The 111,769-nt window shown below is 41.1% G+C and overlaps 2 protein-coding genes across 4 annotated transcripts; both read left to right on the top strand.

Moving 5' to 3' along the window:
• Positions 1 to 41,818: 41,818 nt before the first annotated feature.
• Positions 41,819 to 77,862, top strand: GSPT1 (G1 to S phase transition 1). Of its 3 annotated transcripts, none has more exons than XM_081132417.1 (15): positions 41,819 to 42,507; positions 55,700 to 55,741; positions 55,862 to 55,903; positions 56,640 to 56,867; positions 57,869 to 57,902; positions 60,206 to 60,283; positions 61,638 to 61,818; positions 62,433 to 62,587; positions 62,755 to 62,895; positions 63,895 to 63,988; positions 65,249 to 65,329; positions 69,182 to 69,355; positions 70,190 to 70,279; positions 70,450 to 70,618; positions 73,210 to 77,862. In XM_081132417.1, the coding sequence occupies exons 1-15, from the start codon at positions 42,150 to 42,152 to the stop codon at positions 73,260 to 73,262; spliced, it is 1,920 nt and encodes a 639-aa protein (XP_080988543.1). In that variant the 5' UTR covers positions 41,819 to 42,149; the 3' UTR covers positions 73,263 to 77,862. The 3 variants fall into 3 exon arrangements, with proteins under 3 accessions (XP_080988543.1, XP_080988544.1, XP_080988545.1); XM_081132418.1 differs by having other exon boundaries at positions 41,869 to 42,507; positions 56,643 to 56,867; XM_081132419.1 differs by having other exon boundaries at positions 41,912 to 42,018.
• Positions 77,863 to 82,115: 4,253 nt separating this feature from the next.
• Positions 82,116 to 93,582, top strand: RSL1D1 (ribosomal L1 domain containing 1). The gene is made up of 9 exons (XM_081132420.1): positions 82,116 to 82,382; positions 83,035 to 83,174; positions 85,323 to 85,461; positions 85,973 to 86,121; positions 86,211 to 86,312; positions 87,969 to 88,062; positions 88,150 to 88,275; positions 90,150 to 90,443; positions 92,973 to 93,582. The coding sequence occupies exons 1-9, from the start codon at positions 82,296 to 82,298 to the stop codon at positions 93,294 to 93,296; spliced, it is 1,455 nt and encodes a 484-aa protein (XP_080988546.1). The 5' UTR covers positions 82,116 to 82,295; the 3' UTR covers positions 93,297 to 93,582.
• The last annotated feature ends 18,187 nt before the right edge of the window (positions 93,583 to 111,769 follow it).

The raw sequence follows: 111,769 nt of genomic DNA, 5'->3' as shown, positions 1-111,769 counted from the left end.
TCCCTTCCTCTCTCTGAAATCAATAAAGACATATTTTTTTAAAAAAAGAAAAGAAGATATCTGGAAGAAAACACATGGAAATAAGAGTCCCAATGCCTGTTGACTTTGGAATGAGAGGAACAAGGGTCCCAGGTGGAGAGGGGTAGGGACGTGAGTAGAGTGTCAAGGAACATTAACATTTCATCTGTATTATTTTAATTGTATACAACCTGAAGGTATACTTGTGTAGAGAACACTTTAGAAGACTTTACCTTTTCACAAAATAAAAGAGTGGAGAGAGTTCCCCTCTCCTCATGGGCACGGCCAGGTCATTATGAGATTCTCATGGCTTGGAGCATTCCCCAGAGTCAGTAACATCTTCCCAGAGCCTTCTTGTCAAACAGTGTCTGACTCCTCTGAGCGACTCTAAGAACCCAGAGGACCCGTAACTGCTGCTGGTTTGGGTCCAGAAATAGAATCCTCACAGGCAGAGTGTGCTGCTTGGGGAGGTAGCTGCCTGAATCTTCAATTTTACCCTCCAGGCTGTAGCACTTCGACCAAAAGCCTCTCTGTTTCTCCTACTTTTAGGAGAATTTCTAATTTTAATAAATAATAAATAACAGCACGCTCATTTTGCTGGGAGCTCCCTGGGGCTAGCTATGCTCTCAAGGCGTGTTCGTACTTCCACTTTCAGTCATTTACTGCCTTCCTTGTTGGCACTATTTTTAAAACTTTCCAAATCAAACCTAAGCAGCTTCAGAAAAGCAGCTGACCACAGCACAGTTTGGTTCATGTCTACAGAAAGCCTGACTTTTTGAAAGAAAGCTTTTTACTTTTTTTAAAAATATATCTTTATTGATTTCAGAGAGAGGAAAGGAGAGGGAGAGACAGAAACATCAGTGATGAGAGAGTCATTGATCGGCTGTCGTCCCCTTGTCCCCCCTCCCCTCCCGCATGCTCCCAACTGGGGATGGAGCCCGCAACCCGGGCATGTGCCCTGACCGGGAATCGACACAGGACAAGCTAAAGTTGATGTTATGTGGGGGAGTCAATGTATCCAAAAATATTTGGTGAGTCCTTACTATGTATCAGACACACAGCTGGGATACAAGAGAATAAAGAAATAAAAGTCTGATCAAGTGGAAGAAAAATCATGAACAAAGAAGCAAACAAAATAATTGCCAACTGTATTAGTCTCCCAGGGTAACAAATTTCCCTGACTTGGTGCCTCAAACCAACAGAAATTTATTTTCTCACAGTTCTGGAGGCCAGAAGTCTCAAATCGAGATGTTGGCAGGCTTGGTGCCACCTGGAGGCTCAAAGGGAGAATCCTTCCTTGTGTCTCCCAGCTTCTGGACAATCCTTGGCTTCTATCACACCAATCTCGGCCTCGTCTTCACGTGGCATTCTCCCTTGTGTCTCTGTATGTGCAAATTTTTCTCTTCTCGTAAGGACACCAGCCGATGGATTAATGCCCACCCTAATACAGGGCAGGGTTCAGAACAAGTCATCCCAAGATGTGTCTCTGTGGTATGCAGATTATTTTGAGCTGAAGAAAAACTTCTGCCTCCCCCCCTCCTTCCTTTAACTACCTAGAAGAATTTGAATTAGGCAGAGGAAGCTGCAAGTGCAAATGCCCTGCGGCTGCCTATGGGTAGAAGCGGAAAGAAAGCCAGTTTGCCTGCAACAAAGGCCAGCCAAGAGAGGTGGACAGGCAAGGAGGGACAAAGTTCATGGGCATCTTGGAGACCAAGGGAAGGAATCTGGATTTTTCCTACATGCGATGGGAAGACAGCCACTGAAGGATTCTAAGCAGAATAGTGACAAGATCTGATCTATGTTTGTAAAAGCTCATTCTGCCTGTGTTGTGAGAATAAAATGTAGGAGGCTGCAGACAGTTAAGAGGAGACTGCTGATCCCCTCCCCCCCAAGTAAGAGAAACCAGGGTTGTGTAAAATAGACATGCAGGAGAGTCAACAGATGTAAGATGCATTTGAAGGATTTACTGGAAGTTTGAAATGATGTAGAGAGAGAATAAATTGGTGGTGGAGGAGCGTCTCACTGTAAAATGATGACAGAGCCCTGACACGTGTCAGAGTTTGCATTTGGAGAGCTCAGCATCGTGCACCTTTATTGAATGGGGCTAAGTGTTGTAGGAGAAGAAAAAAGTTTTTCTAGATTCTTGGCTGAGATACCCCTGTTATAAGATACAGATTAACAGGAGAAAAACAAATTTAATTATGTATGTATGTATGGGAGCCCCACAAAGATATGTCACTCCAAGATGTGACCAGAGCAGGAAGCTTTTATACCTTTTAGACAAAGAAACAATACATTTGTGAAGAATTGACAAGGCAGGGGGAATTGGGCTGGGGGTAGTAAACAATGGAGAATTTACAAGGTTAGTTTATACAGCCTTCTGGGCCCTCAATTCTCTGTCTGTGGTGATAAGGATGCCTTCTACCCTCCTGGTACAGGGAGGACACCTTTCACCTGGAAGATTTATCTCCTGCTTTCCGGGGGACGAAGGATGGTCAGAGTGCTCTTCTTGCACCAGCTGTTTCTCAAATATCTTTAATTCAAAATAATCAATATGCCAGAGTGGTGCATGTGGGGGGGTGTCCCAGTTTCTCTGGAGACGTAAACGCAGGTGGTCTAACTCCCAACACGTGGCTATACCACCGTGAGGGTCGAGAGACACTTTGGTTCCGTGAGACCGAGCGAATAACTCAAGTTTCAAGAAGGGAGACAGAGACAAACATAAAGCAAATCACACAGGGTTTCTTTACCAGTTCCCGATGGTTCTCGGCACCAGCAGGCCACCCGGAGGATCCGCCGAAAGACACACACACGGGGATGCGGCCGCGACGGCGTCGGTCTCTGCAGCCCTCTGGAAGCTCCCGCAGAGAGGTGCAGGGAGAGCAAGGCAGGGGCAGCTTTCCCGGAGCTGGGCACGAAGCCTGTGGAGGGCAGACAAGCGTCCAAGGATGTGGCCGAAAAGCCCCTGCTTTTAACAGGTCAGCTGAAGGTGTGGTGCGTCTTCAGTGTGTCTTATCGGGGTCCCACAGAGCGCGGGCCTGCTTGGAGGCCGGGGCTACAAAGTGTTCATCTTATCGTGGCACGCAGGCATCACAGTTACACTCAGTCACACAAGGTGGAGTTACTTATGTCAAGTCTAATACACACATCAAACTTATATTCCTGACTCTAATACACACACAAATCTATTTCTATAACAGTGTGACATATTCTGAACCCCTGCAGCAGGCGCAATGAAATCCTGTCTCTGGTTGTTATCAAACACTTAACATTTAGGAGAGCAAATTATTTCCTACCACGCCGGCATTCTGCAGCTCCCTGGCGGCTGCCTTGATGATGCCCAGTGGACCCGAGCCCAGCTTCCCTGCCTGGGCACCGTACTTGGCTTTGCATGAATGCGCAGGCTGCCATCTGAGAACATCCCAAACGCCCCAACACGCCCATCACTAGGCTAGAAAGTCTCCTTGTCGTTGTTTACAGGCTTCCCCACTAGAAGGGTCCCCTGGACCCATCCCTGGAAACGTGTCATCGGCCAACGTTCATGCCACCGCCTACCTGATTTACTTGTCTTGGATTCCCCAGATTGTGCCTCAGAGGTGGGTGTTATTGGGCGGCCTCTCTGCTATGATTTCTGTCTGATATATTGGATCTTAAAAAACACATCAAAACGGGGGCCTTGGAGTCAAAATTCCAGCTTGAAGACCTGGATTTAAAAGCCCGGTTTCTTGACTTGCTCACTATATAACTTTCAGTGAGTTCCTTAATCTCTCTGAAAGGCTCCTGTTCTTCTTGGGTACAGTAAGAATGATGAAATGCCCATCTGTAGCTGGCACAGGGGCAGGGCTCGGCTGGGGCTCGGCCTCACACCGCAGCCCCCGGAGTCAGGCTGGTCGCGGCTGGGTTTCCAGGCAGCGCCAGCAGCCTCCCTAGATCCAGCTGCCCTGGGTCTTCCTGCACCCCCGCGGGTTCTCTGCTTCCCAAATTCTGAGCACCAGCACCCATCTTGGCAATATTGATGCCCTGTAAATGAGAAGGCAGGGCTGTCTGTGAAGCTGGGGGGGGGGGGGGCCTGACCAGCAGGACCCCCGTCAGTGCCCAGTACCCCTGGGGTGAAGCCAAGTAAGGATGGAGCCCACAATGCCAGGCTCCACCCCGGTTCCCAGGACTCGGCAGTGAGATAGGCACGGCCCCCCCACCAGACAGATCTCAGTGTCCATCGAAGCACGATCGCAAGGGAGACGTGCCCATCCGCGTGGATATTGTTCAAGGAAGCAACACCCCATGGGAAAAGGCAGAGGAGAGATCCCTCTGTGATTCCTGTCCTCATGGCAATTTCCGGCCCGCCTTTGGGATGAATAAAAAAACAAGTGAACACTGACGGTTGAAGCAAGCTTTGGGGCCTGCGGTGGATTCTGCAGTGGAGCAGAGAGGCCTGGGGCTGGCTGGGTCGTCCCTGTGGGTGACTGTATTTTTCCCCTGTCTGCGACTCAAGAGTAGGGCTCCCGCAAAGGGACACAAGGAGTGTCCTTAACGTTCGCCCCACCCTTCAGCTCCTTGGGTAACTTTCCGTTGCCACTATCTGAAGAGCCGGAAGGGAGGTGGCGAATTCCTCGTCCAAATGCAGCATCTCTCTAAGCCCTTAAATCTGCAGAGCCGAAGCGATTTGCTTCAAAATGACAGGGGAGAGGCGAAAGCGGGTGGATCAGGCCAGCCCGTCTGAGTAGGAGCGAGTGCGACTGCTTTGTGGGGGCTTTTTAAAAAAAAATAAATAGAAGTTTGTTGTTTTAAAATAACAAAAAGTTTTTTAAACTACAATATTCAATGCCTAATGTGTGCCCAGAGGCTTTTAAAGTTAATATTCTTTAACCAAGCAATTTTACTTTTAGCAGTTCAGCATAAAGAGATGCAATGCAAATTAGTGGAAAGAGCTTTGTAGTGTACAATAGCAGAAAAAGGGGGGGGGACCAAAAAAACAAAATGCCTAGCAACAAGAGAGTGGTGAAGAAATACGGTAGGCCTGTCCTGGCCCGGTGGCTCGGTTGCTTGGAGTTCATCCTATACACCAAAAGATCGTGGGTTCGATTCCCGGTCTGGTAGCATAAGGGAGGCAAATGACCGATGTTTCTTTCTCTCTCTCTAAAATCAATAAAAACATATCCTAGGGTGAGGGTTAAAAAAAATTATGGTAGGTTCAATGAATAGAATACTAACTAGGCAGGTGGGTTTTGTTTTGTTTTTAATTTTTTTTATTTATGACAGAGAAACACCAATTTGTTGTTTGACTTATTTATGCATCATTGGTTGGTTCTTGTATGTGACCTGACTGGGGATGGAACCTGCAACCTCGGCGTATCGGGACGACTCTCTAGCCAACTGAGCTACCCAGCCAGGGCTTAGGCAGATGTTTTTTAAAAGGATCATGTGAAAACAAATAATAAACTAAGAAAAAATATTTGCATTTCGAATTATAAAGGGATAATTTCCCTAATATATAAAAAGCTCCTTCAGATCAACAACTCACCAAAAAAGGGCAAAAAATATGAAAAAGAAATATGTGTGTGTGTGTGCTCAGATAAGCAAAGATCACAATTTAATAACATCCTATCAGGAATTAAAATTAGTACAACCTCTGTAAAGAGAATTTAGTAATATCGATAAACACTGCTGTATCTGTATCTATAGGAATATCTATTGCTAAAGTGACCCAGCAATGCCACCTCTAGCAAGTTATTCAATATGTGTAAAACAAAGGATGACCAAGATTATTCACTGCAGCTTTATTTGTGATAGCAAAAGGCTGGGAACAACCTGAATGCCCATCAGTAGGAGGCTGGTTTAATACATTAGGTTGGAGTAAATTCAGCAAAGCATGAGCAGGAACAGGAAGTGACCGTGAGAACAGGAGCATCCCAACCCACTCCTAACCCTAATTGCACCCTGAGAATCCGCAGGGAATGGATTTGGGGTTCAAGGCAGCCTTTTCTAGACTCCAAGGGACAGAGAGGCCCCCAAATAGCATTTGGGTACATGTAAACACAGGAGTCAATTTTTATGTTCTCGCGTGGAAAATGGCCATAATACACTATTAAGTGTGGTGTTGGGGGGGTCACAGAATAGTATTGAGGGGTGATTTTATTTCCATCTAAAATTTAAATATGATACACATATGTTAATATATGCATTTAAAAAAACTGGGAGAGAAGAGAATAGACCAAGCCGGTAAAGCAGTTATTTGATGCCTACTATGTGCTAGGTACTGAGAACATACAGATAAATAAGAAATCGGAATGTCAGTTCCATGAAGGGAGAAAACTTTGCTGTTTTGTTCTCTATTATCGCCCCAGTGTCTGGCACATAATATGTACTCAATTAATATATATGGGAAGGGAAAGGAAGGAGGGAGGGAGGGAGGGAGGGAGGGAGGGAGGGAGGGAGGGAGGGAGGGAGAAGGGAAAGGAAAGAAGAAAAGGGAGGAGGGAGGGAGGGAGTCCCTGTTCCCAAGTCGCTCACAATTGCTCAGAGCCTAGTGTAGACACAGATGTGCGAGCAGACGACTTTCTGAAACACTGGGGAGAACTCTGGGAGAAAAGGGCTCCTGATTGGCAGTGGCTTTGCACAGACGATCTCTCATCCTTATGGCATCGCCCCCCTTTCACAGCAGTTGGTTGCAAGGGCATAGCCATGGAGCCCACTTTCAAACTCAAAGTTTATCCGGCTACTAGAAGCCCTCTTCTCTCAGGACAGCACTTAGCCCCATAAAGAAGAACCAGATTACCCAGGCTGAGCTGGGGGCTGAAGTGCTGGTAGTGAATGCCTGCAAACTGGATCTTAGAGAGCCAGAAACTCCTGGAAAACAACGTATTTTGCCCGGGGGGGGGGGGGGGGGGGGGGGCGGGGGGGGGGCGGGGGGGCGGGGACTGTCTTCAGACAACTCAAAGGTGACACCCAATGTCGCTATGGGGAACTACACAGAAATCCTAACCGGTGGTTCTGGAAGAGGGAGCGATGGGAGGCCCCTGCCCTTCACTGTTTGTTCTCCACTTGGCCCTGAGGCCGTGCTAAGCAGGGGGAGCGCGCCAGGACTGCGTGGAAAGATCTTTGGACTCAAAAGCCGGACCAAAGTGAAATGAGCGCACTCTTCTCAGGATGCCGTGGCTTTCCTCTGCCTGAATGGGCTGCTGACGATTTCCTTACCAGGTTCTTTCCTGATTCCTTTCCGATAGCTTTTGCTTCATTACAGCTGCATTTGAAAGCAGAAGCCTATTGCTGGTGGGAACGGTTAGTGGTACAGCTGCTTCGGAAGACAATCTGGCAGTTCCTCAAAGGCTTACACGTAGAGTTACCATATGACCCAGCAATTCCACTCCAAGGTGTATACCCAAGAGAATGAAAACATGTGTCCACATAAAAACATGTACAGAATGTTCATAGTAGTGTTACTCTCTGTACTTACATTACTCTCTGTTCACAGCCCAAAGTGGAAATAACCCAAATATCTATCAATGGATGAATGAATAAATAAACATGGCATATCCATACAGTGAAATATTATTCAGCCATAAGAAGGAATGAGGAACTGATACATGCCACAGCATGAATGGGCCATGAAACATTATGCTCAGTGAAAGGAGCTAGTGAGCCCAGCCGGGTGTGGCTCAGCGGTTGAGCATCGACCTAGGATCCAGGAGGTCACAGTTCGATTCCCAGTCAGGGCACATGCCCGGGTTTCAGGTTCCATCCCCAGTTGGGGGCGTGCAGGAGGCAGCCAATCAATGACTCTCTCATCATTGGTGTTTCTATCTCTCTCCCTCTCCCTTCCTCTCTCTGAAATCAATAAAGACATGTTTAAAAAAAAAAAAAAAAAAGAAGCCAATGAAAGAGGACCACATATTTTATGATTACATTTATAATAAATGTTTGGAACAGGCAAATCCATAAGGATAGCAAGTAGATTAGTGGTTGCCAGGGCTGAGGAGTAGGTGTTGAGAAGAAATGGGGAGTGACTGCTAACAGACAGGGTTCCTTTTGGAGATGAAGAAAATGCTCTAAAATCGACTGTGTTGATGGTTGCCTAGCTCTGAATATACAAGAAGATTGAATTGCTCATTTTAAATGGGTGAATTGTACGAGGCATGAATTATATCTCAATAAAGCTGTTTTTAAGGAAAAGATTCAATGCATAAGTAAATTTTAAGATCCCTCTAGTTGCCATATAACTTAGACACATCAAGTAATCCTTACTGAGACACACATCACGGTTCTGAGTCTGGGAAAGCAGAGTTGCATGGACCAGATCCCAGGGTGGATACCAGTTGGAAGGTAGGAATTTACCAATGAATGACCCAACTCATGCCAGCCCCGTGACAGCCTCAGTCGGTTACCTAGAGGCTGCAGGGCTGGGCAAAGCCTATTTGGACCCGGAGTGGTAGGTCTCCTGTTTAGATGCTCCAGTGAAATTGCTCCCAGCCTCCTTTATTACTGCCGGCACGGTTTTACTCTCTTGGTGAGAGATCTGCAAGGTTTATGCTTTCGTGGAGCAACGCACAGTGTGTGATGTAGTAGCCGATCCCTTGTTACTTCCACCATCCTGCCCTCTTTCTCCTGACAGTTTCTCCAGGGCTCTCGGAAGGCAGAGGAAGGGGACGTGCCTTCACCTTCATCCCTCCCTCCTCTTCACCATCAGTTTACCTGTGGGACCCCAAGCCAAGCTTAACACTAAGAACCTTCTCCCCAGAGCCCAAATAAACGTTACCACAGCATCTGTGTCTCGGTATGTTTGTGCTGCTATCACAAAACATCACACACTGGGTGGCTTATAAACAACAGAAATGTACTGCTCACAGTTCTGGAGGCTGGAGGTCCGAGATTGGGGTGCCAGCGAGGACGGGCGAGGGCCTTGTTCTGGGCCGCAGGCTTCTCATCTCACCCGGAGGGAGCAGGCGGGTCTCTGTGGAAGGAGATGTCTCTTTTATGAGGCATTAATCCCATTCGGGAGTTTCAACCTCCTGACTGACGTTCCTCCCAAACGCCCCACCTCCTAAAACCATTGCCTTGGGGGGTTAGGGTTTCAACATATGAATTGGGGGTGGGGAGGGACACAGACATTGGAGCAGAGCAGTCAACAGAAGCAGAAAGCAGAGGCCCCTGCTGCTCTAGTGCAGAGTCTGCCCTGCCTTTCCCAAAGCCTCCCGCGCCCTGTGAGAAGCTGGAATGTGCCACACACCTGCAAGGGACAACATTCACGCCATAGTTCCTGGGAAGAGGGCCCCCAAATTTGTACAGGCACAGCCTACAAGTCTGTAAGCTGCAGCTCTAAGAAGAGGAGACACTAGGGGGGAAGAAAGAATCCCTGCATTCGTCTACATCTGTTCAATACAGCCATTCACCCGACAGCGACATTTCAGACAGGCCGCGTTCGACGGTGGTCCCATAAGGTCATAATGAAACCAGAAATGTCCTATTGCCTAGTGATGTCATAGCCATCATAACATCGTAGCTGTCCTAACATCGTAACCCAAAGATTGCATAAATCAACAAGGCTGTGTTTGAGGTGGCAAACAACCTTAACCTGGCTGCGGGTGAAGGTGACACGGAGGAGCTCCTGGAGGTGGTTCCTGAGGAACTAACGAGCAGTTGTCAGAACTGGAAGAGGAACACCGAGCCAAGAAGAGGAAAGGAAACTGCAGGGGAGAAAAAAAGAACCCCCTAGAAAGGGGTTAATAGATGTTTTTACAGGTCTCAACAAGCTCCTTAAAAAGTCTGAAAACATGCACCCCAACACCAAAAAGTTTTCATTAATAGAGAGGAATGTTCATGTCAATGTTCATTTACAAGCAAATCTACTATGAAAAAAGAAACAAACCAAGCAAACCACCGTGGCCATATTTCTGAAAAGAGTGCTGCCTCCTCCAGAAGAGCCTCATGCAGGTCCTTCAGGACATATTCCAGAAGAAGGTATTGTTATCATAGACGGTGACGGCTCCATGCCTGTTACTGCCCCTGAAGACCTTCCAGAGGGCCAAGATGTGGAGGCAGGAGACAGTGATATTGATGATCCTGAGCCTGTGTAAGCCTAGGCTAGTATGTGTGTTTGTGTCTTAGTTTATTACAAAAATGTTTAAAAAGTAATAAAAATAAAATAAAATTTAAATTTAATAGAAAAAGGCTAATAGATAAAGCCATAAAGAAAGAAAATATTTGTGTGCAGCTATTTATGTTTTAAGCTAAGTATTACTATAAGAGTCTAAAGTATTTTAATTTTTTGAAAGTTCATAAAGTAAGAAAGTTACAGTAAGCTAAGGATAATTTATTATTGAAGAAACACAAATACATTTTTATAAATGTAATATAACCTAAGGGTGCAGTGTTTATAAAGCCTATCGTAGTGTGTAGTAATGTCCTAGACCTCCACATTCACTCCCCACTCTCTCACTGACTCAACCAGAGAAACTTCCGGCCCTATAAGTGCCCTCTACAGGTGTAGCATTTTTTTAATCTTTTATGCCATATTTATACTGTACCTTTTCTGTGTCTACATATGTTTAAATACACAAATACTTACTATTTGGTTACAATTGCTACAGTATTTAGTACAGTACCATGCTGTACAGGTTTGTATTTTAGGAGCAATAGGCTCTACCACATAGCCTAGGTGTGGAGTAGCCTCTCCCTTCTAGGTGAACCAAAAACCAGCCACAATTCCTGCTCACATGATGGCATGATGCTTACAGCCAAGGGAGAAAGCACATTAATCAGATCATCGCTCTGAAAGATGACACATTGCAACTGTGCAAATTAGGAGTTACTACGTATTGAGAAATTATTGGTATAATATCATATTGTAGTTATGTTTTCTCAAAGCATTCTTACCTTTTAGAGATACATACTGAAATATTTATAGTTGAAATGATACAATGTCTAGGTTTTGCTTGAAAATAATCCTAGGGAAAGAAAGTTGACTAAAGATAAAACAAGCTTGGCCTTCAATTGATCTTTTTTTTTTTTTTTTTTTTAAATATATCTTTATTGATTTCAGAGAGAGGAAGAGAGAGGGAGAGAGAGAGATAGAAACATCAATGATGAGAGACAGTCATCACTGATCGGCTGCTTCCTGCAGCCCCCGACTGAGGATCAAGCCCACAACCCGGGCATGTGCCCTGACCGGGAACTGAACCCCGATCTCCTGTATTCTAGGCCGATGCTCAAGCGCTGAGCCACTCCCGGCCGGGCTTCAGTTGATCATTTTAAAGCCAAGTGGTACAGAGAAGAAAATGAGCTAAAAATGGGAAATTCAAGAAGAGGACACTGAACCACAGCACAGAGTATTATTTTAGCCCAAACTAAGAAATTTGTAATAGTTCCTTTGTGAGAAACAGTAAGAAATTAATATCAGAATAAATCCCAGTGTATAGAATACAAAATCCCCTGTGTGCCTTTCTATTCAAGTTATTAAAAATTACAGCATTTTGATTCCAGAGTATGGATTCAGCCATTCTCCACTTATCATTTTTCATCTTCATACAGTCCCAATAGCCCAAATAGTGGATAGATAATACTCAATAGTTGGACAGATAAAGTGTGATGGAGAAAATTATATGACTTTAACAACAAAATGAGAATTCCTTCTGGGGTGAGAACGGTCTTTGTCGGTAAGGTCACTAGATACGTGCTTGGGTTAGAAAGACACCCCTCTTCTTTCTCAGGCCTCAGAGTCATATGGCACCAATGCTTCAAAGGAAGGGATGCTACCCAGAAAAAGAGAAAGAGAAGAAACTGGGTTTCCAGGGGGGAATCCCAGAGGGAAAAGATGAGGGGCAGAGATAGGAGGAGGAGAGGAGATAAGAAACCAGTAAAATGGTAGAAATTGCACTACATGATGCAACCACTCTGTACGATTTCCCCCTAAGATCTCCACTTGATTGGCTGCTGTGGAAACTGAAGAAGTTGAATTCATATCAGGAAAGAGGCAGCACATAAACAAACCAGAAACAAAAGGCAAGAGAGGTCAGGAAAATGTAAACCTTCTGGGAAGAAGCGGAAATCAGGGAAGTACTTTGGATTTCCACAGGCCCTAGGTGTAGGATGGAAGGCGTTTCTAAGACACCTAGATCTGTTGTGGCAAGAAGGTGCCCAGCTGACATCTGAGTTACACACACATATCTGGACTAGATGAACTCTTATTCAGTCATTACAACCAACAGCCTGGGAAGTAGATGAATTCCTAGGACTAGGCATAAAAAAATGCGTAAGTAGAGCACTAAAATAAACTGATGAGTGTTAATGAAACTGAAGAGTCACCAAGACCTCCATCCCCCTGCCCAATTCCAAATTCCATGTGAAATGGTTTTGTAAGTGGATTCTACCAGAGAAACAATTTGAGGCAGGGAGGGAGAGAAAGCTGCCCAGATAACATGAGACTGGTATAATCTTGATTCCAAAACCAGAGAAAATCAATACTAGAAAGGTATAGGCCCACTTCACTTATGAATGTACATGCCAACATTCTACATAGTGTTGAACCATCTTTGCATTCCAGGACCAAATCCCACTTGGTCGTGGTGCATAATTCTCTTAAAGTGCTGTTAAATTCAGTTTGCTAGTATTTTATTGAGGATTTTTGCACCTATGTTCATTAGAGATATTGGTCTGTAGTTTTCTTTTCTGGTAATATCTTTGGTTTTGGTATCAGGATGATGCTGGCCTCATAAATGAGTTTGGAGGTATTCCCTCTTCTATTACTTTGGAAGATTTTAAGAAGGGTTGATATTAGTTCTTCTTTGAATGTTTGGTAGAATTCACCCATAATAAAGCCATCTGGTCCTGGTCTTTTCTCTGTTGAGAGGTTTTTGATTATGATTCAGTCTCTCTATTTGTTATTGGTCTGTTTAGTCTATCTGTTTCTTCTTGATTCAGAAAACATGATATAAAGCTACACAACGAAACATTATTCAGCCTTAAAAAAAAAAAAAAGAAACCCTGCCATTTGCAACAATATGAATAAAACTGGAGGACACTACCTTAGGTGAAATAAACCAGATGCAGAAAGACAAGTGCTGCACAATCTCACTCATGTGTGGAATTTAAAAGAGTCAAATTCAAGAAGCAGAGAGTAGAATGGTGGATGGCAAGGACTGGGGGAGGGAGATGGTGGTCAAGGGGTACAAAGTTTCGGTTATGCAAAATGAATAAGTTCTAGAGATCTAATATAAAATAATGTGACCATCATTAACAATACTGTATACTTAAAATTTGCTAAAAGGGTACATCTTAAGTGTCTCACCATAAAAAATAAAATAAAGAGGAGGGAAGGAGATAAATATGTGAGGCGAAGGATCTGTTCATTAGCTTGATTGTGGTGATGATTTCATAATGTATATCTATGTCAAATCACCGACTTGTACACTTTAAAAATATATAATTTCTTTTTAAAATATTTTTTATTGATTTTTAAAGAGAGGGGAAGGGAGAGGGAGAGATAGAAACATCAACATGGATCGGCTGCCTCCTGCACGCTCCCTACTGGGGATCGAGCCCACAGCCCTGACATGGGCCCTGACCGGGAATCGAACCAGTGACCTCGTGGTGCTCAACCACGACATGCTAAGTATTTTTACATTCATTTTCTCATTTAAAGAGAAACTAATTCTTCTTATTATTATTATTCCTCTTTACGTATTAGCCTGATGCACAGAGTGTTTCAATTACTTACCTAAGTCACACTAACTCGACCATCCATTCATGACAGGTGACACAATGGAATAACATAAATACCATGTAGACATAAAAAAAGTGAGAGCTGGTGCACTGTGACAAAGCCACTGTCATTTGAATACCCTTTGCCCAAATCTACCCAAGCCTTCTGTGTCACTGCTCTACCTTATACCTCAATCGAGGCTGGAAGGCTTTGGGAGAATGGAGACAGAAATGAAGTGCATCTTCAGAAGCAATCGTTAAGTAACAAAAGTGCAAATATTTATCCAGAATGCATCAGGCAAATGACCATTCTCTGGTTTTATATTTAATTAGAAACTGAATTATGGAAACACTCAGTTTATTGGACATGAACAAAAAAATTCAAATGAATGCTATTTGTCTGGTTTGCTTATTGGAAATCAGCCAGTCTTTGCACCAAGCAATTATAAACAGACTCTAATTGCCGGGCTGGAAATGAAAGGCAAACCTGCTCTGAGTCTAAAGCTGCTGCTGGTATTATCTTAGTAATATTAGTAGCGTCTAGTAACAGGTGCAAGGATTAGCACCCAGCAGCCGAGCTAATCTGGCAAAGGCAATTTAAACCCCAAAGAAACAGGACATAATTATAATTTATACGTGATAAAGACTTAAAATGTGTTTCTGAACTCTAAACTAATGCAATATAGCTCTTTTACAATGTGGGTGGCCGTCTAGGCAGTGCTCCTGCCCCTTACGCAATGTAAACTGAAAGGCTCTGAAAAATATATATTCTTTGATCCAAAAGTTCACATCCAAGAAATTATTTTACAGAATTGAGAAAACCTTCAAAGATTTGGTTCCAAGAATATTCATCATCAGGCTGTTTAAAATGGTGAAAAACCTCCTACCATGAGGAATTGGTTTCATCAAATGTAAAATATCTATATCGTGGAGCACTGAGTATTACATAGCTATGAAAAAAGATGCTACAGGGGGACATCTGCAATAATGTCAACATTAAAATTTTTTATTAAAAACAAGGTGCTGCAGAACTAGATACCCTGGCACATAAAGAAGTTATGTGACTTGAAGAGACATTTTTCCAAAGAAAAAATATGCAAATGGCCAACAAGCACTTGAAAAAATGCTTAACATCACTAATCATTAAAAACACACATAAAAACTGTAGTGATATAAATTCATACTCATTAGGGTGGCTATTATTTAAAACAAAACAATACAAAAACAGAAAAGAATAATTGTTGATGAGGATTTGAAATTGGAACCCTTATGCTCTATTGGTAGAAATGCAAAATGTTGCAGCCACTGTGAAACAGTATGGAGACTCCTGAAAAAACTAAACTATATGAATGACTATATGATTCAGCAATTCCACTTCTGGATACATACACAAAATAATTGAAAGCAGTGACTCAAACAGCTATTTGTACAACCATAATTCATAGGAATAGCCAAATGTTCATTAACAATAGCCAAAAGTTAGAAACAACCCAAATGTCCATTGATGGATAAATAGATAACCAAATACAATGGAATATTATTCAGCCTGAAAAGGAAAGGGCATTCTGACACACGCTACAACATGGATGAACTTTGAGAAAATCATGCTTGCCCGGCCGGGCGTGGCTCAGCGGCTGAGCGTCGACCTGAGATCCAGGCGATCAGGGTTCGATTCCCGGTCAGGGCACAGGCCCGGGTTGCGGGCTGCAGCTGATCAGTGACTCTCTCATCATTGATGTTTCTGTCTCTCTCTCTCCCTCTCCTTTCCTCTCTCTGAAATCAATAAAGATGTATTAAAAAAAAAAAAAGAGAGGAAATTATGCTTAGTGAAATAAGCCAAACAAAAATGATTAAGTGCTATATTATACTTACATAGGTACCTAGATAAGTCTAACTCACAGAGACAGAAAATAGAATGGCGATTGCCAGAGATAGGAACTTTTTGTTTAATGGGTACAAAGCTTTAGTTTTGCAAGATGAAAAAGAATTCTAGAGACTGGTTGCACAACAATGTGAATGTCCTTAACAGAACTGAACTGTGCACTTATAAATGGCTTAGATGGTAAATTTTATGTTATGTATATTTCACCACAATTTTTTAAAATGTGAGACTTTTGCTTTATAGTTTTTCTATAATGAACATGTACTTGTACAACTTTTAACATTTAAAATAATATAGATATAACATATACAATTAGCCAGATAAAAAAACTCTCAAAGGATAGTTTGTGAATGTGTTACTAATGAAGACTCGAATACCGATTTCAATAAAGTGATTAGGGAATATCATCCACCTGAGAATAAAAAAACCTAATCAATTATTCATCCACTATGTGGTAAGCACAATTCAAGCCCTGAGGATACAGCTCAAAAAGGATAAAAACAGTGCCTGCTCTCAGGGATTAGTGGAGAAAGATATCTCAGGAAATAAAGTGGTGATAATTTCAGATGAGAAAGTGCTATAAAAAATAAAAGAGAGTAATTAGATAGAAAGTATCTTAGGGGAGAGACAAGACCTCTTTAGAATGTGTGTTCATGGAAGGCCTCTCTGAGGAGGTGTTATTTGAGCCCCAGCTTAAATGATAAGAAGCAGACAAAGCAGCCAAGGCAAGAGGATTCTGGGCCTTGAGAAGAGCAAGTGTGAAACCAGGCTTATTCAAAGAACTGTTCCCAACCCTGGCTCCACTTCAGAATCACCTGCTTTAAAATCATATCAACTCCAGCTCACACCTAGAACAAAAGAATCAGAATCTGTGGGGGGTGGACCTGGACATTAAGACATATCATTTTCAAAGCATTTGCTAATATACTAGCAATAAACTTGTAGGCACCAAAATTTAAAATACAATACCAGGCAAGTGCTCTTCTCTCTGGAGCAGGCCTGTACCTTTCCCCCTCTTCTTCCCTTAAGGTGTATACCTTTGCTCTCTCTCTCCTTAAGCTCCAAGGGCCCTTTTTTTGCCTCTGTAACTTGTTTCCTGAGCCCACACAGCCCAGCTGGCTCACTTTTCTTACCTCTGTAACTTTTCAAGTAAACATTCACATGTATTTGAAAAAAAGTACAACACCATTTACAATAGCTTAAAAAATGAAATAGTTAGGTATAAATCTAACAAAACATGTACAGGACTTACATACTGAAAACTGAAAAACACCAATAAGAGAAATCAAGCAGAATCTAAATAAATGATGAGACATACCATGTTCGTGGATTGGAAGGCTCAACATACTATCTATACCAATTCTCCCAAACTGATAAATAAACAATGCAATTCCTATCAAAATCCAAATAAAATTTTTTAATAGTGTAAAGTTATTCTAAGCTCTTTATGAAACTAAAATAGCTAAAACAATTTTTAAAAAGAAGACTAAAGAGGGAGTAATCAGTCTACCCAATATCAAGACTTATTATATAGCTACAGTAATCAAGAGCGTGTGGTATTGCCCAGCTGGGTATGGCTCAGTGGTTGAGCATAGGATCCAGGCAATCAGGGTTCGATTCCTGGTCAGGACACATGCCCGGGCTGCAGGCTCTATCCCCAGGTGGGGGCGTGCAGGAGGCAGCCAATCAATGACTCTCTCATCATTGATGTTTCTATCTGTCTCTCTCCCTCTCTTTTCCTCTCTCTGAAATCAATAAAGATATATTAAAAAAAAAAGAGCGAGTGGTGTTGGTGAAGGGATAGAAACATAGGTCGATGGAATAGAATAGAGGATCCAGAAATAGACCCACACACATATGCTCAAGTGATTTTTGATAAAGCTGTTAAAGTAGTTCAATGGAGGAAGCATTGGTGCTGGAGCAACTGGGCGTACAAAGACAACGATGAACAAAGAACTGCAACCTAAAAGCTAACACGACGATGCGATCCTTGTAATGATGGGACTACCTTAACTGTAAAATGTCAGTATATCCTTATTGTGAAATTGCATGGTAGTTTTTCCTGTGTTCTTCAAAAATGTCAATGACATTAAACCCATAGAGAGATTATAGAACTGCTCTACATTAAAAGAGACTGAAGAGTCCTTGTCGGTGTGGCTCAGTTGGCTGGAGCATCGTCTTGTGCACTGAAAGGTTGTAGATTCAATCCCCAGTCAGGGCACATGCCTAAGTTGTGGGTTCAACCCCCAGTCAGAGTGCATTTGGGGGCAACCGATTGATGTTTCTCTATATATATCTCCCTTTTCCTCTCTCTAACATCAGTAAAACACATCCTCAGGTGAGGATTAAAAATAATAATAATTTAATAATAATTTTAAAATAAAAGAGATTAAAGAGTCACGACAACCAAATGCAACATGACCCAGAATTTTCTTTGCTATAAAGGACATTGTGGGACAATTAGTAATATTGAATGAGATTGTATATTAGGTAGTAATATCCTATCAATATTAATTTCCTGGTCTTGATATGTTCTTGCTCTTAAGATACACACATGTTGAAAAATTTACTGGTAAAGCATACTCTAGATCAATTCAGAAAAAAAAAAAGTAGCAATAGATAGAGAATAATAAAGCGAACGTAATAAAATGTTAACATTTGAGGAATCTCTTGTAATACTCTTATAACCTTCCCATAAATCTAAAAGGGAAAAAGAATATGGGTCTGGGGTCTATGCTGAATCTTGCCTTTGCCACTTCATAGTTGTGATCTTACGAAAGTTGTTTACTATTTCTGTGCCCAGTTTCCTCATCTGCAAGAATGAATAATAGGACTTATCTTATTGGGTTCTAATAAACCTTAAGTGAGTAGAAAATTGTAAAATGATTTAAATAGTACTTAGTATATAATGAATGCTCAATAAATGCTAGTCAATGTTATCTTGGTCTACTTGACATGCCTGCATGGATAGATGGATGTATACGTGGGTGGATACATGAATGCATGGGTGGATGGACACATGCATGAAATCAAGTAATCACAGTTTAAAGATTTTCACCAAACAACCCTTTGGGAGCAGTGTGACTCCTACGTACCATTTCCTATATAGCAGAGCTGTCTGATCATCACTGAATGACTTAACAAAAATACACAAAGCTAACTCACCAGCCCCTGGGCCGCTAGGGCCATATGAAGGCATCGGTACCCTTCGAGGCCCAGTCTCTGCCGGGAGGCCCCTGGAACTCAAGGCGGGAAGAAACGGTGTGTTATAAAAAAGGCAGCGGTTCTGCGGCACCAGTGCCACTGTGTCTTGCCTATCTGCAAATAATGTCGAAGGGAAATGTAGCAAGTAAATCTAAATTAGTCATTTTAAATGTATAGAGAGTAAAGAGAATTCCACAATTTAAAAAGACTCTGCGGTGACTACGTTTCCTGTGGTCACTCACAAATTAAACCCTGATTGACTAATTTTTTGTTCAATTGAGGTTTCTACGGTCTTAGCCCAATCAGCTCAGGGCCACATGGGACAAATCTGTAGGCCGTCAAGTCAGGATTATTGACTTGTTGCAACAATGGGACCACACACCAGAGGAACCCTGGGGTGGCTCACCAAACAAAGGAAAAAACAGCATTCTCATCAAATTTAGGGAGAGTAGAGTTTGGGTGAAATTTAAATGAAGCAGGGTTTGATAGGCTCAGAGCGAAATAGGGCTGTGAGTAAAGGGCTCAAGATCAGGTTTGAACTGCAAAACACACGCAGGGTCCTGTTGCCTTGGAAACAAGAGTTATGATTGATAGGGACTGTCGAGTTTAGAAACCTCTTATCTGATACTCTGCCCTGGGTTGGAATTCGAGGCAGCTCCTCTGTGTCAAAGTGACTTAGATTCCCCAGATAGGAGTGAGATACTCTTACTGGTATAGTTTCAAACAATAAAGTTTCTGGTTGTCAATGATTTTGTAGAACAAATTTTCTCAAGGACTAAAAAGGCAGCACTTGCTCAAAGAAGGGGTTGTCATAACACTTTACAGTGGTTTTATCTACCTCTGTTAGTCAAGCCCGTTGAAGAATAAACAGCTGATTCCTCAGTCCAAGCTAATTTCTTCTGTCTTACTGCATGTAGATGTATTTTTTAGATTTATTTTTTTATTGATTTTAAAGAGAGAGAGACAGAAAGAAACATCGATGTGAGAGAGAAACATCAATCTGTTGCCTCCCACACGGCCCTGACCGGGGCTGGAATCCAAAACCTGGGTATGTTCCCTGACTGGGAGTAGGAACGACACCCAACCAACTGAGCCACACAGGCCAGGGCCGTCAATAAATTTTTTGCAGAAAGTTAGGGTATTTCATTATATTCCTTACAGTTACTATAAGCACTATGAAACTGACAGGCTCAGAAAAAATCCAGCAAAACCAGAGTGTGGCATAGGACCAAATGAAGGTGGTTGTGATAATCAGATAGATCAGTTTTTCAGCCTAAGTGTAGAGCTGAGTAATAACAGTGTCAACTGAGGTTGTTGCTGCAAGAATGATTCGATTCATCCAAGTGCTCATAAGACGATTACACTGTAATTGTGGCTACACTTCAAGATTCACATTATTTATGTAGGGAGCAGTTTATCAACAGTGTCAACAATACCCACTCTAAACAATGTTATTTCCAAGGATTTTCACCTTCCATAATTCATTCTGTCTGCTGGAGAAGTAACTCAATAATATCCACCCTGGACAGAGACTATGAAAGGAGTGTGAAGACATCAAGTTGGGGGGCTATTTAGACTAGGATTTCTCCACCCTTCCTACTGGCTCCCCTGCCTCACCTCAGAGAAACTGTGTACAGAGATATTTTCCACTAGGCTTTACTCCCAAGATTTTCCTTTTAGGGTAGTGACTAAAAAAGGTGGGGAGGCAATGTTAAGGTCTTGCTACGTTATTTTTTTTCTTTTATAATTCTTCTTGCACTGAAATATACATAACCAAAATTTGTCCCTTTTCAGTATACAGTTCAGTGGCATTAAGTTCATTCACATAGTTCTGCAACCATCACCAACACCCACCTTCTCCAACTGAAACTCTGCACCCATTAAACAATGACGCCCCATCCCTTCCTCCCCTCGGCTCTGGCACCCACCATTCTACATTCCGTTTCTACGGAATTTTACTGTTCAATATATCTCCTAGAAGTGGTTTCATATAGTATCTGTCCTTTTGTCACTGGCTTATTTCCTTGAGAATAACATCTTCGAGGTTCATCCATGTTGTAGTGTCAGAATTTCCTTCTTTTTGAAGGCTGAATAATATTCCACATTTCGTTTATCCATTTTTCTGTCAATAGGCATTTGGGTTGCTTCTATTTGGCTATTGTGAACGATGCTGCTAGGAACATGAGTGTGCAAATATCTGCTTGCGTCTCTGTTTTTCCTTCTTTTCAGTATAAACCCAAAAGTCAAACTGCCGAATCATATGGATTCTATGCTTAATTTTTGAAGTATCACCATACCAGTTTCCAGAGCAACTGCACCATTTTACATTCCCACCAGCAATGCACAAGGGTTCCAACTTCTCCACATGCTTGCCAGCACTTACTGTTTTCTGGGTGTTTTTTGCTTTTTTTCCTATTTGATAGTAACCACGGGTGTGAGGTAGTTTCTTTTTTTTTGTTTGTTTTTTTAATATATCTTTATTGATTTCAGAGAGAGGAAAGGAGAGGGAGAGAGAGAGATAGAAACATCAATGATGAGAGAGTCACTGATCGGCTGCAGCCCGCAACCCGGGCATGTGCCCTGACCGGGAATCGAACCCTGATCGCCTGGATCCTAGGTCGACGCTCAACTGCTGAGCCCCGCCCGGCTGGGTGTAAGGTAGTTTCTTATTGTGGTTTTGATTTGCATTTCACCAATGATTAGTGATGTCAAACATCCTTTCATGTGTTTATTGTCCATTTGTATATCTTCTTGAGAGAAATGTTTAATTCAAGTCCTTTGCCCATTTTTAAACTGGATTGTTTTGCCTGGCTAGGTAGCTCAGTTGATTAGAACATACTCCAAGGTTGCGGGTTCAATCCTCGGTCAGGACACATACAAGAAGCAACCAATGAATTCGTAAATAGGTGGAGCAACAAATCCATGTTTCTCTCTCTCTCTCTTTTCCTTCCTCTCTCTAAAATCAGTAAATAAAAAAAACAAAACAAAACAAAAAACTGGAGCCCTGGCCAGTTTGGCTCAGTGGTTAGCGTGTCGGTCCTCAGACTGAAGGGTCTGGGTTCAATAACGGCTAAGGGCACATATGGACTTCGGCTGCAGGCTCAGTCCGGGTCCTGGTTGGGGCTCATGCGTGAGGCAACCAATGGATGTGTCTCTCTTACGTTGATGTTTCTCTGTCTCTCACTCTCTCTGAAAACCAATGGAAAAAAATAACCTCGGGTGTAGATAAAAAAAAAAAAATTAATTAATTAATTAAATAAAATGGATTGGTTTTGCTGTCGTTGTTGAGTTATAGGAGTTCTTTATATATTCCGGATATAATCCCTTATTATATATATATATGATTTTCCCATGTGTTTCTCCCATTCTGTGGGGTTTTTACATTTTTTTATAAGTCACAGAAAGAAATAGATCATGAGGGGATGCTTTAAAAGCCTACACAGTGGAGCCATGTCATACATGTTTGTAACTTAGTACACCAATTTATACATTTAAGAGTGGGGGAGAGAGAGAAAGAGAGAAGAGGGAGATTCACCATTTAAATAATAGGGGAGCTTCTGCCCTCCATTCTCTTCAGAAAGCACAAGTATCAGAGGGTGAGCCCAGAAGACACCCTTGCTGGTCCCTGTGCCTTTCAAAGTGTGAGCGCTCTCTGTGCTTAGCTTGATTCCAATATTTAGAACCAGTGTGATAAGCCAAGTGTGGTTACTTAAATTAATTAAAATAAAATTATCAGTACTTCAGTCTCTGTTGCCACATTTCAAGCACTCAATAGCCACAATATAGATATAGAACATTTCTATCATCACAGAAAGTTCTAGTGAACAGCGCTGGTTTAGAAATATGCATTTTTTGGATTACCTCCTGTGCCCCTAACATAAGCCAAGTACAGAACTAAAGAAACAAGAAGCACTTCTGATGCTGAAGAAAAAATGGGCCGAGAGTGAGACCTGGTGTGTGGACCCTCAGAGGGCTGGCTCTCAGTAGACAGGCAGAGCCACGTTGGATTATGCTCACTCACGGGCTTGGCTGTAACCTACATTATAGACCCGGATGAGTATTTCTCAAATGGAGAGTTGGAACCCTAGATAGAGGTTTTCCAAGTGTGACAGTTGGACCACTGGCAACTGAATGACTTAGGATGCTTATTTGAAAAGCAGAATCCTGGGTTTCACACCAGGTCTGCTGAGCCGGAACCTCTGGGATGGGTGCCCAGGCATCTGCATTATTCATTAATTCCTCGAGGGATTTCCTTGTAGACTGATGTTGGAGAACACCATTAAGAAATTGGGAGCTGTGCCCTAGCTGGATTGGCTCAGTGGTTAGAGTGTCAGCCTGTGGGCTGAAGGGTCTCAGGTTCAATTCTGGTCAAAGGGCACGTGCCTCGGTTGCAGGCTCCATCCCTGGCCCTGGTCAGGGCTTGTGTGGGAGGCAACCAACCGATGTGTCTCTCTCACATCAGTGTTTCTCTCTCTCTCTCTCCTCTACTCTCTCTGAAAAGCAAGGGGAAAATATCTTTGGAAGAGTATTAAAAAAAAATTAAAAAAGAAACTAGGAGCTGTGAAGATGAAGAAATTATATGCTGCAATTATGAAAAACAGCAGGTTATATGAACCAATTTAGAGAACCTTTTTCATTTCCCAGCTCACTGCTTCTTGTGCTCTAATGGCTTCTAATAAGAGAGCATGCATTTAAGTGCCTGCTGCACCATACGCCCGGAGTGCCCTGCACTCCCTGTGGGCCCTGCAGTACTTCTAGTCACTCCTTAAAGCTCCAACTAAAAACCATTATCTCTTCCAGGAAGCCTCCCCAGCTGCCCAAAGAGTTATTCCCTCCTCTGTGCTACTTCACCTTTTGCTTTGTCTGTTGATTAAAATGTTAGTAATAATAATTATTAAAATATTAGTAATAGTAATAATTAGTTATGGTGCTCTCCTTATGGTATTCCAGGCTTTGTGCCAAGGGCTCTACCTGGATCAATCAATCCGTTTAACCCTTGCAAATAACCCTATGAAACAAGTACTATTGATTTCCTCATTTTACAGATGGGAAAACTGAGACACAGAAGTAAAGTGACTCGCACAACTAGAAGAACAAGAGCAGGAACCAAACTCAGACAAGTCTGCTTAATCCAAAGCTCATTGGTCTTAATTATTCCGGGAATAATTAAGAGAGCACAGACTGTCTCACTCACCTCTAGCTGCCCAGTACCCAGCACAGCAACTGGCACATAGTAAGTGGCAAATATTGTTTGCTGAATAATTGAGTTTTTGTTTTTTTTTAAATATGTCTTTATTGATTTCAGAGAGAGGAAGGAAGAGGGAGAGAGGGACAGAAACGTCAATGATGAGAGAGTCATCGATCGGCTGCCTCCTGCAGGCCCGACTGGGCATCCAGCCCACAACCCAGGCCTGTGCCCTGACCAGGAATCAAACTGCGATTTCCTGGATCCTAGATCAACGCTCAACCGCTGAGCCACGCCCGGCTGGGCTGAATAATTGAATTTTAATGGACCACAGATAGAGACCCTTTAATCTCCTTAACCCACCTTTGAACTGAAGTTATGTTCATTCTAAAGTGACTAAGGGTGAAGAGTATAGGAGAGAGAGAAAGGAGTAGGAAGATAGACAGTGTTCTACCTTCACAACTCACCCCTCTCCTTCTCTCCCCAAAGCTGCTCTAGCAACCTCTCCCCTCGATTATGCAAGCTACCTGCCAGGTCGGAGATGCCATAAGATCCGGTGTGATTTAAACCCCAGGCTGTCTCATGTATATTACAACAAATGCATCCTATCCTCTGATGTCATTTCTTGTGATCAGGCTGTAACTTAAGGCTCTGAGAGGAGTCCTGTAGCTTTTCCAGCTTAACCCCCCCCCCCCCCCCCGCTTTTCTTGTTTGGAGGATGCACATCAAATAATTGACTTGTCTTCCAGAAGTCCTGCAAAGGAAAACTCAGAGTGGGAGACAGAGATATTGTGTTCATCTTCTAAATTGCATTTCCACCTATTATGAGCTGTGTGTCCCTTCACAATTATTACTGTCCCTACTGTGCCCTTAGTATGAATTTTTATTTCCTCCAATGACCTTTATCACCATCCTCAAAGCCAGACACCATGACCTCGATGCATCCCTAGAAAGCAAGCACAGCAGAGTTCTCGTTGTCTGGGGCTGCTGCTCCCTCCACCTGTTCTCTGGAACTGGATCAAATGTTAGCGTAAGGGGTTGGACTTATAGCTCCTTAAATTCCCTCTACAACTTTCTATAAACATAAGCTTCGCCTCCTCTGCTGTTCAGAAGGGATGCTCACCAGGGCTTAGGCCACAAAGGCCTGCTGCTGTTTCCTGAAGCCTGGAGTGGTACATGAATTGGTTTTAGGAGGAATGTGAGAAGATTGTGTGTGGTCAAGAGACATGGTACTAAATAACATCGAGTCACATAATGACACAGTTACTCTCTGATCAACCATCCTTTTATTCGTTCTAGAAGACGGTCTCAGATGAATTCCACGCTGTCTTGAACATTTCTAATGCCTACTAACGTCGGTTTTTAACAAAGCGAGAGCGGGCCTCCAGCAGGCCACAGGATCTGCCCAACATGTGACATTATTTTGTTTCCTTTGCATATATTTTCAAAATTATCTTCTTTTCATGGTAAGGGATGCTTGTTTTACACTTACTATAGTAATAACGTTTCCTTTGCAAACAAATTTGGTGAAAAAGGGATGTCAGTTTAAAGAAAAAATGTGAAGTAAATAATAGTACAGATGATACGTTCAAACGACAAAAATGGGAAGCCTGAGCTTGAGACCCTCGGGGGTGGTGGTTACGGAGTCCTGGTTAGGGATCGGACTGGCTGAGGTTTGAATTTTGGCTCTGCCACCTGATAGCTCTACGATCCAGTTATTTCCCTTGTTTGGAGGGATCATCCCATCCCCACAGAGTAGTTGTGTGGATTAAAAGAGAGATGCGGGTGAAGCACCAAGCTCAGCATCTGACTCATAAAAGCAGCCCACTCAGCGGAGCTGCTGGTGAGACTGCGGCCCCCCCTCCCTCCAGACTACATTCTGCTATAAGCCACACGGACAAGGGTCCCAGATAGGCCTGATTCTCTAAGCCTGCTCCTTCCCATCCTCACGTCATCTCTTCCCTCCCCAACCACTCAGACTCCCCAGGGCGGTCATCCAGTCAGGAGACTCTCCCAGCTCTTTTTTCCTTTCTTTTTTTAGGTGTACAACACAGTGGTTCCACATTTATATACCTTATGATACTATCGCCATGATGAGTCTAGTACCCACCTGTCAGGGTACAAAGTGATGATGACGTGATTGACTATATTCCCTGTGTGTACATCACATCCCCTTGGCTGACTTATTTCACAGCCGGAGGTTTGTGCTTCTTAATTCCCTTCACCTTTTTCGTCCATCGCCCCCAGCCCCCTCTGGCAACCATCAGTTTGCTCTCTGGATCTCCGAGTCTGTTTCTGTTTTGTTTCTTTGTTTCATTTGCTTAGATTGGGCTCTGCCAGCCCTTGACCTTCCCTCCTGGGCGCTGACAGCCCCGCGTTTTCATTCACTGCGTTGGCTGCTGTTACACTAAGCTCCTACCTGCCACGTGCCTGCTGAGCGCGGGGAGGCGGGAGAGCTGCTTTGCTCAGGGCACTTGCACCTCCAAAGCACCGAGATGGGTGACAATAAACACGACACTAGACGTGGGACAACTCGAGATAGTCTTTGACTCCCGAAAGGGACACTAACTTACGATATGGAGCGAAAGCAAGAAGGCAAAGCACGGCCTTGCTCCAACTCAGCCCCAACACGCAGCTCAGGGAACTGCAATTTTTGCCGCTCTGCGCACATCTGGGAACGACCGAGAAAGCGCTTCGAGTGTTGATCAGGGGATCACAAATTTCAAGCGAGTAGGTGAATTCTCAGATACAGAATCTGCAAATAATGAGGATCCATGTACGCCAGTGTGATATGTGATGTGGTGATGTGATGTGATGTGATGTGATATGATGTGATGTGATGATGATGATGATGTGATGTGATGTGATGTGATGATGATGATGATGATGTGATGTGATGTGATATGATGTGATGTGATGTGATGATGATGTGATGTGATGATATGATGTGATGTGATGATGATGATGATGTGATGTGATGTGATGTGATATGTGATGTGATGTGATGTGATATGTGATGTGATGATGATGATGATGTGATGTGATGTGATGATGATGATGATGTGATGTGATGTGATGTGATGTGATGTGATGTGATGTGATGTGATGATGATGATGTGATGTGATGTGATGATGATGATGATGTGATGTGATGTGATGTGATATGTGATTGATGTGATGTGATGTGATGTGATGATGATGTGATGTGATGTGATGTGATGTGATGTGATGTGATGTGATGTGATGTGATGTGATATGTGATGTGATGTGATAGAGGGCAAGGGGGAAGGGGATCCCTTTTCCATCGGGAATCCCTCAGAGGAGGAGGTAACATCTCAGCCACATGAGGTGCAGAGCACAGCAGCCAGGGGGACAGGGCAGCGAGCACAGAGCCTGGGGAGGAAACAGCCTGGCGAGCTGGGGCCTCGGAAAGAAGGTCGGAGCAGCCAGTGATGGGGAGAAAGGCAGGGGGTAATGCAACGCGGGAGAAGGGTAGTTGGGGGTGGGTTGATCCTGCCCCATCACCTATATAAAACTCAGACCTCCCTCTAGAAGGGGTTCCCTTCAAGGCACCCCCATGGTCCTACCCTCAGCTTGTTCCTTTAATGGGCCCTCCCAGGTAGCCCTGGCTGTTTCCCCCCAGCAGCCCAGGCCCTGTCCTCTCTCTAGCTTGGGCATGCTAACAAGGAGAAGTTCTCCCTGATGGGTAACCTAAATCAGTCTTGCAACAATTCAAATCCATTCTCTGCTGTCTTCACTTCAGTAATAATATAAGGAAGTTACCATCACCATCATGTTCTTTAACACATCGCTTTCTGAGCAGAAGCGATATGCTAAGAGCTTTAAGGAAAGAGACTCAGAGAGGTTAAGTAACTTGTTGAAAGTCACACAGCTGGACACTACAGGAGGATTCAGACACAGGTCTATCTAACTCCAACATGGACTCTTTCTATTGTGCTCTACTTTCCTTCCCTGGCTCTTAAACTTAAAGACTCTCAACAGTTCTATTTATGGATGGTCACAATAGCCTGATTCACTTATATGAAAAAACAACTGGGTAATTTATCTAGTTAAGTTCCCCAAACCTTGCCCTGTACTGGATGAATGAATAGTCAGTCTCTAGGGCTTATTGTTATTTGTGAGATTTGTAATCAGCAAGAGTGGATTCATTGCACAACCAAAGGCACGTTAATCCTATTTAAATCTTGAATATGGTAAATGTGAAATAACTTTTGTTAAATGAATGACTAAGCAGGAAGGGTGACTTTCTGCTAGTTTGACTGAGTGGGCAAATGTCCTGGCATTTGTCATGCGATATCCATGCCCTGGTGTTTGTCATGCTGTGTCCTTGTCATGAGTGTGTCATTCAGAGTCCCTGTCCTGGCATTTGTTATTTTGGGTTACCCCACATCCATTTCCTCCTTCTAATAACACACGGGTGCCTGGTTGGGGAAGCCTCTTTCTCTTTCAGGGACGCAGACCCACGGAGCGCCTTCCACAGTCCACTTCAGCTGGAAGAAGAATGTGCCGAGAGCTTGGCCCCGGGCAGCTCTCCCCGGACTCTGAGTCTTGAGAAGAGCTGAGAGGGACGTTGGTGTGCTGCCAGACTGCGTGTGACACTGTGATTCATAAGAAATATAACCATTCAGATGACCAAATATATTTCTCACAAATTTCTGCTCTTGATCCACAGTTCCTGGCTCATAGCTCAGAAAACCTTGGAATTTTCTAAGTATTGAGAGTGATGGAGGTGGCTTTTGTTATGCAAAATAAGGAGACTTTTGGAAGCACCTAGGCTGGCTGCCAGGAGAACCAACCTTGTAAATAGAAGGTTGGAACTTTCAGTCCCATCCGCCAGCCTCCTGAGAGAAGAGAGTGGCTGGAGACTGAGTCAGTCGCCAATGGCCAGTGATTTAATCACCCGTGACTATAATGAAGCCTCCATAAGAACCCAAGAGGATGGGGTTCAGAGAACTTCCAGATTAGTGAACATGTGGTGATTCTGGGAGAGTGGAGCACCTGGCAAAGACCTGGGAGCTCCACAACCCTTACCACATATCTTTTTTTAAAAATGTATATTTATTTATTTGAGAGAAAAAGAGAGAGAGAGACATTGATTTGCTGTCCCACTTATTTATGCATTCGTTGGTTGATTCTTGTATTTGCCCTGACCAGGGATCAAACCTGCAGCATCAGTGTATGGGGGTGACACTCTAACTAACTCACCTGCCTCAGCCTGTTTGGTTAGAGCGTCTGCCCGCAGACTGAAGGGTCCCAGGCTCGGTTCAGGCCAAGAGCACATACCCCCCCATTGCAGGCTCAATCCCTGCGGGGTGAATGTGGGAGGCAACCACTTTTTCTCTCTCTCTCTCCCTTCCACTCTCTCTGGAAAGCAACGGAAAAAATATCCTCAGGTGATGATTAAAAAAATAAAAATAACTAACTCATCTACCCAGCCTGGGCACCACATATCTTGCTCTATGCATCTCTTCCATTTGGCTGTTCTGAGTTCTATCCTTTTATAATAAGCCAATAATCTAATAAGTAAAATGTTTCTCTGAGGTCTATGAGCTGTTCTAGCAAATCAAACCCAAGGAGGGGGTTGTGGGAACCTCTGATTTATAGCCCGTCGGTCAGAAGTACAAGGTGACAACCTGGACTTTCAGTTATCATTCTGAGTTGGAGGGGTCACTGGAACCGCCAGTCTGTGGCCAGTAGGTCAGAAACACGGGGAACCTGGGCTTGTGTCTGATGTCTGGGGTGTGTGTGTGTGTGTGTGTGTGTGTGTGTGTGTGTGTGGTGGGGGAAGGCGGCAGTCTTATAGGATGAACCCTTAACTTGTGGAAGCTGATGCTATCTCCAGGTGGCTAGTGTCAGGACTGAGTTTGTTGGTGTGGGTTCCCCAGCCCCCATGGTGGAACTGGGTACAGGACCCCAGTTTACTGTGCCAGAGGCTAGTGGCTATATGTGATATTTCCCAGGTCTTGGCCCTGTGGCATTGCCATTCTCAAATTGGGACTCAACTCTGTGACCACCACAGAGCCTTCCAGTACATGTCCTTGTGCAAAAGTCAGAGGTGGTGACTGCAGCTCTCAGACTCGATGGAGCGTCCCACCCAATGAACCTGTCCTAGGAGAAAAGGTGTGGTCCTACCTCAAGAGACTGGTAAATGGATGTACATTTATAGAGTTTAAATATAGGGGTATCATTTTTAAAAAACCACAATTCCTCGTTTTAACCTGCTCTTTCAGGGAAGTGTTTACTGCGTCATGCAGCTGGGACACAGCGCGGAGTCCCTGCCTCCGCAGAGTGCGTGATAAATAAACCTGTAAACTAGGTTGTACTGATGCTGGGCGGCACCCAGGGAGGCCAAGGGAAGCCTCAACCGGACACCAGGGTTCAGGTTCTTGTCACGGAACAAGCGGGAATTCGAGAAGGTGATAGAAAGATTTAGCACAGTCAATTTATTAAAGCGACAGTACACACTTGAAAACCCAGAGCAGGCAACCTCGGAGAGCAGGAGGCCCCAGAGGGGTCTGGGTGGAAGGTTTTTATTAAATGTGGGCAGAGGGGAGAGAATAGGCTGGTCCTCGGCTTCTGACACGGGCAGAATGCCTGCCAATGAGGCTCCAGTCTCACCCTTATCCGTCCTCGCCAGATAGTGAAATCTTTTTTAGCCCTCCGGGAACTGTCACGGCAATTTAGAGGGTTCGGGGATTGGTCCCAAAACCATAATGCAAATTTATTATAAAGATATTATAATGGCCCTGTTGGTTACTTTTAGGTCAGAATGGCTGCGGAATCTGGTTGAGGCTGGTTTTGTTTATTTCAGTTACAGGAAATTGGGGAGGAGAAGCGGAGAACAGGTGGTCAGTGAAGGTCACAGCTTTGATGTTCCAGCCAAGATAGAAAAGGGCAGAGCTTGAGGTCTTTGTGTTCTATTCTGACTTTCCTGCCTCAGTATGTCAGGCAGTATAAACGCAATGGAGAAGGTCTTCTTGTGAAGTCACCATTTGGGATGAGATCTATATCTCTGAGCAGAGGAAACAGTAAGTGCAAAGGCCCTGAGGTAGGCGTAGTCTTGGCACATTGGAGAGCAAGGTCAGTGTGGCTGAGCAGAGTGAGCTGGGTTTGAATGGTGGTAGGAAGCCAGGAAATGCAGGGCCTTACAGACCATGATGATGACATTGCCTTTCATCTCTGGGAAATGGGAAATCATGTTGATACAGTTGCAATTAACCTAGTTATTAATAACAGAAAAAGAGCAAAAGGAAGGCCAAATATTATAGGCATATCATTTAGGCAGCTTCACTGGGAAGCTAAAGCTTTAACACTCCCCAGGGAGCCACCAGCCCATTCCCCACAGATCGCTGGGGGAAGGGACGGGACAGGGGAGAGATAGATGCATGCCCGGTAACGTTGGGGTGATGTAGGGAAGGTACTTGTCCGTCAGCCACACCTAGGAACAGGTCATTGGTCAGAATGAGGGTGGCCACTGCAAGCGCATGAAGATTTGGGATATTTAATCCCCTGAACAAAGAAGTTCTCGCTCTTGGCTCTCGGGCTCCTGTGCTCTTGGTTCCTTCAATGCTCTTGGGACTCTTGTTGCAGGGGATGCACTCTCTTGGCTTCCCTGCATTGCCCACTTGGCCCACGGCCATGCGGACTCCACACACAATGGACTAATGGCCTGCAACCAGCCTGGTGCTGAACTGGCCCCGGCTGCAACATAGAATGAAACTCTGGACCCTGGCTTTGCTTTTAGCTCTGTTGAATCCCCCCTTCTATGACTGGATTAAGGGAAATGGGACTTTAGAAACACAGAGATGTAATTCCACACAAATAAAAATCACTCATCCTCCCAAGCAGAGTCTGAGAAAATTATTTTTATCAAGATATCATAAGGACAGCACCCCGCGCACTCAGCTGTTCCCCCGATAGCACGCTCGAGTAACATTTTGAGCGGAAGAATCACTGAGGATGACAAGAGGAGAGAACAGATGGGGGAAACCAAGGCAGAAGTGGGAGCTCTGCTGGACAGTCCCTGCTACCACTAAGGCTCTGCAGGATTTGACTTTGCCTTTTCTCTCAGTTTATTCCATGCCCCACCCTTCCCCGCTCCCTTCCTGACATCCTTCCTATTCCTAGAATGAGCTACGTTACACCAGTGTCTCTGGGGGCTCAGGTCTGCATCCTAGCAAACTGCAGGCAAACCTGATAGCGTTACAATCTGGGAGCCCTGGCCGGGGGCTGGATGGTTGGAGTGTCGTCCAGGTTCCATTCCCGGTCAGGCCACACGCCTGGGTTACAGGATGGATGCCCTGTAGGGGCTCCGACGGGAGGCAACCGATCGGTGTTTCTCTCTCACACTGATGTTTCTCTCTCTCTTCCTCTCTGTGAACATATACTCGGGTGAGGATTTAAAAAAAAAAAAAATCTGAGAACCATTGCCCTGAGGGATATTGAGAACAGAGTCCTGGAGAACCAGAAAGGGGAACCCTGTTCTAAGAGTGAGGAATTATAGATCTAAAAGGATTAAACTGGTGAGTGAATGAATGAATTGGTGTGTACTCTAGTACCAAAGAAAGGCACATAATCTCTCCTTTCCCTGCTCCAAGCTAAAGATTGTGGTCAGTCCATGTAGCTTCTTCGGCCAGGAAACTTTGTATTCTTTCCCCCATTTTCAGCTTTTTTGTATATCTTGGTTTCTGACTTTTCTCTTGTCTTATGCTTTTCAGCATTATTGTCTCTACAGTTCTATGTAAAATGTTTCCAATCCTCTTTGGAAGTTGATCGGAGTTTGAACAAGTGATATTTTATTTAGTTAGTTAATTATTATTATATTATTTAATTCTCAGCCAAGGATATTTTTTCCATTGCTTTTCAGAGAGAGAGTGGAAGGGGGACAGAGAGAAAGAGAGAGGGAGGGAGGGAGAGAAACGTCTATGTGAGAGAGACACATCAACTGGTTGCCTCCCACAAGCGCCCCAACCAAGGCCGGGGATCGAGCCTGCAACCGAGGTACGTACCCTTGGCTGGAATTGAACCCAGGACACTTCAGTGCTCGGGCCGGTGCTCTCTAACCACTGAGCCAAACCAGCTAGGGCAGAATCAGTGACATTTCAGAACACTCGGCCGCCCTGATGGAATTGGTGATGTTTTTAAAGCAGAGATTTGTTTTTAATCCAACTGATCAGAAAACAGTTTATTTGTTAAAATAAAGCTTTTTTTTTTTTTTAAATATATCTTTATTGATTTCAGAGAGAGGAAGGGAGAGGGAGAGAGAGAGAAACATCAATGGTGAGAGAGTCATTGATCGGCTGCCTCCTGCATGCCCCATACTGGGGATCGAGCCTGCAACCCAGGCAAGTGCCCTGACTGGGAATCGAACCGGCAACCTCTTGGTGCATGGGCTGATGCCCAACAAACTGAGCTACATTGGCCAGGGCTACCATAATGTTTTTAAGCAGAACAAATAGAAATAATAAGATAGTACTTATAAATAAATTACAATTGTTGTTATTATATATTTGTATAATATATACATTATTTAATAGGCTAGCTGTGCGCTTAACACTACTAAACCTAGTTGGAGTTTCCCTCTCCCCACCTTCCCCAACAAGTGGTCGGTACAAATGTGCTGGACCCTGGAAAGAAAGATACCAGGTTCTTAGGTGTAAAACATAAGCAATGTGTTAATAGCTCAGGGATCATGAACCCTGATTTCTGCAGAATGAATCAACGTTTCATCTGAGTCAACGGATTATTATCAGACTTCCTCTGTGCTCCCTATTAGGGATCTTTTACATTTACAAAGGGGTGTAATGAGATAATCATTACAATGGAGACAGCTAATTCAAATGTAAATCAATAAGCCAATGGAACCTGGGCCTGCTGTGTTTAGACAACTTTTCATGGCCTAGCTGTGCTAACAGAGGGAGCTGGCTGAGGAAAGGGGCAGCTCTCAGGGTGGTCCTGGTGGTTTCTTTCTACTTCTGGGGGGACAAACCCATTTACGGGGAAACCCAGCAGAGTCAGCGATCAATAAACCTCCCAGATTTTAGTTTCAGAGGGCCCCTAGGATTACATCGGCTAAGAATTTCCTCCAGATGGGTGGTCTTGGAAAATGAGGCCTGCGAAGTGACAACGAAGGTTTCCTCCTAGAAACATCTCCAGTTCCTGGGGAGAAGGTGGTGAGCCCACAGGAGCTGGCGAGGAAGCCAGTTTTGGCTGGAGAACTGTTCCATGGACCCCTTAAGACAAGCTCGCAGGCTCGGCCTCACTGCGCTCACATTGGCATTACCAAGTTTTAACACAATGAGCAGCGTCTCCTGCCAGCGATTGTCGTCATTACCATTTTTACCGTGCCCAGCGCAGTCCTCTTTGTGAGGAACTGTTTATGCATTTCCACCCGCTTTTCCTGCTTCCTTCCCACTTAGTGCTGGCTCTTGGGTCATTTCATTCCAAACTGCATTTCCATTCATCCAGACTCAAAAAACAAACAAATGCCATGAAATTTGGTGATGGTTTCACAACAGCGAATATACTAAAAACCCTTGAATTGTACAATGTAAATGGGTGAATTGTATGCCGTGTGCATCAAATCTCAAAAAGCTGTTAAAAATAAACAAACCATGTGAGAGAAGAAAGTCTAGCGAAAGTGCGGAGTGGTCGGTTTTCCAGTGTCCGTTGCCTGTGCTGACAGAATGTTTGCTGGGTGAGAAAATGAAGCTGCAAACAGCGTATTTTCTGTCCCCTTATAGTTACTTGGGCTAACATGCTACTTGGGTTCTAAATTTCTATGAATAATTCAGAGTGGGCTGTATTTAGCAAGTACAGAAGCTACTAAGGACTCAGGAGTCTCACTTCTGAGGAGTACTGAACACTGCAATGGGTTCTCCAGCCTCCAGTTTTTGCTTTGGGTAGATCATTTGTCTCTCGCCCAGTGGTTCCCAAACTTGGCCTCACACAGAAGCCTCATGTGAGATGCACTTCAACTGTATCAATGCCCAGGTCCCGCCTGAGACCAATTCAATCAGAATCTAGAGATGGGTTAGGTTGAAAGTTCCCCCAGGTAATTTTGCTGTTGTTGTTAATCCTCACAGGAGGATATTTTTTCCATTGATTTTTAGAGAGAGTGAAAGGGAGGGGGGAGGGGGAGAGAAAGAGAAACATCAATGTGAGAGAGACACTTTGACCCGCAGGGGCTCCAACGGGGTGGGGAACGAACCTGCAACCCAGGTACATGCCCTTGGCTGGGTATCGAACCCGAGACCCATAGGTGCATGGGTTGACGCTCTACCACTGAGCCACACAGGCCAGGGCTCCCCTAGGTGATTTTAATGTGCAACCAACTGTGCAAACCACTAAAGAGATCCCCTTTCCACAGTGAGACACCACTTCACACCCATTAGGATGGCGATTGAAAAGAAAAGAAAGGGAAGGGAAAGGGGAAGGAAGGGAAAAGAAACCAGAAAACAACAAGTGCTGATGAGGACATGGAGGAACTGGAAGCTCTGTGCACTGCTGGTGAGAATGTAAAATGGAACAGCCACTATGGAAAATAGAATGGCTGTTCCTCAAAAAATTAAACACAGAATTACCGTGTGACTCAACAATTCTACTACTAATTCCACAACAATTCTTTTAGGTATATATCGAAAAGAACTGGAATCAGGGACGGGAGCAGATGCTTGCACACTCAGTTTTTCATAGCAGCATTATTCACAGTAGCCGAAAGGCGGAAGCAACCCAAGGGTCCCACGGCAGATGAGTGCATAAGCAAAATGCGGTCTATATAAACAATGGAGTATTGTTCAACCTTCAAAAGAAGGGAATTCCAACATGGATGAATCGCGAGGACAACATGCCCAGTGAAATACGGTGCTCGTCACTGTGGGACTGCAGGTGTGTGAAGCACCTAGAGGAGTCAAGGTCACAGAACAGAAAGTGGAACGGCGGTTTCCAGGGGCTGGGGGAGAGGGCTGGGAGGTTTTGTTTCATGGGTTCAGAGTTTCAGGTTGGAAAGATGAAAGTATTCTGGAGACGGATGGTGGGGATGGTTGCACAGTTATGTGAACGTACTTAATGCCACTGAACTGCAAGCTTAAAAAATGATTAAAATGGTCAGTCTTACGTATATTTTCCCACAGTAAAAAGAAAGAGATCTCTTGTTCAAGAATGGGTATGTCACCCAATTCGGGCCAAGGGCAAGGGAGGAGATACCGCCTAAAGGGCCTCTGGGAAAAATCTCATTGTGAGAGCTGCAGGACGAGATGCTCTCTCTTGGGTTTCTGGACCTGACATCTGGAACATTTTCTTTCGCCTGGAACTCTGCAGCCGTCTTGGGACCGGCCTGAGGGTGAAGCCAACACTCAGGGCAGCAGACAGATGGAAAACTGGGTGTCCTTGATGATGTCATGAAGCCACTGAACCAACGGTCTCAGAAGTCAGTCCTACCTTAGGGTTTATAGTTATGTAAGATAAAACATTTCTTATAGCTATATCCAGTTTGAATGGAAATTTCTGTAACCTCCTTTTGAAAGGATGCCGACACTTGTACAAGTACTATTGGTATAACAAAATTTTGGAAGTAATCTAAAAGCCTCAGCCAGCTGGGCATGGCTCTGCGGTTGAGCGTCGACCTAGGATCCAGGCGATCGGGGTTCGATTCCCGGTCAGGGCACATGCCCGGGTTGCGGGCTCGATCAATGACTCTCTCATCATTGATGTTTCTCTCTCTCTCTCCCTCTCCCTTCCTCTCTCTGAAATCAATAAAGATATATTTTAAAAAAATTAAAAATAAAAGCCTACCATAGAGAAATGGGTAAATAAAAAAGAGGTATAAACACAGATGCAATTACTCTATAGAGGCTAAAAGACAAACACATGAAGTGAAAGGTAGGTTTTATATATTATATGTAAACTTTAAAACCACACAGTGATCTTTCATTGATTTTTATGTTAAATATGTATATATGTTTTTATTATTTTTTAATTTTTTAAAAAATATGTTTTTGATCTCAGAGAGGAAGGGAGAGGGAGAGAGAGAGAAACATCAATAATAAGAGAGAATCATCAATCAGCTGCCTCCTACACACCCCCTACTGGGGATCGAGGCCAAAACCCGGACATGTGCCCTGAGCAGGAATTGAACCGAGACCTCTAGGTTCATGGGTCAATGCTCAACCACTGAGCCACACCCGCTGGGCTATGTACACATGTTTTTAAATAGATTAGATGGATCACATTAAATATATGATAGTAGTTGCCATTTTTGAGGGGCTAGAATGGGAGTGGGATGGGGTAAAAAAGTCAACACATATTGGAATTGTTTTATTTCTGGTCTTGAAACATGAAACAAGGTGATGAGATGTTAACAATGGACAATCTTGGGATTCTATGTAGGTATGTGAGTGTTTGTGATCCTTTGTACTACTCTATATTTATAAAACTCTCAAAGGTGGGGAAAAAATCCCCCTTCCCCAGTCCTACCCCTGGCTCAGACAAATTTATTTAAGTAAGGCAGAAAAAACCTTTGGCAAAGATGGGAACTAAGGCTAAAGTCTGCACAATTGTAAGTGGGCTGTAAGAGTTCAGAAAACATGGTTTTTGTTAGTATGGGAGCTTTTAAATTTTAAACTTTTTATTTTGAAATAATTTGAGAAATAAGAAATTGCAAAAATATTATTACAAGAGGTCCCATGTATTCATCACCCAGCTTCTCTTCAATAGTAACATCTTACATATCTGTAGTAACACTAACAAAACAGGAAATTAATATTGCTACAACAGAGCTAAGTAGACTCTACACCTTATTGGAATTTCATCTGTTTAACTTTTCTTTTATCTTTAATGTCTTTATTTATTTATTTTAATTTTTAAAAAATATATCTTTATTGATTTCAGAGAGAGGAAGGGAGAGGGAGAGAGAGAGATAGAAACATCAATGATGAGACAGTCATTGATCCGCTGTCTCCTGCACATCCCTGACCGGGGATGGAGCCCGCAACCTGGGCATGTGCACTGACCAGGAATCAAACCGTCATCTCCTGGATCATAGATTGATGCTCATTTGCTGAGCCACACCTGGCTGGGCTGTCTTTAAGCTGTAAAACCAATTTGCTCATCTATGGATGAATAAACAAGAATTTGTACATCCACACAGTGGAATATTACTTGGCTATAAAAAGGAATGAAGTACTGACATACCTGCTACAACATGGATGAAGCTTGAAAACATTATGCTAAGTGAAAAAAAGCCAGACACAAAAGGTAATATATTATCAAATTCCATCTTTATGAAATAACCAGAACAGGTACATTTTAGAAATAGAAAAGCAGTTACCAGAGGCAGGGAGGAGAGGAGAATGAAGGGCATGTTCCCATGGGAATGGGAGTGATTACCGTGTTACCATTTTCCTTGTGCCTAGATGGACACATCTTGGATCTAGACACAAGTAGGTGGTTACATAATATTGTGAATGCACTAAATCCCACTGAATTGTTCACTTTAAAATGGTTAATTTTATCTTATGTGAATTTCAGCTTAATAAATTTTAAGCAATTTGCTTAGTTTAGGAAAATCCAACCCTGAAAGTGTGGTAAAAAATTTCAATTTCTCCTCCTAGCTGCTTTCCTCTCCACATCCAATCCCACCCTACATATATACCTTCCATTAACTGTTTAATATGCAACTGTTTACACTTTTTAAAGTTTCAGAACATACAAAGAGATACATCTGTTTCTTTCTCCCAAATGTTTACTGAACACTTTATCCACTCAGTCAATGTTGTGGGTGATGGGAACACAATAGCGAATAAGACAGACTAATGGAATTAATTTTCTAGTAGAAGGGGATCGGTAGTAAACATGGGAACGAATAACTTCAGATCATGACAAGTGATGTGAAAAAATAACAGGGTGAGAGGGCAGAGAGTGACGTGGGTTGGTGGAGGGCCAGGGTGACCAGGAGAGGCCTCTGAGATGACACAGCGTCTGAGCTGAATGATAACAAGGAGCTAGAAAGGTGACAATTCAGTAAAAGAACATATCAGGGAGAGGGAAAAAGTGGATACTTCTAAAGAAATAGGATTATACTAGATACATTGATACACTATATATTCTACACATACAAGATATCTTGCTTTTCTCCTACTGTCATATATTAAAAATGAATTTCCATGTTGGCACCTAATCTGTTTAACCCTTTTTGACAGCTGCATATTATTCCATAATATTGATATAATATCACTTAGTTAACCATTTCCATGCTGATGAAATTCAGGTTGTTTCCAGTTTGGAGCTATTGCAAAAATGTTAGAAAGGACAGCGTTTTACACCTGGGCTCGTATTTCTGTAGAAAGCATTTCCAGGGATGGGATGGCTACATCAGTGTCCACTTGTGTTTTCACCCACTAAAACCCTGGGACAGCTGTGAGTTTTCCTAGCATCCTTGTGATCAGAAGCATGAAAAATAAATTCTTAGATTAAAAAAACAAAGGACTGTGTAGTTGACTAAAAGGGGCAAATACGGAGACCCTGATTCAGTTTACAGGTAGAATAACCAAGGAAGGCTAAGAAGACAGCAGAGAACAAAAGTCAGACACTCCTCGGAATGCCAGCTGGTGGAACCTGCAATGGGGCATGGGAATTATCTGCTGTGAAAGGGCTCAGACCTTGAACTGAACATAGCTTTGTGAAGTACAGTTGTTGTTAAGCTCACTCTGTGTGTGTATTCTTAGTCCTGTGTCTCAACAGCTCTAAATGGGTTAAAAAAAAAAAAAAAAAAGGCAGTACTATCCCAAACTCCCTATGGATTCACCCATTCATTCATTCAACATTTATTAAGTTGCAATGGTAATTATCAAGAAGAACTTCTCACTCTGGCTGGAGCAGCGCCTCAACCCTGGCTGGTCGAGGCTTTTGAAAACCAGTGGAGTGGAGTCTTTCCTGAGTATCTGTAATTATCCTACTCAGGTATACGGGAGTTAACGACATCGACTGCTTTTCTAAGCAGCAGCCTTAGCAGTTTCTGTCTTCGTCCCTAGGAAAAGCACCAGGCACAGGGAAACTCTAACTTAATCAGACGTGAAGAGCAGATCCATCAGGGCGGTCACCCAGCGCCCGCGGGTGACACATCTTGACTGTGACATCCAATGACAACGTGGTGGGGGGACAGTGAGGCTCATGATCTGAGTCAGCTGCTGGTGTTGACAATATTTTAGGACTAGGTTGGGGAGTGCAAATCTTGAGTGAGAAGGTTTATTTCACACACATTGTATTTTCTTCTTGTGAGTATGAGATAAAAATGTTTCTCTTCTTCAACAGCAAGGCAGGTCTGTCTCCCATATAAATTCTCAGTAAACCTGAGGGCAATCACTTAATACCGGCTTTAAAGTGGGACATTCTTAAGAAAGGTGCGATTGGGCCTTCAGAGAACTACACTGTGTGGCAGCCAGAACCTACTATTAATCAGAGGAATTCATTATCGTGGAGGTGGGGGGTGCCCCAAAGGTTTCAGGGAGCGGGGACCACAGACCTGACGGGGAACCTGAAACCGGTCTCGTTAAAACCGAGGGATCTGGTTTCTTCACATTTCCCAAGTCTTATGGTTAAAGAAAAAAAAAAAAAAGGACACTTAAAATGTGCCAGTTTAATATTAAACCCAATTTCAAACCGCTTGAGTGTGGGACTTGTTTTAAAAGGTAACTGACAGCGTTGCGTGTGACCTGCCTCATTAGGCGGAGTTCTCACCTGACATGGGTTTAAAATTAAAATTCGCATCTAGATCTAGATTTCGGTCCCTAACATAGTTACTAAGAACCACCTGGCCCCGGTGCCCCCGCCTTGGCTCCTGAAGAGCAGGTTAGGGGCCCGGCTAGGCTCCGGGCAGCAGCACACCCGCCCCGCTTTCCTCCGCCCGACTCCCGCGGGTGACGGGGAACCCTGGCGGGCGCTGGGGGCCGGGTGGCTTCCCTACGTCTGCCTTTTTCACGCGGCGGCCTGACCTAAATGCACCTGCCCGCGTGCGACGCGGCGACAGCGCCCCGGGCACGCGGGGGCGCGGACCCGCCGCCCCACGGGCCCGCCGCCCGGACCGCGGGCGGCGCCCACCCGCCCCAGCCGCCGGTGCCTCCGGGAAGGCGGCGATCCTGTTTATTTGCAGAGCCCTTGGCCGGAAGGACGAGGGGATGGAAAAGTTTGGGTGAAGGGTTTCAGTGACGAGGCGAACCGTGAGTCACTGAAAGTTTCCAGTTAATATGCCCCGCCGGCCGCGCCCGGGCCGCAGCGCGTTACGAGCCGCCTCGCCGGGCCGGCTGTCAGGGCTCCGGGTGTTACCGCCTCTCTCACCGAACGAATACGCGGAACGAGAGACGCTCCGCGTCGGCTGCGAAATGTGGGGGGAACTCTGGCTGGGGGGGGGGGGGGAGAAGGGCGGGGGAAAGAAAGAGAACAGGTAGGCAAGGCAGCGAGAAAGAGGGGAGTGAAAAGAGGAGGGCGTTTTCAGGAGCTGAGCGCTTTCCCCCCCGCATCCTGTGCCTAACGGGACGAGGGGACCGCCCCCGCAGGCGGAAAGACCCGCGGAGCCGCGCAGGGCCGCCTCTGGGACCCCCTGCCCCCACTCCGTGACAGGTGGGGCCGCGGCGCCGCCGCCAGACCGCCGCTCCTCGCGCAGCCTGCCGGGAGCCGCGCCGCTTCCGGTTGCTCCGAGCCCCAGGACTTCGACTCCCGTCAGCCCCCGGGAAAACCGCAGCGGGATCGCGCGGACGCTGCCGGAACTCGTAGTTCAGTCTTCTGCAGCGCTTCATAGCCGGAAACGGGGACGCACAGGGAAGGGAACTACCAAGGTGAAGGTACGGGTGGCGGCGAGGGGTCAACCCGCGCCGGGCGTGGGGTTGGCGCTGAGGCTGTCGGAGGTGGTTGGGGTTGGGTGGGAGGAGATCCGCTCGCATACACGAGGAGGATTGAGCCGCCGCCGCCGCCGTCGTCGCCAGTGCGGAGTCGGAACTGGAGCTGCCGCCGCGACGACGCCGGGGTTTGTGTCTCTAGCCCTCGGCCCTTCTGCCTCGCCGCTTCTCAGGGTCAGCGCGGGCTGCTCCTTCTCGGCTGGTCGCCCCCGCCTCCATTTCCCGCCCTCTCTTCACCACACACACGGCCCCCCCGATCATGGATCAGGGCAGTGGTGGCGGCGGCGTCGGCGGCGGTGGGAGCAGCAGCGGCAGTAGCAGCAGCGACTCGGCGCCCGACTGCTGGGACCAGGCGGACATGGAAACCCCCGGGCCGGGCCCATGCGGCGGCTCTGGCGGCCCTTTGGGGGCAGCTGCGGTGGCTGAGGCCCAGCGTGAACCCCTCAGTGCGGCCTTCGGCCGGCAACTCAACGTCAACGCCAAACCCTTCGTGCCCAATGTCCACGCCGCCGAGTTCGTGCCGTCCTTCCTGCGGGTCCCGGCCCAGCCGCCGCCACCCCCGGCTGGCGCCTCCGCCAACAACCACGGAGCCGGCAGCGGCGCGGGAGGCCCTTCGGGTAAAGGGTCGGGACTCGGAGCAGCCCCGAAACGCGGGGGGAAGCCGGGCTGCGAGGGCGGGGGCAGCAGTCTGGGGGGCCTGAACCCACCTGGGATGGGGTGGGATGGGGTGAGGCGACGCGCCTCGCAGTGCGGGGGACTTGGGGCCCGGAGGCACGTGGGGCGCTGACAGCGGTATCGGGCGCCGGCAGTCTTGGGTGGGGCGGTACGGGGTCGGGGAGTCGGCCTGCGTGGGGTGGCCGCGGCGGAGGGCCGGGCGGGGCGGGAGAAGCGCGCCGGGAACACTGGCGTGTCCTGGGGCCTGCCCGCCCCCTCTGGGGGCCGCAGTTAACCCACTGAAAGTGGGAACCGTATGGAACGGAGAAGGGGCGGCGGCGGCGGGTCAGTCACACGAGGCCTAGGAGTGAGGACAGAGATGGAGTCAGGAATCTGTAGAGTGGGCGTTGAGAGGTCCGAGGAGTGCGGGAGGACGAATGCTCGAGTTTTCCCTTCACCTTAGGCCTAGGGGAGAGCGCGTCTCTTGGTGCAATTTCTATTATTGAAACTGTAATTACGTGTTAAATATCTGTGGCACCGAACCGGCCTGAAGGAATCCCAAGATGCATTGCAGTCTTGTGATCCGGCAGAAACTGTTGGCTATCAATACAAAGATCTTTTTCACCCTTAGCATTTTGTAAGCTTGTAAAGTTCACAAAATGTCACAAAGTTAAGAGTACTTCATTTAGTATGGGTAGGAAATTACATTAATTTGTGTGCCCTTTTTCTTAACTGGGACTTGGACCTTTCTCCGTCAGTGACAGGTTTAGAATTTTCAGTGCGTCAAAATCGTTTACCTTATTCAGGTTGTTTGGTATAACTCACTTTCTCTGTGTTCCTGTGTCAGTAATTAGTCTATTCAGACACTTGAGCATTTGTTATAACTTAACAGTAGTCACGTGCCGTTCTGACCTTAGATAGTAGACACACTTTTTAAGTGGTTTCAAGTTCGGTCTTTAAAAATCTTCCTGTGTTTAGGGGCTGCTTCAGTGATAGCATGCTTTCAGGTACTGATTTTGTAGGAATATCAGATGAGTGAACTTAAGTATTCTCCCTGTATAAAAGGTGCTTATTTTAGGAACTGCCAGTATTAGCTTAAAGAGAAAAGGGGAAGGGCTGAATGTCCTTGCATTCTAGCCAGGGTATGGAACTGGATTATAGCTGTTCCCAGGAATTTGTGAGAACAGATTGTTGATTTCTCTTTAAAGTTCTATATTGTATTTCTTAGATAAGTGGACACCATAAAAATTTAGTTTCTTAAGAAACTTTTGCCACAATTTTCTTTCTACAGGCAAAAAGAGACTTTGGAGAAATACTTTTGCAAGTATGTACATATGTGAGCACACAGTTTGGATTTGGTTGTTTTATTGATTGGTATTTCTTGTGTGGGTGGTTGATGTTTTTCCCTTTGAACAAGGAAGCTTAGCTTTAATTTCTTTGCTTAGATCAAGCCATTTTGGCTGCTTAAACTAGTCCACTTACCTTGCTCCTAAAAGTGCCTGTTTCCAGTTCCTTATCATGCAGGTCCCTTTTATCCAGACATTTTCTTTTCTGGTCCTCCCCCCTTACTCTGGAGCCAACAGCACCACTCTAGCTAGACCTATTTCCAGCCTAGCTACCTATCAGCCATCAAGGGACAGCCATCAGTCATCAAGGGACAGCTATCCTTAGAGCAGTGGTCTGGAATGGTGGTCATTGTTGAGTGACTAGGCATTACCTCTTACCAGGAGAACTTTTTGTCTTCCTGACATTTGCTAATTTACCGTTTTACTCTTCTTTTCTCTGTGACCTACTGGAAGTTTGAGATGTAAAAATGTATAGGGAATTGGTTGTAAAGAAAACCCCTACATAATAGTCAGCTTTTTTTTTTTTTTTTTTTTTTTTTTAAATCAAAGACCTATTTTGGTGTTACAGACTTTACCTACAAACTGTCAGTTAATGTTTTAAAAATTATCCTTTGTAGGATATCTATTTGAAAAAGAATGGATTTTCTAAATTGAGGTCCTGAGTTATGTGGGACTGTTGGATTGCATGTTCCAGCCCATTCAAGTCCATAAAATACCATCAGAGCAGAAAACTATGCTTGGAAGAAGCAGGGTAAAAAATGGAAATAGCACTTAGATTGAAATTTACAAAGGAGGAACCATAAAGTTTGCATTTTTTTTTTTTTTATAGTGAGGAAATAGATAGTAGGGCTAACATGTTTCTTTTTGTTAAGCCATAGCTGAAATTTGTGGTGGATGTGTTTTTAAACTTGCTACCAGGAGTGCTCTTGAAGGAATCTAGAGATAGACCACTAGAATGAATGACTTTTAAAATATGTCTGTCTAGGATGAATGTCATTTCTCCTGAAAACAGGCTAGTTTCTTTTTTCTCTTTTAAAAAATATTATAGGGGCGCCTTGAGCCATCAGCAGAGGAAGATGCCTTTGTATAAAGTGTCATCCACCTTCACTGGAAGGCTGTTGGTGATGCCTATTTCCAGCCATCCCAACTTGGGATTCAGTGTTGACCTTGTGTCTCTTTGAAAATTTAATATAGGGTTCCAAAGACATGATTAAGTAGAACCTATTTAGAATGAATTGAACTAATTCATTTTAGTTCAGTTCTCTACAGATCCAAGTAAATTGGCTAAGTAATGCTCTTTAAAGTAGAGATCCTAAAATGAATGGAAATATAGAAGACAAGGGTTACATATATTAGAACAAACATTTTCTATGCTAGAATGTACTTAATTTATGCTCCAGTTTGCACCCAGTTCAGTCTCTTCCCCACCCCCCCAGTAAATGAGAAACAGGTTTAGCAGTGTTAATCAGGGTTACTTGGTGTCTTGGCCTATTTAGACTGCTATAACAAAATATTACAGCTGATAAACAATAGACATTTATTGCTGGTAGTTCTGGAGGCTGGAAGTCTGAGATCAGGGTGCCAGTCTGGTTGGGTGAGGGCCCTTTTCTAATTATTAGACTGTTGACTTTTTGTGTCCTCATGGCAGCAGGGGCAAGGAAGCTCTCTGCTGCCCCTTTTGTAAAGACACTAATCCCATTCATGAGGGTGCCACCTTCATGATCTCGGGACCTCCAAAGGCCCCACCTAATACTATCATTTCAGGAGTTGGGATTTCAATTTAAGAATTTGGGGTGGGGGTGGGGCACAAATATTCAAACCACAGCACTTGGATTTAAGGGCAGCCAGAGCATCTCAGGTAATGGTGTAAATGCCCTTTCCACCGTTCTACCCTCAACACCTCTCAAAACTCTGCCATTCAAAAATTAAGTATAGAATAAAACCAGCAGTCCTCAGAGGAAGATTAATCTCCAAAATGTAGCACATTGTACTGTGGAACATGAATTTTAAAGAGAAATGTTTGTTTTGTAGTGCTTGGTTTTTACTGAATGCCTGTATGTGGGGGAGGGATTTTTTTTTAAAAGATGATTGAGATATTTATATAGCATGAAATCCACCTTTTAAAAATGTACTGTTCAGTGGTTTTTAGTATACTCACAAAGTTATGCAACAATCATTACTTAGTGGATGCTTATTAATCACTGAATAGTCGCAGAGGTGATTGTCTTTGGGGCTCCAGAATCAAAGTAGTAATGCTTGTTTCCTCCAGAAGGGCTCTTAAACTTTATTATTAAACATTACCTGTTGACTTATAGATAAGTTTAGATAGGTAAGGTTTTCCTCTAAGACTGAAATTCCTGCAATACCAAGTCCTATATACAGGATTTTTCAGGCTTCTTTGGGACAGTTAATGGAATAGAGTGGGCAGAGTAGATCAGGGAAAAGTGTGGTTCCTGAAGTCTTTTTTGTTGTTAATTCTCACTGAAGGATATTTTTCCTGTTGATTTTTTTTAGAAAGGGAAGAAGGGAGAGAGAGAGAGAAAAAGAGAAATTGCTGTGAGAGAGACACATTGATTGGTTGCCTCCCTGATGGGGCCAGGGATGAACCTGCAACCCCAGGTATGGTGTTCTTGAATGGGAATTGAACCTGAGACCCTTTGGTGTTCCAGCCAATGCTCTAACCACTGAGCAAGACTGGCCAGGGCGGTTGTGGGTTTTTCCCCCCTGTCTTGATTTACTGATTATTAGATTATTGGATTTGGGTTCTTGTTTCATGATTTTACGTGCTTGAATAACTTGAGCAGGAGGATTTAGGGAACTAGTGCTGTGCCATGTTGAACAGTTGTTTATAAAATGTTAGAAATTTTGATTGGGAATAAACTATTTCGAGCAGGCTTTATTTAGTGCAGTGAGTACATAGCTTTTTGCATTCTTTTGTCCTTTATTTTTCACCTTTTCTGGAATTGTACTGTATGAAAAGGCAGCAATTAAACTTTATCGGTGAGTTAGGGAAATATTGTAGAGGTCAGATTTTAAGCCTTGTTTTGCTTGCTTTCATTTGCTGGGGAGGAAATGTTCTAGTGTTGAAATAGTATTGTCTTTCTGGTTGAAGAGAAAGGAAAAAGGAGATTGGATAACCTTATGGGGATGAGCTAGCAGTATTAGAATGAAAATTTTTGAATGTGAGTCACTGGTTTTGCTCAGATATATGTATAACAACTAATGAAATGCCTACAGAATGCAGGATGCTGTTCTAGGCACTTGAAATAACAGCACCAAGATGAATAAATTGTCCTCAAGGAGTTAGAAAGGGATCAGATATACTCTAATGGAAGACACAACATGGTAAGAGGGGCATACAGAGGGTGCAGAGGGCTTTGAAAGCTGAGATGAGTAATTGTTCACAGGTTCCTTTATGTAAATAATTTCAATCTTGTCACCCTAATCATAAAACTAAAGATCTGTCTATTTTTTAAGTGCTGTGAATACCTTAAGTTTTTTAAGTATGCTAGGAATTTGCTAGAGTTAAGTATTCGTTATCTTTTTACACTACTTGTCTATTAAACAGCAGTGAGTTTGGTTACTGTAATTCTGACTAGTGTATCTGTGATTCACATTAATTTAGAATTTCATCATTCTACTCATAGTTCTTAGAAATCTTTGGGAAGCAAAAATTTGTTCACTGGTTGAAGGTTCTTGATTGTTCTGAGGTCCTCAAACTCCTTTTTTAGCTGTCAATTGTTGATTCATATCAAAGCTTCTTCAAAGTTTTGTCCTTGTTTTCAATAAATTTTAACAAAGCATGGCTGTACTATGTATTTGTTTTTGTTTGTTTTTTCATAAATGGTTTTGTTCTAAGGAAATTTACAGTGGAACCTCGGTTCTCGAACTTAATTCATTCCAGAAGGCTGTTCTGAAAACCAAAGCATTTTTTCTCATTAAAAATAATGTGACTTGAATTAATTTGTTCCAGACCCCCAAATGACTCCATTTTAACCTTTCTTATATACAGTACATATCTAATTTACTGTTTAATCTATAAATATTTTAAAAACAAAAAGGACACGAAAATTTAACAAAGGAAATTAAATGTACAGTAAAAAATGAAAATTTTATAATAAGCAGCAACAGAAGCAAAAAACCATGAAAATATTCACAGCACAATTTCCTGATGTGTACTGACTCATACTCGTACATTCTCTCCTTTGTCGTCTGAGAGACGCATGACTGACTATTCATACACGTATCAGCATGAAAGGGTTGTCCTTTGAGAAGTGAAGTGTTCAAGATGGGAGATGTTCGAGAACCCTGGTTTGACTGTGGTTATGATCCTCCAAGCTGAACCAGTACCCCATCATAATTCTGCTTTCTAGGTGAGAGAAACACTTAGTAAGGATTTTTTGAGCATCTTTCCCTGGCCTAGCCTGAGTTGCCACACCAAATTCCAAACCAGGTTATTGTATGTCACTTTACTTGGAACAAGCAAAAAAGTGCATACCTTAGAATGTCATTGGGGCAATTTCCTGGTTGACTTTCTATAGAATTCTAATAGGTTATCATACTAAGCAGTCTATGTTCATCTCCTTTGGTGGTTTATTTTGGTTGCAGATGGGTGTTTTTCTATTATCTTTGTATCTTATTGGGGCTGTCTGAAATGGTTTTGTATTTTATTTATTTAAAATGTATATCTTTATTGATTTCAGAGAGAGGAAGGGAGAGATAGAAATATTAATGATAAGAGACTTGTCATTGATCGGCTGCCTCCTACATGCCCCCGACTGGGGATTGAGCCCGCATGTGCCCTTACCGGGAATCGAACCTCAATCTCCTGGATCCTATGTTGATGTTCAACTGTTGAGCCACACCCAGCTGGGCTGGTTTTGTATTTAAAATACACCTCAGATTGTTTTATATGGAATATAAAAGAATAAGTAAGACTATCTTTTAGGATTGTTTGAAAAATACAGTGGAATTTTAGTTACTCTACAGAAGGTCTGATCAGGTTATGTGGCATTGCTTTAGTGACTGAATAAATAGGTTCTTAGACTGTTAGGGATGGAAATGAACCTAGCAGTAATATAATCTCCTTATTTTCGGATAAAGAAACAAGCCTGGAGATGCTAGGTAAATGCCTAAGGTCACTCACAAGAGTTAATGACAGTTGAATCTACAATCCAAATTTGACAACTGCTAGTTTAGTACTCTCTCCACCACACCATGCTGTTTAATAATGGAAAATAGGGCATGTCAAAAGCTAATTACTATAAACTATTGTACATTTTCTGAGAGTGGCCTTGGAATTTGCCTTTCTTATATTTCATTCGCCGCCCCCCCCCCAGTTTTCTGATACGCTTTTTAAAAAAACTTACTGATTTTATTGGCGTGACATTGGTTAATAAAATTATATAGGTTTCAAGTGTACAATTCTATAATACATCATCTGTATACTGTATTGTGTGTTCCCCACCCCAAGCCTTATATTTCATTCTTAAAAGTTTTTGTAATTATGGGGCTTTGAAATGCTTGTTGTGATAAGTTTACTGAGCAGTTACCACATGCTTAATATGCCCATATCTTCACAACAATCTCTTGAGGTATAGGGACTGCTGGCCCATTTACAGATAAGAAAACTAAAGCTCAGAAAGCTAAGTAAATTATGGAGGTGACATACAGGAATAAATGGAGGAGCTAGGATTAAAATCTGGGTCTGATTTCAAAGCTTAGTCTAGTAATAGTGACTGTGCTAGTCCTTTCCTTGTGATTTGATATTAAAAGATCTTTCTAGTTGAGACACTTTTTCAGAATCTGCCTATGAGTTTGTGGACTATTGGCTCAGGCACAGTCTCCATGTTGCAGAGTGATATTGTCATAAGTAGGCAATGTTCTAATTTAATATTTTGAAATTGTTTCTTCCTACATTTTAGGAAATGGTGACGGAAAATAAACACCTCTGTGCACTGTCTGTAGCATTGTGCCTTTTTATTTTGAGAGTGTTAGATAATTAAGGCAACACTGCGGATATTTGTATGTGTTCTGTGGTCTTTTCTTTCTGATCTGTTTTTTTTTTTAATTATTTTTTTAATATGTCTTTATTGATTTCACAGAGACAAAGGGGGAGAGGGAGAGAGAGAGGGAAAGAAACATCAATGATGAGAGTCATTGATTGGCTGCCTGCAGCCGTCGTCTCCCTGCAACCCAGGCATGTGCCCTGACTGGGAATCGAACCATGACCACCTGGATCATAGGTCAATGCTGAACCACTGAGCCACACCGGCCAGGCTGATGTGTTCTTTAATCTCTTGAATACTGTGTTTCTCTATTGCTTCTTAGAAAACTGCACATATAAAATTGTTTTTACTCTATTTAAGCTAATGAAAATTCAGTAAACATAGATAGATGTTAGGGATGGTAAGAAAAGTGAAGTGATAAGGTTACAAGGAGCCTAGTGAGCTATGAAAATCAAAAGAAAACTGGTGGTTAATTCGGTAAAAAAATCAACTGTATATTTATCCTATATAGTGCACTGTGCAGACCTGTGGAGACTACAAGAGTAGAGAGAAAAGTCTCCATATTTCAGAAAACTACAGTCATTCTATCACAGTCATTCTGGACATATGTAATCTCCTAGGGATCAAGAACTAAGATATGTATGTGGGACCTATAACTGAAAGAAGGGTCATATCTTAGAGGATTTCAGAAGAGAGATCATTAGTCCTTCAGGGTGGTGGGATGGGTGGGGAGTGAGATAGAAGTGGAAAATCAGGTAAGAGAAATTTGTACTATGTGAGAACCACATGTGGCTATTTAAGTTAAAATAAAATTTAAAAATTTAGTTCTTCCTCCACAGCAGTCATCTTTCAAGTGCTTAATAATCACATGTGGCTAGTGACTGTTATATTACAGCACAGATATAGAACATTTCCATGCAATGTAAGACACTTGGGACATCTGTGACAACATTGAAGTTGTTTTTGTTTTTTCTTTAATGAACACACCAGTTACCTAATAGGACTAAGAAATTTAGTTAGGATGGCTTCTTTAAATATCCCTGTTTAGTGTGGAAAAAGATTAAAGATTAGTTTTATATCTAAAGCAGTACAAATTTAAATTGCTGATTTATGAAATATATGGATTAAGCACTTTTCAAGGATTGGCCAAACATTTGTGTTTAAAATGGTACCTAGAATCACATCATGGCTTTCATTACCTACCATGTGCATGCTGAAGTCCTTTCATCCCTGGTCAAATCTTTAAAAATTTGTATATCCTTTTCAAAAATTTAGACGAAATCTGCATAATATAATATTAACCATTTTAAAGCGAACAGTTCAGTGGCATTGAATACATTCACAGTGTTATACAATTATCACCGCTGTCTAGCTCCAAAATATTTTTGTCACCCCAAAAGGAAACCCTCTGGCCATGACCGGCATCGCTCAGTGGTTAGAGCATCAGCCTGTGCACCGAGGGGTCATGGGTTTGATTCCTGGTCAAGGGTACATACCTGGGTTGCAGGTTCAATCCCTGGCCCCAACTGGTGCCAGACGCAACCGATGGATGTGTCTCTCTAACATTGATGTTTCTCTCTCTTTATCTCTCTCCTCTTCTCCCCCATCCCTCTCTCCTTCCCTTCCACTCTCTAAAAAACCAAAACCAAAAACCAATGGAAAAAATATCCTCTGGTGAGGATTAACAAAAAAAAGAAACCCCTACCCATTAAGCAGTTACTCCCCCATTTCCCTTTCCTCCCATCTTCTGGCAACCACCAATCTGCTTTGTCTCTGGATTTACCTATCCGAATATTTATATAAATGGAATCATACAACATGTGACCTTTTGTGTCTGGCTGGTTTATTTCACTATGGTCGTTTGTTTCTAACGAACAACTTAGAAATCCAGGTTGTCATCTGTTTAAACTACTGTCAGTCTTTTGTTAAAATTTTTGCACTTCTTGTTTTATAATTTGTGGTAATATACCTAGTATCACAGCCAGTTCATCAGTCTTCCTTTATCACAGATAATAGTATCAGTTTCTCTTTTCAGTTGGGGTATGACAGTTTTATTGAAAACTGGTACACTCAGCCTAGCCAGTGTGGCTCAGAGGTTGAGCATTGACCTATGATCCAGGAGATCATGGTTCAATTCCGGAACCTGGGTTTCAGGCTCAATCCCCAGTATGGGGCATGCAGGAGGCAGCCAATCAATGACTCTCTCATTGATCTTTCTCCCTTTCTCCCTCTCCATTCCTCTCTTTGAAATCAATAAATAAATATTTAAAAAACAAAAAAACCCTGGTACACTCAGATAACTTTTCCACTTAATTAGAATTGTTCCTTTTTTGAATACCTGATGAGGGTGTGTTTCTGAACATGGAGATACCACTGGAAGATATGAAACCATAATTTCATCCCTTAGGAGGTTTACTAACTTCTCTTTCACTAGCAGATATGAACCATGCAGGATCTGAGAAGTCAAGCTCTAATTAGAATAGTCATCTCTTTGCTAACCATGAACAATGACTTTGGGTCTAGTAGAATTTTAAAGCCCCTGCTCATTAGTAGTAAAATCTGGATGTGGTATGCATTATGAATAAGACCAGAGTAGAATGAACAAGAGAAGGTTGCTTGTGCATGTGTGAAGGCTAGGTACAACTATATTGAGTTTACATTTAAAGAACATTTTGCTATATAGTGGTACCTTGGTTTTCTAATGTAATCCGTTCTGGAAGACCGAGTTCTGAAACATTTGAAAACTGAGGGATCCACAGCCAACAGCTAGGCCTCAGGATCTTGCTCTCAGCGGAAGCCATGTGGCATGTTCGGACTTCCGAGGCATGTTCGAAAACTGGAGCATTTCCTTCCGTTTATGGCGTTTGTAAACTGAAGTGTTTGTCAACAGAGACATTCAAAAACCAAGATACCACTGTACAGTAGCTGTTATTTTTCTGGCTCATTATTCCAAAACACCCGTTGACAAATGTTGCGAAGGTTTATAATGTGATCCATCACCCGAATACATGCAACGTTTTTTCCAACATAATGAAACTGGGCAACTTCTTTTGAGCCCTTTAATATCATCATCACCTGTATATTACGCACTTTTTATTTTTTTCCAGTACAATTTACATTCAATATTATTTTGTATTAGTTTCAGTATATTAAGCATTATATTGCTTGTGGTACTTGACTCTCTGCCTCTGTGAGAAATGAGCTTTACAAATTTAAGACAAACATATTATAAATGTAGGCCGTTTTGGAAAATAAAACTGAACAGATTTTTCATTATGCTGCATTATGCAGCCATGTGGAGGTGGTCTCAAGACTGATGTCACTGTCCTAAGAAGTACCTTACAGCTTTATGCATGTACAGTATCGTATATGTGTAAATCTAAGAGTTGGTTCTAGAACTAGGTGATCCAGTTGTATGTACTACTTAGTTTTGAAAAGCTCAGTTACAGTTTGGGGGCTATCTTATTAGGTGATGGAGGGGGAGCCCACCATACCAGTTGTCTCAGTCTTTTTCCTGCTTAAAATATACTTGTACATAATAACTTACTCAGTTTATGTTTACTGACTGATTTTCAACAGAGTCTGTTTGAGGAAAGGCAAGATGTCACTTGTATAACTTGGAAAAGCCCAGTTGAGTCTGATATTTCTGTATGTTAGATGGTAGTAATTACAGTATTTCATAGGGTTTTGTTTAAATGAGATAGCAGTCAGCACATAAAAGCTCAATAAAGCCCTGGCCGGTTGCTCAGTGTTTAGACCTTTGGCCTGGAGATTGCAGATTTCATTCCCCTCCCTGGTTGGGGTTCAGTCTGGGTTCGTGTAGGAGGCAACCAACAGATGTCTCTCTCATGGATGTTTCTACTCTCTCAGAATCATTGGAAAAAAATATCCTTGGGTGAGGATTAACAAAACAGAACAAAACAAAAAACAAAGCTCAATAAAAATTAGTTGGAGTTAGGGTAACTTGCCACACCACCATCTCTGGTGTATCAATTTGTGAGTGCTTGGTATCCCTGTCTGGCCTATAATAGATACTCAGTATATGTTAGTTGATAAAATTTAGTTGATACTCAGTACATGTTAGGGGTGAAGACTATCATTTGTTGACTGTCTGCTAGGTGCCAGGAGTTATTTAATTGACACTAAACAAATGTATTTTTTTCATTTAATTCTCAACAACCCTGTCAGGTGCATGGCATGTCATTTCTATAATTCCAATGAAATAATTGCATCTCACAACTTGGTAGTGACAAGCCACGATTTAAAGTCAGGAGTTGGGTTAGTTCTAGCCTCTTAACACTATTCTATGCTGCCTCCTCCACCTCTAGGGTGGCATATGAACTTTATTCACTTAGCACTACCTGGCTTCCTCTCAAAATTGAATATTTTTTCCTTACCTTATCCATAAACTTTGCTTTGAAATAGGAAAATGAAAAAAGGTTAATCTCTATTATTTCTGAAGTACAGTTCTTGTTCCCTTCTAAACCTAGCTGAAATGATTCCCCCTGGCCCTCCCAGTTTCTGTGACATAGGTTGGGGTCATCTTAAATGTTTCACTCTTTCTTCCTACTCCTGGTTTGATGTTGCATCCATTATCTGTGCACTTACCCCCACCTCTCTAGTTTTACTGCTCAGTTATCATAATGGCATGCTTTCTTGTGCTAGTGATGTTGGTCTTTCTGCCTGTAGTGTCTTTCCTTCTCTGGTTCATTTATATACTACCATAGAATGATCTTCCTAAGTGGTACTCGACATGCCACTTCTATCACAAAACCTTGATTGCCCTTTACCTTTTAGGGACAGGAAATTGCTTTCTTCAACACTTGGTGTATTGAAGGCTGGGCTCAAAACCTTTTCTTAACTCTTATAGGTGTATTACTTTCTGGGCAGTGCTTTTATTTTATTATTTTTAATTGAATTTATGGGGGTGATAATGGGTTAAAATTAGGTTTCAGGGGCACAATTCTGTCTATAATACATTATCTGTATATTGTATTGTGTTCACCACTCCAAGTCAAGATTCTTTCCATCACCATTTATTCCCCCTTTACCTTTTCCTATCTCCCTGGTCCCCTGGGCAGTGATTTTAAATGAGTTTTGCTGGTTATGAATTATTCTTTATTATTTGATGTGTAGGATTCATGTGACTTCAAATTCTTTGATGTCTTTTTGTATTTTGCAAATTCTTTAAAGCAGGGACACCTTTCATATTGGAGTATCATTTAGGTTTATTAGATATAAAAAAATTAAACATAGTTGGGTAACAGTATACATCTCTTCTAGTGATTTTCATAAGATTTGCAGTGTGGAAATTGGATTGTTGCTTGATCTTAGAATTCTAACATAGGACAAAACTTGCATCATTGTAATTGCCTTTCTGAGACGTTGTCTAGGCCTGTACATAGTTCGAGGATTTTATCTGAAATCCTTTATTTTATTGGTATCAAATATAATTTATTCAAGGATCTGAATGATAACATGATTATAGAATCTTAAAAGGGCTAATTTAGAGAAGTGATGTGTATTTGTTGAGCAAAATCTTACTAATTTGATCTGTGCTGAGCAACAGATTACTTTTTAATTATATCTGTGAAGGAAAAGTTTATGAAGCAAATTAAGAGAATAAGCATGCTTTTATGAATATATTTCAGCTAATTTTTTTTAGAGTAGGTTAAACAGAGACTTCTAATTGGAAAACCTGAGTTAGTTGTCATTGGTCTGAATTATTGAGGCTTTTGTTGTTTTGAACTTCTGTTTTTAATAGGTCTTAATTTTTAAAAGAACTTATTTCTATTAAACAGCACCTGTGGAACCTTCTCAAGAGGAACAGTCGTTGTGTGAAGGTAATTTTCTATGATATGACTCTTTTACTATTTAATTTGAGAAAACATTAAGTTGTGTAATGGTGTGTAAAGCTAGATGTTGTTTTGTAAATATATATTATATCTCAATTTCTTGTCTAGGTTCAAATTCAGCTGTTAGCATGGAACTTTCAGAACCTGTTGGTAAGAAAATTTCTGACCATATTAATACAGTAATAAGAAACTCTTTCACTCTCAAGATTTAAGGTGCAAATGTAAGTGTTATGATTATTGTAATGCCTACATTTAAAACTGACATTGAGTCTTTGCTATGAAGATTTAGAAAGTAAAACTAACTGGGTATTAACACTGCTGTGATAAATTTATTGATTGCAAATATAAAAGAATTGAGTGGAGGAATGTTAAAGTCCGTTTAAATAGTTGTATCTGTACCATTTACTTTGTGAAAAATTTTCTTCCCTTTTGTAACTTTATTACTCTTAAGGGTTTCATATTCCCAAGGTGATTAATAAAGTTGATGCCAAAGTTATTACTTGCAGAGGAAAAAGAAATGATCTAAATTCTTTCACACTTTTCCTATGTTCTGATTTAAAATTTTCCCCTTTTTCTACTGTCAGGGCATCTTGACACTGGAAGAACAGGGCTGTTAGGAATGTTAGATCTCCTGCTTACATAGTTGTTTGTCCTTATGAAAATGAAACTTTGTTAAAATAGCAATCTCTTGTAGTTTCTGAGTCAGAGTTCTGATGTCAGCAGTGAGGCCAGCTTGAAAGCTATTATCCATTTCTGTTATGAAAGATTTTCTTGCTTATGTGTCACTAGACATTAGGAAATGGAACTAGTTTCATTTATTGTTTGAAAGTACCTGTATATGTTACAAATCTTTTTTAGAACACTAAGTTAAAATGCCTTATTTCAGTAGAAAATGGAGAGACAGAAATGTCCCCAGAAGAATCATGGGAGCACAAAGAAGAAATAAGTGAAGCAGAGCCAGGGGGTGGTTCCTTGGGAGATGGAAAGCCCCCAGAAGAAAATGCCCAAGAAATGATGGAGGAGGAAGAGGAAATACCAAAACCTAAGTCTGTGGTTGCACCACCAGGTGCTCCTAAAAAAGAGCATGTAAATGTAGTATTCATTGGGCATGTAGGTAAGTTACTCATAGCTATCATAAGAAATGATCAAAGCTATTGGACACATAAAACAGAACATTTTATTTAGTAACTTGGAGATGTTTAGTGAAACAACTGTAATTTGCTAGATTATTTAGCTGACAGAAAATTGCCAACAAACACTTTGTTCTCAAAGGGTGAGCAGTTGAGAACAAATTTTGTAATGGCATAGAAGCTGGAAGAAAATAAGCTTCAGTATACTTGTATATAATGTGTAATTAGTCTGTAGTCCACTGATGATGGCTGAGCATATTATGACATCTGTTAATATCCTAGGGAATGTGCCTTTTTTGTGTGTGAACTTAATTTTATGGTATTAACCATACCTAGGTAGTTCAGTGTTGTGGGACATGAGAATTAGTAATTTGGAGTCAGGTTGCTGATTTAGCACCTACCACCCCCACCCATCTGATTTACTAAAATATTTAATCATTTTGACCTATCCCCAAAATTGTGAGAAGAAAATAATACAATTATGTGCCCTCTTTTCTTTTCCTTTATCTCTGCCTTCCCCTGAATATAACGATACACTACTCTGTTTTTAGTAGCAAAGACTCCTTTGTATAGGAACACTTATCTCTGCTAAAAATGAAAGGCAGACTACCTAAATGTAGTTGCAGCTCTTGGCTACTTTTGCTGTCCTCTAAGGCTCCCCTTAGGTAATTTATATTCATTTGCGGCTGAAGGTCAGGGAACAATCTGTTCAAAAATTCTTTCTTTTGTTCTTTATCAGTAAAGTAGTTCTAAATCATTATTGAGCTGGAAGGGGACTTAGCAGCTTCCTTTTCCAAGGGCCGAGGTAACTAACCATGGGCTTTTGCCCTAGAGTCCTACAGTTTCTGTTACTCTTGCAAGATTTAATTATAGTATATGCTAAACCCATATCTTTAGTTCTGTTAAGTGTATATATTAGTTGGCTTTTTAAAATATTTTTTTACACCTATGCTTTGCATATTGTTGATGATGATGTTACTTTTAGATGCTGGCAAGTCAACCATTGGAGGACAAATAATGTAAGTATTTTTTTCTTAAATAATAGAGTTAACTCAATTGAATGAATTTTGGGAATTATGAACATTCATAAAATCATACTAAGATGATAAAACAGATTACCCCAAGTTAAGAAAAATTAATAATAATGGCATTACCTGTAAGGAAGGCTGATTTGCATGTTGTTAGTATTTTCTGATGGGTTGTAGGCTATCGCTAAAATTCTTTTGTTAATCACTGTCAGACTCTTCATGTAACATGAATTAAATATATTTCTGAAACCTCTCTTTTACATTTTTTATAAAAACTAATATAGAACCAACCCTAGCTTATAGGAAATCTTAGTCTTTGAGTATAATTTTCTTGGGAATAATGAAAACCAGCTCTTGAAACTGGTGCATAGAGAGAACTGGTTTTTCCTCACCATCAACTCCTTAAATTTATGTGCGTTTAATCAAAGATAGGTGGTCTGGCTAACATGTGAAGATAATTTTTTATCATTATAAGTTGTCAAGGTATGAAGACACCATGGTTGGCCTTCAGAAATATATTCTAGTATTGAAAAATCTTTTAAATTCACAGGTCTTAAATATTTAACTCTTCTTAGATTAGACCCATTTCTTTAAACTCATCAGAGGATCTAGAGGGTATATCATCATTGTCTTGCCTTGTTAAGTAATCTTAATTGATAATCTTGCCAATTCTCACTTCTGAAGATTCCTCAGCAGACCCTAAAACAAGGATCCTCACCTAAGACTCTATGAATAGAAGTGTTGGGCCCATTTGATGTTGTGTTTTAGAATGTATATTTTTTGCTTATGGGCTATACTTTTCATTGGTATTTCCCTGGGGTTCTACACCCAAATGGTTAGAAACATGTACTATAGATGACTGCACAGAGAACCCCTAGAGATGAAAGCCAGAACTGGAATCACCAAGGAATTATTTTAAAATAATCTCACTTTGAGAAATAATATTTTTAAAATATTAAATATTGAAATGTATTAGTAAGACTTAATTGTCTGGACAACACTGTTGGAATCATTTTCTTTTATATAGCATTTACATTTGCTTATTTAAAAAAAAAAAAAAAGACTTTTATTGCTCTGGCCAGTGTGGCTCACCAGAAAAGGTTGCTAGTTTGATTACCTACCAATCAGGGCTCTTGTCCGGGTTTTGAGCTTGATCCTGGTAGGGGGCATATAGGAGGCCCATGGATGTTTCTTATCCCTCCCTCTCTAAAAATCAATAAACTATTCTAAAATAAGTAAATAAACCTTTATTATGAATTAGTTTTAGATGTCAAGGGTTGCAAAAACAGTACAGAGTTCCTGTATACCTTTCATTTAGCCTGCCCTAATGTTAACATCTTACATAATTATAGTACAATCATCAAAACCAGGAAGTTAGTCCTAGCTGATTTGGCTCAGTGGTTAGAGCATCGCCCCATGGGCTGAATGGTCCTGGGTTCAATTCTGGCCAAGGGCGTGTGTCTATTGCAGGCTTGATCCCTGGCCCCGGCCAGGGCCCCATTGTGGGAGGAAGCCAATCCATGTGTCTCACATCAGTGTTTCTCTCTCTTTCTCCCCCTTCCACTTTCTCTGAAAAGCAATGGGGGGGGGGGGGGAGTTTAACATTGCTGTAATACTGTTAATTAAACTATAAATCTATTTGAATTTCACCAGTTTTGCATTAATGTTCTGTTCTAGAATTCCATATTGTGTTTAGTTGTTTTGTCTCTTTAGTCGTCTTCAACTTGCAACATTTCCTGTCTTGTCTTTCATGACCTTCATAATTAGAAGAATGCTATTCAGTTGTTTTAAAGAATATTCTTCAATTTAGGTTAACTGCTGTTTTTTACAGTCAGATTGAGGTTAGGCATTTTGGGCAAGAATATCACCAAATAGCCTGGCCGGCGTGGCTCAGCTCTTGAGCATTGACCTATGTTCCAGGAGATCTCGGTATATATATATATATAAAGACTACCACCAAAGATATGTTGTGCTCTTCTTAGGGTATCCAATTAGGGTAAAAGATGTCAATATTCAGTATGTTTTATTTATTACTGGTGATATTAGCTAAAAATTACTTGGTTAAGGTACCATCTGTCAGGATTCTCCATAGTAAAGTTATTTTCCCCCCTTTTATTTTGTGGGAGATAATTTGCGACTATGCAAATATCTTTTCCACTGAAAGTTTCCTGATGTAAGCATCCACTAGAGAGGTACCTTTACTTCAGATATCTTTAGAATTGAAATTCCTTTTTAAGTGCTTTAAAGTTTTCCTAATTTCATTGAGTAATTTGTTTTTCTTTAAATGTTTTCAGGTATTTGACTGGAATGGTTGACAAAAGGACACTTGAGAAATATGAAAGAGAAGCTAAAGAAAAAAACAGAGAAACTTGGTATACTGAACTTTTATGATACTATATATTACTTTTAAGGAAATGCTGTCCACTTAATGCTTTTATAGTCTACTGAAATAGTGTCTTAACAAAGGAAGTTTCTTTCCCCTCATACTATTTAGTAGATCATTTCCTGATGACTTCAAAACTTAATGCAGAGAAAGTTTGTAAAAATTCAAACATCCAGTAATAAGAGACTTGTTGAATAAATTATAAATCATCCATTTAATTGGGCCATTACCTAATCACTAAAAAATTGCATTTAAATAATTTATAGTAACCAGGAATAGAGTTTATGTTACAGTGGAATTTGGGGAAAAAGCAGGAAACATAATTGTACTTAGGATATGATCATTAACTATGTAAATAAACAATGGAAAGAAAAAGAGAATGGAAGGAATTATTGACAGTGATTCCCTTGAGTGGTGAGAAAAAAGGTCAACTTTTCTTTTTGTCTAACCTTATCTATTTTATTTTCTAAAAGTTAGCAAGCTTATCTGAATGGGACATTGATGTGTTTTGTTTTGTTTTTGTTATATTGCTCTGTAAGGGGAAAATCCTAATAATGAGTATATACTATGAATTACAGATGATAAGGTAATCTAAATTAATGCCTGCTATTATAGATGATTTGAACCTAAATAAGTTTTACATGGTAAAGTAATACTGAAATACTTTTAGCAAGTAACTTGCTCCCAAATGGCAGAATTTATATCTAGCTCCCAAAAAGCTAGAATTTAGGTTGTGGTGAACTATACATGGTCACAATTTTCACTTTTGTTTCACTTATCTGCACAACAAATCTTTATAATATGCTTGACTTATGAAAATATTTCAACTTGCCTCTGCCATTCCTGTTATCTATTATGTGTCAGAACTTAGTGTCCACTAAATGCCAAACCCACCACTAGGCACTGGGTATGAAAATGAATAAGAAATGATCCATTTCTTATTCAGGTTAGTGGCCTTCACTTTAAAAAAATATCCTTAGATAGCCAATATTTTTATTATATTTTGTGACAGATTATAAAAATGAAATCTAGAGGAACTTACTCACAGTGATATTGGCATTGGTACTTAGTCTTTCTGTGTATGTTGTCAGCTATTTTCATAAATAATGTTCGCTTCTAGAATATATAGTGGAGTGTGGGTATATGTAAAAGCTTCAAGTGTTTGAATCACAATAATACAAGTTTCATTCTCTTAATTTTCATTTCTGCCTAGTCCTGTTCTTGGTTTAAATGTTGTATGATGGATATAAAGCTAGATGTCATCAATTACACCTTTAATGGTAGAAGAATGTCTTAAAAACTCTCATGTTCTTATCAGTATTATTCTTTTAAAATTATTTCAGGTACTTGTCTTGGGCCTTAGACACAAATCAGGAAGAACGAGACAAGGGTAAAACAGTAGAAGTGGGTCGTGCCTATTTTGAAACAGAAAAGAAGCATTTCACAATTCTAGATGCCCCTGGCCACAAGAGTTTTGTCCCAAATATGATTGGTGGTGCTTCTCAAGCTGATTTGGCTGTACTGGTAAGAAAGACATTTCTAGTTCATCTTTATATTTGTTAGTAGCCTTACTTAAATTTTTAAATATTTGAGTTTATCTTCTAAAAGCTAGAATTTAGGTTGTGGTGAACTATACATGGTCACAATTTTCACTTTTGTTTCACTTATCTGCACAACAAATCTTTATAATATGCTTGACTTATGAAAATATTTCAACTTGCCTCTGCCATTCCTGTTATCTATTATGTGTCAGAACTTAGTGTCCACTAAATGCCAAACCCACCACTAGGCACTGGGTATGAAAATGAATAAGAAATGATCCATTTTTTTTAAGGCCTTCCATCATTTTGCTTTTTTTTTTATCAGTGTACTAGCACTAAATCACATAATGTGTATTTGAATTGTAAAATATACAGGCATACTAGATTTTGGGAAATTGGGGGATTGGAAGAAACATTTATACTTAAATCTGATATCACTTAAGACATTGTTTGTGATATTCAAAAGCATGTATATTATGACTAATTTTCTTCTATATTCTTGCAGAAAGATTCTGATAAAATTGAAAGGAACGATGCTTTACTGCTAGAAGGGTATACCTGAATTGTAAGAATAAACTATTTGATTTCTTGGAATAGGTAATCTCTGCCAGGAAAGGAGAGTTTGAAACTGGATTTGAAAAAGGAGGACAGACAAGAGAACATGCAATGTTGGCAAAGACAGCAGGTGTAAAACATTTAATTGTGCTTATTAATAAGATGGATGATCCAACAGTGAATTGGAGCAATGAGAGGTAAGCTTACATATTTTACTGATTTTTTATAGACATGTTAGTGAGACTAAGGATGGTTTTGTTGTTGTATGTTTTCCCCCCTGTGGTTTTTCTAAGCCTCATTTTAAAAAATGAAACTAGATTCCAATTGCTTTATATTATAATTGAATTATTTATAAATATTATAGATATGAAGAATGTAAAGAGAAACTAGTACCATTTTTGAAAAAAGTTGGCTTCAATCCCAAAAAGGACATTCACTTTATGCCCTGCTCAGGACTGACTGGAGCAAATCTTAAAGAGCAATCAGATTTCTGTCCTTGGTACATGTAAGTAACCTTTTCTTCCTTTAAAAAACAGTTTATGTCTTAATAAGTAATTAAAGAAAATATTGATTGTAACTCTGGCTTTAAAAATACTAGGACCTTTGCCCATTTTTAATTGGGTTGTCTTTTTATTGAGTTGTAAGAATTCTTTGTGCATTGGATACAAGTTCCTTATCAAATACATGATGTGCAAATATTTTCTCACATTCTGTGGGCGTCTTTTCATTTTCTTAATGGTGTCCTTTGAAGCATAAAAGGTTTTAATTTTGATGAAATCCAGTTTATTTTTTCTTTTGTTGATTGTGCATTTGGTGTCATACGTAGCAAAACTGCCTAATCCAGTCAGGAAGAGTTAGAACCCTGTTATTTTATTCTAAGCCTGTTATTAACATTTAGGTGTGCATTTCATTTTAAGTTACTTTTTTTGTAAGGTGAATTCTTGATTATTCTATAGCTTTCTAAGTTTTCGACAGAAAGGGTAAGTGTTTGAATTTTGTTACTCATTTCCCCAAGATTGTTTGGTTATTCAGGGTTCTTTGACTTTCCATATAAACATTAGGATCAGCTTGACAATTTCTGCAAAAAAGGGCAACTGGGATTTCAATAGGGATTGCATTGAATCTGTAGGTCAGTTTGGGGGAACACTGCCATCTTGACAGTATTCTACATCTATAAACTGTAGTTTTAAAAGGGAAATTATTTTATAGAATCCTGATTTCAGAGTTGGAAAAGTACATAAATTAAGTAAGAGTCTATAGTCATTTTATTACAAGATATGGGTTATTTGCTATAAAATATTTTTCTAAATCTTGAGGGAAGGTTTTTCATATTGAGCTAATTTGTTAACATTTTTCATTTTCTGAGAAATAAATGAGGTGAACTGAATAGTAAATTAATGAGATGAGTACATGGGTAGAATGAAAACATGGTTATAACCATGTAACTTTTTAAAATTTTGATATTTATGTTGACTCTCTTTAATGGATATTGTTATGTTCTCAGTGGATTACCATTTATTCCATATCTGGATAATTTGCCAAACTTCAATAGATCAGTTGATGGACCAATCAGGCTGCCAATTGTGGATAAATACAAGGTACCCAAAGTGTTCAAGAAATTGGGTTTTATGGGAGGTGAAATAATTGTTTTGTGTTTTGTTTTAAATTATGAAACAACTTTAATAACAACATAACATAGATAGATGTGTCTTTATTAATGGCTGCATATTATTTTGCGGTATAGATAGACCATAATTTATTCAGCCAACTTAAATTAGTCCAGCTGTTTCCCAATGAGCCAATGGTAATTTTTTAGAGAGAAATTCATACAAGTGAAACTGCTAGACTCAAAGGATTTGCACATTAAAGTTTATGCATATTGAAAAATAACCTTCCAAAATACTGTGCTAATTTATATTGCCACGAGCAGTATGAGTGCTAGTATTACCACAGCCTCATCTAACTAGATATTAGTCTTATTGTTAAAAAAAGCATTATTACTATTATTTGTTAATCCTCACCAGACGATATTTTTTCCATTGATTTTCAGAAGGGGGACAGGGAGAGGGTGGGAGGGGGCAGAGAAAAAATATTGAACCCGTTACCCTTTGGTGCACAGGCTAATGCTCTAACCAGAAAGCATTCTTTTTAACTGCAATATCAATGTAATGTTTTGCCCCTCCTCAAATAAATTTTTTAATTAGCTCCATGCTAGATTTCTTTCTTTTATATACACGCGCGTGCGCGTCTTCACCCAAGGACTTGCTTTTACTGACTTTAGAGAGAGAGGAAGAAAGAAGGAGAGAATGAGAGAGAGACATCAATGTGAGAGTTAAACATTGATTGGTTGCCTCCTGCAGGAGCCCAGACTGGGGATCAAACCCGAAACCTGGTTATGTACCCTGGCCAGGAATTCAACCTGTGATCTTTTGGTGTATGGGACAATGCTCCAACCAACTGAGCCACACTGGCCAGGGCTCCATGCTAGATTTCTTGAACAAGTATTGTTTTTCCAGTTTTATAGATGAGGAAACAGGCTCAGACATTGCCAGAACCTGAATTTGAACAAATAATTCACATCTTCAAATGTAAAATTCTGTGCCATCTTCTATACCATGCTTTCATTTTAAATCTTTGGCATACTGATTTGTTGGTATTAAAATTGTGCATATGCTTATACAGCAGATGTTATAGAGTATTTGTTACCTATCCTGTATTTAAGATTAATTCTAAGTATTCTACCACTTGATCTAATGATTTTCTTTTATGAGTAAGCTCTGCAAGATTTCACTTTGGGTTGTTGAATTGTTGTAGAGTGGTAGTAAAAATCTGAAACTTGATTTTAAAAATTTCAACAGGATATGGGCACTGTGGTCCTGGGAAAGTTGGAATCAGGATCTATTTGTAAAGGCCAGCAGCTCGTGATGATGCCAAACAAGGTAAGAATTGGTAATGTTCTTTCCTGTTTAGTTTTTCTCTCGAAAATATTAGCAAGGAGCCAGGACTTTTCAAAAGCTTAGGGATTTCCAGGAAAAGAAATGTAACTTTTTAAATCCAGGATTACATTTTATTAATGTCAGGTATAGAATTTTTAAAAGAACATGTGGTGGTGTTCATTGACAATTGGGGAGAAGTCAGTATTAGCACAGTGGTTGAGCTAAAAAATGCACCAACAGAGCTTCATCTCCTTTATTTTACAAGTTGTAGAGATCTGGATTGGTTAAGTGAGTTGCTTCTTTTAACACTGGAGTAGTGAGCCAAGGATGAAAACTCAGGTTTAATCATGATATTTAGCTTTTGTTCTTTTTTTTGTATGTGGTTTCATTGGATACTGTAACATAATGTGTCTAAGCTTTGTTTTAAGAGTAAAGGATTTGTCTTTATCATAAATATTGGTCTCTTCTCAACTCTTTTCTACTTGTTATTTCTTCATCGTTGGAGAGAGTTTTATTAAAACATGCAATATCTCCATGAATTATTCCTTTGTGTTATTTGTAACTGCTCACTTGGTAATATCTGCAGATTATATGTTACTAAGAAACTGTTACCTGTTTTCCAGAGAGGGCTTCTCTAACAACTCAAAGATGTTGCTTAATGTAGGAAAATAGACCTGAATCATTAGAACCTCCAGACAGAGATTTTGTTAGATTTAAATGAGAATTTCTTTACCATGTTCCATTCCAGACACAGTGAATTAGAAAACATATCTGTTGTCAATGTAATGTTTAGGTATAATTGGCACCTTACAAATTATACTCTGGGGTTTCTTGATGCCTTATGCATCAGAGATTAGAGTATTCTACCATAGAGTTATTTTTGTTCTAAAGTGTTTCTACTTTAAAGCCTTCTTTTTCTGCAACTTGAAGGTCAGTGATAACCGAATAAAAATAATGGTCGGTTTGAACCCTTGCTCAGTTTTGCCTGTGGAGTGGTCATTAGAAATATAGTTTGCTCGTGGGAGATGGAAGGGGGATTGGTGGTTGCAAGGGTCAGGGGAGGGGAGAATGGGGAGTGACTGCTCAGTGGGTACAGGGTTTCCTTTTAGGGTGATGAAAAAGTTTTGGAACTAGATCGTGGTAATGGTTGTACCACATTGTGAATGTACTAGATGCCACTGGATTGTACAGTGTAAAATGATTTTAAAAGATAAATGTTATATGGTATTTTACCACCATAGAAAGAAAAGTACAATTCACTGTGGGCAAGGGCCTTAATATACGAGTTTTAGATGAAATGGCTGTTCTCTGTGGAAGCTGTCACTTTATACTAATTACTTAACTGGGCAGGTGTAACATATCTTATAGTTGGTTAAGTGAGCATTAAAAACTCAGTTCACTTTAGTCTCCTCAATCTCTGTGAAAGAGTTAAATATTTTAAAAGATACAAATGCCATACTATATTACATTTGAAAATTAATAGGTAGGCAGCCTATGGAATGGGAGAAAATAATTGCATATCATAAAACTGATAAGAGGTTTAATATCCAAAATATATAAAGAATTCCTACAGCTCAACACAAAAACCCTGACTAGAAACACAAGCAAAGGGATTAGATATTTTTCCAAAGATGTACAAATAAGTACATGAAAAGTGATCAACATCACTAATCATTAGGAAAATGCAAATCAAAACCCTAATGAGATAATACTTCACACCCATCTGTATGGCTACTGTAAAAACAAACAAACAAAAAACCACCAGGAAACAGTCCTGGCTGGTGGCTCAGCTGGTTGAAGGGTTGTCCGGTGCACCAAAAGTTTGTGGGTTCGATCCCCGATCGGGGCATATATGGAAGGCAGGAGGCAACCTGATAGATATGTTTTTCTCTCTCACCCCCCCATCTCCCCCTCCCCAAATCAATAAAAACATATCCTTGGGTGAGAATTAAAAAAATTTTTAAACCCAAAAAATAAATGTTAGTGATGATGTGGAAAATTGGAACCCTTGTGCACTGTTGGTGGGAATGTAAAATTGTGCAGCTGTTGTGGAAAACAATGGCGTTTCCTCAAAAAAATTAAAAATAGAGAAAAACCATATATATAATCTAGCAGTTCCACTTTTGGGTGTATAACTCTCCCAATTGAAAGCAGAGCCTCAAGGAGAGATTTGTACATCAATGTTCATAACAGCATTGCTCAAAGTTGCCAAAAGTTGCCAAGTGTCCCACATATTAACAGATACACAAAATGTACATATGTACAGTGGATTATTATTCAACCTTAGAAAAGGAAATTCTGACACGTGCTACAATATGGTTGAACCTTGAGGACATTATGCTAGTGAAATAAACCAGTCACAAAAAGACATACTCTATGATTCCAGTTCTATGATGTACCTAGAGCAGTAGTCAGATTCCATAGAACCTGGAAGTAGATGGTGGTTGCGAGGGGCTGTGGTAAGGGAAGAATGGGGGAGTTGTTTAATAGTGTAGTTTCAATTTTGCAAGATGAAAAAAATTCAGAACTCAAGATTGGTTGCATAACACTGTACTTAGTACTACTGAACTGACAAAATGTTCAAGGGGATAAAATTTATGTTGTGTATTTTACGACCATAGAGTATTTAAAAAGTTAATGAGCCCAGCCGGGCGTGGCTCAGCGGTTGAGCGTCTACCTAGGATCCAGGCGATCGGGATTCAATTCCCGGTCAGGGCACATGCTGGGGTTGTGGGCTCGATCCCCAGTCGGGGCATGCAGGAGGCAGCCGATCAATGACTCTCTCATCATTGATGTTTCTATCTCTCTCTCTCTCCCTCTCCTTTCCTCTCTCTGAAATCAATAAAGATATATTAAAAAAAAAAATTTAATGAAATTAAATTGATCATTTTTTACTTTGATATTTTACAAAATTTTTCCTAGTTTGTAGATTGATTTTTAGGCCTTTTTTTAGATTGCTGGCTTGTTTACTCCTGGTTCTTAAAGAGTCCTTGGAAGCCTATGGTTTTAATGCCTGCATCACTTCTACTTCCTATGCTGGGCTGTAGCAGTAAGGTGAAGCAAAAGAAGTGATGTTGGAGGATCACCTCCCCTTTCTCACCCCCCAACCTTTCTCCCATCTGGCAAACATCAAAATGTTCTCTAGTCAATATTCTTTTTTTGTTGTTTTTTAATCCATACCCGGGGACATGCTTACTGATTTTAGAGAGAGGGGAAGGGGAAGGGAGGGAAGGAGAGAGAGAGAGAGGGAGGGAGGGAGGGAGAAGAGAGAACAAACGAACGATCCATCTCTTGCCTCCTGTACTTATTTATATACCTCGACCAGGGATCAAACCCACAACCTCTAGGTATGTACTCTGACCAGGAATCCAACCTGCAACCTTTTGGTGTATGGGAGGATGCTCCAACCAACTGAGCCACACCAGCCAGGGTGGACAGTTCTTTTTAAGTTTAATTGTTCAAACAACTTTTAAGTACATTCTCCAGGTATTTGGGGATTGATAGGTTATGGAAGCTGTGTCTATTAAATCCTGGGATTCCATAATAAAAAATTATATACGTAAATATTCATGTTAAATCTAACATTTTAATTTTGAAAAGTAAAAAAGGCGGTGCTAGATTATACTGTGTTCTATTTGGAAAGTATTAGGATGTGCTAGTAAAACGATAACATTTTAATTGGCAGTTGTATTTCAGGATATGATTTTCAAGTTTGTATCATGCAAATGTAGTAAGTATTTTGGCTAATCACAAGCACAGAAAAATGTGACTGCAACCACTTAACAGCTTGTTTTATGATCTGTAATGCAGTGAGTGAATGTGTCAGAAAACCTCCAACCTTGGTTTCTTTTTAAGCACAATGTGGAAGTTCTTGGAATCCTTTCTGATGATGTAGAAACTGATTCTGTAGCCCCCGGTGAAAACCTCAAAATCAGACTGAAAGGAATTGAAGAGGAGGAGATTCTTCCAGGATTTATACTTTGTGATCCTAATAATCTTTGTCATTCTGGACGCACATTTGATGCCCAGGTAAACCAGTTATTATAGTTGTCTTAGTGATCTTTACTGTTTAAGTGAAATTAGAATTTAAATATCCTTTGTCCTGATTATTGATGACATGCCATCATGTATAGAAGGGGAATTGAAATAGAATAAATTGTGTGTGTTACAACAGCTATAAGGTATCTTACAGCATAAGGTCTTCAAGATGGTATAGGTTCTTACTGGGTAGGCAGTATTCTTTTTAAGTTTTTTTTAATCTCTAGTTTATATCATTACTCAGTGTCTTTCACTTTAAGTAGAGCAAGTTGCCTTGAGGCCATGGTTTTGTCTGCTCCTTCAGGGCAAATAACTTTCCAGACAGGAAAACATTCACAATTTCTCCATGTTATTAGCAACCTGACCTCCCCAGGAGAGTGACAGAGTAAATGATTGGTGTAGTTCACAGAATTTTTCAGTTCTTTTACAAGGTATGACAACTAATCAAATCAATTTTTGATGCCAGATACATGGTTGTTTACTTTTACTGGTCCTTGGATATTGAGAAATAAAACTATATGTTCACATCTGCGGGGGGGGAACCCAGTAGCATGTGAGCAATAATGATTTCTTGGGGAGTATAAAGGAAAGGCTTCCCAGAGGGAAAAGAGTCTGCCTGATGTTTTTAAAGTTTGGGCACTTGACAAGATCAGTAGGGTAAGGATATCAGAGTTCATTCTTTGAGGTCAAGTGACCTGACCTATCACTTCTAACACAAAACAAGATGGTTAGTTACATATTCTTGTGATACTATATGGCACTTTAGCACGTTCAGTTATTTTTTGCCCTGGGGATAAAGATGTGAATTTTCTTTTTGTTTGACAGATAGTGATTATAGAGCACAAATCCATCATCTGTCCAGGCTATAATGCGGTGCTGCATATTCATACCTGTATTGAGGAAGTTGAAATAACAGTGAGTTTTAAGATAATTGGGGTTTTTGTTTGTGTGTTTTAAGACCATTTCATCTTGATAATTTCTGGCCAATAGTAGTGATGTACTCTTAATTGCATGCCTATTCTTAATTTAATGATTGTTTTATTTGGCATTATTCTGATGTCTTCTCATCCTTTTATCTTGGATAGGCCTTAATTTGCTTGGTAGACAAAAAATCAGGAGAAAAAAGTAAGACTCGACCCCGTTTTGTGAAACAAGATCAAGTATGCATTGCTCGCTTAAGGACAGCAGGAACCATCTGCCTTGAGACCTTTAAAGACTTCCCTCAGATGGGTCGATTTACCTTGAGAGATGAGGGTAAGCCTTTAATGATGTCTAGTATGTCTAAGATGTACTCTTCACCTGAGTACAGTGCACATTACAACTAGTTCATAGTAAACTTGGATGCATGTTCTATAATACATATTTATGTAATAAAGGTTTTATGAGTTAAATGAATTGGAGCCCGGCCGGGCGTGGCTCAGCAGTTGAGCGTTGACCTAGGATCCAGGCGATCGGGGTTTGATTCCCGGTCAGGGCACATGCCCGGGTTGCGGGCTCGATCAATGACTCTCTCATCATTGATGTTTCTGTCTCTCTGTCTCCCTCTCCTTTCCTCTCTCTGAAATCAATAAAGATATATTAAAAAATAAAATAAAATAAATGAATTGGACAGCAGGTAAAATTAACTATGCATTTTGGCAGTAATGCTCTAGAGGAAGAATTTTGATATTTTGCAAGTAGTGGGTTTTGAGAGCTATTTATTTACTAAACAAGACATTTCTGTGATGAAATCCTTTGTAATATGTGTGATTAAAGCCCACCTTGCCCTTTCAAGATTTTGCAAGGTGAGCCTGAGGTACACAGCTTGTCATTTAAAAAAAATTTTTTAAAAAAATGTTTTTATTGATTTGAGAGAGAGGAAGGGAGAGGGAGAGATAGAAACATCGATGAGAGCCCGGCCGGGCGTGGCTCAGCGGTTGAGCATTGACCTAGGACCCATGTGATCGGGGTTCAATTCCCGGTCAGGGCACATGCCCGGGTTGTGGGCTCAATCAATGACTCTCTCATCATTGATGTTTCTATCTCTCCCTCTCCCTCTCCTTTCCTCTCTCTAAAATCAATAAAGATGTATTTAAGAACAAACAAACAAACAAAAAACATCCATGAGAGAGTCACTGATCTTGCACACTCCCTACTGGGGATCGAGCCCCAAACCCAGGCATGTACCCTACTGGAAATTGCACCTGTGGTGACCTGGTTCATAGGTTGATGCTCAAGCGCTGAGCCAGGCTGGCCAGGCCACATCTTGTCAGTTTTGCAGTCAGGAAATCGTTTAAAAATGAAATACAATAAGTTCACTGCTGATATGGGAGTGGGAATAAAAGGGATATGTAGATTGATAGTCTTTTAACACCTGTTTTTTAGAGGTTTAATATTAATGTTCTTTTGTGTGTTCATTTCTGCTTATCTGATTTAATCTGAACAGCTGTAATTTTCCTATCTTTCGGTGATGAAATTCTTTGGCATCATGAAAACAAATTGATTTTTATTAAATATTTCTCTAGATTAAGATAACTATTTTAAAATTGTAAAATTTATGTAAAACTTTGGTTCAGTTGAAATATAGAATATGATTGCATGTTCTAATGACATTCAGCAAAAAACTGTATATCTACTGCATGTCAAGAACTGTGCTTAGCACTGGGAATATAATGATAAATGTGGTCTCTGCACCTTAGTTCAGAGAAATCTCTATAGAGACTCTATAAAATCCTTAAAATTTTTTATTTTAAAAATTTGCCTGGTGGTAGTGAAACTGGTTATTGGGTTTGTCCTATTGTAACAGAATGAGAATTTTAGTTACCAGTTGTACCCTGACAAAATCAGACAGAGGAAATTAATGTAGCATGGAATTTTTAACCCCAGGAATTATGGAGAGCCCTTTTTAACAGCTTTATTGAGATAATTCAAATACTATGAAATGGACCTGTTTTAAGTGTACAATTCAATGAATTTTAGTATGTTTACAGAGTTATACAGTCATCACATTCTGATTTTAGAATGTTTAGAATATCTAAAAAGAAGCCTTTATACCTATTTACAGTTATCTCGTACTCCTACTCCCAGACCTAGGCAATCATCATTTTTTTATATAAATAGAATCATAAAATTTGTGGTCTTTAGTGTCTAGTTTATTCCACTCAGTATGTTTGGGTTTTTTTAAATCCTCCCCTGAGGATATTTTAAATTACTTTTAAAGAGAGGGAGGGGGAGAGAAAGGGAGAGAGAAACATCAGTGTAAGAGAGAAACATCGATCAGCTGTCTCCCATGTGTGCCAGACCAGGGATTGAATCCATAATCTTTTGGTCTACTGGATGACCCTCCAGTTAACTGGGCCACCCGGCAGGGCCACTCAGTATGTTTTTGAGATTCAACCATGCTATATATCATAATCCCTTTTTGTTGCCAAATAGTATTCTATTGCACCAATATTCCACATCTTACTTTTCCAAAGAAAGGTTTTTTTGTTGTTTGGTTTTTGTTTTTTTAAATATATCTTTATTAATTTCAGAGAGAGGAAAGGAGAGGGAGAGATAGAAACATCAATGATGAGAGTCATTGATCGGCTGCCTCCTGCACGCCTCCTGCTGGGGATGAGACCGCAACCTGGGCATGTGCCCTGACCCGGAATCGAACCCTGATGGCCTGGATCCTAGGTCGACGCTCAAGTGCTGAGCCACGCCCGACTGGGCGAGAGGTTTTTGATATAGGAAATTATGCTTTTGGTGGTAAAGTCAAGTCAGTAATTTACATTATAAAAATATGATTTAAAATAAGCTTTAATACCTTATATGGTTTTGCTGTTAACTACTGAAAACGTTTTTTGTTTCTATTTCATTTTTAGGTAAGACCATTGCAATTGGAAAGGTTCTGAAACTGGTTCCAGAGAAAGACTAAGTGTTTTCTTGATGACCCTGCACAATACTGTGAGGAAAATTGACTGCAAAAGCCTACTTCACACCGCCTTCTCTTATTTTCTGCCCATTGACAAACCTTTCCCCATATTTTGCAAAGACAAAATTCACAGCAAGTGTCCACATTATGTCAGCTTTCTCATATTGAGAGCTCTGCTATGCCACTGTTGAATTTTTCCCAAGATTTTTTTCTTCCCCTCTCAAACTGCTTCCTTGGACAGATTTGGCAATAGCTTTGTAAGTGATGTGGACATAATTGCCTACAATAATGAAAACCTACAGAAATTTTTTAATTTTTCATTTTCCCCTTAGGCATAGTCTTTTTTCCCCCCAGGCAGATCATTCTGAGTGTGCGAGTGTGTGTGCACATGTTACAAAGACAACTACCATGTTAATAAAATATTCAATTTGAAACCCTTTTCGGTATTTGAATTGCTTTTGAATAATGTTTTTTATCTGGATATATAACATTGTTGCATTAGCTTTTTAACTTTACCAAGTAATTGAATACATTTTATTACTTGGACTTTTCTAAACTCCCACCCTATCCACTACTTTAAATGAGGCATTTACAAACAATATTCAAGTTTGTATTAAAGGAAATAGTTTGACCCCTTCTTTTTGATGGTAATGCATACAAAATTAAATACCTTTATGTAACTGTGATACTGCTTTATTAGGTCTATCAGTTATTTTCTGCCAATTTATATTTTAACATGATTTCTTAAACACAGAATATTGTTTTAAAGAAAAGCATACTGTAGTCTTCATAAGAAAGCATAAGTGTATCCCTACAGAAAGTTCCATTAACATGTTAAATTAGTGGAATTTACAATAAAGAAAGCATGTTGAGACCTGGCAAAAATGCCTCCTTTAGAATTTTTGAGAGCTGCATACATCTAGTACGAAAACTATCAATTGGAAGTGCCAGATCTACAAATTACTGTTTACTATTTGAATCACTGATTTTAAAGGTTGGGTGTTCCTTGCTGGTTAAAGCTAAATCTCATCCAGCAACTAAATGCATACTTAGAAACCATCAGACTATGCACAGATTAAAGTTAACAGTGATAAGTAGAATCAAGCACAGTATAAGTTTTTCTGAACTATTTGAAAATGACTGTTTTCTTAAATATAAAGCTGAAATTTGTTAAACTATGATTTGGATGAACCAGTGTAGCATTGTGGTTTTTAGATTGAATGATGGCTTTCTGCTATAACTCATGACTGAATTTTTAATGAGAATGGAAAGGATAATTTCTCAGTTTATTGGAAGCCCCCCTTGATTTTGAGTGTTGCCATTTATTGAAGACTTGGCCTCTTTTAGATTGTCATTTATCTTTAAATAAGATAATTTGTAATTATTTAATGACATGTCCCTTCCCTGTAGTCTTCCTCAGAAAAGCCTAGTCAAACTATTTCCAGTCACAAAACCTGAAAGTTAATTTAACCCTGTTTTCTTAATTATAGAAATCTCATTCATTTCATGAATGGGTTATATCTTATGGACAGAGCAAAGTTATTGTCCTGCAGCTTCCTATAACTATACTCATGGCTATTAAATTGCATGAATTTTAATTTTATTATGTCTGCAAATCTCTGGGCTTTTATTTTTCTGTGAAATATGGGAACTTTAATCAGTACATAATAACTTTTTGTACTTCCAAGTTAATAACAAAATACTAGCAATTGCTTGGATTTTAATGAATCTTTAAAAGCTCAAGAGTTGTTGAAATTACTTCCAAAGACAGTTTTCCATTTTTAAATTGAACACATTTTAAATACCAGATATGCTTGCTATTAAAACATTTACACTTTTAAAATATTATGTGCATGTTGCCAACACTCTTAAGTAAAACATGTCTATCAACTGTGAAGGGCCTACCTCTAAAAAGTAAATGAAATGCAATTATGAAAGAAAAATTTCATGGATTCTTGCACATTTGTGCAAATAATTATTTAACAAAACCTCACTGTTAAGTTAACCAACACCATACACTTTATGGGCTTTGACGGTTTTTGGAGATGTATTCTCACTTAAAGTTGCTGCATATTTTAAATTACAATGGGTAGTTATTTGGATGAGGAAATAAACGTTTGAAGTGAACTGGCTGTGTGTGGACAAGTTGGACCTTTAAAAAGCAATACAGATTCCTATGCTGTCATTTTGTCTTCTGCAAGTGCAAATGTGTTTATATGGTGGACAATGCAAAAATAGAGGATAATTGGCAGCAGATTTAGGATATTACAGACCTAAACATTTCTTTATCTTTAGCATAGGTGTGTTAGGACAACAGTTCTCTTTGCATCTTTTTACATTAATGATGTTGTTTATACAACTTTCATGCTAGATTATTTATAGTTTTTTAAATTAATGAACTGAATTTAAGAGAAGATATCATTGAAATAAATGTCTAAGTAATTGCTATTATAAACCCTTACTTCTTAACTGTGGGGGTGTGTGCGTAGTATCTATTCCTTGCTTTTAATTTGCAAAAGGACTTATCCAGTGAAATCTATGTAAAATTAAGAGTTGAACTGAATATGTACTGCCATGAATTTATGTAACAAATAGTAAAGTTGAATAATTAAGCCCATGTATATTTCTTTGTTTGAACTGAAAGTCTTGAAATATGTGATAACTGAATGTAAAAACTGTAAATTGTAAAAGAGTACAGGTTGTTCACTGTAACGAGGTTATTCATACTTGTCTGCTAGTTAGACTACAAAAACTGCTTTTACAATATGAGATGTACTTTGAGCGTGATGCCATTGAACAGTTACCAGCATCCTCTCAGCTGAAGTGCTGCTGATATTCTGGGTCACAGTTTCAACAAGATGCAGTTTTGTAACCCAAGAGAAAGGTGAACCTATGGTCAAAAACTGCTTCCATGACGAACTTTATGAAAAAATCAGCTAAACTCCCTGGCAGTCTTCAGGAACACTACTTAGGACTAATTACACCGTGATCTTTGATGACTATTCCACATGACAGCACTCTAGCACCTTTCCTCATTGGCATGGACTTTCTCATGGACTGCTGCTTCATGGATGATAGCTTCATTGCTTTGGGTAGGGATTTAAGGTAGTTAAGGGACAAATAAACAGTTTTTATTACAGCTCTTAACATCAGGCACCTTTCAGCCATTAAACCCTTTGTGAAAATTCTGGTTCCAGCACTAGAGCTCTGATTGTAGGTTGATTGTTATATTCAGTGTTGGCCTACCTTATCAGAATAAACTGTGCCATTAATCCTCTCACAGACAAGTAAGGTAGATAGCAATCAATAGGATTTAGGGGACAATTTCCTGTCTCCAAATAATACAGCTTTTATTTCCTCCAGCAAATTTCTCAGTGATTCTAGCAGATGGCATCTAATACATTCTTGATCTTATTTCTTTAGAGATCGTGCCATGGCAGCAACTTGTTAAATAAATGTACTTACATAGCACAACTCAGAAGACTAGATTTAAATTTAGCAGTCGGTTATATTAGATTTCATAGTAAGTGGAATAGGAAGTGTTTTTACTTTCCTGTAGTAGTTCGGTGGATCCCATTTGAACCAATTTACTGCCGGAATTTAGACAGGGTAGGTTTGGTTCAACTTGTAAAGGTTTTGGCTCTAGGATATCCTTGACTTTAAATATCCTAGAATATATTAAGTCTTCCCTTCAATACACTTTCACATACCTCTAATCCTATGCTTCCTTGAAACAGTAATATACTAGCCAAGTTGTTTACTAAGGAATGTTACAACTTTGGCCCTGGAGGTATGGGAATGGAGATTAAAACCTTTATGTTCTCCAACGTAAGGGAAAAGCAGAGGCACCATGTCTGATTAGGCAGAAAATTACACAGGATTTCTTAAGCAACTCTTGGAATGGCAATTGTCTTTTCTGCCTTGTCACACATGCCACTGTGCCATTTAAAATTTAACATGGAAACCTCAGGTTTGTGGGCAGCAAAGGTGAAATGACATTTTGTGCTTCCTGAGGCTCCCCTCTGCCAGGCACATTAGCTTAGTGCTTCAGATGTCAGCCCAAGTCCCTGCTACCTCCTTTCCTGCTGCCCGGGAAGAGTATTTGTGCTGGAGCTGGAGCTCCTGCATTCCTCAGGTGATCATCCACATGAATTAGGTGAAACAGGTCTGAGCTTCGAAGGTCTGCATTTTAAGAACTCACATTAGGCTCTCAGAAATCGATACACCTTATTTAGCTAGTTTCTTCTGTTTGTTCTAAAGGAAATGTGGATCTCTCTCAGGCCAGGATTTAGTGACTAGTTTTCACTAGACAGCAGATTAATACCTAACTCATTAAAAAAAACACACACACACAAGAAACTGATTAGGTTTGCTGGTTTTTTTTTAAACCTAATTCCAAAGCATGGCAGAATGCTCTAGGTAGGAATTATGGGAATCCAAGGTAAAGAAACCTTTTTCTTATGATTTGTAGCTACCTACTGTGCCTGACTTGGTGCCTGTGTGAGGATTAAGCCCTTAGTCTGCTCTTGCAATTACTCAAATGACAAGTTTAAAAATACTTGCTTTTGTATTAACAATAAAAATTGTCATCTACCCTTTTGAAGGATTTGTCTGTTTATAATTACCTGTGTTTTATCATACCATGAGTGTATCTGTCCGTTTTCTGTACAATCCTTTATTTTTGTATCAAGTATTGGAACCACCTACCAGCAGATTTGTTAGATGGACCTAATAAGCTGTCACATAAGGAATTTACAAACATCGTCTGCTTGCATATTGTATGCAAGGCCTTTGTACAGTGCGTTATGATTCTTAACAAAACGGCAACCTGATAGGAAGCTAGAGATGCTTAACAATAAATCAAATAACTAGATCACAGTATGTGGTTTATGTGAACAGAGTTGGGGAAACATCAATAATTCTGCCAGAACTACAAACTTCAATTGTTTAGGATTTTAAATAATGATCAAGAGACCATATAGTACTTGCCTTTATTGTACAAGGGCAAAAAAAATTGATAAACAGGCATTATACATTTCTGTATATACTCATCTTTTATTATGGAGTTAGGATGAGTTCTTAACTTTAGGTGAAAGGAATCACTTCAAAGTTTTGTTAGTCTCTAGTATGGGTGTTTGACATTAAATTAATCTTAGCTTAAAACTTATGAGCAAATTTGTTATGAAAGCAGGGGTTCTTATAAAAGTTCTAAATAAATGGACTGACATTTCCCGTACTTTTCCATTAAACGTCCAGGTCTCCAACCCTGTCCATCAAACAGTGTTTGTTGTTGAAACAACCACCTTCTTAAATGTGTTTGGGCATCCAACCATACATAGGCACTGAATTGCGGTAGGTAGAAAACTAACAGAATTTAACACTTCTTGGCCCAAGGAACCTGTTTCAGAGACAAGTTCTCTGAAAAATAGCATCAATACCTTGGATGCTATAGCTCTGTAGTGAAGAATTCTATACCTCCCAACCTATAATAAATGATGGCCATTAGAAGTGTATACTTATTTTCTTCCCAAGGTGTCATAGTACATATTAATTTTTAAAAAGTAATTCATGCCCTGGCCCGTGTGACTCGGTTGGAGCAGCGTCCTGTGCACCGAAGGGTCGTGGGTTCAATTCCCAGTCAGGGCACATACCCACCCAACTTGTGGGTTCGATCCCAGGTATGGGGTGCACATGGGAGGCAATCGATCGATGTTTTTCCCCCTCACTCTCTAAAATCAATAAAACAACATATCCTCAAGTGAGGATTAAAAAAAAAGTTATTCACATTCTTGGTTCAAGATACTTATACAGGTGTCCCAAAAAAGTGTATACTTACTTTGAATAACTATTAATTCCAATGGGTTAAATCTAAAAAGAAACATAAATTAAGCTATCACCTGTTAAGTGTGGATCCATTTTTTGGGGGACACTCTGTATTTAGTTTTCCTTTAACACTATTAGCTCTATTATAACTACATGTAGTATTCCTTTACAAGCACTGTTTATGACTTTGCACTTTACAAAGATCACTCCAACTGAAAGGCAGAGAATGACCTACAAGATACAAAACCTGGAAGTAGGAAGACAATCCAGGAGGCTGTTAGGGAAAAACATGATGGCCTGCACTACAAGGTAGAAGGGATAAAAAGAATTAGATAAATATAAGACATATGTAAAAGGAATAATCAAGATTTTATTACTGACTATATTTGGGGGATGAGAAGAAAAGATGACTCTCATATTCTGGGCAACTAGGCAGTTTGTGCCAATGACAGACAAAAAACAGGAGGAGCAGGTTTGAGGGAAAGAGAATGTATTCACGGTGGGACATGTTGGTGTGAAGCCCTAATAGGACTTCTACATCAACAGTTGATGGGTTTGAAGATGGGAGGTCTATAAATTTCTATTATCTGTTGATGGATAACAAGTCACCCAAAATTCAATGGCTTAAACATTATCTTGTTACCAAGCAAGGACTCGCTGCCCATTGCATATAGAAGCCAATACTATGACATTGGCTTTTGAGAAAAGGTTTTGTTGTGAAGTCAACCAGCAAGGAGACAGAAAACAAGACTCAAATCTGTATTCTGATCCAAGGCCAGTTTTAAGGGGTTAGGGGGAAAAGGCTGGTATATGGAAGTGCTGGGGGGGGCGGGGGGGGTTGACTGAAGAGCTCTGGAACTTGGCTATTTATGGTAAGATATGGTAAGGGACTTCAGCACCAGATCCTCCTGGGACAACCAACCCTTTGCTTCTGAAAGGGTTCTGGTGTTCAAGTTCTGGTCATGTCCCAGTCCTTTTGTTCTGGGAGGTGGGAGAAAGGGAGGCTTTGGTTCTGGGTGCAACTGGAAGTTAAAATTATGTCCTCTGAACATGCTTCAGCTGCTTGACTTGTGGTTTTGGTTTGTGTCTCTGAAAAGCAACTCAATATCTTGTTAGAAACAGGATAGAGGCAGTTTGAGCTGAGTCTGCAGTTACAATCACAATTTTTATGTGTCAGGAATTTGGAAGCAGCATAGCTAGATGGTTCTGGCTCAGGGTCTCTCAAGAGTTTGCAGTCATCTCAAGGTTTGACTGGGGGAGGATCCACTTCCAAGCTCACTCAGGTGGTTGCTGGCGGGCTGCCTCTGTAGCCTCAAGACATGGTATCTGACTTCACACAGAGCAAGTAATATGAATGAAGGAAAGAGAGGGGAGGAGAGATGGAGGGAAAAGGAACACTGGGGGGGGGGGAGGATGGACGGACACGACGGGACTATAATCTTTTTATAACAATCTCAGAAGTGACATCCTATAACTGCTGCTATATTCTATTTGAAAGAAGCAAATCACTAAGTCCAGCCACATTCAGGTGGAGGGGAATGAAGGTCCATCACTTTAGCATCAAAGAATTTGTGGGCATATGCCATTTTTTAAACCACCACAATACCACATCCAGGTTATTCACCTTCCTAAAGCATAGTTCATCACCACCTCCTCGTCTTCCCTAGCACCTGTTCAAAAACCTTGTATCTGTGATTTCTCCAAAGTATAAACCCTCAACTGGATGAGTAATTAATTCTTTACCCTACCATTCTAGCCTCATCTCCCGTTTCTCCCCTCTGCACATTCCTGATCCAGCCACTTACTACTTCCAAACACCACCGTGCTCTTTCACCTGAATTCATATCATTCCCATGGCCTGGAAGTCTGGTTCTCAAACTTGAAATGCAGGTGACACATCTGACAGCCCTAATGCTCTTTTCACATACTAGAAAACACATAAGCCTAATGTAACAATTCATAATTTTGTGCTAAAACCAGTTTCACCTTATTACTAGATTCTAGAGTAGACAAGGGAGAGTAGGTACCATAGATTTAAGAAAATTTCTTCTACATGTTGATCAAAGACAATGTCATTATCAGAGATCAGCTGTAGAACACCCATTCCTCTAGCTTTGGCGGTATGGAAGGAGCATTTTTTTTTTTTGAAAACAACAAACATGGAAAGTGTCCTTCTTCCTCAAAAATTTCCACAGCTAGTTCCAAAAAGACTAGATCCATCCTCAAGATCCATCAAAAAGCTCCTAAATAAACTATTGTTTATCTACATGCTGGAAGGTCACTCGGAGTTAAAATAGATGAGGCAGAGCATTAAGTGCTGACTTGGCCAAGCTCCAAGATACATTAAGAGGAAAAGTCAACGCACAGAACAATGAGGATACTTGGCTACTATCTGTGTTTAAAAAAAAAAAAAAAAAGATTAAATTTAAAACCAGCCATAGAGAGAAAAAATTATAACTATCTCCTAAATATGACTAGAATATCCCTGGAAGGTTCCAGGAGAAAGAGTTAACAGGGGTCACTTTGGGGATGTGGGGCGGGAGACTTTCCACCGCATTCCAGCCTGCACGCTTATCTTTATACGCTCTTACCTCCCACCTCTGTGAGACCCGAAGCTCATACTGGCTCTGGCTCCTCGTTCGGGACCCCACACCTCTTAACGACGTGTCTGGTGTTTCCCGTGCCTGATTCCACGGAATTCTCACCAGCGGTGGGGAGGTTCCTGCCACCTTCGCGTTGGAGAAGACTGGCTGGGCGTAAGTGGTTCTCCCAAAGTCACCCGGCAGGTGTGTGTTGGGGCCAGAACTCGCTGCTCTCCTCACGCCCCTTGCGGCCTGCCCAATGGCGGGGTCCACGGAAAGCGGGTGACCCCACTGGCTGCGTGGACAAGCCTCTTCTCCCGCCTCCAGGCGCTTGCTCGATGTCTTTTGTGAAAGAGAGAGACCAAAATGTCGCCAGGCTGCTCCCCGAGTCTCACGGAAACGCGGAGCAAAAGGGAAGGAGAGTTGTTACCTCAGAGGAGAGACTCCTACTGCAGGCGGAGCGACATTCAGTTTGCTAGCGCCCGCCAAACCTCTACGGCGCGACGCCCGGAAGTGACGCGAGGACTCGCACCACGCTCCCCAACTTCCGGCTACAGGCCTGGGCTCGCGCGTGCGCACCGGGAGCTAGGTGTGGGGTTCGGCACGCGAGTCTGCACGAGGTGGGAGAGAAATGGAGGGCTCCGCTTCAACCCCACCCGCAACCTCAGCCTCGAATTCAGCGACCCCGGCAGCACTGGATCAGCTGGATAAAGAGCAGGTGAGAGGCCGCTGGGAAGGGGGGTTCGGAAGCGAGGTGGCCGTGGCCTTGTGATACGCGGAGTGCTGGAAGCGGGCTCCGCGCCTCCTTGGATGCCCCCGGAGCTTTGAGAGGGTCGCTGGTTCGCGGTGCTCTCAGCCTGCTCTTTTTTTTTTTATGCGCACGGGTGGGTGCCTCTTACCCCAGCCCTGCGGCCCGGCTCTCTTGAATTGGAATGCAGGTATAGCTTGGGTGAGGTGTGCCTGGCTCTGCTTCCCTACCGTTTGACTGGGGCCAAGTCGCTTAATTTTGCAGGCCTCGGTTACCTCGTGTTTCAAATGGGCTCTGTTGCCCTCCGCTCTCCAGGACCAGAGAACGTAATGCTCATAAAGCGCTGTAGCCAGAGGCCTGGCATATAGTAAGCGCTCAGTAAATGGCGATTGCAGTGGGTGTCGCGCGTTTACTGGGATTTCTGCCTTCACCTTCGCGGACAGGGGAAGCATGTTCCATCGGGCACGTTTGTAAAGACGAGTGCTAGAAACGGGTGCTTAGGTGGCTTCTGAGGTTGCCTATTAAAATAGAATTAGAGCGGAAAGAAGGGAAAGGGTGTGGGGAGAGGGCAGATGCTAAATTAGATTGAGATTTCACTTACTCGTGTATCTTCACTTTGCAGACCAGAAAGGCAGTGGACACTCTGTTGGCACATTCCAAGTCCAGGAAGAACTCGAGTGGATTGCTTCTGAATGAGAATGAAAATTTGTTTTTAATGGTTGTATTATGGAAAATTCCAAGTAAAGAACTGAGGGTCAGATTGTAAGTTTTGGTTTTCTGCCTTTGCCGTTTTTTATCTAATTTGTTGATTCTGTGTAGCTTTAACAGTCGCCTCTTAGTTTCTAATGGAAACTTTGCAAACTCAAAATAAAAATCTGAGTTGATATAAATAATTGTGCGTTAAAAAATATAGTTATTTAGATGAGCTTACGTTTTCTAGAAATTTCACCAGTTTTCTGGGGGCTTGATGGACAATTAACCTAAGCAGTGCTATTGAATCGGAAACCCATTTTTTGAGAGAACAAAAGTTAGAGTAAATTAAACAGCTTTTGTACTTTCATAGAATCTTTTATCTCTCCATGTCAAGCTAGTTCCAAGCTAAAACCCTTGAGGTCCCAGACTTGCTTCTTTATACAGAGACTGTTAAAAACTTGGCAGTGATCTCCTTATGGAAAAGAAACCAATGGCAATTACACATTCTTATTGCTAGGACTTTTAGGTCAGGGATGCCCCCTCTGCAGTTGCTAGACTTAACAAATGAAAACACAAGTAATTTTTTATTTTTAAATGTTTTTATTGATTTTACAGAGAAAGGAAGAGAGAGAGAAAAACACCAATTGGTTGCCTCCCCCATGCACCCCCAACCAGGGATCAAACCTGAACCCTGGTATGTGCCCTGAGCAGGAATCGAACCAGCGGCTGAGTCACACTGTCCAGGGTGCAAGTAATTTTTAGTATAAATAGGTCCCATGTAATATTTAGGATCTACTTTTACTTAAAAAGTAATTAAAATTTAACTGGGTGTCCTGTCTTCTATCTGGCAACACTGCCTCTCTGTGGAGTCCCTCATTTCCTGAGTAACAAAAAGCCAGCTCTGCTAAAGAAAACAGTATATATGGTAGTTGGTTTCTTTTCTTGGGGGCAGGGATGATTACAAATTGGAAAGACCCTTTTGATCCTCAGACCCTTTATTAATGTTTACAAACCTGCCTTAGCCAGATTGCCTTAGTTATATGTCATGCTACTGTGTAGTACTACCTCTTCTTAGACTAAGGAAATGTTTCCTTAGAACATCTAGGCCTAGGAACTATGTTAAACTTTTTTCTTTTTAAGACTCAACATAATCATGGCATGTTTGCTGATCCCTCTTGGTTTGCTCTGTATTTTCTTTTTTTTTAATCCTCACCCGAGGATATTTTTTCTATTGCTTTTCAGAGAGAGTGGAAGGGAGAGAGAGAGAGAAACATTGATGTGAGAGAGACACATGGATTGGATGCCCCCGGCACACACGCTAGAGAGAGCCTACAACTGAGGTACTCGCCCTTGGCTGGAATAAAACCTGGGACCCTTCAGTCCACAGGCCGACGCTCTAACCACTGAGCCAAACTGGCTAGGGCTGCTCCATATTTTTTGTTTTAGGTCTTAAGAGCTCTGTTGTTTATGGAGCCCAGAGGTTTCTGCAAGGTACAGTTCTGAACCAGAACTGTTGTGCTGCAAATCAATTCTAGCACATTATAGGACATGTACATATATAGTAATATGTAAAATAATAGTTACATATGCACTATTTTGGGTGTCTGCATTTGAACTCTTGTATCTCAAATATCAGTTGATATTTTGGCGAATGGGTATTTGTGGTGACTTACTTCCATCTTAAATCTCTTCAGTATCATTGAAAGTCAGACATTTAAAAAAAAAGTTTTTATTGATTTTTAGAGAGAGAGGAAGGGAGAGAGATAGAAATATTGATTCAAGAAAAACGTCAACTGGCTGCCTCCTGCACACCCCCTACTAGGGATCAAGCCTGCAACCTGGGCATATTCCCTGACTGGGAATCAATCCAGTGACCTCTTGATGCATAGGTCGATGCTCAACCACTGAGCCACACAGGCTGGGCAAAAGTCAGACGTATTTTTAAAATGTTCTCAGTCTACAGAGTGTAAAAAAATGTATACACACTTTAACAGCCAGTTGTTTAATTTTGAAAATGAAATGTATTTTAATAAACACTGTCTTTAAAATTATTCAAAGCGTGTGTATGCATTTTGGGGGGACACCCTATAGTATTAGCTTAAATAGCATGCATGAAGTTTATTGAAATGACAGTAAACTTATTGTATATTCTGTGGCGTATAAATAGACACTGTGTATAATAATGCTTTATTCCTTGGTTTCTCATGTATTTTGCAGGTCCTTGCCTCACGGTATTCGGTCAGATTTAGCAGATATCTGTTTATTTACTAAGGATGAACCCAATGTAACTCCTGAAAAGACAGAAAATTTTTATAAGAAGCTTCTAAACAAGCATGGAATTAAAACCATTTCTCAGGTAGGGAGCAGGTTAATATTTTCAAAACAAAAGATTTAATTCAATTGAAGTGATAAGTAACACATTGCTTCGTTACCTAGTATTTCTCTCCTAGGAATTTAATTCTCCTTGGCTTCAGGTAGGGCATATCCCATCTTTCCTCTGATGGCTCAGCTGTCAAGGTTTGTTGACCCAAGAGCTCACTTTATACAAAAGTAACTTTCTTGAAGATTTTACAAGTAGTTGCTCCATTTGCTCCATTAGGTCATTTCCTCTGTACTTCTGGAGCATCCTGTGTTTGTGCTGACTTGGCACTTCTCACCCTGTTTTATGGTTGTTGGTGTCATTTCTTTAGCTGAGGTCCCATCTCATTTGTCTCCATGTTCGTGGCATTTAGCATAGTGCCTGGCACATTTTAGGCACTCACGTGTCCACTAAACTGGCTCCAGAACATTTTAAAATCTGAATACAAAATTTCCCCCATGTATTTCTTGTTGTTCATGTTCTTAACTTTTTGTTTTCTGTTTTCTAGATTATCCCCCTCCGAACTTTAAAAAAGGAGTATAAAGCCTATGAGGCCAAGCTCCGCCTCCTTAGTAGTTTTGACTTGTTCCTTGCTGATGCAAGAATCAGGCGGCTCTTACCCTCACACCTCGGGAAACATTTCTATAAGAGAAAGAAGTAAGTGTCTGAGCAATGACTCTACTTGAGCAGCACAAAATTTATAGGTGTATATGCATTGTGCTCTAAATATCTGTGTGTCGTTACAGAGTTCCAGTACCTGTAAACCTTAAAGCCAAGAATCTTTCCAAAGAGATCAACTCATCGATAGGTGGGACTACCTTAAACATCTCTAAAAGTGGTTCTTGCAGGTAGGTTAAAGGCATAAATATATACCTGTGTAATAGGCCTGTGTAGCTAGTGGCCCATGCTTACTGTATTGGATAGGGCACCTCTAGATTAAGGGTAGCAAGGAGAATGAGATGAATGCTTAGAGAACATCAGTGGTTCTGGGCTTTCATGTTGACCAGCAGCATATCACCCTTTAATATGGAGATCCACCTCAGTCTTGGTTTAAACATACTGAAGATCATTTCATAAAATACCTAATTTGCTGGTTTGGGCACCTGTGGTGTGGGGACGGGGAGCTGCCAGTAGGGCAGGGCTGTAGAGTATGATCCTTCCAAAGATACCCAGGAGCCCATGTGTACCCAGTGGTCACACATGCCATAAAATAGGACCACCAGGGTTTATTGACTCTACACACCAGGGAGGCCAGCCCTGGGCAGAGTGTTTCCAGATAGGGCAAAACGGAATCTGACTGGCAAGACAAGTGGGTTCTGATGTTGCCTTCTGCCTTTAGGTGGGAAGTCCCTTAATTGGGTATCATTAGGTAACTGAGAAGAGTTGTTCATCAGACCTGGACCCCTACTCTTTAGTTATAGGCTGACATCAAAGTAGTGGCTCATGGGAAGCAGTTAACAAGGTCAGAGGCCTGGTTCATGGGATTGGTAAATAATTGGGAGAAGGGGTCAGCACCATGCAGCCAGGTAAAGGAGTAGCAATCACCTGCCCCTGAGGCTTTTCAAGCCAAACCCACAGCTTAAACATTGTGGACAACTAATAAGAACAATACAAAAACCTAAACCATTCTTTTACCTCCTTTCTCACCTTGCCCTAACAAAGTAGTTTTCTATCTTCCTTCTCCCTTCCCCACCTTCCCCTTACTTATGTTCACCCCCTTCCCTCTTTCCCCTCTCCTCCTCCTTTCTTCCTATTTTTCCACCTGCGAAGCCAAGGGTATGCTTGTAGGTAGGTGGCAGTGGGCACACAGGGTGGTCAGACCACCTTCTTCAGCTGGAGGGAAGTGGGAGCAACCAGCCCCTGTCTCTCACCCTGCTTCTGAGACATCTGCCTTTTGGCTCCATGGTGGGAGAATGGAGACTGGCAGGGAAATGTGGACTCAGTGGCTGAGCACTCGGTGCTTCTGGGCTTCCCATTTGGCTTAAGTATGCGCTGTGCTCTTGGCCAGAAGACCAATACTGTAGGAGGGAAGAGAGCTCTTTGTTCAGACGTGGCAGCTGGCCGGGTCAGTGTAACTCTAAAGAAAGCAAAGCTCCTGGCTGGGCGTGGCTCAGCTGTTGAGCATCGACCTAGGACCCAGGAGATCGGGGTTCGATTCCCGGTCAGGGCACATGCCTGGGTTGCAGGCTAGGCAGCCGATCAATGACTCTCTCATCATTTATGTTTCTGTCTCTCTCCCCCTCCTTTCCTCTTTCTGAAATCAATAAAGATATGTTTAAGGAAAAAAAAAAAAGAAAAGAAAGCAAAGCAAGCAACCCTCCTGGGAGTCTTTCCTTTCAGAACAGTCACTGCTGGAGGTAATTGTCCTCAGAAAAGCTGTGGGCTGATCCCTCTGTTTTCTTTCTTAGGACTGTGTATTTGTATTTCTCACGTACCTGCCTATGCCTTATTTTGAAGAAGTGTTTTTAAAAATCTTTTTTGTCTGAAACTTTATTAAATTTCAGCACTATTCGCATCGGTCACACTGGAATGCAGGTTCAGCACATCACCGAAAACATTGTTGCTGTCACGGAAAAGCTTTCACAGAAATTGCCAGAGGTATAGTCTTGCAGATGCATCAATTGATCACTCATTTAAAAGACACAAAGCATGTGCAGATTATATTACTTTTTTTGTTTGTTTCAGAAGTGGGAGAGTGTGAAACTCTTGTATGTCAAAACTGAGAGATCAGTTGCCCTTCCCATCTTTTCTTCATTTGTCAGCTATCAGGATGAAGCCAAAGGAGTACGCACTCCTGGTCAGAAGAAAAAAGTAAGTAGAATTTTAAATGCTGGGTAGACTTAATCAAGGTTGTAAATGATGCCCAGAAGAGAGAACTAAGTTGTCATTCCTGCCTGACTTGTCTTTCCATGATTTTCCCGTGGTTGTGCTTTGGTGTTCATTGCTCCCTCTTTACCTGAGATTAGTTAATATTGGTATGAATCAAGTCCAGTGGGACATAAATGTCTAACATCTATGATAAGTCAGGTGTTTTAATTTCTCTTAAAACGTCTAATTAGGCTTAAAAGGGCCTATTCATTGCCAAGAGGAGTTAAAAGAAAGAGGGAAACCAAAGTCTAGTTTAAATTCTGTGGTATTTATGGGCAAAATTTAAGATTTTATTAGGCTAACAAGTATCTCTTGTTTTTGGTTTGTAGGTTTTTGGTGCTAACAGGTATTATTGCAAAAGAAGCCAGAATGAGAGAAAATTTAATTTTTTGTTTTTTGTTGGACCAACCTCCTAGTTTATTTTTATTATTTCTTCAACCATGTTAATCGTGTCCAAAGAATTTTTAACCTTGGTCTTTTTATTTTTTTACTTCTAGAAGTTCCATGTTTTGTTCTTGTTCAAATTGGTTTCCAATTCATCCTAATTCTTGGAACATGTTAAGCATAATTACTTATTTAGTTAGCTGCTAATTCAAATAGTGGAAGTCTTGCTGTTGCAGGTTGTTGTCTCTGCCTGCTGGTTCCTTGTGTATTTGGTTATCTCTGACTGTGACGGTCTTGGCAGTTGGAAAATTATTTGTAGAAATTAGAAATGATTTGAGGTGTAGAAAGAAGATCCTTTCTCTGGAGGGTTGACATTTACATCTCCCAGGCACCTTGGGGCACTCTCAGTTTGGACCACCTGAAAGCCTCGGATGTGTTTTCAGGTGGTCCAAAACAAACCATGGTGCTAAAATTGCAGGACTCTCTGTTTCCTGCTCATCTTTGCTCTGCGGGTGGACTCATGGGGGTCCCAGCTTATCGCAAGGGGGGTTTCCTTTCAAAATCCCTTCCCAGTGTGGATGCTGGGGTTTGCTTTCCCTTTACACACCACCCCCACATAGTTCCCACATGGCTGTTAAAAGTTAGTGATCAGGAGATACACTTCAGGCAAAAATGGATTCTGGGCTCACTTACTCTGGGTCCTCATTTTTAATTTCTCACAGCATAATCACTTGCTCGGTGCTTTTATGAAAAAAGAAAAAAATTTTAAATATTTTACCTTGCCATTTTACTGTTTTTATTGGGAGAATAATCCAAAATAATATAGACTACTATTATAGGAAGCAGGAAGTCTGGATTTTTTGTCATTTGTCAGCAAATGCAGTTGGGGGCTTTGTGAAGATGTTGGAATTGCTGGTTAAAATGGAATTTGGACGATATCTTAGATGCTATTTAACAGTACTCTGTGGTAAGGATTATGGACCTTTAGCTATGTAAATTTTTTACTGTTTCAACTTTCAACCACACTTGAAGTAGGAGAAGAATGGTCAGGGTTTTTTGTTTTTGTTTTTTGCTGTTTTTTGGTAACAACTTTATTAAGATGTAATTCATGTCACATACTATGAAATCTAGATAATTCTTAACTCACTTATAAATGAGATTGACTTTGACAAAACCTGTGACTGCATACCTCAAATACCCGGATTTCGAGTATCGATATATAATTTACCACATAAAATGCATTTGCAGCCATGACTGAGAAACAAAGTGGAGGCAGGGTTCAAGTGCTGGTGATGTGGTTTGGTTGCTAGAGCTTGTACAGGTCAGGGCCCTTTCAGGGAGCTTATGTGTAATCCGAACTGCAAGTGCCAAGTTTGTCATCTATTTTCCAACTAAAGTATCCCCTACTAAAATTTTGTTTGGTTTTTCGGTAGGGAGCAAAGAAAATACAAAACCAAAAAGGACCTACTGAAAAACAAAAGAAGAAAAGAAACAGAAGGCTCACGAAAAAGGCTAAAAAGGCTACTTCAGCCCTAACTACAAAGGAGGTGGCCCCTAAAACTAGTCCTCCAGTGAAGGACCCTGGACCCCAGAAGAAAGAGACCCCCAAGCCTAAGAAGAAAGAGACCCTCAGAGTAAAAACCCAAACTAAAGTGCAAGATGAATCCGAAGAAGAAATTCCTTTACTGGTCCCAATAAGAGAAACTTCTGCCAAAGAAAACATAGAGGTATGTTTGCTAATGTTTAAGATTCACAGCGGATTGATTCAGTGGCCTCTGTGTGTCAGGCAGGCACTCCTGAGTGGTGAATGTAAGAAGTGTAGCTCAGATGGGGGAGGCGCTGTTTGCAGGATTCTATTTCAAGGGAAACCTGTTCTACCAAAGATTTTGAAGTGATAGCGAAAAGTACTGGGGTAGACCCTAAGAACCCAGGAGATAGTTACCATGAATTACCTGATCTTTTGTTTAAATATTGGAGCCCCATATAGTAAACACTGTCCTTTGTGTTCCTTGGAATCAAGGGAGACTTGACCATATTAATAATCCTAAGGAACTTTGCCTGTGGTTTTTAAAAGCAGGCCAGGGTGGACATTTGGGCAGTGGTTCAGTGTTTGAAGGTGGGTCCTGGATCCTTCCTCTAAAGTCTTCCAAACACCCCACCTCCAGTGGTTCTTAACAGAATCTGACTTCATGCATTTCAGGGGAGGTGATTTAAAGGAACTAAGTTTCTTATTTTTGGTCCTTTGATAATGAGTTTACTTGTACTAAGTATCCATCCAACCATTGCAGGAAAACCTTGAAAACAAGCCTGCACTGGGGTGTATCCTGGGTCTATTATAGCACATTACTTATTTTGTATTTCGTCCTAAGAGTGACGTTTAAACTCCTCAGTGGTATTATAATTTACACCTCTTTTTTTAAAAAACAATTCTTTTAAAGTGCCCTCAAAGCACTACTGAATTTTTAAAATACCCTTGAAGTTAACATAAATGGTCATGATATTAGTTATGCAGTATAATTGTTTTTAGAAAAAGTAAACTGTTTGCTTATAATGGGGCTCGCAGGTAATATGTTAGAATTAAAGAGTGGAAAGCATAGCTGATAGGGTGTTGACTGTCAAGAGCTGTAGAAGTGTTTATGCCCTTTGAATCCATCTAGGAAATATGATCAAGGTAATAATATATGGAAGTTTCATCATTGCTCACTGTAGAAGCAAAAAATGAAAAAAGGCTATGTATCCTTGCAGCAGTTTTTGTAAAGTTATTTGAAATAATGTTTAGTAAGAGTTTATAGTACTTAGGAAATACTAATGAAATAATTGGAAAGGGGGCATAATACATAGAACTTTCATTTTTATTATTATTACTATTTTCCACAAAAGAGGATTGTTTATTAAAGGGGAAGTTGAGGGGTTTGGGACATAGAGTAGACACCCAACCTAAACTAGTAGAAGAGAAGGGTCAGAGGTTTTTCCAGAAGTGAATGAGGGCATCAGGTCCTTTAAAAGGATGAAAAAGAAAGGATTTAGAGAGTGTTGAGTGAAGGCCTTGGGAGAGAGCAAGAGCAGGGCTTATTCTAGGAACTGCAGCGTCAGTGGTGGAGAGCCCAGAAGGACAAGGGGGGAAAGCGAGAGGAGAGATGGCATTAAGAACAAGCTGGAAATGCCAACGAGCTGGTTGGGGAAATAAGGGTAGGCCAGATCTATCAGCTAAATTTATTATCAGCATTGTTCCAGGAATTTTTCCCTCCTGGGGAGGGAAAAAAACGCCACTTAAAGACTTAAAGCATGTGGAGCTGCTACAAAGAGAAAGAATCGTGTCTCAGAAATATCACTCCAGCTGCACTGGAGACTATGAATTAATCCAAGAGAAAAGTGGTAGTGGAGAGTCAGGCTAGGTAAGTGGTAATGTCAGACCCGGGAGTGGAGACAAGGAAATGGATGAAATTGTGATGCATTTAAGAAGCAGATTCAGCAAAACATGGCGAAGATTGGGTTGTGATATTGAGAAGAGGGAGTGAGGCAGGGGAGAAAATGGAGATATAGGAAAAAACTGGTCAAGAGGGAGGTTAATGGTCAGAGGAGGAAGCCAGGTACAGAGAGAGAAAGAGGGATGTTGACAAAGACCAAGTATCCTCTGAAATGTTGCTTTTAGGGGCCCAGACAAGATATCCAGGGATGGACTTAGAAAGATAAGAGCGGAGAGTTATGCATGGATTAGATTTGATTGTTTAGCTGAAAAAGCTCTTAAAAGAATCAACCCTGGAATTTAATCAAAATTAAGCCCTTCCCGGTCATCTTTTTCTCTGCCCCCCCTCAAAATCACCATTTATCTCCTTTCTGCACTCTTTCACCCCCAACTTGAGTCTTTTAAACACATATATATTCATGGGGGAAGGGTAAGTAGTTTATGCTGTGTGGTAGTTATTAGCGAGTTTTGTTTTTTGTACTTTCGATGTTTTTCAGATTTTCTGTAATCTATCGGAAAGTTGGTTTGTTGGTGGTTGGGTTTTTGGGTTTACGTAATCTACTGTATTGGACAGAAGGCCCTACACGCAGCCATTGGGAAAGATGGTCCTTGATTGGACCAGGATCCTCTCTATACTCGTGAAGAATGGAATGCAGCTGCCTTTCAATCATCCCATCACGCTGAGGTGTACCTTTTGTGGTTACCTAAATAGTCAGAACAGTAACTCTTGGAGTTACACTGTCAGTTGGTTTTCCTTTTTCCCCAGACTTAACTTTCTTCTTTTCCTTAGATACAAAAACATACCACAGGAAAGAAGTCTCCAGTAAAGAGTCCGGGTCCCAACACACCCCGTGGGAAGAAGAGAAAGGCCTTTTCAGCTTTGGAGACCCCAAAAGCAGCAGAGCCCAAGACCCCAGGTAAAGGCCCAGGGAAGAAGCAAAGAGTCAAAGAAGAGGTGAAGCAAAGAAACTCTCCACTGGGGAAAAAAGACCCAAAACAGACACCCAAAAAGCCGGAGGCCAAGTTCTTCACTACAGCTAATAAATCTGCAAGAAAAGCTCCCCACACCCCCAAACAATGGCCCAAAAATCCCAAAGTGCCCCAGTCGACCTAAAATCAGTGACTCGACCAGAAGGAAACATCAGAGCTGCCTGGAAAGCTTTTGAAAAATACCCAGGTCCTGTCCCCTGTTGCAGCCTTCTCCAAGAGTGGGGCCTGGACTTAAATATGTTTCAAACCTCCACAAATGATTCTGATAGATGCTTATGGGTGTAAGAACCAGTAGTTTGAATCTATTTTTAAAGTTGTTCTTCCGTGTATTAGCTAATGTGATAGAAATTACAGTGCTTTTTATTAAAGTGTAACATTTGCTTCTGAGTAAACTATTCCATATCTTGTTAGTTTTCCTTGAATGCCTATGATGTGACCTTATCCTTATCTGCCTCCAGAACAGCAGTTTGTGCAAACATTTCCAAAGCTTTCCTTCAAATCAGTGACGGGCTCACTGCATGCAGATCAGCTGTGGAATTTATGGAAAATCTCAGGTTTCTTGGGCCATCGTCTGAGCTGGTCTGTCTTGGTGGGGCTTAGAAAGGTGGTGGTTGGCCAAGGTTATAAACCACTGAGGTTAGCATATGTTTGGTGAGAAACATGAACATGGCATCCTTTATAGAGGCACCAGATTAAATCCTGCCTGCTGGAGGCAAGAAAATACTTCCCTCAGCCTTCCAATCTTCCTCCAGATTACTCCTTACCCTACATAGACTTAGATTTGGCACCTGGACAGGAAACCTGGAAGCATAAACTGTGAAGTTTGGGTGATTGTTAAATAGATGCTAAGGCAGTAAATGACTTCTCAGGTGCATGGCCTTCCAGGGGATTTGAGTAGGGATTCGCCTCTAGTGGGAAGTGATGGGTTCTGTGTAGTACGACAAGACCAGCGAGACGTGCTTCCAAAGATCACGTGGTGCAGAAACAGTGATGGAATAAAGCTTTGGATGGTTCTCGGCAAGTCGAGTCCAGACAGCTATTGCTTTTCAGCGTTACAAACTAAACTGTAATGTTAACTTTTTAAATCATAAACGCCTCTAATAATACAAAACGATTTGTAATTCCACTGTCCTTACAGGCTTTTAAAAATGAATATAAATGTGTTGTAGGGGTTTAGCTTAATTGCAACGTTTTCCATGGAGACTAGGTTCTAGGGAAGGAGTTCAGATAGAGTTGCTTCACTTATGTAAAGGTGAAGATTTCAGTGCTGTTTTCATAAGGCAAACAAACATAATCAGATAATCTGTTCTCTATGTCACAGTTTTCTAGGTTTTATGGTTTTCTAATTCCATCCTCTAGTCAAATAAAAGATTTTGCAGCACAACATGATTCTTACATATAAGCAATTCTTAAATGTAGGTGTTCTGTTTTGTTTTTGAGAAATTTTGTGAGTTTATTTGAGCCAAACTGATGACATGCTGGGAAGAAAGAAAGATCTCAAATGCTCTCTTTTATTTTGTTTTTTATTTTTAAGACTTAAAATTTTTAGAGCAGTTTTAGGTTCATAGCAAAATTAAGTTATAGAAATTTCCCATATCCCCCTGCCTGCACACATGCCCACCTTCCCCCATATCAACATCCCCCACCAGAGTGGTACATATCTTAAAATTGATGAGCCTACCTTGACATCACTATTACCCAAAGTCCATAGTTGACATTAGGGTTCATGCTTAGTGTTATACATTCTATGGGCATGGACAAAGTATAGTAGTAACAGGTACCCACCATTATAATATACAGAGTAGTTTCATTGCCCTAGAAATCACCTGTGCTGCACCTATTCATCCCTCTCACCCCCTCCCGAGAGCCCCTGGCAACCACTGATAGTTTTATGTAGCCTTTTCAGACAGGTTTCTCTCAGTCATATGCATTTAAGATTCCTCCATGTCTTCTCATGGCTTGATAGCACATTTCTTTTTTGTGCTGTAAATATTTCATTGTCTGGAATATTATTGTCTGCCATTTTGGGCAATTATTAATAAAGCTGCTATAAATATCTGTGTGCAGGTTTATGTGTGGACGTAAGTTTTCAACCAGGGAGTGTGATTGCTGGATCATGTAAGAGTATATTTGGTTTTGTAAGAAATGGCCAAACTGTCTTCCAACGTGGCCTTACCCTTCATTCTGCATTCCCACCAGCAGTGGAGAGTTTCTGTTCCACATCATCAGCATTTGGTGGTGGCCATTCACATAGGTGTGTAGAGGCATCTCGTTTTAGTTTGCATTTCCCTGATGATATTGATACGGAATATGCTTATTTGCCATCTGTATATCTTCTATGCCTACGTATTCCTTTTTTCTTCTAGTCTGTATTTTCCAAGGTTTCTTTAATGAAATTATTTTGTAATGGACAAATGCCAACCCTCCTTCACTTTACTCCTTTAAATGTATGATTAAGAACACAGAGAAAATGTTAAGAAATCTTTGGGGGCGGGGGGGCATTTTTGAAAAATGCATAGTCCTGGTCCCACTGCAGACCTACTTAATTGGTGGGACCAGAAGTCTGTTTTTAAGAAGCAGCCAGTGATTCCTATGCTCATGGATGTTTGGGAAACACTGGTATAAAGGGTGTGGTACCTAAAAGTTGCCTCCAGTTAGTAACATCTTTACTAAATCATCCATAGGTGAAACCAAATGAAACAGCCAACTAAAGGACAAATAGGTAAACCAGATCTTTTATTTTCTCTTTTTATTATTAAATTTTTTATAGGGCATCCAAGTGAACTATATGCCCCAGTCTTTCCATGTTAAGAATTTCTTCCAAATCTGTAGAATCAAGGCATTTGTATTATTGGATTAATTCTATTTAAACTAATCTGGTGTGTGAAAACTGCTACCAATGAGAATTCATGTTATTTCAATCGTTCAATCAAGATCCTATCTTCTATAAAAGAAATGCAAAGAGGTAAGCTGTGTTTGACGTTTCATCCTGAAGGGTATTTGGCTGTTTTTAAGTAGATTCATTTAATCAGGTAAAGAAAACTACATTTTTATAAACATAAATTGTATGTTTGGAAGTTGTTAAAGTTTTTATTCTTTTTACTAGTGAAGTCAGATATATCTAAAAAAAGTCACTGACTGTTGCTTTTATTTTTCATTGAAGCAAAAGCAATCTTGTTCACATGCATAAAGATATGGGACTAGAAAGGGTGAGATTAGAGCTGTGTCACTGAGTTCTTTGAACTTCAAGGTTATGTGCAAAAATTACATAATGATCTTTAATGAGTTGCCCTTACTGAGCTGGCAACTCCATTAATTCCTTCATTTTTTTGTTAACAGTAAAGAATAAGACATCTACTTGTAAAAGCACTTGTTACCTAATCGTTAGTCATTCACTTTCTTAATATAAACACCTATTCATTTGTGGGAAAATGTGGATTCCATTTGAGCAATGTACAAAAATTCCCCATGGATTAAAATGAATAGAGTAGGTGTCAAAACATAAGACTTCATAATCTTGAGGTAGGACGTTGCCTCTTAACTACTTCTTGAAATGTAACAAAACATTTCCAGCACCACAACTTGCTGGTGACAGGTTATATGCCTGAAAAAAATAAGAGATAAATAATAATAATATAGGGGAGGAGTGACTCCCTTGAGTCCATTGAGGTTTCGGCTCTTAACCACATCAATTAGAAACCACACCCATCTGCAGATGGGTCCTGCATGATCCTGAGACAGCAGGCATCCCATCTGTTGAAATGCCTCCTAAACTCTGCCCTGAATGAGAGGCCCCTTTGAAGTCTGGCGAATTCAAGAATCCTCCTTCAGGTCACTCAGGCAAGGCAAGGGCATCAGTGGGAAACCCTGGAAACTTGCTTCCCTCTTGCATGTCAAACTTTGCACCCAGGTCCCCCCGCTGGTAGAGGAGGGGAAACAGGACCCTGTGCTGGAGGAGTTCACAGTTCCCTTGTTATGCTTTGTCTGAGATTCATGACGCTTTTAGCATGTGTTCCATGATATCTGTGTCTGAATTAATGTAGCTTTGGCTTTGTGTTCCATTTCATCTCTATCTGAATTAGGATAATAATCTTAAGTATGCGACCAAGTAGTGCTGATAGTTCAGGAGAATGCAACGTGCAATCCTGAATCACTACATGTCCTCCAGCAAACCTCGAGTCTACGGGATGCACCAGTTCAGTAGAGGTCTCTTCTGGAAAATGACCCAGAAGTTTGTGATAGATGGCTTCATGAAGAAATAGTTAAAGGAAATTAAGAATATAGACTCATCATCCTGGATTTTCAGGCCATCTTCTTCAGATGCCAGCTTTCAGATTGTCCAGAGAGTAGCCCTCTCTGTTACACCATCAGGACACCTGGCAACTCTCAGTGAATATAATTTAAAACTTGATCTGAAAACACCATCCGGACAAAGGGGAGACAGGTTTCTGGTCAACCTCTGATTTATCTGATGTTAAGATTTTCTTACCCCTCATCCTACAAATAAGACCTGGCATCAACCCAGCTACTCAAGCTCATGGTCAGAGGACCTGGTTTCAAAGAACAACACAAGAAGGGTTTTCATGTAGGTTCTGTGAGCGTTTCTGTTTGTTCTATGCTGGATTAATATTACTTCTTGAAATTGCTGTGGTGGCTTTCTTCTCTGATTACATACCTCTCTTCCTCTTGATGACAATGACTGCTTCTGGCATTTTTGTCATTATTACTGGAGGGATATCCTTGTATGAGTTATGCCAAAACACAGAGGAACACAGCACTCGTGGGCTAGAAGAATTACTGCCCAGGGTGGTCCTGAGGATTCCAAAACAGGCAGCAACAGCCAGCACCTGGCTATGATATTATATTAAGCCTAGATATCTTTGGGCCTTTTAACCTTCTGAAAGTTTCTTGAGTATTATTTATTTATTTTATTATTATTATTTTTTTTAAAAACATATCTTTATTGATTTCAGAGAGAGGAAAGGAGGGGGAGAGAGAGAGATAGAAACATCAATGATGAGAGAGTCATTGATCGGCGGCCTAGCCCACAACCCGGGCATGTGCCCTGACTGGGAATCGAACCCCCACTCATCCTGAATCCTAGGTCGATGCTCAACTGCTGAGCCATGCCCGGCAAGGCTCTTGAGTATTATTTAAGTAGAAATAAGCTCTGGCTTCTAAAAACCTTTGTTACCTGAATTTAGATGCTCTTGTTCCCTGTTGCCTGTCTGAAATCTTTCTTCCTGCAGAAGTGCTCTGTCTCAAATCCAGGTCAGATGAATGAAATATGCTGACCCTCGAACAACACAAGTTTGAAATGCCTGGGCCCACTTATATGTGTATTTTTCCCCCAATAATACATACAGTACTGTAAATGTATTTTCCTTATGACTTTTTTTTTTAATATGTCTTTATTGATTTCAGAGAGAGGAAGGGAGAGGGAGAGAGAGAAACATCAATGAGTCATTGATCAGCTGCCTCCTGCAGGCCCCTACTGGGGATCAAGCCCACAGCCCGGGCTTGTGCCCTGACCACCGGGTATGGAACCGCGACCTCCTGGATCCTAGGTCGATGCTCATCCGCTGAGCCACGCCGGCCAGGCCCCTTATGACTTTCTTAATAACATTTTCTTTTCTCTAGCGTACTTTATTCTAAGAATAGTCTGTAATATATAGAGCATATAAAATGTGTTAATCGACTGTTCACGTTATGCTTAAGTAGGGCTTCTGGTCAACAGTAGTTATGTGTTGGGGGAGTCAGAAGTTTTATGTGGATTTTTGACTGCATGGGGGTCAGAGCCCTTAACCCCGCGCTGTTCAAGGGTCAGCTGTCGTTTCCTTTCCCTGCTTGTTCCTTCCGCTCTCTTCCTGCCATCACTGAAGATCCAGCTGCTGCCCCTTGCTCCGACTCTTCGCATCAACTCCTGCAGATTTTCATGTGCACATACGGGACCCATCCAGGAGCACAGGTGCCCAGCCTACAGCCCTCCTCACCTGCAGTGTCCTGTTTTTGTCCTATCAGATACCCACCTCTGTGGTCATGTTTTGTACCTTGTCACAACTGCTACCTGTAAGACCCCAAGGCATCATCTGAGGCACCTCATTTCCTCACTACATATTCTTCCTAACCACGCTCACCTCACCCATCATTCTGGATGACTGTCTCATTCCCCTACTTGACAATTCTCACATGTGATGGAGTTACCAAACCCTCCGGGGCCAAGGTCTCCTCACTCCCCCACGGAGCTTTCACTTTCTTCTTGTCTCATTTGGGCTCCTCCTTGGTATCAGAGAAAACCAGAGCCGCACAGTAAAGTGGTAAAAACAGACTTTACTGAGGAACTACTATCGTAATGGGGAAAAGAGACCTCAGGGTAGGAATGGCTCAGTTCTGAATAGAACAGGACATGTGGGGATTTATAACCAAGGTGCAGGGTTGGGGTTGGCGGGTGGAAAATTACTAAGAGGAAACATCAGAGCGAAAGGGAGATCAGACATCACCTGGAGGATGGTGGAGGGTGAGGAATTTGCTCTGATATTGAGGGCGGGAGCATCTCACTAAAGCCCCTTATAAATTGAGCAATCCACAGGCAGACTGAAGTGCAAATGTTGAGCCCTGGTTGGGAAGATGATTCAGGAGAGCTGACTAAAGTTTGGTCAAAGAGAGAGTCTTTGTAATTGGAAATACCCCCAACTTTTCACCCCTCCCAACTCTCCATGTGTGGGGATATAGGAACCTGACTTAATCAAACTACCTACTGAGTACGTTAATTTAGAGCATCGGTGAGCACCAAAGGATCGCGGGTTCGATTCCCAGTCAAGGGCACATACCTGGCTGCAGGTTTGCCTGACTAGGGCCGAGTGCAGGAGGCAACCAATCAATATGTCTCTCTCACATCGGTGTTTCTCTCTCTCCCCCCCCCTCTCTCTCTTCCTCCCTTCCTCCCTCCTTTCCACTCTCTCTAAAAATCCATGCAAAAAATATCCTCGGGTGAGTATTCACAACAACAACAACAACAAAAAGTCTTGACTGACCTCCTGTGATATCACCGCCACTGCCGCATGTCACACTCCCTGCTTGTACCCGGCCGTTTGGATGTTCCCCACTCCATCAGCCCTACTGGAGATTGACAGATGGTTTCCCAGTATAACTGTCAAAGAAAAGCCCCCCCTTCTTCTTGACTGACATGTGGGAGACCCACCATGAAAATGATGACACCCATTCATTTATTCACCCTAGAAATCCCACTAGTTAATGGGTGCTAGCAACAGCTCCTGGGTGCCTCACTGAATGTGAAGGGGGAGCCCAGGAACTATGGGGCGCTCTGCAAACTCACAGGACCTTAGAGGACACACAGCAGCGCAGGGAGGAGTCACAGGAAACATATCTCTCAACATGCAGTTAGCCTTTGAAGACATGTAGGAGACATATTGAAAAAATGAAATAAGTATAGCATGTTATAAAGGATCAGTAAGAAAAAGCAAGGGCTCTTAGAAATTAAGAATGATGGCAGAAATAAAAAATCTAAACATTTGTATGATAAAAGTGAGAGACCATATTCAAGAACACTTTACAATGAAAAAAAAAACACCTGAAAACAACGTCCAACAATAGAGATTTTTTTAAAAAGATACAATAGAACAAGACAATGAAAGATTTTACTGTATCCTTAAAACTGTTGTTGAAAAGAAGCCGACATAATTGAAAAATCGCCATTAACAACGATTGTTTCTCAGTGGTGGGGTAACAATGACCTCTGTGTCTAGTTGAATCTTTTCGTATTTTCCAAAATTTCACCAAGGTATATGTATTACGTTGTAATAGAAAACTAAATGGTTAAAAAATAAAATTGCCTTTATATAGCTATATCAATATCCCAGTTACTCAGTGAAAGGTTACAGGAAATGAAGATACATGCCCCAAAGGGGAAGATCATCCCTCCCAAAAGCAGTTGGAGGCAGAAGATGGCACTCAGCCCTTCTGCTGCCTCGCACCGGCCACGTCTTGGTATTGTTTTAAAAAAACTATAAACTTTTTGCCTTGATTTTTCCATCATTGAACTAGGACACATCCCCATGATATTTTTGAAATGTCTAACATTTCTCAGATGAAATATCTGTAAGAAAATAATATCCAAAGCCCGCGAACTCCCAAACACAAGGACGATTGATTTTCTGATAGTCTTCACCCCCCAAATTAAGTAGGGCTTTTTAATTTTTATCTATATTCCCAGACTATAATTTTCAAGCTTTTGTCTATAAAATTTCTTTTTCAATGAAAAAGAAGACTAACCTGTCATTTACCCTATCTCTTTAATTTACATAAATTATTTGTAATGGCCCCAAACTGGAAACAACCTAAATATTCATAAGTGAGGGAATGGATAAACAAACAGTGATATATCTAAACCATGCAGTGCTGCTCAACATAAAAAGGAGCAATCTGTGAATACTCAAAACAACCTGGGTGAACTTCTAAAGAATTTTCCTAAGTGAGAGAAGCAAGACAGAAAACATCACATCCTCCACGCTACCTATTAAAAGGGAAAGGAATCTATAGCAACAGAAAGCTGATCAGTGGTTTGTGGGTATGGAAGGGAGGGAGTCATTGTCTATAAAGGAACCTTTGGTGGGCAATAGATGCATTTTTTATCTTATTTGTACTGATGCTTTCATTTATATATATATGTATATATTATATATACACACACACATATATACACAATTCATTGAGTTTGACACATATGTGTGCGTCAAACTCAATGAATTGTACTTTAAATATGTGCTTTTTTTTTTTTTTTTAATATGTCTTTATTGATCTCAGAGAGAGGAAAGGAGAGGGAGAGAGAGAGAGAAACACCAATGATGAGAGAGTCATTGATCGAGCCTGCAACCTGGGCATGTGCCCTGACCGGGAATCGAACCCCGATCGCCTGGATCCAAGGCGGATACTCAACCGCTGAGCCACGCCCTGCCGGGCAATATGTGCTATTTTTGTGCCTCCTATATAACTATAAATTTGTGAATGAAGAAATATAGAGTGAATGAGCTTAAGCAGTGTTTCCCCAACCTTTGTGGACATTAAGAAGCCCCTGGGTGCTGTGAAAGTCCACACTCAGGGTCCTACTCCCAGATCCTTCAGGAAGCACCGGGTGACTTGTACTTTCAACAGGAGCCCGTGGATTCTCAAGGTGAGGGAAGCCGGGGAACCCTGGGGTAAAGTGGGTGGTAACTGAGAAGGGGGCTTCCCTCACCTGGGCCAGACCACCACCAGGTGAAGCTGGTTGAAAGCACCACCGTCAACATCAGGGGAAAACCGATCTGTGATTTCCTAGCGTTTCATACGGGTACATAACGCCGTGTAACAAGCGTCCCACCGGTCTCTCTCTTAAGGAGTTTTCTCAGACCCCCAGGATCTTACATCATTGGCTTAACTGGGAGAAAGCTGAGCTGGTGGGTGAAAGTGGCTTCCCAGGAAAACCCATGTTATTGAAATGATCCAATCAAGAGTCTATCTCCTATAAAAGCAGCCCAGAGAGGGAGCTGGGCCTGGTGTGTCGTCTTGAAGGGTGTTTGCCGGTTTCTGTTCTGAAAGAGCTGCATTTCATACCAGGTAAATCGTGCTAAAATTTTAAAAAATTATGTGATGGTAATGTGTTGTAAAGTCGTTAAAGGTGCTCCTTTTGTCTTTCTACATTCGCTGACCATTGTGTTTTCTCAGCTGTTTTTTTTTTTAGTTTTTTTAAAAAATATATCTTTATTGGTTTCAGAGAGAGGAAAGGAGAGGGAGAGAGAGAGAGAAACATCAATGATGAGAGAGCCATTGATCGAGCCCGCAACCCGGGCATGTGCCCTGACCGGGAATCGAACCCCGATCGCCTGGATCCCAGGTCGACGCTCAAAGGCTGAGCCACGCCCAGCCGGGCTCAGCTGTTTTTTCTTATACCCTTTGTTGGCTTTTTTTCTTCTTAATTTGTCAGTGTTTTTTGTGATCTCGATTCTTTGTCTTTTATGTGTGTAAAATATGCTCTGTCTGCCACTGACTTATAACTTTGTCTCTGATGTCTTGGAACATTCAAGGGATAACAATATCCTTTCATAAGCATTTTTTTAGGGGAGTAAAACTTAACATTCTTTCCTATTTAGCAAGTCTGAAAATACACAAAACATGCATTAATCTAAGGAACTACAAAAAATAAAATAAAACCAATAGAAACGGAGGAGGAATTTAATACAGAAGTATAAAAACAACAAGTTGGAAAGCAAACACGCCATTGGTGGATGAAACTGAAAGCTTGCTTTTGAAAAAAGTGCCAAGTACCTAAATCTCTGGCAAACCAATGTAAATTAGCATTTTCTAAATGAGACGAGAAATATAGTGAGATAAAAAGATTAGTAAGAAGATTTTGTACATTTTCATTTCAATACACTTGACATAGGTAAATTTTTCTTGAAAACAAAAGTTTCCAAAATCCCCCCAAGAGATAGAAATTCCAATCAGGCCAATCTTTCTAGAAGAAAGGAAAAAAGATGTTCATAGATCAACCTGAGTATGGTCTTAGTGGCCAGTCACTTTGAGCTATGGAAGCTTCTAAATCATTTTACAAAGGCAATACTACCTAGCTCCAGTGCCCATAAGAGTCCCCATGACAAAACTGGAGCCTCTTCTAAATTAAATATATGCCTGTAAAATTTCCTAACACATGAGCTAATAGAATCCTGTCTTTTTTCAAACCTTTAATCGCAATAATTGTTAATTATGCAGACAAGTTTAAAAACACACACAGCACCTACCAACTTTACTCTCCACTAAGATGCAACAAATTAACGTTTGTTGTGACTGTGGCACATGTGTATATAGTTTATTATCATCACTGTAATTTGCTGAATCATTTGAGAGTAAGTCACAGGCGTCATGACATTCTTGAGTATGCATCTCCTACAGTGCAAAGCATTCTCCTACAAAAATTCAAGACTGCCTGTGTGCAAGAAAATTACCTTTACAGTTTAATATAATAGATACCTAGGAGGGTGATTTTAGGAACTCAGGGATGGTTCCTTATTAGGAAAAATCAATGAACTTCATGTTAATTAAAGGAGAAAGTCACATTAACAACAAATGTTGAAAATGCATTTGACAAAATTCCCTAGCCATTTCTGATTAACATCTCTCAACCATAAATGAAAACTATTTCTAATTGTGCAAAAGGGAATAGCAAATGGCCAACAGCATAAAAAATAGTATAATAATCACAGCATTTCCGTAAAAACAATAGGCAAAGCTCCGTGGTTTTCAGTGTTCTCATCGTGTTTTAAACCTTCAAGGGTCCCTGATCCCAGGGACCATAATATTTCATGGGAACAACTCTGTAGTATGTATGTACTATGTTGACCTCTAAAGGTTTTCATCATAAATTCACACAGTCACAAAGGATAGGATATTGGCGTATTGTCAGTACTGACACTTCAAAGGAACTGCTTCTCTACTTTTATTTTTGTCTTTATTTAAAATTTTTTTCAATTACATTTGACATTCAACATTATATTAGTTACAGGTGTACAACATAGTGATTAGACATTTATATAACTTACAAAGTTGTCACCCAGGTAAATCTAGTACCCATCTGACACCACACATAGTTATTACAATATTATTGACTATATTCCCTACGCTGGACTTCGCATCCCTGTGACTGTTTTTATAACAGGCAGTTTGTACATCTTAATCCCTTCCTCTTTTCATCCATCCCCCAACCCCCATCTGACTACCATCAAAATGTGTCCATCCGATAGATGAATAGCTAAAGAAGATGTGATAGATATGTCTATATAATATATATATACCTCACATATATACATATACATGTAAAAATATTAGCCATAAAAAATAATGCAATCTTGTCATTTGCGACAACATGGATGGATCTAGAGGGTATTATGCTAAATGAAATAAGTCAGACAGAGAAAGACAAATACCATATGATTTTACTTATATGCAGAATCTAAAAAACAATAAACAGAAACGAACTCATAGATAACTGCTCCACCACTTTTAAATAGATGCATTCAATCTGACTTCAACGCCATCATCCATTTAAAATACACACAAACGTTCTTTCATAGTCTGAAACTTCGCTTCATTCCTGTTTCCTCTTCTACTGGATGCCTCCTAGTCACTCTCCCCAGAATGCATCCTGATATAAACGCTTTAAATCTTCGTTGATCACCGTGTCATGTCTGCAACAAAAGTGTATGTGACACTTGCATTTCAAAATTTCTCTGGAGCATAACGCTCTAAGGCTTAAATTTCTTCTCAGCTAAGTTACAATTAGCAGGCTGTCATCCAAAGGATATGCAACAAATTTTGTTCTTAAACATGGAAGGAGCACTTTGGTCAAGAGCCGCTCCTCCTGCCATGCAGCGGGAGGGCTTCTTTCTTTCTTTCCTTTGCTCTCTTCGTTTTTCCTGTGAGTGCGGAGAACTATTACTGCTACCGTGAGATCAGGGGCAGCATCAATTCTCTTGCTACTTTCATTTTTTTCAAACAGGAGCGAAAGCAATCTTGGTCACACTACATTAAAAATGACAATGGACAGAGTCTCGTTAGAGCAGAGTTTCTGAATTCTGTGAACTGCAAGGTTCCACACAAAAATCACATAATGCTCTCTATTGAGATTTTTTTTTTTCCCGGAGCTGACAACCACGTTAATTCCTCCACTTTGTTGTTAACAGCAAAAAATAAGAGATATTGAATGGTGAAACTATTTGTTACTCAGTTATTAGGTACTTAACTGCTTAACATAGGCACAAGTCAAAATATAGGTATTTTATGTTTGGCACCCTGATATTTTTTAATGCCTTGGTGCGGTGCCCCATGGCGAGGTAAGTGAGAATGAGAGAGATGCTTTTCCTCTGTGAGGGGGAAAGGCTCCTGGCAAAGGGCTGCCCTGAGCGCAGGCAGAGCAGCCGTCGGAAGGGCCAGGGAGCGGAGGGTGTGGAGCCCGACGGAGCCCCCTGACCGTGAACCACCTGAACAGCCTCTGTGTCCCTGCACGGTAGGTGTGGGCCCATTTGAAGACCACTGCGTTAGATAATATGTTCAAATACAGTGTCACTATTGGAAAAATGATTATTTGTGGCTATGACCGTAGACCTCGAAAATCCAGGATGTAACTGAAGAGTTTTAGAATTAATGTCACAAATGAAAATGGCTAGTGATAAATAATGTATACAAATTTAGCAGTTTTCTTTTATGGGGATAAATCACCAGTAAGAAATAGAACTTATATGATAATAACTAGGAATGTTATCTAATATTTATAATTATATGATAAAATTGTTATATAGTATAAATTGAAATAACCTGCAGAAACATATATATTAAATGAGAAATAAGCATAAAGAAGTACATAAGAATATAAAGATGAGCTCAATTAGTGAAGGGCTTTCTCTGAAAAGAAAGGCTTAGTATTATGAAAATACTATGCCTTCCTGTGAAATTGTTTTGTTGAAATTCCAATGAAAACCCCAAGGTATCTAAATAAGCTGCAGGTGGTGTCAGGTGAGGTCTGAAAGACAAGTTGATGAACACTTCCAATGAGATCACAAAACAGGGCCTCAATCAGCACAATTTGGAACTAGCAAATGATTAAAAGAATATTTTGTAATGTATCCAAGGGTTATAGTGTTGATAGAGGTGACATTTCAAAATACTGAAAAAAAGAACGAAATATTCCATAAATGGTATAAGAGCACTTTGTTTTGGAGATAAATATCAACCGGCTGACATGAACACAGCACTTTATAATCTTGTGGTGAGGCATTTCTACTTAAGTATGTGTTGAAATACGCTCACATTCTTGAAATGTTTGTTTCTTTAAACATTTTACACAGAACCAGGATTCCCTCGTCCAGTGGGTCACATGCCTGAAAAATAAAAGAGAATAATGGAGAAGGGTGACTCCCTTGAGTCAGTTGAGGTGATAATTCAACCACATTAATTAGAAACCACGTCCATCTGCATGTGGGTCCTGCATAGTCGTGAAAGCTGTCCGGGCAGCTGTCTCATGAAAAATGTCAACCAAGACAAGAGTTACCAGCTGGCTGTCTCTGCCCCTCACATGTGGACCTTTCTCAAGTCTGGTGAACTTAAAGATCCCCCTTCAGTTCGCTCAGGCAAGGCAGGGGCGTCAGTGGGAACAGCTGGAAGCTGTTTCTTCCCTCTTGCGTGTCACACTGCACCCAGGCCCTCCCACTGGCAGGGGAGGGGAAACGGGACGCTGTGCTGGAGGAGGTCACAGTTGACTTGTCATGCTCTGGCTGAAATTCATGTTGCTTTCAGTGTGTGTTTATGATATCAGTGTCTAAATTAACAGAGCTCTTGCTTTGTGTTTTATTCCACGTATGTATGAATTGGTATGATAGTCTTAAAATGCCACAGGTAGTACTGAGAGTCCAGTAAAATGCAATGTTTTCCTGAGTTTACATGCCCCCTAGCCAACATCAAGGTCTATGGGTCATGTCTTTTTAAAAAAATATATCTTTATTGATTTCAGAGAGAGGAAAGGAGAGGGAGATAGAAACATCAATGATGAGAGAGTCATTGATCGGCCACCTCCTGCAGGCCCCCGACTGGGGATCGAGCCCCAAACCAGAGCACGTGCCCTGACCGAGAATCGAACCCCGATCGCCTGGATCCTAGGTCGGCGCTCAACTGCTGAGCCCCGCCCGGCCGGGCTGCGGGTCATGTCTTAATTCAAAGGTGGTCGCCCCAGAAATGATCCAGGTGTTTGTAAAAGATAGCACCATGAAGGTTATTGGAAGAAGTATTTAAAGTAAATTAAGAATATATATTGATTACCCCTGATTTTCCAGCACTCTTCCTTGGAAGTCATCTTCCTAGCCATTAGCCCTTCGTATTGCACCATCAGCACACTTGGTCACTCACAATGCGTGGAACTAAAAACTTCATCTAAAAGCACCGTGCTGGCCCGGCCAAGCGTGGCTCAGAGGTTGAGCGTCGACCTAGGATCCAGAAGATCGGGGTTTGATTCCTGATCAGGGCACAGGCCCGGGTTGCGGGCTTGATCTCCAGTTGGGGTCGTGCAGGAGGCAGCTGATCCATGACTCTCTCATCACAGATGTTTCTCTCTCTCTCTCTCCCTCTTCCTTCCTCTCTCTGAAATCAATAAAGATATTAAAAAAAAAAAAAAAAGGCACTGTGCTGCCAAAGGGGGGAGAGATCCCTAGTCAATCTTTTGACTTATCTGACCTTAATTTCTTTGCCCTTTAGTGTTTGCAGGTGACACACATCATGATCTCTGCTGCTAAAATTGATAATCCGTGGGCCTGGCTTCGAAGAATGATGCAGAGAGGATATTCAAGCAGAATCTGCAGGCGATTCGGTTTGTTTATTGAATTAATAATTTTGAGTTTTGGAATTGCCGTGGTGGCTTCCATTCGAGTCATCCAACTGTCTCTCTTTCAACGACAGTGATTCTCTCTGGCATCACGTTTCTCGTCATTCGCAAGCTGACGGCCATTTATGAGAGATACTGGGAGTCAGAGGAAATCGCCACGATCCAGCTACAGTTATCAGGGCATTTTATTAACAAAGATCAACTTGATGACTCAGTAATGAAACAGACAGACACCCCCTCAGAATGATCTTCCACTAAACCTGGACGCCTTTGGGCCTTTTTAAAGTCTCTTGAGCACTTTTAAATAGAAATAAATTGTGGCTTTACAAACTTTGTCTGCTTTTCGATGTTCTTGGTTCCCTGTTGCCCCTGAGAAAATGCTTTCTTCCTGCTTTCAAATTCACATCTTCTGGCTCAGCAGTTTCCTCCTGGTTGTGGCAGCTCCAACCTTTTTTGCTCTTTCTACCATCATGGAAGATCCAGCTGCTGTGTCTCACTCTGGCTCCTCATGTCAACTCCTGAAGATTTCCAGGTACCCAAAGGTGACCCACCCAAGACCACAGGTGCCCAGCTCACTGCCCTCCTCACCTGCAGGGTCCTGGTCTTCTCTTCCCTGTAAGTCACCTTCCTCCCTGATTGTGTCCTGTACGTTGTCACCACTGTGATCTGTGAGACCCTCAAACATGCTCCAGAACCCCATTCTCACCCACTCAGTTACCATTCATCACTGACTCTGGTCCCTCTCCTGGAAATTCTCCAATGTGGTAGATTCCTCCCATGCTTGGATGCCCAGGCCGCCTTTTCCTCCCACAGCACCTTGACTTTCTTCTTGGCCCCTTTGGGTCCTCTCTCAGAAATGCTCCTCACCTTCGCCACACACCCCCACCTTAAGATTCTGCCTGTGTGGTCACACATAAACCTGATTTAACCAAATGATCTGTCATGGACATGAATCCATGGTGGTAAATATGTTGGAACAAATCACATAAGGTTGACAAGATTTTGATAAAATCACAATCACTAATATGGATGGACTCACATGATTGTGCCTCCTTTTTTTAAAAAAATTATTTCTCTATTTTTAGAGAGAAAGAAACATCGAGTTGTTGTTCCACTTATGTATGCATTCATTGGTTGCTGCTTGTATGTGTCCTAGCGTGTCCAGGCAGTGCTCTAACCAACTCAGCTACCCGGCCCGGCCCATATGCTTGTTAAACAACCTTTGAGCCCCAAAGTTTTTCTGAAAGGGTTTACTGAGCCAAAAATTCTAGCCAGAAAAAGTACCAGGTCCTGGGGCATGCAGAATAAATTTTTGATTGGTTTTTAGAGAAATGGAAAGAGAAACACCAAGTAGTTGTTTTACTTACTTATGCATTCATTGGTTGATTCTTGTATGTGCCCTGACCAGGGATGGAACCAAACTCGTAGCCTTGGCATATAGAGATGATGCTCTAACTGAGCTACCTGGCCAGGGCTGTGCCCCTTTTTAGCTGGTCCTCTCATTCTTTCAGCTCAGGCGGACAATTGCCAGATTCTTTCCTGAGATACCCAACTAAAGTCCTTCCTTCTCCCTTGATTGACATTGGAGACTCCACAATAAAATGTGACTTGCCGTGCTTCCCACTCCTCCTAGATATTCCACACTTACACAATTCCTACTCAACAGCCCCCTAGCCCGTCACTCTGGAAATAAAGGGAAAACCTAGAAACTGGAACCTTGGAGGAGTGCCTCTGCCATGATCTGCAAACCCAAAGAACAAGCACGGCCGGCATGGCTCAGAGGTTGAGCACCCACCTATGACCCAGGAGGTCACAGTTCGATTCCCGGTCAGGGCACATGCCCGGGTTGCAGGCCCGATCCCCAGCAGGGGGCGTGCAGGGGGCAGCCGATCAATGACTCTCATCATCGATGTTTCTACCTCTCTCCTCCCTTCCTCTCTCCGAAATCAATAAAGACATTAAAAAAAAAAGCAAAAAGCCCTGGCCAGTTTTGCTCAGTGGTTAGAGCGTCTGCCTGTGGACTGAAGGGTCCCGGGTTCAGTTCTGACCAAGAGCACGTACCTGGGTTGCAGGCTTGATCCTTGGCCCTGGTTGGGGTGTGTGTGGGAGGCAACCAATCGATGTTTCTCTCTCACATTGATGTCTCTCTCTCTCTCTCTCTCCCACTCTCTCTGAAAAGCAATGGGAAAAAAAATATCCTCAGGTGAGGATTAAAAAAACCCCCAAACAAGCAAAAAAAGGACAATACAGAACACAGACAGTGCAGGGAGAAGCATACAGGAAAAATACCTTTCAACTTGTAATTGCCATTTTCAGATAATTAGGAGAATGTACTACATAAATGAAATAAGAATAGGTGTAATAAATGGTTAGTAAGAAAAGAGGGCACTGAGAAATAAATATGGGCAACAAAAGTAAAAAAATTGTTTGATAAATGTGAGGCAATATTTCAAGGGAAACCATTATAATGGGGACAAACTGAAAGCAATGTTGAATAATAGGGGATTTCAAAAAATGATGTAATACAAGATGAAACATTTACTACCATAAAAACTAATGAGAAAAAATATATAAACAATAGGAAATCATCATTAATGACTGCTTCTGATGATTGTTTCTGGAAGGCAAAAAATTAATGGCCTTCATTTATACTTAGATATTTCCTAAAATTTCCCCAAGACTTTGTAGTCAATCCCAAAAACAAACTTAAAAAATGAAATTGCTATAATGTTGTATATATGAATACAAACTGAATTACAGGAAGTGAAATTATATTACAGGAAGGCAGGCTTTGTGCAGCAGCTGACTGTGTGGGATCCAGCTGTTCTGCCAATCTTTCAACTATAAACTCTTTGCCTTCACATTTTCATGATTGAAATATGAATACATCCCCTAGATGGTTTTGAAATGCGTTGCACTTCTGAAACTAAATATCTAGAAGAAAATATTATCCAAAGCCCCACTTCTTGACATAAAGATGGTGTATTATTTTCTGACCATCTTTTCCATATGTATAGGGATTTGCCTTTCTGTGTTTTTTTTTCTTTTTTTTAGGTTTTATTTTTTTACCATCTATGGTTTCAAGGTTTTCTTAATAAAATTGTTTTAAAGAAAAAGTAATCATTCCTTCATTGTACCTCTTTAATTATCTAAAATTACTTGTAATAGCCCCAGATGGG

This window comes from Miniopterus schreibersii (assembly GCF_964146895.1).
Source record: "Miniopterus schreibersii genome assembly, chromosome: 3".
NCBI lineage: Eukaryota > Metazoa > Chordata > Mammalia > Chiroptera > Miniopteridae > Miniopterus > Miniopterus schreibersii.
Note: the sequence above shows the minus strand (reverse complement) of the source record. Positions and strands in the feature narration are given on the sequence as shown.

Coding starts and splice junctions, on each gene's coding strand:
- GSPT1 (XM_081132417.1), top strand. CDS start 42,150: ATGGATCAGGGCAGTGGTGGCGGCGGCGTCGGCGGCGGTGGGAGCAGC. Junction 55,904..56,639: donor GGAACTTTCAGAACCTGTTG/GTAAGAAAATTT, acceptor GCCTTATTTCAG/TAGAAAATGGAGAGACAGAA. Junction 65,330..69,181: donor TCGTGATGATGCCAAACAAG/GTAAGAATTGGT, acceptor TTTCTTTTTAAG/CACAATGTGGAAGTTCTTGG.
- RSL1D1 (XM_081132420.1), top strand. CDS start 82,296: ATGGAGGGCTCCGCTTCAACCCCACCCGCAACCTCAGCCTCGAATTCA. Junction 86,122..86,210: donor CATTTCTATAAGAGAAAGAA/GTAAGTGTCTGA, acceptor GTGTCGTTACAG/AGTTCCAGTACCTGTAAACC. Junction 86,313..87,968: donor TCTAAAAGTGGTTCTTGCAG/GTAGGTTAAAGG, acceptor ATTAAATTTCAG/CACTATTCGCATCGGTCACA.